The sequence below is a fragment of the Rhinatrema bivittatum genome, chromosome 9 (genome assembly GCF_901001135.1).
Source record: "Rhinatrema bivittatum chromosome 9, aRhiBiv1.1, whole genome shotgun sequence".
Classification (NCBI taxonomy): Eukaryota; Metazoa; Chordata; class Amphibia; order Gymnophiona; family Rhinatrematidae; genus Rhinatrema; species Rhinatrema bivittatum.
The window spans coordinates 137004873-137149051 of NC_042623.1; the positions used below are offsets into that span (position 1 = coordinate 137004873).

Here is a 144179-nt window from a genome sequence, read left to right on the forward strand (position 1 = left end):
ATTGGTCTCTATCAATTATCTATGAAGCTGTACCAAACATTTAAAATGTTGTCCTTTATTATTCTAATTCAAACAATTTCTATTGAATATATTTTTTATTGAATGTTTTTAATTCTTTTTATGTGATATATTTTAAATTTTAAGTAAAAATAAAAAAGAGGTTATAAGACCGGTGACTGAAATGAATGGCTGTATATAGTTTCTGTACAAATCGAATCCTTTGCCAGTATTGAGGTCTTTCCTCTTAATTTAAAAATATATCACATAAAAAAAATGAAAAACATTCAATAAAAAATATATTCAATAGAAATTGTTTGAATTAGAATAATAAAGGACAACATTTTAATTTGATACAGCTTCATAGATAATTGATAGAGACCAATATTAGTAAATGATTGATCATGCTAACTAGTCATTTTTTTGTACCACAGCAAATTTCTCCTTAAGAAGGCATCGATTTAGGGCTCTGAAGTCCAGAGTTGGATGAAGGCCTCCAGTTTTCTTTGGAATTAAAACATATTTGGAATAAAACCACTTCTTCTTTGATGGAGTGGGACATAATTAACAGCTTTCACTTTAAGTATGGCAAATATTTCCTTTTCAATATATCTTGATCTTGTATTGGAAGATGATAATTTCTTTGGGATGGGGGGAGGAATGCTCAAAAACTGTAACCTGTATCTTTCCCTTATTATATGAAGGACTGTCACACAGCATGAGCAGTCTATAGCTGGCTGGAGGTCAGATTATAGTCTAGACTCCAGTTTTCTCTTGCACACTTTTATTATATACAGTCAAATGATTTGTAGAAGCATCGTACCTCAGCAATACTTCTTACCAAAACACATCAACCAAGCAGTATTTAAATGGAGCTGCCTTCTCTTTGTCTTCCCAGGGCCACTCTTGTTCTCCTCTGAGCGTATGCTTTATTCCTCCTCAGAAGAGACATCTTGCACTCAGAAATGCCCTGAGTAATTAGGATGAACTGATTTCCAAAATGGTACTTTTCTCCATGGACAGGAAAATCAGTCCTGCATGTGGGTGGCATTATCGGCATTGTTGGGATTAGAAGGTGCCTAAGTTTAACCAGAAAAGCCTAGAAGGCTTTTGTACTCCTGCATGGCTGTCACTGCACAGACCCATGAACTACGAGGACCCTCAGTCTAACTTTATCTGCAGAGCAGATCAGATGTGTCCCGCAATGCTCTTCCCAAGACTCCCTCAGAAGTAATTTTTTCTTCTTGAAATCATTTACAGCGATCCCCTCTCCTCAAATTCAGTGATTACACAAGTTTATTTTTATTGGCCAGGCACCATTTTCACCACAATGTCTCAGAGAAAGCAAGTTCCTATTGGTGAACAATGGTCATTAGCGACAATGGTCCTTGTGGCAGAGGGTTTCTACAGTGCCTCTGCCACAAGGACCATTGTCGCTAATGACCATTGTTCACCAATAGGAACTTGCTTTCTCTGAGACATTGTGGTGAAAATGGTTCCTGGCCAATATAGCACTAAAAAATGTAGAATTTGTTTTTCATATCACTCTGGTCAGAACAGAGGATATAAAAATGATGTAAAAATAAGGGCCAGATGCAAAAAATCATTTTTGAATATTTATCACTTGGGTAAAAGATAGTCAACTTGCTCATAGCTGTATCATATATGACTTAGATCCCAAAACCAATATCTCCCACATTTGTTAATCTGTTTATTAGGATATGAAGTTAAAAATAAAATCTTTTAGACTAATATATACATATATGCATACTCTCTCAATCATCTATACATACACACACACACATGGATAACACACACACAAAGTAGGGTGGAATTAACTGTTGTGATATCACTCAGAAAATAGTTATGCATATTCAATAAATCTACTGGAGCGTTTGATGTGTGATATTCTAACAATCCTCTCACTCAGTGCCTTGTAAATTCTTCACACTATTCTACATTTTTATTTTATGTCTAAAATATACAAATCAAAATGCATTAAAGTAGGAGTTTTTTCATTGATCTACACAACATTCGCCACACTTTCATCATGAAAGAATAATCATAGAACTATTTCAAAAGTAAGAATAACCCCCCCCCCCCAAATCTTGATTGCATAAATCTTTACACCCTTTGTCATAATAGCTCCAAAATAACTCCTGTTCAAAAAACAATTGCTTTAATGAACGTTGGGCAGAGGAAACTGCTATGGAAAGTCACTGTGAGATTTAAGATTTCTTTAAAAGAACTACAGAGGTCTCTGGCTGAGGCTGGGTAAAATGTTGACTGTTCAACAATTTTAATATTACTCCACAAACACGGCCTGTATGGGAGAGTAGCAAGAAGGAAGCCACAGCTGATGAAAAATCACATGATGTGCTGCACTGCATTTCCAAAGAAACACTTAGGGGCGGATTTTAAAAGGGTTACGCATGTAATATACGTGCGTAACCCTTTTAAAAGCCTCCTGCGCGCGCCGAGCCTATTTTGCATAGGCTCGGAGACACGCGCAAGCCCCGGGATGCGCGTATGTCCCGGGGCTTGAAAAAAGGGACAGGAAGTGGGAGGGGTGGGCAGTCTGGGGGTGGGGTGGGGGCGGGGCCAGAGCCTCCAGGCACAGTGGCCATTTGCTGCTGTGCCCAGGATTACGGGCCAGCAGTCACCGGTGTGCGCAACCTACGCCTGCCCGGAGGCAGGCGCAACTTAAAAATTAAAGGTAAGGGGGGTTTTAGGTAGGGCTGGGGGGCGGGTTAGGGAGGGGAAAGTGGGGGGGGGGGGGGCAGAAGGAAAGTTCCCTCCGAGGCTGCTTCGATTTTGGAGCGGCCTCAGAGGGAACGGAGGAAGGCTGCGTGGCTCGGCTCGCGCAACTTGCACAATTGTGCACCCCCTTGCTCGCACAGGCCCTGGATTTTATAACATGCGCGCGGCTGCGTGCGCATGTTATAAAATCGGGTGTAGATTTTAAAATCTGGCCCTTAGAGAACACCGCATGCATGTAGAAGGTTGCATGGTCCAATGAGACCAAAGTGAAACTTTTTCATCTCGATGTGATGCGATATATGAGGGGTAAAACAAATTCAGCACATCACACCTACAGTAAAGCAAGCTTTTATTTAGTTGATTTCATATTTTCAGGAATCTCAAAGTGGATAACATTCAAGTACTATGGTTATTTCCCTGTCCCCAGAGGACTCACAGGGAGGGTGAAATGAGTTGCCTAAGGTCACAAGAGACAGCACTGGGATTTGAACCCTGGCTTTCCTTGTTTGCAACCTGGCTATCTACTAGGCTGCTCCTGCACTCTGAGGTGGCAGCAGGATTATGTTGTGGGGATGCTTTGCAGTTAGTGGGGACGGAAAGGCCTGTGAAGACTGAGAGAAAGATGGATGGTGTAAAGTACAGGCATTTCCTGGAGGAAAACCTGTTTAAATTTGCCATAGACCTGGGACTGAGGAAAAGATTCACCTTTCAGCAGGGCGCTGATCCTAATTAGACAGCAAAAGCAACAATGGAGTAGATCAGCAGGAAGAAAGTAAATGTCCTTGAGTAGCCCAGTGAAAGCCGAAACCTGAATCCAATAGGAATATGTGGCAAGACTTGAAGAATACAGTCCACAGATGATCCTAAGGTAAACTGAGAGCTTGAGCTCTTCTGCAGAGAAGAATGGGCAAAAACTGCACTATCCCACCGTGCAAAGCTGGAAAATACTTATCTTAAACATCTCACGACTGTTATTGTGAACCGCTATGTTTGTTCAGAACGACGGTACATAAATAAATAAATATGAATATGATATGATAACCGCAAAAGGGGCTTCCACCAAGTACTGTGTCAAGGGATGTGAACACTTATGCAATAGAGACTTTTATTTATTCTTAATTACTTTTGAAATATTTATATAATTGTTCTTTAATGATGGAATTGTATAGGGAGTTAGCTAGTACTGAAATTGTAGAATATATTGTGTAGACAAGTGGAAAACTTATTTTTATATATTTTGATTTTTAGTTTTAGACAGCAGAATGTGAAAAATGTACAAGGGTGTGAAAACTTTTACAAGGCACTGTATGTATAAAAACTTCCCATCACATCTCAGAAGAGCATTTACATTATCATAATCTCACTCTTTTTCAATTATACTGAAACTCATTAAAAACTCTGTTTCTTGGGCCACTTAGTGTGTATGCAAATGAAGATATACACACAAAATAAAAATATATCTGCTTTATTTACTCTTGTCTAAAAAGCCAAGTCATAAAAATTAGACAAAGCCATAAAACAATATACTCTACACATAAAAATAGTTTACAGTTCATCAAACACACATGACAAAAAAAAGTGTCATATCATATTACAACAATTCCAAAGACTACACTTTATATAATTGTAGAATCTTTCTAAATAAATGATGGCTCAGTTAAAATGTTACAGAAAAACACTTCAAAAATATGAAAATTTAAACAGAGTTAAATGCAAGGTTTTCAATTCTTGGCACTATGCAAACAAATTCACATGCTAGATATACTTCTTTCAACTGGCAAGTTGGATAGCTGTAAAATAAAACCTCATTTGTATGTATTAAAGTCAAAAGCTGAAACCTCAATATGTTAAGGAGAAAATAATCAGAAAATGTTTGCAAGATTCCAGAAAATAAGAGATATATTTTAAAGTTAAGCTCATGAAGAATGAAATGACTTACCTGTAATATTTGCTCTGTTAATAGCAAGTCAATGGAGTTACACATACAGGTAACATGACCTGTATTATGTGTGGCATAAGAACATCTTGAAAATTTATCTAAGAGTGAAATTATTTATTCCCAAAGAACTTGGGAAAGGACCGTACAAGACCAGACCAACTGTCATTCATATTAATAATTAGGAAAGATATAATGTGGGGTAATGAACTCCCAAGAAGAAATCAGAAGATTGTGTGACTTCACTGAGCTGCTGGTACCAGAACACAACAATTACAGGTAATAATTTCACTCTCTAGAAACATTCAGCTTGAATGGAATTACACAAATGGGACTAGGTAGGGGAATGAACAACAGCAAACAGATGTTTTGTCATTTTAACGTTTTTCAACAAAAATTAACATGGAATAGAAGACGAGACAACCCTGGAGCTTAGATGGTGGGAGTTTGGCTTTATCTTGACCAAAAGGCTAACACCGAAAAACCAAATCTCAGATTGGACAGACACATAATACTTAGGGGGTGTTGCACTTTTTGAGTTGATTTGACTAACATACTCTGATAGGAAGCTGCTAATGGTCAAAACCCTAATCTGATTTGACTATGACTGGTTGTAATATTCTCATCATTGCATCTGAAAGAAGATGAATGAGCACTGCCAAGCCCTCTTTAAAAGGTTCCTGAATATACCTGGATGTCTCTATGTGATGCTGTAGGACAGGGGTAGGCAACTCCAGTCCTCGAGCATCTCAAACAAGTCTGGTTTTCAGGACATGCATGAGAGATATCTGCATACAATGGAAGCAGTGCACACAAATTTATCTCATGCATATTCATTGTAGATATCCTGAAACCCAAACTTATTTGCAGCACTCGAGAACCAGAGTTGCCTACCTCTGCTCTAGGTTCGTCTGATGACTAAACACCAAAACAGGACAGCCTAAGACATCTTTTGAACAAATGAGTCAATTCAGATGTCATCAGGGAACAATTCCCATCTAGCTCAGATGCCTCTGAAGAGAAGTTTGGATTATCATCAGAACTTGGAGGTAAAGGTTAATAGGATTCAGGGCATTTTGATTTCTCAACTCCAGTTTCTCAACGGAAGTAAATGAAGTGGCGGTGCTAGGGAGTGGGGATACAGTGCAAGAGCAGCTAAATCCCCAAAGGGTCCGGGCGCTTGCTAAACTATAAACCTTATGGAAATGTGTTTCATGTTGCTGTGCTGGACTATAGGGAGTGAGCGACTAGGGATTCTGAAGAGCTCTGTATGTGCACTTATCTGCTTCCCGTTTCTGTGTGAATTGAACTGGTGGTTGCTTACAACTCGTTAATAAAATTTTACTGCATTCGCAAAGAAGAAATCTCCCTGGTTTGTTTTTTTTTCTTTAGAAGGCATTCTCTTACCTAACGAAATCTCATTGCGTCACAAAACTCTAAAAAAAAAAAAAAAAGAGTTTCACACCCTGGCAATTCAAAAGTTGATAGAAAAAGCCAGAACATGATAAACATTTCTCTCTGCTAGAACAGATTAAGATAAACTCCCAAATAAGGGAAAAAAAATATGAGAAGCCAGGTTAAGTAAATTGCAGAAATTATCCAGACATTAAGCACTTCATAAACAAGTCGTGTCATTAATCAGATTATGGCAAAGTTTGAAACAGGCTACTACTAGAGGATATATCCTTGAAAGAAACAATTAACCTTAAGCTTGAGATAAAATATTGTCATGTGAGAGAAAGAAGAGAGTCTACTACTACACACATGCAGCATGTGGAATCGTTAGCTGAACTCCGAACTCTAGAAGATTCAATTCAGGAGGCAGAAGTCACATGACTAACAATTCAAGTACGTGCTGGAGTGGCTAGATCTGATGTGTGCAATATGTCCGAACTGACTTCAGAAAAAGTCCACGACACACCTCTACAAGAAGAACGCTGCCATACATTGGGGAGGATGACAGGCTCTCCATCTCCTTCGCCACTCCTAGTGAAGACATCCCCGATGCCTGAAAAGCTGTCTTTTGGATCTCAAATTCAACTATCAGACCTTAGGAGAGAGAGCCTATCTGGGTTCAGAGAGGAAAGCCCAGAGCTTCCCCTTGCACTTCACCATTGCTAGTAAGTACTCAGGACACAGATAGATGCCAAACAAATGCAACCACATGGTTATATTGCCATCTTGGACTCCTCCCCCCACCCCACCCCCTACTCTCACTTCCATTTTATAGACTTTCAGCTCCTTGTCTGGATCTGCTTATCAGAATCTGCACTTTAGGATCATACCAATGATATCCTTTCCTGTTTTTGCAATAACCAATGGGGCCGTCCATAAATGACGTCACACTATTTTGGCATGAAATCAAGTGGGGACTCCCAAGCTGAGGGCTGCATGTAAACATTAGTTATATTATCATATATATCAGCAGTGGATGATGAAATTCCTCCTTACTAGAAATAGGTGGAAGAGTTGGAGGGATTAGTTAAATAAAGTTTTATGAACTGCTTGGCCCAAACTGCCATCTTGATGCAAAACATTTTCTAGACAGCAAGGAGCAGTGGAAGTGTGGACAGAAGCCCAAGTAGCAGCTTTTCGGGTTTCTTCAATAGAGGCAGAGCAAACATGGGCCAATGAAGCTGCAAAGCACTGACCTGATGTGCTTTTACTTTATTTTTAAGCTGTTGTCCTGACGTGATTACAACAGTCAGAAATACAATCAGATATGCAAGTGGAAAGAATTTGTTTTGTGACTAAACACTCTATTTTATTGGGTTAAAGGAGACAAGAAACAGATTTTCTGTAAGCTTTTGTTTTTCCAGATAGACCAATAAAACTCTCCTGCAGACCAATAAGGCAGTCCTGCAGTCCAGAGTATTAACAGCCTGTTCACCAATGTCAGCATGTGGCCTAGGAAAAAACTATTGGTAGAACAATGGACTGAGACTTTCTACTTTGGGTAGAAACTTTTGCATGAGTTTTTAACACTACCTTTTTGTAAATTTGCATATAAGGAAAGTATGAAACTAGGGCTTGCAACTCACAGATTCTTTGTGCAAAAGTTACAGATGTCAAAATAAAAAAAAAAACTTTCCAAAATATAAATGTTAGTTCTGTCACTAGAGGCTCAAAGGGCAGCCTCATGAGCTCATGGACTATGGGCAGCCTCTTGAGCAAGGACTATGTTTAGATCCTACAGAAGAGAAAGATCTCGAATTAGATGACAATGAATCTGGCAGCAATAGGTTGCTGAGAAATAGGAATCCTTTCCACATGTTGATATGTTCCTATAGCACACAGGTGAACACTGACTGAATCAGTCTTTAAACCAGAATTAGACAGACTTAGGAAATAATGAAACAGGAAAGGAATAGGCCACTTATAGGGTCCTGATTGGTTCATGCATACCAGATAGAAAAACTTTTCCATTTAAATCTTCCACGTTTTTGTAGCAGAATATTTACTTGATGCAAGGATAAGCTTTGCTTTCATAGATAATTGCATTGAAGCGGCTAGTTGACTTTCAACATCCAAGCGGTCAGCGCTAGAGATTGAAGGTATGGGTGGAGAAGATTCCCATTGTACTGAGTAATCAGTGAATATTTCAAACTTATTAGCTGTTGAACAGCTAAGCATTGAAGCCACAGAAACTAAATTTAACAGGGTCAAAAAAGGTGCTATCACTGGCCTTCCTTTTAGTTTTTGAATCATTTTGTCTATCTGAGGAATAGGATGAAATGCATAAAGGAGCGCCTGATCCGATGGAACTGAACATACATTGAACAACAAAGATTGTTCTTTGCTGGGCTCTTGGAACAGCAGGTAGGAGCTACTGCTGTCAAACAGGTTTCAAAGAGGTCTTTCTGCAGAGTTTCCAAACATTGAAAAAGCTGCTCTGCTATATTTTGGTCTAATGTACATTCATGTGCTTGTAGCTGGCAACTTAATGTGTTTGCTATTGTTTTCCAGGGAGATGAATAGTTGCCAGGAATATCTTTTGGGAAATTGCCCATTTCCATATCTTGCAGGTCTCTCAGCAAAGTTTGAAGAAGCCTGTACTCCTTGTTTGTTTAAGTAGTACATAAGTACTTGGTTATCCAGTTGAACTACCGTAGTACTGCCTATCCTTTTAACCAGGGTTTGAAAACCTTTAGAGCACTGAAGATTGCCCTGAGCTCCAAGAGGTTTGTGTGTAGTTAATTTTCTTGTGGAGCACAAGTTCCTTGACAGCAAAGACTGTTTAGGTGGGCTCCTCAACCCTGATTGGAGGCATCAATGATTATTTTTGTTTAAATTGAGGATGATGAAAAGGTTGTCCTCTGAATAGGTTTGGACCACCAAAACAGAGTGAATGAGAAATTTGGAGATGTGGATGTTATGGCATGTGGATGTTAAGGCATGACATGAACTATTGGTGCCCTGTGGCCTAGTAATTTCATGGAAAGATGGGCTGACGCTGCTGTTCATTTGGACAAATCAAGTATTAAGGTGATTAGATTGTGCAGCTTCTATTGCTGGTGGAAAGATTTCCCTCACATAGTGTCCAGACCAACTCCTATGAAATCTAGTAGATGATTTGACAGTAGCTTGGATTTCTGGAAATTGGTAATGAAACCCCCAGATTCTAGAATCTCCATTGTATAGAATGAATGCGTGTGTTTCCTGCAGTGTACTGCTGGATATGAACCAGTCCTCTAAGAAGGGAAACAGACATTGGAACAAGCCCATTTAAGAAAAATCAAAAAAAGTCAGTTCACGTTATCATTGGAAGGCCTTGGACGGGTGGTGACTCTATAGTGGCACAGCTCAAGCTAGGAGGATGCTAAAACAAAGCTGAGATTTCCTGAAGAAGTATCTCAGGACTTTTACCCTAGAACTATACCACTAAGTATTGCATGTAGCAATGAGTCTGGTCCTATCTCTCAACCTTAGAAAACATAGAACTCTCCTTTTCAAGCACACACTGCTCAATATTTTCTCTCTTTCTAGACCTAATTCATATAGCCTCCTTAGCAAAGTTGCTTGCAGCAAGAGACTTTAGTCAAGCACAGCATTTTGCCTTTAAGTAAATCATTCAGTTTCTCTTGAAAGCTTATTATATGAACCTTCTGTACGACTCAGGTTTTTGTCCTCTAAGCAAATCATTCACAATTTCTCTTGCACGCTTAATGCTGTATGAAAATTCAGTAAAGCACAGGGTTTTTCCTTTAAGTAGTCTCTCTTGCAAGCATAATTAATGCTGTTTGAACCTTCTGTAAAGCACATATTTCCTCTAAGCAAATCTTTCTTTTCTGTGTAGCAGTAAGAGCTCCCTAGCACCTACTTTAAATTCTTTTAGGAAGTGAACCTTAATTCCTTTCCTTTTTCATCATCAGGACATGCTCGATATTAATCTTCTGGTAGCCTACCTGACCCATAAGTTACTCTGAAGTGTCCATGAGTTCAGTAGAACCTGCAAGGTCCTCCACCTTCCCAGTCTCCATAGGTTCTTGGTCCTGTTTGCAAGCTGCCTCTCCTTCTCCTCCCTCTCTCTCTCTCAGACTAGCCTGTTTTATAGGGCTGGCTCCTCCCTTCCTCAGCCACTCCCATGGGGGTCTCCCAGAGTTCCCTGTTACCTCTGGAAAACTTGGGAAATGAAGTGTTTTGCAGCTGTGCAATTCCTTTGGGCTTCCTAAACCTCAGACGGGCCCTAGTAGCTTCCTCTCTTATTTGTATTGGTTGAGTATGGATTGGGGATTCTAGCCTTCCTTCTTCACAGGACCACTACTATTGCAAGGCATGCTGTGAATAACCTGGGTGCAGCTGACAGACAAAAGGGGAGGAAATGATACTGGTAATGTTCAGATGCTATAATGAAATGCAGGAATCTCCTGTGATCCTTGTGGATTGAAATGTGAATGTAAGCATCTTTTAGGTCCATAATGGTCAGCCAGTCGGTTTCCAAATGAGGAAGAATGGACCCTGAAGAGTTCATCCTGAAGTTCTCAGAGGTCCAACATGGGACAGAGATCTCTGTTTTTCTTGGATATGAGGACGTTCTTATGAGTAGAAGTCTAGGGACTGGCTCCACTGCAAATGAGACTTAAGTCATAGCCCTAAGTGTGACAGGATTCTGATCTTTGTTTTAGCAGCTGGTTCCATAGCTAGATATTTTCAGTTTTGTGCGTTGGAGTCCGAGATGAACTTCATTTTTTAAGCCTGAAACCTATTTTAGAGCTCTAGGATACATTTGGGCACATGCAGCAACATTTGGCACATCACGGCGTAGCCCCCAGTGGACCTGAAGGTCCAGAATGGATATTGTATGGGAACATTTGGGGGCACCTGTTGAAGCCTGGTTTCTTGTCCATCCGGAAAAGGGCCAAAGCTAAATAGAAACTCAGTTTTTAGGGGAAGAACATTTTTTACCCTACTTGTTTTTTCTTGAGTCTTGCAAGAAGAAATAAAAATAAACAGAAATGAAGAACTAGAGAAACAAAATATAGCAATACTCTAAAACACAAGCAGTGTTGGAAAACAGCAAAAAAATAATTGCATCCTTTTTCTGAGGCAGAAGAAAGACGGCTGAAGGGGCTTAGCTCGGTAGCAAATGCACGGGAACCCCTGTGCATGTTCAGAAAGACCTTCTTGGTCTTTCTGAGCTCTGAGCGAGGTTTTTTCCATTTCGGCACTGTTGGATGATGTCACCCATTTGTGTGATTGATCATGTCCTGCTGGTCCATGGAGAAACGAGATTTTTCTGAGCCTGAACCCTTGAGTACCTGAGCAACAGTATCAAAGGTCACTCCTGCAGAGGCCTACACCTCCCTCCTTAGCATATAATATAAAATGTCTCCACCTTACTGGTAATAGACTGAAACATGGCTCTCATGGGCCGAAAGTGCTATAACTGAATCTTGGGACTGTCCATCGCAAAGAATTTCAACAGTACTCTACTTGTCCTGCATTAGGTACCAGTTCCTGTAAGATTAATAGCATCCCCCTTGTCCAGAAGTGCAATGAAAATAAAATTCTTTAACAAGTTTGGTTGCTTCAGAGGAGAAGAAACAGAAGAGATTTGTTTTAAGCAAACAACTTCAGGGAAAGAAACTGGAAAAGATGATTTTGTACTGTATTTATGACATTAACAAACTCTTCCTAAATGATCTGAAAAGTACATTGCAATAGAAACCAGTGCTGAGAGATTAAAAAAAAAACTTTATTAACTGTATACTATGTAGTTACTTCAACAGTTAAAAAAAGCAAGCAATAGCAGCCACTTTTCTCAGCCATTTGACTGAGGATGGATCCTTCTTGGCCTTTTGGCAGAGATCGAGAACGTATAAAATTAGAGGGGACTGTTAATGCTCTGCCCCGCCTGACCCTTTGATATATTATATGAAAGGTGTTATAATTTAGATTAAACAAACCAGGAAAATGCACTTGTTTGAAACCTGACCAAATTGGTAGGATTAAACGTCTTGTCAAAAACAAAAGAGCAATAATCATGCTATCTAAAATATTACCTGTTAATAGAATTTCCAAGCATACAGAGTCATGTCTAAATTGCTACATATCACATTGCACATCTAGGATCTGATTAGTGCATAATTACTAAGTTGTCAGAGCTGACATCACAAATACAACAAACACTCCATGTGATGTCGTTTGTGATACTATTCCAAGTATGTTTATTCTGTTGAAGGGTGGGGGAGGGATGAAGACTAATTTTCACTGTTGCTTGTTGAATTTAAAAATAACTTTAAAATATGAAATATTTAATTGGTACAGATGAGTCTGGATAATTGACATATGAACTTCTGAAACCCAGCTCCTGCATTTCTTTTAAAGTAGTACACATCAGCTCATCACTTCCAGTCTTACATCTTAGGCAGGGCAATTTCCAGAACCACTTACCCAGGCTGATTGGCTGCCTGAAAATTGCCGTTACTCAATCCTGCTAAAAGTATGTGCAGCGCTCCATAGTGCTGGCACTTTTAGCTGTGTTGAGGGGGAAGAGTTCCCACACTATATTTTGGATCAGAAAAACGTGTGTAGATTGTATTTTCAAGCCTAGCTGCATTATTTTTTCCACCGAAATTTTACCCACACAGAAAGCAGGTGCAAAGTGTGCGAGGACTTTGCGCGCGCATGACAGTATTCAAAGGGAAAGCACATGCACATGCTCCCTTGGAAGATGGAGTCCAAAATAGCCATGTACCTTGCACCTAGGTGGACAGTTTGAAATTGCTCCCAAAGTCACTGAAATAACACTGTTGTAGAAGAAGAGTCGAGGGTTTCTAGACATGTATACATTAGATTGTTAAAAAATATTTTTGATGTTCAATGTAATGTACACCATTAATTACTCCTTTTGTGCAAGAAGTTTTTTTCAATATATCCTAAATAAGTAAACAAAATATGGCAAATGGAAACTGCATATGCACAGAGCCAAGTTAAACCTCCACCTTCGTTCTTCGGAGATTGAACAGTTTTGACTTTATGAAATTAATTGGCAAATTAGTTTCTTCTGCAGCAAAGATTCCGTCTAGGCGGATGATATGTACCAGTCCCCATGGTTACACTGTGCTGTACATGGAGACATTTATTGTAATGTACAATCCATTTACTTTGGGGTACCACAAACTGGTACATAAAGACACATGCTTTGAGCAATCAAAGACAAAAACACTACAGAAATGTAAATCCTAGACCCTAAGTTCTTGTAATAAATATTTCAATAAAATCACATTGTTCCAACAAAAAAAAAAAAAAAAAGTTAAAATGCTTAGCAGGCTACAAAAGAGTCAGCATATAGCTATACTTAGGGACCTTTGGTTTCTGATTTTATTTTGCCTGAGAATTTCAATGGTACAACAAAAAAGGCAATGGAAACATACCAACCAGGAGAAAAATCAGTGGAAAAGTCATTTTCCCACATATTTCTTTTTCGTTCCAACACTGAAATTCCCAGGCAAAATAAAATAAAAACTGAAAACAAAGGTCCCTAGCTATATTACATAAGAAAGTTATGTTTGATTAGTGGCTGTCATGTAGCTTGTGACAGTTCTGAACATTTCTAGCAATTAAACCGTGCACAAAATGTGTTTGAAGGTCGCAAAATTGACTGCTCTAACTATATAAATTATTTCAGCAGATGAAAATCACTTTTTGAATTTGACATACAAATGGTATACTCGAAGTAGCCAAGTAATTAAACAAATGTTAGAAACTGGCAACTTGTATGCAAACTCTAATTTTAGAGTACTCAGACTATCCATTCCATAAAAATTCAGGACAATATGAATATGGTGTAGACTATTACATTTTTTCAAATAACTTTCTGAAATATCTTACAAACCGTATAAAAACTTCAGAATTTATATAAGCATCATTTTTTAAAAATATGTGACATTTTGAATAATATTTAAAAGTAGAGATCAGATAAAAAATTGAGTTCTGGAACTGCAAATCCTTTTTTCATACTGCAGCCACTGACCCAACAGCAGAGCTTACTGCTTTGCATTTGCAGACTATGCTAAAAATTAGAGATGGGCCAAAAAAAAATCCTTGATTCTGGATGACCTGTACGTGCTGCCGTAACTACGGGAGATGCTACCCTAGACAGGGTTTATTGGAATGAGGACCTGCAGAAATGTGGCAAAGTGCCTGATCGTATCGACAAAAAGCTGTCGACTTCTGATTTTAAAGATCACTATTGTGAACTGGAATCCCTGTCTGCTGAAAATGTCACCATTTGGAGCAGGGTTTATGATGGCCCTCCATAAATCACAATTTTTTAAAACCTGTTTCTATTAAGAGCCACAGAAACGGAGGAATAAATGACAAAGTTCCCACAGATCTCCTGCTATCCTGCATTCTCATCACAATTTAATAGAATGCATCGGCAGGGAAATATCCAGACGATGGGTAGGATTGATAATCATGGATTGTCATTTTTAAGCCCATTTCCTTTTTTTAACACACAGGAAATGACACCCGCTTTGCGCTAGATCTTAACATGTGACTCAATTCATTAATCAAGAAAAATAAATTATCTTATATTGATTTCACTAGAAATTATTTACAAAAAATATTTATACATTTCAGTTTAGCACTTCAAATTTACATCATCAATGCTATTATTTTTGTACAGCTTGAAAAGTGTAACTTTGTTGTTCAGGCACAAGGTTCATGGAAGACAAACCGTTTTCTTCACTGGGTTCAATCATTCCATGAAGATCGAGGTCTTGAAGTTCTTCATCATATGAAGCATAAACACTGTCTTTTAAGTTATCTCCACAGTAGATACACTCCTTAAAGAGGAAAAGTGGGAGAACCAAGCAAATCAGTGTCAATCATATATTATATGCAACGGCCAAGCTAAGCTGACAATGTGGTAAGGATACATTACTTGTTGGAATAGCAACCAAGAGGAAAATTAATGTGAGCAACATTTTTTAAATGTGCTAATAGCCTTATTTAAAAAGCTAGATAATAAACCATTTCTTTAAAACACAACTGACAAGTATGCAATCTCTCAATGTTGGATATTTATAACAAATTATCTGGAAGCCCACTAATTTCTTTTAAAAAGGTTTTGTTATAATATAATCTGCTTTAATAAAAGATGCTCCCTGTTTACTATGGGGACATGCCTTTAGAAGATTATAAAAAATACCAAATTATTTTAACAAAACTCAACTTACTGCAACATCAATTGCTTTGGGGAGCCCGCCCTTCTGCATCCATGTGTGAACCTCAACAAGTTCCTTCTTTTGATCCTCTGTGAACTTTGGCTGAAATTTCTGCATTAATCTCAGCTTTTCTCTGTCCTCTTGTAAAATGCTTTCCATATTTCTAAACAAAAGAAAGCTATTCATTTAGAAAATTATGCATAAAGCCAAACTCAGATTTGCAGAAGAAACAAATGGAATACATGAAAACATTTTATAAATGAGACAGACTGGAACAAATTCTTTGTATAAAATGTTTTAAATTTGTAAGCACATTGTGTCCCATTCTTCTACATTTAAAGTTTTTGTTTAATAAACAATTCATGCAACTTAAAGTCTTTTCTTTGTACAGGCATTCTCAATGTATGGGAAACAATCCTTAGGTACTCTATGTCCCTGTAGAAATGACTTGAAACATGGTAAAAATAATAGTAACACTAAGCTCACATTTTATCACTCAAAAAAGTTTTAGAACAAAAGCAGTCCTTAAGATGGGGATTAAGTGGAGGAGGTACTAGAGAACTTCAGTCGTAGTGCTTGCTGTTTTTAAGTTCTATCATAAGGCTTAATTTACCTTCCTCTGACAATCATTTACTTTTGTTTGCTGTTTCTTTTGGGCCCAACAGTTTCCTCCTGCTCCTTTGGACTTCCAGCTCATTTACTACTGAATGGGAACTTTCGCCCCGTACTTCCTATCCCCGCCCAACTCACGGGCTGATACAGTAAGGTGCAATAGAAAGAGGTGCGTTAGTTGGTTTGGGACTGGGCGGCTAAGTGCGAGAAGCATTTTTTTTCTGTGGATTGGGTTGGTTTGGGACTGGGCGGCTAAGTGCGAGAAGCATTTTTTTTCTGTGGATTGGGTTGGTTTGGGACTGGGCGGCTAAGTTCACCACACTAACGCAAGGGTCAGGGTAGGCGGTAAATTAGTAGGTTAAATACGCGGCAAGATAGCAGGTTAAAAAGGCGATAGTCGGGGCGCACTTTACTGTATGGGAAGGGATAGCTAATTGGATCGTTTACATATCATATACATGATGCGGGCAGAAAAGGATATGCGTCGAGTTAAAGAAGTGGTAAGGATCGGTAAAAACAGATAGTGAATCGCGGGTTAGACTTACGCGGCGAAATTGTGAGTACACAGCGGGTTAGAAACGGGGTAGCTGCGGCCGCACTTTACTGTATCGGCCTGTCACTTAGCTCAGTCATCGCAGTCTGCAAACATGGGCCCTAAATCAAGCTCCTAGTGGTTGCTGTTGCAGGATGACAGAACTGTTGCTCTCCCCATGGGGCTGTGGATGCTGCCCCTGCAGCATTCCCAGTTCTAGCCAGCCCAGGGAGCAGAAGACCTAACCCAGGACTGAATCCAGATCCTTCAGGCCATTCTTCAGCTATCAAATGAACAGCAGCAGCCATTTCTCCTTCACGTGCTCCTCAAGCAGATGCAAACAAAAACAACAACAACAAATCAAAAACAAAATTAGTAGCTACAGAAAGAGGAGATAGAAGTATCATCTACACTATTTACATGTGAGAGGGGATGAAAGGGAACTCAAAGGCTTAATCCTTACAAAATCAAGTCCAGAAGATGACCCTAAGGTCTTCTTAGTGACCTTTAAAAGAACTGCACAAGTAACAGGGTGGCCAACGATCAACGGACGATTAGGTTAGCCCCACAGTTAACTGGTGAGATCCAAGCAGCTTATAGGGTACTAGATAGTGACCAAGCCCTAGATTATGACTTGTAAATGCTGATATTACAGATCGATTGGGATTATAAGAGAAGTTTTAGAAGTTTGAAATTAGAGAAAGGAGAAAGCTCCTTAGTAATTATACAGTGATTAAAGGATCTGGCAAACAGGTGGCTTCAACCAGACATTTGATCAAGCCAAGATCTGTTGGAGTAGTTCTTAAATACTGTATGCACTCATATGAGGGCCCGGGTGAGCCCACAGGGTCCCACAGATTTGGAGGAAGCTATACTATTTAGTGAGCGGTTCTTAGCTACAATCTTTTGTGCTACACTTATTTTAATTCCCTTAAGTTTTCCTTTGTTAATTAACCTTTTTCATAGTGTTTAGTAATCCCTTGTTTATTAAATATGTTCAATGTATTTGACTTAGGAAACCTATTTTCCTGCATACTCTGTTTTTAATGTAAACCGGTATGATTTGTATCTGATACAAGAATGTCGGTATATAAAAATTCTAAATAAATAAATAAATAAATAAATAAATAAATAAAGTGTATGTATAGAAAAAAATATGGCAGGAGAAAAAAAAAGCTACAAGCTATAATCCTAGGAGCCTCTAGGGGAAAAGATGTAGTGATACGAATTCCCAAGGAAGAGAGGTCCCAGATTCAACCCCAAGACAAGAGACAGGGAAATTCAAAGGGAAAGCCCCAATAGAGTACCATAGAAAGGATATCTACCAAGGAGGGAAGGGCAGTTATTGTTTTACTTATGGTGAGAAGGGGCATTTCAAGAGAGATTGCCCATATACGTACTGTTTTTTAATCAATTGGGGAAATGCAGAGGCCAGAAGTAGAAAGCATAGAGATAAAGATTCTTAAGGAGGGTTAGGATAAATGGGTAAACCGTAGATGCCATACTGGATACGGCAGCAACCAATCCTCGATAGCCGAACCTCTGGTCACGAGCTTGGGAATTGTAAAAGCAACAAAAAGGCAGATAGGTGAGGGACCCTGGACTAGAGTCCACTGTGTTCATGGGGACATCTGTACCTGCCCCACAGTAGAAGTGAATGTAGGCTGGGCGGAATGGCAGCTAGCAATAATAGAAAAACTCCCATTCCTATTGATTCTGAGGCGAGATTGAGAAGGATTAGAAGCCCATCTGATTAGTGGGAAGCTTTGATCAACACTTCAGGTCTGGCAGAGAGGCAGCAAGGACAATCAGGAGAGGAGGAGTCAGGGTGGTAGGGGAAAATGTCTCCTTTTCTGGATGCAGAAGTTATAGGAGAACCAGGGAAACAGAAGAAACTTAAAGCCCAATGATGAAGGGAAAGATATGGGAAAGGGGAAGAGAGATCCATGTCAGTAAATCAGAAAATGCTTGAAGGTCTTGAACCCGAAATAATAAAGAGATTCCTTATTTCAAAGAGGAACAAGAAGCTGAAAGATGATCCAAGAATTAAAAGAAAATGGACAGGAAGAGGGACAAGCTAATGAAGCACTGCTAATATAGTGCCCCTAATGTGAAGTAATCGATGGAATATTGTATAGAATTATTCCTGCAACCTCCGATCTCAGGGGAGGAAACAGTTCATCCCCAAAGCATTTCAGAGGACATGGTTGTCTCTGGCATGTGACACCCCAATGGCTGGGCACTTATAGGTGAACTTTAAAAGCCAGATGTGCACCGAAATTAGGGAATACATGAATATGTTGGGCTTGTGCGCAGAGTGGATTTTAAAAGGCGCCCGAACACATGTGTAAGTACCGCTGCTTGTATGTATCAGAACTTCTCAAAAAGGGGCGGGGTCTGGGTGTGGTCTGGGTGTGGCATGGGCGTTCCCGGATTTTAACCTGAAATTTGTGCGTTAATACTTATGCGATCCGGCGTGCACTGGGGTCTCCTGCCACGTAACCTTACTTCTGCATTCGTGTAAGTAATAAACAAAAAATCTAAGCATATTGGTGGAATTTTAAGGGTCGTAACTAATGGGGGGGGGTGGGGGGGAGAAGGAAGGGTATTAAACTAGAGGGGTTTGGAAGACCTATTCCTTAACTGGGCAAATTGGCAACATCATCTACGTTGCGTCCCTATTAAAATCCCTCCACTTGTGCGGTAGAAGCTGGATTTGCACGCGCAGGCACATGCCCACTTAAAATTTGAGTGCACTTGTGCGCACGGCCAGGCTATTTTATAACAACCCGGGATATAAACTCAGCCAGCCAGTGAGTAAACTGAAAGGATTGATCCCCGACCTTGCCCAGGAACTATAGGCAGATGATACCTGAGTCCAAGGGTAAGGCCAAAAATCCAACTGATGCAAAACTCCAACACCTCCTCCAACTTGTATTTATTAAAATTTCTTAATCGCTTATGCTTAGGCCTAATGCGATATACATAGCATACATAATTATTGCAAAAAATTCACACTTAATGGAAGAATTTTAAATAAATAAATACATGGCCCTCTCAGAAATCTAAGGGGCTCTGGAGGGGGAGGTTCCCGAGAGAGGAGAGGGCAGGAGTAGAAGCAATGCAGGTTACAGCTGGATGAACTGAAATGGATTTAGCTGGTGACTAGGCCAAGGCACTGCAGCAGTCTGATTTAAACGTTGCTATCTGAATGGCCTGAGCTGGGTAAAGACAGAAGCTGCTGTACTTCTATGTAAAGCATGGGTGTTTGAACTGACTGAGCTTTAATAAAGCCAGAGGCTAATTAATTTGATTGGAAGCACTGTTTAAATCCTGATTGGACTGGACTTTAACAGATCTTTCACAGTATACTTGGCAGACAACAGGATCCTGCAGTCAGGAACTGACTGAGAAAGGCTGGACAGCAACACCAGCTGGTGGAGCTAACAGCGAAACACTACAATACTCAGTAACCCCTGGGTCTATGATTGCCTAGCAACATTTTAAGCAATAGTTAAAGGTTTCCTAACTCTCTAAAGCAGCATAAATCAATCACAGACTTAACCATAAACATCTGAATTTAATATACCTCTTAAAAGTATACAAGATCATATTCACACACACATATATATTGAAATTTCTTTTTCAATTTAGAAATTTTGGAACGAGGAAAGTGCTGCTTAGCACAACTCACCCTTCTCTGAATAATCCCAGTGGGGCTCGAACCAGCAATGCAATTGTGTGATTTAAAGGCAAGCACCATGCTGAATCGTGCTGCATTGGGCCAAGGAGGAACAGTCCAAACAAACGAACCTGGCGGGTTTTAAATTTCCTGTTGGCTGCCTCCCCCAATGATGTCATCATGCTGCTCCTCCAGTCCAATCAAGTGGCCTGGTGTTGCAGCGCGTTAAGATGTCATCACCATGCCCGACACCGGACCAACCAGGAGAAGTGGCATCCATGAGCAGCAGGAAGAAGCTCCGCCCCGGGGCGCCTGGCTACACCATGCCGAAGCCATCATCGTCATAGTGGCGGGGGGGGGGGGAAGGGGGGCCCTCCATGCCCGACCGGTAAGCCCAGCACGGTGGGGGCAGCTGCCTGCACGGATGCGTCGGGCGCCCAGTTATTAGCGGCACCTGCACATCCATGCTGGAGTAGGCCGTCCATTTCTCTTTGAACTATAATTGCTCCTTATCTGCACTATGTAAGTCTCAATATACCACCCTGACAAGGCCAAATACACATTAGCTAAACCTGAGGGCAGAGTGTGCAGGAAATAATGAGTGCTGGAAGAACAGTAGCACCATCTCATTTCTTCTCTTGTTCAAAGACTTGAGAGCTTTGGAGAACATTATTTTAAAACAAGATCTAATCCGATTTTTCAAAGTATCTAGTCCTAGGCTAATGATTTTGAATTTATACCTGTGAAGTGTGTGGAACATATTAAGATGAATAATGACTTTGGATCTGAACAGAGGATAAAAGCTTGACTGATTTGGGCATCCTTCATGAACCATTAAAGAAAGACAGTATAACAATAACTGAAATATTTTTATTTTTGCACTGTGTACACGTCTGAAACAGAGAGGAAGGACTGCATTAACTATGGAACAATATGGAGAGTATTTACTAAAATTTGTTAATATTTTTAGTAAATATGCTCCATTGAAATTAATGGGGGCTTACTGACAAATAATATGCATTAAAGCCCAAATTTTCAAAACCCTGTGCGCCGAAATTTTATTTTATTTATTTATTAAAGGCTTTTATATGCCGACTTTCTTGATACAAATCAAATCAACTCGGTTTACATCAAACTAAGCAGTAAATATAAATAACCAATCAACAAGAGACAGTTTAAAGGAGCATAAAAGTTACATTATAACAAGGATGCCTTAACTGGGAGTAGGAAATAAAGAAGGGTGAACGAAGATAAATACTATATACAAGGGAGGGAGGCAAGAAGCCGACCTCTTGATAGTAAGTGTGATGTGGCGATTGTTTGTTTACATAAGTGAGTGATGGAACAATTCTAGGTCAGTCTGTGGGGTTTGTAGTGGGGAAGGCTTGGCAGAACAGCCATGTCTTTAGTTTCTTTTTAAAAGTTAGTAGACAGGTTTCCAGTCTGAGGTCCGGAGGCATGGTGTTCCAGATGGAGGGACCTGCGGTAGAGAATGACCGGTCTCTGATGTTTGAGTGGTGCAAAGCTTTGATAGGAGGAACATGTAGGGATCCCTTGTAGGCATCCCTTAAGGGTCTGGCCGTTGAGTGCAATTTGAGAGGGTGAAGCAGATCAAGAGGGGTCTGATGGTGGATATTTTTATGGATGATTGTGAGTGATTTATGAAGAATCCTGAAGTTTACCGGGAGCCAGTGAAGGTCTTTTAGAATGGGAGAGATATGCTCTCTCCGATTGGTATTCATCAAAATTCTTGCCGCTGCATTTTGGAGCAACTGGAGAGGTTTTATAGTAGAGGCCAGGAGACCTAGCAAAATGGAATTGCAATAGTCGATCTTGGAAAACAGGATGGCTTGGAGGACGGATCTGAAATCGTAATGGAATAGGAGCGGTTTGAGTTTTTTGAGTACTTGAAGCTTGTAGAAGCACTCCTTTGTGGTGTGTTTTATAAATTGCTTTAGGTTCAGGTGACTTGTCAATTAAGACTCCAAGATCTCTAGCGTGGGATATTTGTAAATTAGCTTGCGATTGGTGAAGAACGGGGCTGCCTTCTGGAGTGATTAGCAAAAGTTCTGTCTTGGAAGTGTTGAGCACCAGATTGAGGCTTGAAACGTGATGGTTGATCATTTGCAGGTGAGAGTTCCATAACCTGAGTGTTGAGTCCAGTGAGTTGGATATGGGGATTAAAATTTGAACGTCGTCTGCGTATATATAGAATTTAAGTTTGAGGTTTGAGAGTAGGTGGCAGAGAGGGAGTATGTAAATGTTAAACAGGGTGGGCGATAAGGAGGAGCCCTGGGGGACACCAAATGGTGCGTTAGTGTGAGAGGATTCCTTGTTTTTGATTTTTACCTTATAGCCTCTATTGCTAAGGAAGGAGTCGAACCATCTAAGAGCTGAACCTGCAATTCCTATGTCTGAAAGACGGTTTAGAAGGATATTATGATTTACATAATATCCTTCTAAATATGGGGGATATGCGCATGTCTGGGCCAAGCGCATTTTCAAAACAGCCCGGCCACGCACATATTTCCAGGTATGCGCGGAAGTGCTAGGGTTTTGAAAAGGGGCAGGCTGGGGGTGGGGTCTGGGTGGGGCGATGCAGAAGCCGGTGGCGGCCAATAGGCCCTGTCCCGGCTTCTGCACCACACTGTCGGCGGTGCAGAAGCCGGGACAGTGCGCGCCGGCAGCCGGCTGGTGCGCGGAACTTATTCTTGCTCGGAGGAGAGGGTAAGTTCATCAACAAGAACAATGAGGGTAGATAGGGTTAGTTTAGGGGTCGGGAGAAAAGGGGAAAAGGGAGGAAGAGAGGAAGGGGTATAGAAAAGTTCCCTCCCAGTCTGCTCCTTAACTGGAGCGGACTGGGAGGGAACTGGGCAAAGACCTGATCGTGTCGCTACATCGCCGCGCATACTTTAAAAAAATTCTCCCCACTTGTGCGCGTGTGTTGTGACCCGCCTGCACATGCGTGTGCAGGTATCGTATTTTATAACATGCTTGCGGCAATGCATGTATGTTATAAAATAGGCATAATCATGTGCATGCACTGGAACAGTGCACACATAGATGCGCGTGCATGTTTTAAAATCTACCCCTAAGTCATTTTAGTAAAAATGCCCCAAAAACTATTTAATTGCAGACATTTTACCATAATGTTAAATTGTGGATTATGCACAACTTAACATTATGGTACTATATGATGCATTAACATCTGCTGTGTTAAATTAAAATATATATTTTACTTACAGACTTTTTTTTGCTTTATAAAAAAGTACTTATTTTGCAGCAAGGGCAATCTTACATGCTACATATGAAAAACTGGTGTAGGCTCTTATTACCTTAACATATCCTAATACCAAATTCTATGGTTTTTAAGTTTACAGTTTCAAAGTAGTATTACTAGCAATAGCTTTTCTAAGAAAAAAAATTCTAAAAAATTCAGCTCATTTAGAGCAAAAAAAGCCATCTTCATTGTATTCTTCTTCTGTTTTTCCAGGAAGTCAAACCATATTCATATATATATATATATATATATATATATATATAAAATTGTTGGAGTGGGCAAGCAAAGCTGTGTGCCACAGTGCTAATCATCAGAAATCTATTCTGCTGCAACTGTGGAAGGTAATGTAAATACAGAAACACACGTGTGATCTCAGGAAAAACGTTTTATATCTCATTGAACATGCATTTTTTCCTGCCATTTCAAATCATAAAATTATAAGAATATGTATTTCCAGAGAAGAAACCAAATGCATATCAAAGAAGATCTAATCAAGATACAGGCAAGGTGATATACAGTATTTATCTTAGTAGCAGAGAATAAACGGTTGATGCCACAGCTTGTACTACAAATAATTTTTAAAATTTCATAAAACAAAAGCAGCTTTCACCATTAACTTTATAGCTTTAAAAAACATTTAAACTTACTGGGATGGGATCTGATAAGTCATCATAACTGCATCATCTGCATTTGCCATCAGTAACCAGATTGGATCTTGGAGCACATATTTCATGAAATGATCACTCTCTTCCATGTTTGTGCTCTTTATTGATTTGTGATTGGTCTCTGAGGAATCAATGCTTCCAAAGTATTTGCTGGTATGACTTGTCTCGCTACTCCCTTCAGCACAGGAAAAGACATTTTATTTATTTAGAACTTCTTTTATAGGTTGCTTATATACAGTGTTAAGCAACATACAGATTTCACATCCATGGTCATGTAAAACACAGCAAACATGTACAGAATCATAAAATCAATAAAACATCCACCGCCATACAGCAACAGCCAAAGCCTATTCTAATACGAAAATGACCAAGTTTCAATGACTTAGGATCTAAAGGAAAGCTGAAATAAATGAGTTTTCAGATGCTTTTTGAACTCTTTAGCACAGACTAATAACTGCAGCACAACAGGCAGTGAGCTCCAGCATGTTGGACCTGCAACTGAGAGGCCAGCTGGTCTCACAGGGTAGCTAGAACATCCATTAGGCCTCTTTCCGAAGACCTCAGCATCTGATCTGGGTTATACAGATTTTAATGGACTTAAACATGCTCAAAATTATAATGGCCAGGTGAACTAAGGAATAATGATTAGCATTAGGCCCCTTAATGATTTTGGCAGCTTAGCGATTTTAATTTTGCAGGCAGCATTGCAAAATAATGATCCTGACAAAATCTAATAGCAGTGGCATCCTAAAATTGGCTACTGCTCTCTCAATCACTAAATGAGCAGGATAAGATTTTTTTTTCTATGAAATGCATCTCATTCACACTAAGGACTGAGGTCCTGACTATTTCTGAGCTATACTCTTAAAATATCTGTAGAGATTAATGGTTTGCATGGATTATGATCTGAAGAGGAGGGAGCAGAAAACATTTCATTCACAATCTGAATTGTGGATTGCCAAACAGGACCAATGTTTAAAATTGCAAAATGTTGTAACAAAATTATTAAGAGGAGTCTCGGACATTAATCATTTCTTTGTCATCTTAAAATTGCACAAAAGGTTTGTGACCCAAATTGGATTGTAACGTTTTTTTTTAGTAAAGCCCTGATCATGTGATTAGGAAAAAAAAAGTGGTATGTCTGCAAATCCTAATAGATTTGAAGCACTGCAAAACTGGAACTGAACTCTCTTAACTGTGGCAATATCTTAGTGGTCCATTTAAACATTTTAAAACTCACCTGTTCTGCTTCCTGATATATCACGTACATTTGATCCTGATGCCAAAGACTCCGTGGCAGCTGACACACCACTTCCTGAAGAAGCTGACCCAGTGCCTGAACATGCATCTTCTTGAAGCAAAATGTCAAGCAGATCACTGGACATGGAATGAGCATCACTGTTGGGAGCATCACTATTTTGGGCTTCCATTGGAGATCCAACCTTTGTGAAGGGGAGAAGAAATCAATCGATTTAATAGAAACCCATGACTGAAGTATGACATATGTGTGTTTAGAAAGGAAAGGGGAAATGGAATAAAATGCTTAAACATGCAATACAAATATGTTATATCTATGCAGATATACAGTGCTGAGAAAAGTAAATCGTTTATGAATCGCCTAGGATGGTCTGTTTTTAGCACAATTTATGGTCAAACCCTAATTAGATCTTAAATCTAAAACCTGATAAGAGAGAAATATAACACCACTGAATAAATAAATTAGACAAAAAGGATACATTTTGATTATTTATTCAATAAAAAGATTCAACCATGAGTATCTTTGTGTGAAAAAGTATAACGGATACGGGATGTTGCGGCAGATGAACAATGTGTGAGCCCTGAGTGCTGCGGCGCAGTTGATGTAGCCCACACCGGCAGCTGGCGAATGCACCCTGTAGCGGGACAGTCTGGAACTTTACATTCACCAGCCGCCTCCTCTGCAGGTTGGGCTCTTGTATTCCGATGGCCGGCAGGACTCAGGTAGGTCCCTAGGGCAGAGGTGGTGGCAGTATGTCCAGAGACACACCAGAGACAAGGTAGACAGCAGGCTTATGGAAGTCAGAGGAGAGCCAAGGCTCGGGGCAGGCAGCGAGTAAGATGGGTCCAGGCAGCAAGCAAACGTAGTCAGGTCCAAGCAAGAGGTCATGTCCGGAGCAGCAAGCTGAGGGAGATGTGGAAATACAGGAGACACTGAGGACGGGAACAAGGAAGACAGGCTGGATGAAGCTGGACCGGGTGACAAGATGAGGCTGGACTGGAAGACAAGGCGAGGCTGGACTGGAAGACGAGGCAAGGTAGGAAGACGAGGCAAGGCAAGGCTGGATGATGAGGCAGGGCAAAGCTGGACGAGGCAAGGCTGGAAGAAGGAATAAGGAACAGTAACGCTGACAACACACACTGCAGGGAATGCAGAAGATCTGTTGCTGAGGCGACAGCTGGATGCCTGAAAGACCTTTTTAAAGGCTGAAGCCTATGATGTCATCCAAGAGTGCTGCGGCCTGTTTCCCACCACAGGCCCTTTCAGTCTGGGCGACCGGCACGTGCGTGCCTAAGGAGAGCGGGGCCAGTGCAAGGATGGTGGTGTCTGTGCCGTGCAAGGCCTGCTGTTGTGGCATTTGGGGGGGTGAGTGCGCCGGCTCGCGGAGATATCCTGCGAGCCAGCAAACAGAAACCCCTCTCCAAAGCCCCCTCCCCAACTTCTTGGGCTTTGGTTTATTGGGAAAATGTCTGTGGAATTCTGCTACAAGTTGGGGGACTTGTAGATTGGAAGCTAGCTCCTAAGAGTCTTCTTCAGTGCCATAGCTTTTCCAGACAATAATATACTGCAACTAGTTATGAACTCATCTGGAGCCTAAAATTTACTGGACTTCAAATGAAGTGTCTTCCTCTGCCTCAATTTCAGTGATCTTAAGGGGCGGTCTACCCAGCCAGGAGAGAAACAGCAGGTTTCAGAAGAGAGACATGGAAGATTTCATGGATCCTTAAGGATAGTGGTAGTCTGAGTTTGTACACTCAGGGTCCAACTGGCGGTCAATTGGAAAAGGTCCAATGACCCGTGGAGTGAATTTCATAGAGGGCATCTTGAGCATCAGGCTCCTGGTACTAAGCCAGACTAGACTTCCAGGGTGCAACTGAGGTGCCGGGCGGCACTTCCTGTCAGCTTGTTTCTTAGAACATTTTTCCGCCTTGTCCAATAAAGATGAGTCTTTGTCCATAGCTCTTGGAGCTCTTGCCCTGTCAGGATGGCTGCTGGACAGTTGTCTGAAATAGGAAGTGGTCTGGAATTTGTTGCCAGAGGATGTGGTTAGTGCAGTTAGTGTAGCTGTGTTTAAAAAAGGATTGGATAAGTTATTGAAGGAGAAGTCCATTACCTGCTATTAATTAAGTTGACTTAGAAAATAGCCACTGCTATTACTAGCAACAGTAACATGGATCAGACTTAGTTTTTGGGTACTTGCCAGGTTCTTATGGCCTGGATTTACCACTGTTGGAAACAGGATGCTGGGCTTGATGGACCCTTGGTCTGACCCAGTATGGCATGTTCTTATGGGTACTCGAGGATGAAGCCCAAAGACTACATAAAAGGGTGAAGGTCCTGTGGAAGTATTGACATGGTTGTTATGGGCAAACTCGATCCGTGGAAGGAGAGAGACCCAGTTATCTTATCGAAAATTCATGTATGCCCACAGGAAGGCCTTAAGATTGATTCACCCTCTTGGTTTGTCCATTGCTTTGAGAGTGGTATGCGGAGGTGAAATCCAAGGTGATTCCAAATTTTCAGCACAGGCCTTCCAGTATCAGGCAGTGAACTGAACTGCTCAATCTCAGAGGATGTGATGTGATAGTCCATGCAAGTGGAAGAAGTGTTGAACAAAGAGTTTCACTAACACAAGTGCAGATGAGAGTCCAGGAAGGGGAATGAATTGCACCATCTTAGAGAATCTGTCCAGAACCACCCATATGGTGGAGGTGCCACTAGAGAGGGAAAAGTCACAAAAGAAGTCTGTGGCCACATGGGTCCAGGGTTCTGTGGGTGCTGGCAGTGGCTGTAACAACCCCCAAGGTCATACTCTAACACTTTTATGCATGGCATATGTAGGGCAGAACCCTATGTAACACTGAACATTTGTCTTCATTTGTGGCCACCAATAGTATCACACGATTAGTTCCAATCTCCATGTAATGCTAGGATGACCCAATATCTGGGAGTCTTGTGCCCACTCAAGAACCTTCTGATGCAGGCATTGGGGTACCACCATCTTACCAGCAGGAACTGTAAAAGTGGTGGCAACCACAATTTTGGCTGGGTCAATAAGTGTTGTGAGGGGTTTCAGGGTCCCCATATCGAATGACCAGAGAGTGCATCCACTTACCGGTTCTTGTCAGCTGATCGGTATTGAAACTCAAAGTCAAATTGATTGAAGAACAACAACCAACAGGCTTACCTGCGGTTCACCCTTTGAGCTTGTGCCAAATGCTCAAGGTTCTTGTGCTCCTTATAAATGGTTATTTGGTGCTTGATCCCCTCCAACAGATTCACCATTCTTCCAAGGCTAGTTTGACTGCTAGCAGCTCATGATCACCGATTGTATAATTCTTCTCTGCTGAACAGAATTTCTTAGAAAAATAGGAGCAAGTCATGAGAGTACCCTTAGTGTTATGTTGTAGGAGGACAGCTCCTACCCTGAGGGTAGAGGCATCTATCTCTAGAATGAAGGGTTGAGATGGATCTGGGTGATATAAGCAAGTATCAAAGATGAACTCCTTTAGCTCTTCAAAGAATGCATCTGAGGTCCAATTCCTGGTGTTGTCATCCTTTCTAGAAAGGGCTGTGAGTGGGTCTGCCAAGGTGGAATACCCAGGTATAAATTGTCTGAAGTAGTCTGCGAAACCCAGAAAGCTTTGAGTTACCTTGAAGCCTACCAGTATGGGCCATTCTAAGATGGCTTTTAATATCTCAAGATCCATCCGAAGGTCTTGACGTGACATGATGTACTCCAAAAAGGGGAGTTCTTGCTCAAAGATATACTTCTTTAGCTTATTGTAGAGATGATGCTCACATAGCCTTTGCAAGACCTGCTTCACATGGTGTCAGTACTCAGACAATGATTTAAAAAATATCAAGATGTTATCTAGACTACCACTTAGAAGTAGAGGAGGTCCTGAAATATCTCAGTTACCATAAATTGGAAGACTGCAGGAGCATTACATAACCTGAAGGGCATTACTACTAGATATTCAATGTCCGTTGTGGGTGTTAAAGGTGATCTTCTACTCATCGCCTTCATGGATTCAGATCAAATTGTATGCTCTTCAGAGGTCCAACTTCGTAAATATCTGCATGATCCAGAGGTAGCCCTAGAGCTCAGAGGAAGAGGGTATTGATGTTTTTTGTAATTGATTTGAGACCATGATAGTCAATGCAGGGATATAATGACCCATCCTTCTTCCCTACAAAAAAAGAATCCAGCTCCTGCTGGTGATGATTATGAATGAATAAAGCCTCAATCCAGATTCTCTAATGTATTTAGACATTGCCTTGGATTCAGGAGCAGAGAGTGGATAAATGCAGCCTCGAGGTGGAACCTGGCCTGGGAGGAGATCTAAGGCAAAATACTAGAAGTGATAAGGCGGTAGGATCTCTGCCTGCTTCTTACTGAAGACAGTGAATTCACTATACTGTAGTGGTAGGCCTGCAAGTTCAGAGGTAACAGTCATGGTAATACATTGTTCACGACACTTAGGACTTTATCTAGCAATCTGCATCGTTGCCCAGTTGATGTGGAGCTAGTGACTCAGAACCATAGCAGGCCCAGAATGATTGCATTGATTGCCTTGGGTAACATGTAGAGACTGATTTGTTCTTCATGTAAGACCCCAGTCTGTAAAGTCAGCAGTACTGTAGTCTTATTAGTCTTCCCTGGCAGAGGATCTCCATAAACGGAGTATATCGAAAGTGGGGAATTCAATGGCACTGTTGGTATGCTATAGTGTTGGACCAGAGCCTAGTGGATAAAGCTCCCTCTAGCACCTGTGTCCAAGAAAGCAAGAGCATTGTGAAAGATGTCTTTGTGAGACAGGTGTACTGGAACCAGTAATTGTGGAGAGGAGCAAGGATAACTTAGGGTGGCCTCTCCCACCAGGTTTAGGACCTTGGGTTTCCCGGTATGTTAGGGCATCACCTTGCAATATGGCTTGGCGTAGCACAGTAGAAGCCTAGGTTGAGAGTTTGACACCTCTGCCTCTCATCATTTGACTTCATAAATGATTACTTGCATAGGCTCTGCTGGTGGTAAACCAGACACAGGAAGGGAATGGTTAGTCACTGGCTTCTAAAAAGTTGGAGCAAGGTGGGCAGGGCGACGGTTCCTGGAACCTCAGGTCTATACATATGGTTAGACTGATCAGCCCGTCCAGGCTAGGTCATAGATCTCAGGCAGCCAGTTCGTCCTTAATGCATTCCAAAAGTCCTTGTCAGAAAATTGCCATCAAGCTGACACTGTCCCACTGGAGTTCAGAAGCCAAGGTGTAAAAGTTCACTGGGTACTCCTCCACTGAGCAGGAACCTCATCTGACCTGCAGGAGCTCAGAAGACTTAGATGTGGTGCGACTGGGCTTATCAAATACTTACTGAAACTCTTACAAAATGCAGGTCAGATCCTCCCAGAATGGGTCATCCCATTCCCAGAGAGAGGATGCTCAAGCCAAAGCAGTGCCTCCCAACAGGGAAAGAATGTAGGTTACTTTGACTCGGTCGGTCGGAAACAATGGTGCCTGCAGCTCAAATTGCATCCAACACTGATTAAAGAAGCCTCTGTAGTTACTAGGGTCCCCATTATACCTCAGGGGCAGAGGCAAATGAAGCGTGGGCGTGGCAGGTTGGATGATTGGTGCTGAAGCAGGTGTCAGAATAGGCCAGGCCATAATGCCCTGAAAATAGCCAGACATGATATTCAACTGATTCTGCTGCTGTTGGAGCTGGTGCGCTAGGCCAGCAATGGCAGAGGTTGAGGGTGAGTCTACCAAGCTCATGGCTTCAGCAATCTGTAATGGATGCAAGGTTTGTGAGCCATTAGTGTTGCAGCGCAGCTGATGCAGCCTTGAGGGCGAGCCAGCAAATGCACCCTGTAGTGGGACAGTCTAGAGCTTCAACTTTACCAGCCATCTCTTCTGGAGGTTGGGCCCTTGGGCAGTGGTGGTGGCTAGAGTCCAGAGACACACCAGAGACAAGGTAGACAGCAGGCTTATGGAAGTCAGAAGAGAGCCAAGGTCAGGGCAGGCAGCAAGTAAATGTAGCCAAATCCAGGCTAGAGATCAGACTCAGGCGGCAAGCAAATGTGGTCAGCTCCAGGCAAGAGGTCAGGTCCAGAGCAGCAAGCCGAGGGCAATGTGGTCACCCAGGAGATACTGAGCCTGGGAACAAGGAAGACAGACTGGACCGGGTGACAAGATGAGACTGGGCTGGAAAACAAGCTAAGGCTGGATGAGGCAAGGCTGGAAGATGAGGCACGGCAAGACTGGATGGCGAGGCAAGGCTGGAAGAAGGAACAGGAACGCTGGCAACATGCACTACAGGGAATACAGGAGACCCATTGCTGAGGCAAGATCTTGATGTCCGAAAGGCCCTTTTAAGGCTGAAGCCTATGACATCATCCAAGGGTGCTGTGGACTGTTTCCTGCCAGAGGCCCTTTAAGTCTGGGCAGCTTGTATGCCTATGGAGAGCAGGCCTGATGTGAGGATAGTGGCGTCCGTGCCAGATGAGTGAGGCCTGCTGTTGCGGCATTCAGGGGTGAGTGCGTCAGCTGGCAGGGACATCCTGCGATCCAGAAAATGCAACAATTATTTCTTCCTGGGGAGATAGACATCTTGAAGAAATATTCTTTGAGAACTTGCCCATTTCCAAATCTTGCAGGCTTCCTGATAAAGATTAAAAGTGTATATCCCTCCCCTTTTGTTGATAAAGAACATGGCTACTTTGTTGTCTATTAGGACTACCTTATTTGTTAACAAACCAAACGACAAAATTTCCCACTCCGAGTAGGTTCATCACAGAACATATCAACAACTAAATATTAAACCCACCCTACCATTTAATTTATTGTAGTGGATAAAAACTGCTTCAAAAGGTTGAAAATATTTGAAAGCAAATGGTGGTAGTTTCATATAAATACTATTTAAGGTACCATCTTGGTTACCAAATAGTAAGAATGGCGGTATTGTATATTTAGGAGCAGGTTTGAACGGTAAGACGTCCGCCGTGATAGAAGTACACTGTAGAAGCATGGCATTACAGAAAGGGAAGAAATGCTGCCAATGTTGGCTTAAATGGATTTGAAAATTGTCACTTTTTGGAATTATACTGCAGCTCCTGAGGAAGGATTTTTCCGTAACTTGGTCAGGTTGGGAATATCAAGCATCAGTTAACTGAATTTGAGAGAATACGTGAATATGAACATCATGCAGCAGCTAAGTGAACATTTATAGAACACGTGGTTTGAACAGCAGCTAAGCATAGAGCACTTCAATAATAGCACATCTGGCGTGTTTTCTTTATTTATTAAATGAAGTGATTTATATATATATTCTGGGGAGCTTAGTGTGCTCTTGGACCGCAGCACGACTGCAGAGGTGCTCAGAGGAAGCGCCAAGGCAGGCAAGACGTGTTCAAGCAATGGCGGACAGACTGAAGACCAGGAGACCAGGAGACATCTGCCGAACCTGAACGCACCAGAAGAGACACAACAACACAATGCTGGTCTCTGGGGTAGCCCTCTGGCCACTCGATAGCCCTTTCGGACCTGCCACCTGGAAACAGCAGATGCGACAGGACGGACAGAGGTTGAGGACAGGCGATGGTAGTGGAACAAGACGAAGATACTTGAAGACATAGTCAGATAAAGACACTTGAAAACAGGGTCGGACGATAATACTAGGTGAGTGGTCAAGGCTAAGGCAAGGCTGAGGCTTCAGGATGAAGAGAGGATCCGGGAGGCTCAAGATAAGACCAGCTGGAAGAGGCTTCAGTGACCCAGCGCGACTGGTGCCCTGGCAGGTTCACTGGCAGCAGGGTCCGCTGGATGGGCTAAGGTTGGCCCTCGGAACTTGGAACATCCGCACAAGGACAAGCTAAGGGAACTAGGAAAATGAGGTCTCTTGGTGAGTGGAAAGACGACAGCAAGGTTAAAACTCAGGATGAAGTGGAGTCTGGGCGACACTCATAGCAGGTTCCAGCCGAAGTAGAGGCTTCGGTGACCTGGCGCGACCTGCGCCCTGGTAGTTCCACTGACAGCATGATCCGCTGGCGGGAGGCTAGGGCGGAACCGGAACCAAGGACATCCGAGGATGTTGCTTCTAAAGAGAGGAGCTGGAAGGAATGGATGCCTGGAGGTGGAACATCTGAAGACGAAGACATCAGGATCATCTGAAGACAAGGACATCTGGAACATCTGAAGACGAGGACATCAGGGCATCTGAAAATGAAAGCATCAAGGATATCAGTAGAGAAGGACATCAGAGACATCTAAGGGTGAGGACAACAAGGACATCTGAAGACGAGGACATAGGATCCAACAACAGACCAGGAACCATGGACGAAGATGATGAGGGAATTCCCATGAAGAATGGAGTGCCTTGAAGAAGCTGAAGATGAAGAGAAGTCCAGGAGCAGACTGGCTCCTTGCAAAGGTGCTGGAAGACTGGTGAAGGGCCCTTTTATAGGGCTGAAGGGGAGACACCCGGATGTCATCATCAATCAGGGCCACGGGGCCTTTCCTGCCGCGGATCCATTAAATAAGCTGAAGTGGTGCAGCCATGCGCCTAGGAGGCAGGATCGGGGACAGCGGCAGCCATGCCGCGGAGAAAGAGCAGAAGTGGCACTAGGCTGCAAGACAGGTCCCAGCATCAGCGGCTCCTCCAGCTGCAAGAGGAATGACGACGGTGGCCACTGGGTTGCACAGGAGGAAGCTGACATCGGTGGCCTCGGGCCGCAAAGGCACTCTGACCACCATGGAAGATAGGCAGCGGCCTTCAGGCCACGTGAAAGCGAGGTAGCGGCGACCCTGCCCGCCAATGGAAAAATGACGGCGGTGGCTCCCTGCAACCGCACAGGCAGAAGATGACGTTGGTGGCCTCCGGGCCACAGAGGCAGGACGGCATTGGGGCGGCAGGCAGGTGAAGAGGTGAGAGGCTGCTCGTGGCTAGGCCCGCGAGCAGCATCATAACATTTCCCATATGTTACATCCAGATGGGCTCCTACAAAATTTTGCATGAGAGATTTTTATGTAGGATTGTGGCAAACTGATAATGAATCATAAGGATTGGAGAGTTCTTATCATATGAAGATGGGAAGAATCAGCTTGTGGAACAGTTAGGCCTGATATAAGCCAGTCATCTAGGTAGGGAAGAATAAATACATTGTGTCACCTTAGATAAGGCAATGTTGGTTCCAATGGAAATTACTGATGTTTTGGAAGAAGTGTCTTAAGCCTCACAGGTTGATCCTGTTGCACTCGGGGTGGATCCTTGTCTTGCGGAGATGCGCCTCCTGGTAGGGACCAGGAGGCAACTGCCCCAGGGGGCAGAGCACAGAAGGAGACAGAGGCTAGGAAGAGCTTCACCACTGGAAGCCCGAGGTCCCCCCGGGAGGAGCCCGTAGGGACCCGGGTCGCTTGGTCTTAGGTGGGCCTCGCAGGGTCTCCTGGGAGAGTGGAAGTCTGGCGTGCCCACAGACAGGACAGCATGGTCAGGTTCGAGAATGGAGGTCAGGTGAAACAAGGAGGACCAGAAGAAAGTAGGTGATAACAAGGCTAGGAACAGAGCCAAAATCTAGAGACGAGGTTAAGCAGGCAGAGGTCAGAGCCCAGGACTCAGTCCGAGGAATGGACAACAAAGCGGAGGTCAGGTACCGGAGGTCAGATGAGGTCACAGGCAGGCAGCAGACAGACGAGTCGAGTAGCAGGCTGGAGTCAGGAGGCAGGCGGCAGGCAGGCAGGTCGAGGAGCGGATTGGAGTCAGGAGGCAGGCAGACAAGCAGACGGGTCAGTACCAGAGAGACAGTCCGGAGGTACTACCTGGGGAGACGAACAGGAGGACGCAGGAAGCAGGAACAAGGCAGGAACAGAACTGGAACAGAAGGATTCTGGAACGAGACTTGTAACAAGACAGGAACAAATAAAAGCGCGAAGACAATCTAGCATAAGCCGACCCGATTGCCAAGGCAAGGAAGTGCAGGCAGGGACTTCCTTATAATAGAGAATCAATCAGGGCGCGCCACAGAGCTAAGACCCGCCTTTGGTCCTACAAGAGGCCGGGCGGTCCGTGTGCACATAGGGGCGTGGCCAACAGCGCCGAAAACGCTGAGCTCCAGCTTGAGGCCTCGTGCGCAGTAGAAGGCCCGGTGACCGCCGCCGTGGGACGCCGGGGCCTGGAAGTGCTAGCAGCTGCCGCTAGGGAGGCTGACCCAGGACCTGCCGTGGAACCATGAAGGTGAGCAGACCCGTGCCCGGGGCGCATAACAGATCCGATGAGATGCTTACAACATTTTTCAGCTGTATGGGCAGTCAATAACAAACATTACTTGAAAGTTGCTGGAAGTTCTTGCATTATATCCTGCAGTTTCTGTAAGCAAGAATACATATACTGCACTAGGGATGTGCATTCGTTTGCAACGAAATAGGAAATAGAGACAATATTTCCTATTTCGTTGCGTTTCAGGGGGGCCGACGAAACGATAAGAAAACCCACGGAATTTCGTGTTGTTTTCTTATCGTTTTTTGGGGGGGGAGAAAAGGCACATTTAAAAAAATATATTTTTTGCAACCCCCCACCCGACACCCCCAGAATTGCCTGACCCCCTCCCCAAGACTTACCAAAAGTCCCTTGTAGTCCAGTGGGGTCCCGGGAGCTATCTCCCCCTCTCGGGCCGTCGGCTGCCAGTAATCAAAATGGCGCCGATGGCCCTTTGCCCTTACCATGTGACAGGGACTATTGGTACCATTGGTCAGCCCCGTCACATGGTAGGAGCAATGGATGGCCTGCACCATTTATTAAGATGGTGCCGCCCGTCCATTGCTCCTATCATGTGACAGAGGCCAGCCAATGGCACCGATAGCCCCTGTCACATGGTAAGAGCAAAGGGCCATCGGCGCCATTTTGATTACTGACAGCCGACGGCCCGAGAAGGGGAGATAGCTCCCTGGACCTCCGCTGGACCACCAGAGACTTTCCGCAAGTGTTTTTTGGGAGGGGGTTGCAATTAATTAAATTTGAAGGGTTGGGGTGGGTTTTGGTTTTCGTTCCGGGGCAGCCAAAATAAAATTGACCCGAATTGCAGGAAAACGAAATTTACCACGGCGGGCCGATAACGAAGGCCAAACTGAAAGGTTTGGCCGAATCACATCTCTGTACTGAACCATGTATAACGGATACGTGGCTATTTTAGAACTTAACATAGCTGAATAGAAAGCCTTTTTAATTGAGTTACCCAATAAGGCAGGGTCTTTTGATCTTTTTGCCTTTTTTAAAGTTGATTCTACCATTACTGATTGGTGGAATTATTGGAACTTATGATACCCTGGACAAGATTTAAATTTATACTTGATATCCAGTTTTTGTGAGACTGAAATTATTGACAAACATGTCTGCCACATTCTTGTCTGTTCTTGTTGTAGTCTATATATTGGTACTGTTAACAACTTGCTTTGAAAGTTCAATAAATTTTAATAATCCAAAGATGCTTTCTCTAGATTCTGCCTCTTGGAATAGGGGTAAAAGAACCTCCTTGGTCTTTTGGGAAAAAGCAGGACATGCCATATCCTCAGAGATGTAATTCTAGGAGGCTGTGGAGAGGGATCTGATGGAAGACCAGTAGAGTTTTCATCATCCAAATAGAACAGTGGAGAAATATGATTCAGAGCCTTCATGTGAACCAGAGTGCATTATAGGAAGTTCTTCTGACATTATCTCCCTAGATGAGGATGAGCCATAAGACTTCAGCTGTAATATATTTTCTTGAGCTTGAAAAGGTCATATAGTAGACGGACTTTCCATATTAGGAGTCAATTTCTAAAACTGGAGACATCTGTTACAAAGTGGCAGCATATCAGCAAAATAAATTTTTACCAATTTCAATCTACATCTTCCTAACCATGGAATGCTGGTCAATTGATTGTGTGATTCAGAAACCAAAATTGGGATTGGAGAGTTTTGGTCCTGCTTTGATATTTCTATGCTGAAAACTGATGCTCTGCGCTAAGAAGATCTCTATGCAGAAGATGGCACCATGGTTTTGCTTGTGAATGGCACCAATAAGATTTTGGTGCTAAGGAAGTTACACTGAAGAGGATCATCTCTGCGCCAATGAAGAGAATGTGGCACATACACGTTTCCGAACTGGGGCGCTAGAATTTACATCTCCATCTTTTTTGCATCAAGACTTTTCAGACTTATGGCATTGATCATCGGAGGACTGCATCTTTTTTGATTTAGGTGATGGCCTTAACTATTGAGATGGCAGCCTGAAAAGATTCTAAAAACTTTCCAGGTGCAACCTCTCAACTTTATGGCCTTGGAAATGTGTGCAAAGGTCACACAATTATGATTATCATCATGGGAAGGCTGAAAACACATCCGTCATGCTGGGCTGAGAATCATTTTAGAATTGCAATGGGATATCTTTTGAACCCCAGCTTGTCTGCCATATTGAAGAAAAGTGATTCTAAATGGAAGTAAATTTTGCATTTAATTGATTTTTTTTTTTTTTAGTAACTTGCAATCGAAAATAAAAATTATTGGAAAGAAAAACTTGAGGGATAAACTGGATTACAAGTGGCTGTAGTTTGAGAGAGCAAAAACCCATTCTTTTGTACTAGCAGAAGAAAACAGATTGAGGAGACTCACATGGTGATGGAAAGTCCATGCATGCTCAGAAAAACATTCTTGATATTTCTGAGCTCAGAAAGTAGAAGCTTCAAAACTGCTCGCTTGCACCCATGTACACGTATGTATGGGTGCACACATTTACTACTGTATTTCATAACCTGCACGCAAACAATATGCGCAGATTACAAAGTAGGAGTACATATGTGCACACACATGCTCATGTATGTAAAAACCCCAAGCCTGGATGTATCAGGAAAAGTAGCAGTATTTAACCGGATAAATCTGAAAAGCACTAGAAGTCCATCTGATTAGCACTTATATGAATTATCTGGGTATGTAAGATAGCCGGACAAGTCTAAAACAAAAGTGCTGTTTATCCGGATGAGTTCAAATTTGTCCCTCTAAGTAGCAGCAAAGGTGCTACTTAGCCAGATAAGTCAGAATTTAGCTGGATAAATATGCACAAATGATATACCCAAGTATTTGTACTTTGAATTTTAAGGAGATATGCGAGTAAAATCTATTCGCATTACTTAAATGCATTCACCCCCCCTCCCCCACCCTCACAAGTCAGCTTTTAAAAACTTAAGTCAAGGATTTTATAAAATGCACGTGGCAATGAAATTTCCAGTTTTACCAATTAGTCTATAGTTTGCCCAGACCATCGGCAGCTCATGAAGACATTCTTGGCTCTTCAGCTAGAAGTCCCCTCATTTCGCCCAGAGCCCCAGCCAGGCATTTTTTCACTTTTGAGATGTTTACGGTGACTTATACCAGATATTGAGGAGTAAATTTAAGCAAGTAAAAGGCTTAGGCACATCACTTTGCCGGGTTATAAAAAAAGCAACGTATGACAGTAACTTTCAAACCGGCCCTGCATATTTGTGGGCGTATGTCGGCCCGCGTCCAGGTACGTGGCTATTTTATAACATATGCGCGCATATGCACAGCCTGGCCACATGCAAAGGTGCGCCAAATTTTAAGTGGGCGCGCGCCTGTGCGTGCAAATCCTGCTTCTACCGCGTAAATCGGGGAATTTTAAAAGGGGCGCACGCTGACCCATTTCCAGTTTTACCAGTTCATCTCCAGTTCGCCCAGTTAAAGAGAAAGGTCCTCCACACCCCCCCCCCCCCCCAGGTTTGATAACCTTCACTTTCCTCAGTTAGCCCCGTCCCTTAAAACCCTGCAGATCTGCCTAGGTCCTTTACATTTTAACTTACATAGCATCCATAGCAGAAGAAAAGTTACGGGGCAGGGGGCCACGGCATGCGCCAGGTCCCCTAAGTATTTATGCGCACGTCTCAGGTTCCCAACCCGAAATGCCCATGCCCCTTTTTGAAAACGTTTGAGATGTGCAGGCTGCGGCCCTTATGCACGAATCTCGGCGGATTTTAAAATCCATTCGGCACGCGTGAGCCCGACTTATTCGCACATCCCTCGATTGACGCGCGCGCGCTGGGCTTTTACAATTCACCCTTAAGTGCCTAACCTGTTGTTCCCTTCCTGGAACACTCCTGACCTGCTCCCCCACCTTTTTTTTTTTTACACACGCACAAGTTTACTCATGGTCCCCGAGATATGCTCGTATGTAACAGTTTTTCAAATAGCGTATACTCGCGTACATGTTATTTTACCCGTACATGTGTTCTTTTTTACACGTGCATCTTTTAAAAATTCACCCCTTAGAGTGCTATCCATCTCAGTGCCGTTGAATGATGGTGCCCACTTGTGCGGCTGCTTTTCCACGGAGAATAAGGTTCAGTTAAATCTTACAATGGATTGCTGAACTAATATTTTTCCCTCATTTGGATTTAAAATTTGTCATAATTTAGTCATGTTAGTAGTTAAACATTAGGTGCTGTGCATACTTAGATATACAGATCATTTAGGTTTACCACAAATTTCATTAATGTTTTATATATGCCTAATTTTTAAGCCATCAGCACTACTTAACAGGAATAAAAATTCTTTTTTCATTCAGTTAGCAATATATTTGTGACTTACTTTATACTCTTTGCACAAACCACATAAAGATCATCTTTTTTGAAGGCTGGTCAGAACTATATCCTTAATTCTTTTAAGAAGCAATCACCTGCAGCTCTTTGCCAATTTTTATTTCTCTGTTTAGTAACAAATGCAAAATTGTAATGTGCTACTGACATGCAAGGAAATAAAACACTTGCAAAGAGTCAAAGATATACTGAAATAAATACAACAGTTTCAAATTTTAGGTCCTACTGTTTGTGACTAATATCACCAACTGAAAAGTGCTGCTTTTACACCATTATTTCACACCAAATTTGATCATATCACACCCATTTTGAAAGAACTCCACTGGTTACCAATTTCTTTTCGAATACAGTTCAAAATATTGACACTAATACATAAAACATTATATAATGAAAGAATCAAATGGCTTAACGCAGTATTACGTTTCCATACACCACAAAGAAATTTGCGTTCATCAAATAAAGGACTACTTTCAATACCGTCTCCCAAATTGGCCCACCTAAACACAGTTAGAGAGCGGGCACTTTTCCTAGCAGGGCCAAAACTATGGAATTCCATACCAATGGATCTGAGAGCAGAGACAAATCCTCAGACTTTTAAAAAGAAACTAAAGACATGGTTATTTCAGCAAGCTTTCCCCGATTGAATACTTTTTTTTTTTTTACTTTGTTTTAGTATTTTATTGAGCATTTTATTTGTATTTTATTAAGTATTTGATGAAGATTGTTTTTGTATTTTGGTTTATTATGTGTACGTTCTATTTCATTATTCTTACTGATGTATTTTACTGTATTTGGTTTTCCTCTGTAAACCGACATGATGTTTTTTCGAATATTGATACAGAAAAACAAATAAATAAATAAACAATAAATTATTCTGTTTCAGTGAAAAAGCTCACATTTTGATGAATGTTCCCAGACTACCAAAGTAATCTGAAATCTTAACGTGCCAAAAATTAAATAATATTAAAGTAAACTTGGGGTTTTTCTACTTTCCTTCAAATTAAATATGCCAAAACAAATGTACAATATGCATATGTGGAATATATAATCTGAATAAATCTGAAAATATATTTTATGAGGTGCTTACAAGTTCACAATCTTTTCTGCTAGTTGCTTCTGTACTGTTTACACTGGAAGGCCCAGATCCTTCTGCAGTCCCACCAGCAGCTCCACCATCTTGTCGTTCAGAGGCTCTGGGTGTTTCTTCTAACTGCAAAAGGTTTAGCTGCAAAGGAGAGCTGCATCTTGATTGGAATAAAGGAGGAGAAACTTGATCTTGTGCACCAACAGACTGTGGTGTGGAGGAACGGGATGGTCCATCTCGTGATGCAGTACCAGGAGCTTTTTCATGGTTAGCAGGTGGGTTGTAATGGAAAGGCTGCGTTGGATACAAAGTCTGTGTGGGGAAAGGAGTTGGAGTTGTGAATGGAGATTGTGTTGAAAAAACAGTCTGTGGAGTGGGATGAGTTGAAAAATGAGGCTGACTAGGGTAAAATGCTTGAGGCAAACTATTGTTCATTTGAGGGAACAAACAGTTGGGGAGCACAAGGGCTACCATAGGAGTCATTAAAGGAGTAGAGAAGGGTTGTGGTTGCATAGGACAATTGCTATTTTGAGAACCATGAGGCTTATTAATACCAGAAACCGATACTTCAGCAACCTGTGGTACAGCTCCTGCTGCTGGAAAAACTGGCAGTGGATATGCAGGCAAAACTGCAGGGAATGGCATGGGTGGATAACTTGCTTGTGAAGTTTCTGATGGTGACCAAGCAGTGCTATTTAGGCCTATTAATGGGGATCTGTGAGGCTGTTTTGTACCAGACGTAGTACTGCCAGATGATTCTTGCTGTTTAATTCGTTTTGATTTGGACTTTCTGTTCTTTCTGCCTTTTTTCCAAGAGCATTCCATTCCAGAGGGTCCATTTCGTGGCCTACGAATAACTGAGAGGGGAAAAAAAGAAATGGTAAGCGTTACTATTATAATTTGAAAGCAAGTGTTGTCAGCCGCTGACATTCTCAAGCATAAGGGCTACAATAGTCTGACTGTTACTTTCCTGTCTCCATTAACATTTTCATATAGACATTCTATGGCTAATTTGATATGCACGTGACTCAGGCTGGCACATGCTGCGTGGATTTTAAAAGGCGCGAGCTACACGCACAAAAATATTTTCTGGTAAAAGGGGTGGGGCATAGTCTGGGCGGGGCATGGGTGGGCCGGATCTGTACTATGATTCCAGTGCATAAGTATTTATGTGCACAAGCATGCATCGGGGTCCCCTGCCATGTAACTTTACTTCTCCTATGGATGGCGTGTAAGTTGTGAAATTAAAAAACAGAGGCTAGTCAGTGGGGTTTAAGGCTCGGGCTAACAGGGTAAAAGGGAGGATAACTAGTTAAGGGGTTTAGGAAGTCCTCTCCTTTAGTGGGGAGAACTGGGATAGGACTGGGGAACCTGCTAACTGTGTCGGCACGTGTATCTTATAAAATCCCCTCCACTTACGCGGCAGAGGTGGCATTTGCGTGCATCAATATAAAATCTTGCCAAAGGTATGCGCAGATAGCAGATTTTATAGCATATGCACGTTAACGCGCAGGTACGTGTCCATGTGCGCAAGCCGGCAAACGTGCGCACGTGTTCCTGTCCATGCCTCTTAAAATTCACCTCTCTGAGCATAACACAGAGGTTCATGAGCAATTAGAAATCAAGTTTGATGTTTATGAATCGTCTTATCTATTGGTTGATGCAAAATGTTTGAACTGTTTGTTATACAATTTGTTGTCTTCTAATGATTCAGAACTTTGGCTCATTTAGCTAGTCCCAGAATCCTCAGCGGGCTGCTTCAGACTGAAACTGCTGAGATACAGTGAACTTCTGACCACCTCAGACTCAAGAATGTGGAAGATCTGGGAAACCTGTAAGTTCTGCAAAGCCTATAATTAAAGGCCAGAGGGCTATCAATGGCAATATCTAAACCATAATACAAGGACCATAATACAAGCTTGGTTCTCACAGAAACCATAATACAAGCTTGGTTCTCACAGATTCCTATCTCGACTGACAGAAGCCAGGTGAACTGAAGATTCCCAGAGGTCACAGCTTTAATTAGAAGCCTGGCACCAGCAACAGAATTCAGGCCTACTATCTATTCAGAACTCAGGTCTACTATCTATTTATAAAACACAGAAGATCAGAAGGATCAGAAGGAACAAAGTGCATCAAAGCCATGTTGATAAAGAAACTTTTTATGGTGGGAGGAGTTTTCTCAGGGTAGAGGAGATTAGGTTGTGACACTGTAATATTGGTGAAGGATCCTCTCACAAGCATTTTCTATGTATAGTTGAAAGTATAAAATAACAGCGTGTACTAGAGATTACAAGACACATTGATGCTCTACCTGTCTTGCAAGGTTGGCATATGTGCTTCCAAAGATATGAAATATTAAAATTATATTTGTTCTAAAATTCTGATTCATATCTTTGTTTAAAAAGTGCTGACAAGCGTCTTATTAAAGTCTTATATTTAGACATTTTTCATTGTAATTTTCATTTCTTGGGTCAGCTAAATTCACAGAGAAAATGAAGTTGGAGAGAATGCATGAAACTGTAGTGTATCTGGCAAAGATCTGTTTTTTGTTTTATGATTCCATAAAATTTAATGGCAATCAGTCACTTGGAACACCTTTTTTCAGTAGAAACTCTATTTTTGATGGAAAGAAGGTTCTGGAATAAAAAAGTTATGGTATGATCCTGACAGAGGACAGATGCAGGAATAACAAACGTAGTCTTCACAGAAAGATGACAATGGAAGCAAATATGCAAAAGTAAGCTAAGGACAGAGTAGCCTTAGTGGTGGGGAAATGAGGGTACAGTCAGAGAAAAAGAATCTCTGGTATTGCAGCAAGTACAGAAAACAGGCATAGAATATGTTTAAATATTCCCTAGAGTTCTAGGCAATGGACTTAGAACTAGTTTTTAAAGAACAGAACACCAGAAGAACACAATTTCCTTAGTAAATCGAAATTGCTTACCTGTAACACAAACAAAGCATACGCAATCCTCAGTTTGGGAGTCCCCACTTGTCTGGCTGATATTATCTTTTTTGTCCATGGACAAAGCTAAGTTGTTTACTTGTAACAGATGTTCTCCACAGACAGCAGGATAAATCGGCTACACAATACCCATCTCCCCTTTAGAGTTGAAGTTTAGCTTGCTATTAACGCTGAGGAGATTCATCTGGCGGGCTGCTGCATGATCAGAAAGACTTTCTAGGTTTCTCAGAGCACTAAATGAGCTATCTATCTTGGCTCTGTTGGATGATGATGTTCACTTGTGTGGCTGATTTATTCTGCTGTCTATGGAGAACATCTGTTACAGGTAAACAACTTAGCTTTCTCCATGGACAAAAAAGATAATATCAACCAGTCAAGTGGGGACTCTCAAACTGAGGATTGCATATGGTTTGTTTGTTATTTTGCATGTCAAATAGTCTTGAGGCAGTTGCTGTTGAAGCAGGAGCTGCTGAGATAGGGACTGGTCACTAGCTAATAAACTGGGGTCTGTATAACTTGCTTAACTAAATTATTTCTTTCTGCTGGGAAGGTTATTTGTTTGGGTTTTTGAAGTTTCTTTCTTTCTGTTAAGGAAGTCTGCCTGATTGCACTTTTTCTTTGCCTGATTTGTGTCTTTGAATTTTAATTCTCTCTGCTAGGGAAGTTTGCCTGATCTGCTTGGATGTTAGTCTGCTTGATTGTATCTTTGAAATTTATTCTTTTCTGGTTAAGAATGCTATACAGTGCTTCCTTGTTTGTTTTTTCTCATGCACTCACCCCACTTTCAAACCCACATTTACAGAACTGCCCAATTAGAAGGCAGGGAGGAAACTTACATAAAAGGAGCCAACCAGTACTTCAGAGCTATAGCCCGGCCATTTGGCACCAATGGCCAAGTAAAACAGTCTGCCTTCACCCTGAACATCAGATACAACACCAAGATCTGGGAGCCTTTGATAAGTATAGGGGTCCTTGATTTTTATTTTGATCAGTTTCCTCCTGATCCTTTGGGCTTCATTCACAAATACTGAGGATTTTTTTCCCCTTATTGTATATCCTCTCCCACCTTATTTACTCCAGTCATTGCAGTGTCAGTCCTGGGCTTGGGGCCATGCACCCTTCAGATCCTTGCAGTCATGGACCACCAATTCAACCACTAGGTGTCAGCCCTCTCCCAGTCATGCCATCACCACACACAATTAAAAATTATGCATTCATAATACCAGATTTTACATGAAAATGGACAGTCTGAGGTAAAAATATCACATACAACATGTGCATTTGCATGCAGAAAACCCTGCAAAAAATGTAAAAGAAAAAAGGCATTTGGAACCCATAAGGTATTAGGCCTCTGGATACACATATTGGGGTAGATTTTAAAAAGGTGGGCGCGCTACCTGGCGCGCGCACATGTACACCCGATTTTATAACTTGCGCGCACAGGCGCGTGCAAGTTATAAAATCAGGGGTCGGCACACACAAGGGGGTGCACAATTGGGCACCTTGTGTGTGCCAAGCTGAGCTGCCTTCCCCCATTCCCTCCCCCCCTAACCTGACCTTCCCACCCATTCCCCTAACCTTTCCTTCCCCTAGCCCTACTCTAACCCCCCAAAAATTTTATTTTACCTTTTGCGCGCACCGACAAGCTGCCAGCACGTGATCCTTTGACACAGCGGCAATGGCCGCTGTGTTGTAGGCCTCTGGCCCTGCCCCCGCCCGCCTCCGGACCGCCCCTTTAGTAAAGCCCCGGGACTTACACATGTCCCATTGTTTTACGCACGTCACCAGGCCTTTTTAAAATAGGCCTGGCGTGCGTAATCTTTTTAAAATCCGGGCCACTAGATGTAGGCTCAGCCCTCAGAAAGCAATTAGTAAACAATTACAATATAGTAAAATTCCCATACCAAAACATTACTACATGTCAGCACTCAAACAGTAAAAATCCTACCTATTAAAAGACAACACTGTAAATACTACACCAGCCCCTAAAACATACACATCCTATTAGTGCCAAGCTACTAAAGATCCTACACAAAACTATATGCTAGCAAAAAGCCTCACCTTGTTCACAAATGCAGATCACAAACAGACCCTCACCAAATAATGAACAAAGATCCTATAGTGTAAGTATAAGCATTCAGATAAAAACTGAACTGGAAACCACAACAAGCCAGACTCTGTATGCAGTGCAACAATGGAAAAACAGAATCATCATGCTTCATAAAGCATCACAAAATAAAATCAAGAAATACAAGTTATAACATTAAATCCATATTAATACAAATAATAAATATTTAAAAAATCCTGACAAATAGAACATCCAATCATTAAAAATTCATATACAATTTTCAAAATGCCAGTAAAATATTTCAAAACAGTTGATATATAAAATATCACCCAATAATGAAAATTATAAGGATAAAATCAATCCCTTGCTTTCCATATCTGAGAACTTTTGATTTTCAGATTCCCTGAGATTATCATGGATTAGCAGGTGGGGAAGGGGGTGGGGGGGGGGGGGGGTTGTTGCACACAAACTTTCTCCATGCTCTCTCTCTCTCACATGACACCATACACACACACACACACACACACACTCTCACTCATGCGCTCTCCCTCATTTGCTCAATCATATATACACACACACATATACATTCTATCACATGCTCAATTAAATACACACAAACATGTTCAACTATACATACACACATTCTCGTTCCCTCTCTGTTTCACATGCTGAACTATACACACACACCTACACACACGCTCATATGCTCTCTCTCTCTCTCATTCACACACATGCTCAGATACTTCCTCTCTCATGCTTAATCATACACACACGTGCTGGTTCACACTCTCTCACATGCTCAATCTCTCACACACACACACAGGCTCATATGCTCTCACATGGTCAATCACACACACACAGGCTCATATGCTGTCTCTCTCTCTCTCACGTGTTTAAACACACACCCATTCATATCCTGCTCTCTCACATATTCAGACACACACACACACACACACACACACACGATCTTTGTTTTCCCCCTCTGGAAGCACAAGGGGCAGCAGCAGTAGTCTCCTCCTTCAGCCCCCAGCTTTCTTTTAGCCTTCATTTGTGCAGTGCTGTTCCTGCTTCTGACTTGGGGGGGAGGACTGGGGAGGTTTCTTGCACCCCATAGACTGTGCTGCTTTTCACTGCTGGAGAAGGCCGATGCTTATTTCTCGCCTGTTGTCTGCACTGCTTCTCATTGCTGAAGTGGGGAGAGGGAGGAGGAACACTGGCTCCTCATTACCAGAGTGGCAAGGGGGAGGGAGAAGGAGGCCAATGTGTCTTGCAGCCCCACAGGCTGTGCCGCTTCTCACTGCCAGGGCGGGGAAAGGAAAATGAACCTGTTGCTTTTTGTAGCCCTATGCTCCTCACTGCCAGGACAGGGAGAAGGAGGACAACTCCACAAATAAAACAAAAATAATCCTGTCATAAATTATAGACCTATGGAATCTCAACAAATACCATAGTCAGCAACATCATCCAACAACTATTATTCACCAGGTAGACTTGAGGGAAGCCATTGCTTTTCCCTGGCAGTAAGCAACATGGGGCCCAATATTCAAAGATATCCGGTTATCTAAGTTATCCGGGTATAATTTATCCGGATAACTTAGAAAGGATATTCAACAGCATGGCTATGCTGCTGAAAATAACCAGATAAGTGCTAGTTAATTGGATAAGTAATATCTGGGTAATGTTAGATGTGCTATTGAGCAGGTCTTACTTATTCATTTAACTTAACCAGATAAGGCTGCATATGGGCACTTATCCAGTTAAGATTGTGGATTGCAAACTGGCTAAAAGACAGGAAACAGAGAGTAGGATTAAATGGGCAATTTTCTCAGTGGAAGGGAGTGGACAGTGGAGTGCCTCAGGGATCTGTATTGGGACCCTTACTTTTCAATATATTTATAAATGATCTGGAAAGAAATACGACAAGTGAGATAATCAAATTTGCAGATGACACAAAATTGTTCAGTTAAATCACAAGCAGATTGTGATAAATTGCAGGAAGACCTTGTGAGACTGGAAAATTGGGCATCCAAATGGCAGATGAAATTTAAATGTGGATAAGTGCAAGGTGATGCATATAGGGAAAAATAACCCATGCAATAATTACACAATGTTGGGTTCCATATTAGGTGCTACAACCCAAGAAAGAGATCTAGGTGTCATAGTGGATAACACATTGAAATCGTCGGTACAGTGTGCTGCGGCAGTCAAAAAAGCAAACAGAATGTTGGGAATTATTAGAAAGGGAATGGTGAATAGAACAGAAAATGTCATAATGCTTCTGTATTGCTCCATGGTGAGACCACACCTTGAATACTGTGTACAATTCTGGTCGCCGCATCTCAAAAAAGATATAATTGCGATGGAGAAGGTACAGAGAAGGGCTACCAAAATGATAAGGGGAATGGAACAACTCCCCTATGAGGAAAGACTAAAGAGGTTAGGACTTTTCAGCTTGGAGAAGAGACGACTGAGGGGGGATATGATAGAGGTGTTTAAAATCATGAGAGGTCTAGAACGGGTAGATGTGAATCGGTTATTTACTCTTTCGGATAGTAAAAAGACTAGGGGGCACTCCATGAAGTTACCATGGGGCACATTTAAAACTAATCGGAGAAAGTTCTTTTTTACTCAACGCACAATTAAACTCTGGAATTTGTTGCCAGAGGATGTGGTTAGTGCAGTTAATATAGCTTTGTTTAAAAAAGGATTGGATAAGTTCTTGGAGGAGAAGTCCATTACCTGCTATTAAGTTCACTTAGAGAATAGCCACTGCCATTAGCAATGGTTACATGGAATAGACTTAGTTTTTGGGTACTTGCCAGGTTCTTATGGCCTGGATTGGCCACTGTTGGAAACAGGATGCTGGGCTTGATGGACCCTTGGTCTGACCCAGTATGGCATTTTCTTATGTTCTTAAGATAACCAGATAAGATGCCCTGCCTCAAGCTGCCCATTGCCCATCCCAAAATATCCAGCTATCTACTTAGCCGGATAAATACTTATCTAGCTAAGTGGCAGCCGCTGAACATAGCCAGATATTCAGTGGCTGCCACTTATTCAGATAAGTCCTACTTATCTGGCTAAGTAGCATTTCAATATTGATCCCATGGAATATATTATTTGGATTCCTGCTAAGGAATCTGTGATCTGGATTGGCCACTGTTGTAACCAGGATACAGGGCTTAATGGACTCTTGGTATGACCCAGTATGGCAATTCTTATGAAGTCATCTTCTTCTATGCTTAAGATTAAGCATTTATCCAGTGCCCAGATCTTCTGATTCCATTTCGGTCCTGAGCATTACCTATTCTGCAGGTCCTAGGCTTCAGGGCAAGGAACCTGAAGATTGTACCTTGGGCGCAGACTCACATGCAACTCTCTCAGTTCACATTCTTCTCAGGGTGATATCCGGTAGTTCAGTTCTGCAAGGCCTTGACTACTTTGATCGACTAGCGGTCAATCAAATTAAATAAATAATAAGTACTACTTTCCTTGTCTCTTGGGAGGTTAGAAAGAGATTCAGCAGGTGGATTTTCATAGTTGTCTCCTGCAGGGAATGGATTTACAGTCTCCTTAATGATTCTTTTGCACTGTAGGCATGAGTTTTATAGGTTACAAGAGGAATTATGATCCAGGTCAGGTGAAGTCAGGAAGGAGTCCTAGTGGAAAACCAATGGGTCTAAGCCTAGGGCAAGGGCCAAAGCTCTAATGCTCCAGAAATCCTTTCCTCTAGTTCAGGAGATGGCAGCCTGGATGGTAGCACTCTGTGTAATACCACTAGCTGATGTGATCAAGTTGAGGGAATCTTGTAGCCCTCAGGTACCCTGGTAAGTGAATCAGATTTGGTCTGGAATGGAGTTCCCTGCAGTACCTAGCAGCAGTTCACATGGCCAACACCATCATCGTACAGACAAATGTTTTGAGCTAACACTTGAGACCATAAAGAATAAGGACTGGCAGAAGCAGTTTGTGCCCCAAAACAAGTAGATTTCATATTAGACCAGTGAAACTCCAGGTTGAGCAAATTCTTCAGACAAAAAAAGGCCTGGTGAAAGGAGAATAACCAATGGGACAATGTAATACCAGGTATAAAATATAGCACAATGATAGACTGGATCAAATTGGTGGTGGGGGGTGGGGGGGGGGGGGAGGTGGCATTATATGTGATGGGATGGCATAGAGTCAAACAGGATAAAGCTCCTGCAGGAGACTAAATGCATTGTGGAATCTACAGAAATTTCATGTGTGATAAAGAAGAGTATAATGCTGGGGAGTATGCCAGCTAGAATGAACAGACAGATGATGACATGCTACCAGAAATTAGCAAAACTAGCAAATTTGGCAGCACAGTAATAATAGAAGATTTCAATTACCCCAATGTTGATTGGGTAGATGACATATCAGGAAATGCTAGGGAGGGAAAGTTTCTAGATGAAATAATTGACTGCTTCATGGAGCAACTGGTCCAGGAACCAACAAGGAGAGCTATTTTAGACCTAATTCTTAGTGGAACACAGTCTTTCGGGAGAGAGGTAACTGTAGTGGGGCTATTTAGCAATAAATAGGAAATAAAAACAACCTGATATTCTGCTACTACTCAAAAATAAGATTAGCATACATCTAGTACCCTATTGTTCGTTTGGGTACTAGCTGTATGCAATTCCAACCCCTACACAATCTAATTTGTGTAGGGGTTGGAATTGTAAGAATGTGTTGCTTTAGTAAGCATAGAGATCTTGTTGGCTTGTAGGGAATTAAAACATTAGCTAAGTAGCTCAAATGACCAATTTAATAAGCATTGAAAACCAAAGATAAGAGTGAACCTAATCCTTGTGGTAATTATTAGGAGTCAGTGGAAATCTCTCAAGAGGGGTGACACAATCAAATTTATGTGAACCGAAGATAAGTTTGGCAGCAGCATTTTGGAAGAGCTGGGAAGAACCAAATACAAAATGTTACAAAAGTCTAAATCAGAGACCAGAGAATGAACTAATATTTGTAAGTCTGGTTTTTCCAAAAATGGTCTAACGTGCTGAATAAACCTGAGATTTAAAAGGGCAGATCGCAGGATCCCAAGGTGGCAGCAAACTGAAATGTGGGCTCCAGAAGCTAACGTCTTCTTTGCTATAATTTGATTTCCTGCAATCTTTTCTGAGTTTTTCTATTAGCCCCGATGGGCAAGAGGATGGGGAAGGCTAGCACTTACCCGAGTACTTCGGAGGTGACAAGTGTGTCAGGACCTATGGATCATCATCTCCTCCGATCCGCAGACCCCTTTGGATGCTCTGTGCAATGGTTGTTGGGAGGAGAGCAGATCAAAGGCTTGACTTCTTCTGCACTAGACCCGGCTGTTAGACTTCTCCAGAGCAGGGCCGTACCCCCTCCCAGCCCGTTCTTCAGATGTGTAAGCTAGCAGGTCTTGAAACAACTGTGGAGCAACTAGATGAGATCACATGGCGCTCTGGGGCTACATTTTCTGATTCCCGGATGAATGAGCAGCTGGCTGCTGGGAGTGTGGCTGCTTCTGTTGGACCAGGAGATACAACAAATGGTTTTCCTTTATCTGCTTCTGAAACTACTGCAGATTTACCTATGTGCTTCAGAGGGTCTTCAGCTGAGGAGGTACTGTCCTTTGCTTTATTTAACTCCCCAACTATTACTCTGGAGGTTATCTGGGAAGCCGTTACTAAGCTTTCTTCACAACTGGGTCAGTTTGTGGTTAAACGGCAAGGTTTGACTTCAGCCCTGCAGAGGACCCAAGATCAGGCTGCTGCTACGTCACAAAAAGTAGAAACTTTAGAGACAAAAATAAGTTTTCTTCAAAAGTCTGCCAGGTTTTTGTCTAAAGGTCATTTTTTTTCTGATCAAGGTTGAGAATCTAGAATCTGTGATTCGCAGAAGGAATATTTGGTTCATTAATTTTCCAAGGAAACGGCTGGTTTCTCCTATGGAATGTTGAGGAAGTATTTCCTAGAAGTACTGAAAATTCCTGAGAACCTTATCCCCTCTTATAGCTAAAGTATTTTATTTACCACAAAAAAAAATGTTGTACAAGGTGTAGTTATATCACAAGCTTCTTCAGATCTGTTTCATTTGACTGCTGCCCTGGAAAAATCTGAAGAAGTGATATCACTGTCAACTCTTACTGTGACTTTAGCTTTAGACTTGGGACGTGATTATATTTTGAGTCTATTTTTCTGTAACAGGAAAACTTTATTTCCAAGGTTTAAAGGCGTCTCTAAAGCAACTCAGAGGAAGAGATTTCTATTGTTTTGACCTCGTGTTTTACAGTTATGACCTCGTGTTTTGGCTCAATTTTCCTTGTAAATGTATTGTTAAATTTAAAGGGGTTAAATATGTTTTTTTGATCCCCCCCCCATAGCTGATTAGTTTTTTGAATGAGAAGCAGCATCAGGTGAATAAGTTATGGGGGTTTTCCAGCTTAGTGATCTTTTTTGTTCCTTTCTTTTTTTTATAATTACTTCCTTTGACATGGAAACAGGTTCCCCTCTATTTGTGGACTGATCTGACATCCAAGATGATATTAATATTCCTTTTTGTGTGATATTGTACTGTATTATTTTCTCTATATTTTGTTTCTACTAAGTGTACTACTTGGTTGTTAAAATTGAAATTGATATAAATAAAAAGTTTTAAAAAAATGACAGATCGTATGAGAAATAACTTTTCTGACATAGGTAACCCTGAATCTAATTTAGTCCTCACTGTTGTAACTGAGTCTTTCAAAGGTATGTCCACACCACATATCTGTGGAACTAAATTAATGGAAGTGTCTTTTCTTGTAATCCACACGCCTTGGTGAGCTAGCTGGACACTGATTCAAGCATATATTAAAATTAATTATATTTTTAGACTGCTTTTAGTCCACAAATGTGACTACCTGGATATCATTTGCACAGCAACTAAGACCATAAGACCACTTTCTTCTTTGGATGCGAGAAGCTCCAGCTGCCAGATCTACCAAGGCAACAAATTCACCTGAAACCACCCAGTGCTTAACCCATGGGTTTGAGAACTCAGAGTCCAACGGACTTGGCTCCTAAGGGGGAAGACAGAATCAGTTCCACTAGGATGATCATCCAGAGAACCCCCAAGATTCAGCCTACACTCCACCAGGAAGTGGGGCCCTAACACCTTTCCAGGAGCAGCCTATGTTCTACCGAGAACCTAGGCCTAAAAAGCATTCCCAGGAGCAGCCTACTCTTAGCTGCAGCACCAGACAATCTGCTGGAGACAGAGAAATACTAAGGAGCTGAAGGCAGCACCAAACCCTACAGGGGGAGTAAAGTCAGCTTCAACATTTTTCTCTTTCTCCATCTGCTGGAAAGGAGGACATAACCCACTTGTTTAGACTGGTCTGGCATGGGTGATAAGAAATTATTCTTTCATGATGAAAGTATAGAGTATGTTGTGTAGATCAATGAAACAAACTCCTATTTTAATGCAATATGATTTGTATTTTTTTAGAGAGAAGAATGTGAAAAATGTATAAGGGTGTGAAGGCTTTTACAAGGCATTATATGTGTGTTGTTTTATTCCTCTGATCTAAAACATGCCTAGGATGGCAATTGTCTGTAGGCTGCCTCAGGAACAAGTGGCCAGATGTCTGGAGAGGCAAATCTAGGCAGAACGTGATGAAAACAGATAAGCTGGGCGTCTTCCCCCATTCCAACCATCTTCCCCTTGGACTGAGCCCTCAAGTGCTGATGGCTAGCGAGGCATGAGTAACAGTGATAGCCCTGGTTCAGACATGGAGTTAGACGCCTGGAACAGAGAACACCAGAAAACCAGGAACACAAAAGAGAATGAGCAGGAATGCTGAAGGCAAGAACTGGAGGCAATGAAGTTTCTGGATTCAGGTAACACGAACAGAGCTAGAGTATGATGGCCAGAAGTAGAACCAAGCTGTGGCAACTGACTGACATAAAGCCTGAGCATAAATACATGTTTAGGCAGGAAACAAAATGGCCACAGAGGGGAAGAGTTGGGCATAGAGCTGGGAGGACTAAATAGATAATTCCACATGGCTCACAGCACTACCTGCAGGTCATAGGTGAATTCAGCAATGGATCCTCACAATGCCTATGGGAATGCCAGATAAAAATGTTTTCTACAAAAGTTCCCATGTACTTGTAGCTAGGCAGAGGAAAGCAATTTTCAACCAAGCCTGAAAATTGCCCTGCCCTAGTATTGTTTAAATAAAAAAGGGAATGTAGGGAACTCTTTTAATGCACTCATTAGGGAGGGGTTGTCTCCATCTACCAGGAACTCTCTGCGTCCTTCAGCTTCGCAGTTTTTTGGCCCCTGATGAAGCCATCGAAATACACCTTGTGTCGGGCATTATCTTTTGTTTAGCAATTCATTCACATTTTTGAACTAATGGACTGCCTTGCAAAGTTGTAAAGCTGATCTACACCGGATCAAGATAAGTGTGGCAATATCTAGCAAATTTTATGATGGAAAAGCAAAAAAAAAAAAAAGTTTCAAAAAATATTGAAGACCCATGATTACATTTATAAGCCAGCTGTGACGCTGAGTGACGCAAAGCAGTCTCAGTGAATGAACGCTGCCTCGAGCTCCAGTATATGACGGTCTTCTTCATTTACACTGAAGTTTCAGTATTGTTGTGGTCCCTTTTTGGATGGTTACTTTATAATATCATTGCCCCCACCTATCACATAATAAGCAGGAGACTCACATCTTAGGGCAGTCCAATCAAACATGATGGCCTTACCTCGCTCCCCTGCACGTCCCTTCTGCCCCTCTTGTAAGCAGTGCAGTTCAAAGCCACTGAACCTTCTCAGCTCCTTAAACCTGCTTAGAAAACTCTGTTCTTCTTTTTGTGTATGCAGTGCTAGAACTTCTTTGGTGAGTCCCAGTTTCTTGAAGGACTCCTCCTGGTTGGCAGGACTGGTGCTGGAGGGAGGGAAGAGGGGCTGGCTGTCTGGCAACTCTGTTCCCAAAGACACATCTTCCATCATTTCTACAACCAAATTAAAGAAAAGAGCTACTGATTAGAATGTAATATTTAAAATCTGGACACAGATCTGAATTCATACTGAGATTGTCGATAAAGTTCTTTCTTCTGCAAAAAATGTTTTGCTTACAACACTTGCATGTAAACTTTCAGAACGGAAAATCTGAGCGCAAGTTACCATACCATTGCTCTAGACTTCATGACATTATTTATATCATATGTCTAATTGCAAAACATCCATGGCAAACACGTACAATTTAGAGCAATGTATAAACTCCAATGTTAACTAAAATTCAGAATTCTAGTGGATGCTAGTGAAAAGTTACATACTATTCTATTCCTCTCAATAATGATGAGAAGCACTGTTACCTAATTCAGGTTGTGGTTTCTTGTCCCCAACATGAACTATGGTGCTACTATAGCTGCACTGACTGGTGAAGGATACAACACTTTCTGCTTTGCCAGGTAAAGCCAAAGGGGCTAGAGCAGCACCAACTACTGGAGGACCCTTTGATTTATCAGATGTCTTCAACACAGCAGAATCCAAGTGGGCTTGCAACAGCACTGCCTTGTCTTCGGAAGAAAAAATTAGTTATTAAATAATATATGCAGCACAATGAGAAAATTGCACAAATGACAAAACTGTACAAGGACAAAAAAAAAAAAAGCTAAGTTGAGATCTAGATGATAACCATTATTAACTATTTAATATTTAGGTAAGTATCTCTGCACTGCTTGCATGCAAGGTTTAGCACTGTGTTTATTATGGGGTCCATTTTAGCCAGATATGAAGGTTGAGGGTGTGTATGAGTGGCAGGGCTATTTAACCTCACCTGTCCATCTATATCCAGTTAATTAGCCCCTGCCACTCATACACTCTTCATATCCCATACATACAATCTTCATATCCCACCTTCCCTACCCCCCAACACACACTCACTTACACATCTCCAGCCATTCGTGCAGGCACATAGCTACCATACCACCTCCCCAGATATCTGCCCACCCACCATCAGCTCCCCTGCCACTCGGACAATGTCCATTCTGCCCCACTTATCCTCACCAAAACCTTTGAAAGCCTCACACCAACCCACAGCCTCCCAGCCTTTCCCTAACTGTCCTGCCACATACCCAGGCTCCTGTAACCAATGAAGGACACCCACCCACACAATCCCCACCACACCACATGCAGACACAAACACTGAAGCCTATGCACCTGCACCCCCAGCTTGCCAAACACCCCCACTCGCACAACGCCAGGCACGCATTCACACATACACCCTGCGTACCGCCAACTCAGCACTTTGCCCACACTCATCCCCAGCTACTCAAACCTCCATATTGCCCCATTCTTCCACACCAAATTCTTGCCCCCCCCCCCGCCTCCTTGGGGCGAGGGATGGAACACACAGCGCGCCCAAAGTCTTCTACACCTTGGGTCTGCCTCCTCTGATGCCACGAGTCTTTCCCCTTGCTGCTTGCTCACATCTGGCAATGGTGTGATTTAGGTGGGTCTGTTTGCTGGTGGGATGCGCAGGCGCACACCACCAGCTGCATTCTTGTTGACATGTTCCCTTGTAGCTGGATTGGTCAGGAACTGGTGGGACACATATGCACAGACTACCAACTACCTCCTCCACTCTGCCATATATTGCTATAGCCAGGTCAGTCAGGGAGTGGTAGAGAATGCCCTGCCACTCATGTGCACGTTCACATCCCACCACCACCAACAGACAGATGACATTTGGCACCCAAGGCTATTACACATAGATAGATAGATCTACAGAAGACTAGAGAAGCAGACTATACAACCACTTAATGATTAGATTTCAGAAATACTAGTACCTCCACATAGCTGCACAGCACTATCAGTTGCTTTATGCTTTTCATCATCAGAGTTAGATGAGGTAGCATTTGATGAGGACTCACATCTTCTCTTCCCCAAAGTGGGTACACTACAACCCTCCAAGTACCTGCATAATTAAGATAAAAAGGGGACATACAGTAAGGCATTAAAAAAAACTGAAGTAGAAAGAAGAATTGTATACTCTGTAAAACTAAAAGCAGCTAGGACTGAGAACTCGCTAAGAGACAGAAAACAGAGAGTAGGATTAAATATTCAGTTTTCTCAATGGAAAAAGGTGAATAGTGGAGTACCCAGGGATATATTCTGGGACCACTGCTTTTTAGCATATTTATAAATGACCTGGAAATGGGAACAATGTGTGAGATGATGAAATTTGCAGATGACCCTAAATTACTCAAAGTTGTTAATTCACAAGAGGCTTGTGAAAAATTGCAAGAGGATCTTGCAAGACTGGGAGATGGCACGCAAATGGCAGTTGACATTTAATGTGGACAAGAGCAAAGTGATCACATAGGGAAGAGCAATCTAAACTATAGCTGTACAATACAAGGTTCCATATTAGGAGTTACCACTCAGGAACAGGATCTAGGCGTCATCGTAGATAATGCATTGAAATCTTCTGCTCAGTATGCAGCAGCAGCCAAGAAAGCAAATAGAATGCTAGGAATTATTAGGAAAGGAATGGAGAATAAAACAGAGAATGTCATATTGCCTCTGTATGGCTCCATGGTGCAACCACATCTTGAGTATTGTGTACAATTCTGGTTACCGTATCTCAAAAAAGATATAGCAGAATTAGAAAATGTACAGAGAATGGTGACCATAATGATAAAAGGGACGGAAAGATTCTCCTATGAGAAAAGACTAAAGAGGTTAGGGCTCTTCAGCTTGGAGAAAAGACGGCTCAGGGGGGATATGATAGAAGTCTATAAAATAATGAGCAGAATAGTACAGGTAAACGCAAATCGGTTGTTTACTCTTTCAAAAACGTACGTAGATTAGGGGACATGCAATGAACTTACTAAATAGTACATTTAAAACTAATAGAAAATATTTTTTACTCAATACATAATTAAGCCCTGGAATTCATTGCCAGAGGACATGGTGAAAGCTGTTAGTGTAGCTGGGTTCAAAAAGAATTCTGACAAATTTCTGGAGGAAAAGCCCATAAACCATTATAAAAGTGGATTTGGGGAAAACCACTGCTTATCCCTGGAATAAGCAGCATGGAATCTATTTACCTTTTAGGATCCTGCCAGGTACTTAAGACCTAGATTGGCCACTGTTGGAGACAGGATACTGGGCTTGATGGACCTTTGGCCTGTCCCAGTATGGCAAATCTTATGTTGGATTTGACTGCTTCAAAATTCATATCAAGGAACTCTTCACATAGCACACTTTCACAAATAGATATGCGAAGCTATCAACCAAACACAGATTTAAACATAAAAGCAATGAAATCTTGTTTTCAACTTATGTTACATTTTAGATTTATTCATTTCCTAAAAGAGATGAATAAGGAAGAGATTTAAAGGAAAAGTTTAAGCTCTTTAATTTCTAAAACTGGCGGAATCTAGACTAGAATATAACTTTTCAAAAGGAGCAACTTAACTTAGCACAATCAAATATATGGAAAGTAAGGTATGAAAGGGAAAGTAAAGTAACAGACATGAAGCTTCTCTTTCTGAAGATTATTTCATAGTCGCCAGTCTAGTGCCATCGCATCAGGAGAGAACATTAATCAGGGTTATAAGGGTCAGACCCATATTTAGGCAATAGGCATAATAGGCAATTGCCTAGGATACCAGATTTTGAAAGCAGCAAATATCTGGGCCAAAGAGGAGCCTGCTCTCCGTACTTTGCAGCCATGCACTGGTGCAGCATCACAGGGGCGCCGCACTGGCAACTCTCAAACCTGGCCCTGTTAAGGATCAGAATGTATGAAAACAGGCATTAGAAAACCACAAAAGGAACCAAACTCTCTAGCTCAGAAAGAGTTAGCTGGCCAAGTAAGGCAGTTTTAATTAGCTTAAGTAAACTGCTGCTCCTTGCTAGGCCATTTTGCTGTGTCAAGGTAAACCACAAATCCAACACGGTTACTCAGTTTCAATTTTAATGTCATCATATTAGTTGTTAAAAAAAAAAAAAATTATATATATATATATATATATATATATAATCCTTTCAGTGGTTTACCTTCTTCACAATCAAAGGATTAGAAAGAAACTGTACATTCAAAAATTCTGAAGGATAGTCAGTCTCATCACCAACAGAATAGATTAGAATATATAGGAATTGTGTTACTTACCTGATTACACTATCTAAGCAGTTAATCTGCTGGTAGGAGTTTGAAGGTTGTTTATAAGTTAGTTCTTGAGTAATAATATTCTTCCGAGAAGTGACACTTGCAGCATCCTTTCCAGAGGGCACCATTAATTCTTTGGTTTGAACATTAGGCTCGATCTGTTTCTCTGTATAAAAGAAATATATGTATTTAATCAAAAGAACATAAGATGCTAAGAAATGACATGCTGGGTGAATCCAATGATCTATCAAGCTCAGCATCCACTCCGAGAGTGACCAGTCTGGGGCACTGAAAGTGCCTGGCAAATGACAATACGAATGTCTGTTTCAAGGCACTCTCTGCAAGATGTGGAGAGGTCTAGCTGGCTAATAATTATTTATGGACCTGTCCTCCAGCAACTTGTCCAAATCTTTTTTTAAACTCTAATACTACTAGCCTTAACCACATTTTCTGGCAACAAGTTTCATTGCTTAATTGTGTGCCAACTGACAAAATATTTTCTGAAATTTGTTTAATGTGCTATTTGTTTCAGTGAGTGTACCCCAGTCCTAGTACTATTTGATAGTGTTCCCTATTAATCTGTTAATAATTCACGCCAAAAACTAACTTTACAGTTCTCATATAGCAATAGAATCCAACTTCTCTCCCCAGTCCCAAACATTAATAATTAGCTTATCTAGTTCAGTCAAAAATATACTTAATTTCAATGATTTCTGGCCACCAGGCCAGATCTAGCATGCACCAGCTAAACATAACTGTTAGTCTAATTTCTAGATACGAGCAATGAACTTAAGATGCTAACGTAGTAATTGTTTGAGATGAGGAGGGAGGGAGATAAGAGGTTCGGGATGATGCTTAGTCAAGTGGCTCTGGACACGTGCACACACGTGCACACACACACACACGCTCCCCCACCATCCAAGAAGCTTTCAAATAGCACCATTGCTCTAAAAATCTGTTTGTGTGTAGAAAGTGCAGTAAAGATTTGAAAGCTTGAAGGAAGCGAGAAGCTATTTAGAATAAAAGAAATCGGAATATCTTAATTGGCAAAGATGCTGGCCTGGTACGTTGCTGTTTTAGAAATGGTGATAAGAAAAGGATAAGAGAGGAGCATCTTCAGGTGAAAAGCTCATGAATGTCCATCAGAAGCACCATTTGGTAAGACCTCTTCCAGGGGATGTTCAAACAATTCAAAAAAAGTATACAAATTTGCTAAAAGCTGAGCTTTTCAACTTTATAAAATGTAGTACAACTTTACGCAAATGGTGGACCAGTTGATGGATTTCGACGCCAAGTCTTAGAAGGAATAATCTCTGAATTGCTAGGGTTCCAGAAGATAGCGAGAATGGAGGTGTAAAAGCCCTGGTGACTAAAAATATTGAGTGAAGTGCTTTGTTAAAACTGGTTCAATGTGTTTTCAAATTGAGACGGCATACCTGATGCTGACACTCTCTCAGCCAAGGAACAGAGGGTCCCTCCCCACCAGGGAGGCAAGCTGTGCAAATCCCCTCGCGGGAGAGCCTCGACCCGGGCTCTCCACAAGCACAGCACCTGGACGAACGAGGCATGGGGAATCCCGACGGAGCCGCGAGGGAACCAGCTGTTCTTAACACGAGAAACAGGCAAGGTTTACAGCTGCGGGAAGTGGGAAAAACCTCCGCTTCAGCCTGTTCTTCCTCACGCTCACCAGGTTCGTGGCTGTAAGAAGCAGGTAATAGCCTCCGCTTCAGTCCTGCTCTCTCTCTATCCCTCAGCGACCCACAGATAGAGGCACAGAGGAATAACGCCTCTCTGTGCCGGCTGCCCTGAGGAAAATGGCGTCTCAGGGGCAGCGGGTCGGATAGCAGCCACAGGGGGAGAGGTTGGCACCACCGACTTGCACCCCGGAGAGAGGAAATAACCTGTCAAAAGGAAATAAAAACAAACTTACCCCGACAACAGAGATGGGAGGGGTGGGGAGAGCTGCAAATAGTACTGCCTCCAAGCTATAGAATGCTCCCACTAAAACAGGAGTGGAGGCTACAGGAAAGCTCTTGAAATAATTCCCTCAGAAAATTCAAAATTCAAAGATTTTTTTTTTTTAAATTAGACTTAATCCATCCAAAAGAAAGGAAAGCTGAGGAAAATAGAGAAAATTCCTAAAATAGCTTTCTAGTCATCTCAGTGGGGATCGAAAACCACCTCTGTCATCTGCTGGAGTCAAGAGAATACTGAGGATTAGTAGAGGGTAGATCCTTCAGAGTTCTATCTGACTCCATCTGCTGGAAGGTGAGGATTAGTAGAGGGTGCACTACCTTATAAGGAAGCATCCTTCAGAGTTCTATCTGACTCCATCTGCTGGAAGGTGAGGATTAGTAGAGGGTGCACTACCTTATAAGGAAGCATCCTTCAGAGTTCTATCTGACTCCATCTGCTGGAAGGTGAGGATTAGTAGAGGGTGCACTACCTTATAAGGAAGCATCCTTCAGAGTTCTATCTGACTCCATCTGCTGGAAGGTGAGGATTAGTAGAGGGTGCACTACCTTATAAGGAAGCATCCTTCAGAGTTCTATCTGACTCCATCTGCTGGAAGGTGAGGATTAGTAGAGGGTGCACTACCTTATAAGGAAGCATCCTTCAAAGTTCTATCTGACTCCATCTGCTGGAAGGTGAGGATTAGTAGAGGGTGCACTACCTTATAAGGAAGCATCCTTCAGAGTTCTATCTGACTCCATCTGCTGGAAGGTGAGGATTAGTAGAGGGTGCACTACCTTATAAGGAAGCATCCTTCAGAGTTCTATCTGACTCCATCTGCTGGAAGGTGAGGATTAGTAGAGGGTGCACTACCTTATAAGGAAGCATCCTTCAGAGTTCTATCTGACTCCATCTGCTGGAAGGTGAGGATTAGTAGAGGGTGCACTACCTTATAAGGAAGCATCCTTCAGAGTTCTATCTGACTCCATCTGCTGGAAGGTGAGGATTAGTAGAGGGTGCACTACCTTATAAGGAAGCATCCTTCAGAGTTCTATCTGACTCCATCTGCTGGAAGGTGAGGATTAGTAGAGGGTGCACTACCTTATAAGGAAGCATCCTTCAGAGTTCTATCTGACTCCATCTGCTGGAAGGTGAGGATTAGTAGAGGGTGCACTACCTTATAAGGAAGCATCCTTCAGAGTTCTATCTGACTCCATCTGCTGGAAGGTGAGGATTAGTAGAGGGTGCACTACCTTATAAGGAAGCATCCTTCAAAGTTCTATCTGACTCCATCTGCTGGAAGGTGAGGATTAGTAGAGGGTGCACTACCTTATAAGGAAGCATCCTTCAGAGTTCTATCTGACTCCATCTGCTGGAAGGTGAGGATTAGTAGAGGGTGCACTACCTTATAAGGAAGCATCCTTCAGAGTTCTATCTGACTCCATCTGCTGGAAGGGGGAGATAACTCACTGTCTGAACTGATCCTGGTACATACAGGGAACAAAGGTTGCAGCCGCTGAACTGCTTTTTGGTCATGGTGAGAAAAATATCGCTGAAGCAAAAGTGAAGAATGAAATTTCTGCACAAAAAAAAACCAGTTGAGGCTGCTGAAGAAAGCCACATGGAAGGAAAATATTGGGGCTGAACAACAATGTTGAAAAAATAATTAAAAGACCAAAACCTGTCTAAGAAATTGTAAGACAGGAGCAGAACAATGTGCCATGAGGTGCCCAGATTACAAAAAAGGCATTTCTTGCTGAAACAAGGAGTTGCATAGGAAGACTAAGGGAGGTTTGCTGGAAAATCCTTATATGCCTAGAAAAGCTTTTCAAAGCTTTTCCAGAAGACTTTTTAGATGATCCGCATCAGCACTGTGGATGTAATAACCCATGTGTGACTAGTTAACCTGCTTGTCCTTGGAAAAAAGCCCAAAACCTCTTACCCATAAATCACCAGTGTTAAATTTGCAACCATCAATCCTTAAACTATTAAAAATGTGTAAGAAACAGAGCTGGATTTAAGATTTTGTTGCCCTTGGGCAGAGTGCCTTGGCAGCGCCCCTCTTGAAGCTTTGCCAGCACATGGCCCTAAAGCAAACAGCCAGGTTCCTCTTTGGTCTGCATATTTGGCACCTTAGGCAATTGCCTATGCCTAAATCCAGGCCTGGTAGGAAACAGAAGTAACGTTTTCTACAATTATCCACCTTGGTTTATAATCGAAGGGAAAGATACAGTGAACACTATACTATAGTGCTGGGATAGTTGTATACAGACTAGACAAACAGGAAGCTTTAAGATGCTATTGTATAAAGCATACTTTATTAGAGACATCTCTATTAAGTCAACAAGTCTGACTAGATGGAATTACAATTACACAAGGCACATAATTGCTCAGAACTTTAGCTAATGCTTAATACTGTTAGACAATAATCCTATTGTGAGATCTTTTCTAGTAGTGCTATCCCATACCTGCAAGTTTTTTCTTAGCTTCCAGTTTTGCTCTAGATTCTATGAAAACTTGCTGTCCTTGATTTTTGACCAGGTGCACATCTTTGCAAATAGTCTGAAAAGTGCTCTAAAGGGAAGAAAACAAAAATCTCACTATAAACACTGGCTTATCCAGGAAATCAATTCAAAAGTACAGGCAGCAAATCCTTAGTGGAACAAAATCAGTTAAATTATATAACCAAAGCAAATCTGAATCAATATTATTTGATCTTCAACACAATCTGAACACAGAATATGATTCAGTGAAAGTTTAATACATTAAATTCTTATATTTTTAGGTTCTTATGAGTTCAGCCTCTAGTTCATATATCTCTGAATCAACTTAACATGATCCAGCATGTACACCACACATCTCTGTAAACAAAATTTTCCAAATTCTCATGCATAATATCCATTAAAGAGAGGTTGGCTCCTTGCCCCCTCCTCTGTATATAGTATTTATTCTATTTTATTGCACTTTATATATTTATTGCTCCGTTCACCCCTTCTTTATTTTCCTACTCCAAGTTAAGGCTTCCTTGTTATAATGTAACTGTATGCTCTGTATCTCTTGTTGATTGGTTAATTGTATATTCTACTTAGTTCATTGTAAACCGAATTGATTTGATTTGTATCAAGAAAGTCGGTATATAAAAGCCTTAATAAATAAAATAAATAAAATGTCCCCATTCTGCCTACTAGAATGTTTTCCTTTCCAGCTAAGTAGATAATAATTGGGATTATCCAGTGAGGGACTGCCTAATTATAAAACCTGACAAATGCCCAACAAAGGGAGAGCTGGAGTCAGTCTTAGTGTAAACAACCACATGGTCATTTTATAATACAATTTTGTTGGCCACTCAGTTTTTGGAATCATTTAAAGCGTTAAACACCTCCCTCATAAGTAGGTGGTCCTTGGGAAGTCATTACTTGAGAGATTAGGGGCCTTTGCTGTGAAGCTAGATATATTCTCCAGCCCAACCTGAGTGCATCTGAGGTTAGTATGATTTGTCTATTTTTTCATAGAAAGGCATTTGACTTGGATGTTGTCTTGTAGTTTCTGAATGGCCTGAGATCACTGAAATTTAGCAGTCGCTTACCTGTAAAAGTGTTCTCTTGGGACAGCAGGATGTTAGTCCTCTCACAAGTTTTCCTGCATAATCTTTTTTAATCTCTTACATTTTATTTAGGAAAATGATGGTGTCTGTTGGTTCCATGATGAATCTCTCATCATAATTTTCTCTATCTGTCTGAAAATGCTTGTTTAATACTAAACCTACATGGGACTGGAGCTGAGTTAGTCATCAGTGTGACTACTTTCATTAAGGTGATCAACCTGACCCTTGACATGGTTGGCATTGGCACAATGCCAACATATCCAGCAACCATGGAAAATTCATATGAGGCATTACTCAATGTGCCCATGGCTGTCCAAGTGAGGCACCAGGCTGACAACTCTGAACAACATGTTCATCTGACTGGAACATCTAGAGCAGAGGTAGGCAAACCACAGCCTGCAGGTCACAACTGCCCCTCAAGTGGTTTCCACCCAGGTTATGGTGGCGAGTCTGGTCACCACCTCCAGGGAGAACCCCACTCCAGTTCCTCAATCTCTATGGGGGGGGGGGGGGAACAACTTATTGTCCTATTGAACTCCCCATCTAGACTGAGCCCTTGGGTCCATAAGTTTGCCCATGCCTAGTCTAGAGCAACAAGTTTGGGTTAGGTTTGTAGAGTAAAGAATATCCATGAAGGTCATGCAGAGATATTCCTGCATTGCAGGAATGACTCTTGGGAGAGATCATGTAGGCCTACAAGTGTGATTGCTTTGGAGTGTGGGACACTTCATCTGAATCCAAGTCCTCAAAGCTGTGCGAGACTGGGAAATGACAGGATGTTGATGCGCTTACCTACTTTAATTTGAGAGTTGAATCCTTCAAGTCTCTATGACTTAAAGGAGGACCTGAATGATAAGTTCAAAGACAAAATGCCATCATATAAAGTAGAAGTAAGTTCAGAAGGAGTGTGGGAAAATTATTTTATTGAGAGTATGGTGGGCCCCCTGGAACAGACTTCCAGCAGAGGTTGTAAGTCTATAAGAATCAAAACAGTGAAAGAATTCAAGAATGCATAGGACACAAGACCTTGGAGGCAGAGGAAGGGAGAAGACCACTGATTGAGTAAGATATGTGACAGCACAGCAGGCAGGTACAAATGAGCAGACTTGGTGGATCAGTTCTCTTCTTTTATATTTTTGTCCCTGTTTATGGCCTTGTTCTTAGACCTAGAAGGTGACAAGGGTAAGTGATGCTTCAACAAGACCTGACTGCTAGTGTGACAACAGAAGATTTGCTGGATCTTTTTACTGGGCTTTGAGGTATTTTGAGTAGAGACAAAGTAGGTTCATAGCCTGACTTTGTCAGCATCCTAGTAGAAGATGAGTTATATTTATAGTTGAAACTGGGAGTGTAGGATTAACCCATTGTTGGGGTATATAGTTACTTTGGTTCTGAAAAAAGATGGAAGATAGGAGTTTTATGTATAGGAAATAGTTATATTTTAATTGAGGCTAATTATTTTATTTAGGTTGGTTGGAGATGCTGGATGGTTCATCTGATATAAATGTTATTGGTTTTTTTTATTGTAACTAATTTAAAATGTGAAATTTTTATTATAATTTTATTGCTGTTCTCCATCTGGGCCATATATGGGAAGGGTGGATTTCAAATATAAAAATAATATAAAATACAAGTTGTATTTAGTTGGGCCCAGTAAGTTAGACTGAGCCTTTCCTACCAGGCCTGAATTGCTAAAAGCAACATCTTTAGATAGAAGCTGCAGATTGAGACATCATGGATTTCACCCAAATTTCATTCTTGATATCAAAAGAAAAAATATACCCATAGTAGCTTGATGCTACAGTAACAATCGTTAGAAGCAATTTTAACCAGTAAACTGAATAGAGGTGACCTGGAAGTACTAGAGCAGACACACATGGAAACCAAATGTCTTATTATGGCAACATGAACAACATTCCCAAAAGAACACTTAAAGTAAGTGGCGGACTGAAAGTTTCAGGAGAGAAATGTGCTACAAATGCTTTTCTCATGTGTTCCTTTAATACACAAATACCAAATGGGTCACAGTTCAAAAAAACTCACCGTAAGATTTCTTCAACCCCAGCTGAGGATGTAGTTTCATCTACTCCATTAGATATTGGGAATTTTACGGCTTTCCTTGAGGATACGGGCAAAATTCAGGCCAATGTGGCTACATTGGTTGTTAGTTTGGTTTTGGATCTGGACAAGGATTGGGTTATGAAATTATTCTTCAAACACAGAGATGAGTTGTTTTTTCGTTGTAAAATCTGCATTTACCCAGATGCAGCTCGTGCTACTCAACTGAGATGCAGGCAATTTCTTTTGTTAAAATCTCAAGTATTATGGATTGGTGCAATGTTCTATTTAAAATATCCAGCTAAGTGTTTAGTTAAACATCGCAATGTTAAATATGTTTTCTTTGAACCTGCTCAACTGACCGCTTTTCTTTCTGATAAGGCTCCTTCCGTGAATGTGTAAAAATTATTTTTCCTTCTTTCTCTTTCTTGGGCATACGTCTGGGTACCTTTCTCTAACAATTATGGACTGGTAATTCAAACTGCTCCATTTATTTCTTGTTTTTCTTTGGATTTTCCTTGTTTTTGACCTGTTTCCTCCAAATATTGTGGACTTTTGTGATTTTTTTTTCTTCCTTTTGTAATATCCTTAGGGGTAGATTTTAAAAGGGTTACGCGCATAAGTTATGAGTGTAACCCTTTCAAAAACCCCCTGCATGTGCCGCTGAGCCTATTTTGCATAGGCTCAGCGGTGCATGCAAGCCCCAGGACGCGAGTAAATTCCGAGGCTTTGCTAGGGGGGCGTGGTGCCGGTCCAGGGGCGTTTCGGGGGCGTGGCCGAGACCTCCAAAATCGCTCCCGGGTCGGAGAATCGTGCGGTGGCAACCGATCGGCGCAGGCGTAACTTTCACGATAAAGGTAGGTGGGGGTGTAGATAGGGCTAGGGGGGGGGGTTAGGTAGGGGAAGGGAGGGGAAGGTGGGGGGAGGCCGAAGGAAAGTTCCCTCCGAGGCCGTTCCGATTTCGGAGCGGCCACGGAGGGAACGGGCAGCGCGAGCAGGGCTCGGCATGCGCCTGGTGCGCGAACAAAAGTATGCGCGGGCGTACTTTTCTAAAATCTACCCCTTATTGTTTATTACCTATTATTGTTCACTTTTCTTAACAAGAAGTTTCTTTTCTTGTTATTAATGTATAAATATGATAAAAATAAAGGGGTAGATCTTAAAAAAATACGCACGCGCATACTTTTGTTCACGCAACCGGCGCGAACAAAAGTAAGCCAGATTTTAAAAGATACGTGCGTTGCCGCGCGTATCTTTTAAAATCCGGGGTCGGCGCACGCAAGGCTGCGCAAAATCGGCAGCCTGCGCGTGCCGAGCCGCGCAGCCTGCCTCCGTTCCCTCCGAGGCCGCTCCGAAATCAGAGGGGCCTCAGAGGGAACTTTCCTTCCGCATCTCCCCACCTTCCCCTCCCTTCCCCTATCTAACCCACCCCCCAGCCCTACCTAAATCCCCCCCCTACCTTTCTTGTACACCTGCTTGAAGCAGGCGTAACTTGTGCGCGCCGCCTCATCAGCCCCCGGCACAGGCCGCAGTGCCGGGGGACTTGGGACCGCCCTCCCAGCCCACCCCCGAAGCCTTGCCACGCCCCCGGACCCGCCTCGGCCCGCCCCTGACCCCCGGGCACGCCCCCAGGACACGCCCCAGTCTTCAGACACGCCCCCTCCCGCCCCTTTTACGAAGCCCCGGGACTTACGCGCGTCCCGGGGCTTTACACGCGCCGGTGGCCTATGCAAAATAGGTGCGCCGGCACGTGCGCAGGGCTTTTAAAATCTACCCCAAAGTTAAAAAATTAAACCTCACTGTGCAGGTTAAGATAACCAGGTAAATTTACCAGGTTATCTTTAAACAGATATTCTTATGCATTTACCCAGATGGATATTCAGCTAATTTACCTGCTCAATGAATACATTTAGCTCTGAACCTTGCATGATCGGGTTAACTGGCAAAATGTAACTGGTTAGTGCTGAATAGTGCATTAAGCAGCTAAATTTGAAAATCCATTCCAAGAATGCCTCCAACTTGGTCCCCTTTATTTGTGTGGCTCCAAATTTTAACCATACAAATTTAGGGGGTCATTTTCTATCCCTATCGCATGCGAAAAGGGACTTTTTGCATACGATATCTAGATAGGGGCGGAGTCAGGGCGGCGTCAGGGTGGACGCCGCGGAAACTTCACTGGTGGCGATAAGGCAAGACCCGTTATCGCCACCAGTAGCGCGCCCAATAGCGCCACCTTTCATGGTGGCGCTATTGGGTGCGAAAGCCGGCAGTGATAACACCGCGGTGGTGCGATTACTGCTGGCTTTCGCAGGCCCGCCCCCCGCTTCGCCCCCCCATTACCGTGCGATTCAGAAAACTTTGCGAAGATAGAAAATCCAGCCCTTAGTCAGATAAAGGGGCCAAAATTGAAAACAGATAGATTCACCCATCTAAAACCAGAGTCTGATCAGGTGAATCTTTTTAATATTGCCTACAAAATATTCATATCATGCAACCTCCATTTCCTTTTAGACACCTACCCACCAGTCTTTTAGCAAGATAAAAATAAACTTACAGGTTTGCTTTTGTAACGATCATCATTAATATTGCCATTACTGTCGCTGGATGATGTCACGCTCATCAGATGTTCACGGGATCCATTGCTACCCAAGCTTCCATAGCCACTTGATCCACTGTTGTGCACAGGCTAAATAGAGATTTTGAAATTAAGTTTAGAAACATGAAGGCTCTAAACCTTGAAATGCACTTTATAGTATTTACAAGCAAAAGGCGAGCCACTTTATTCCTTAAAATGTATGGCAATACTTCATAAACATCTGAATTTTTTAAAGTTTCTAGATCCATGTACTTGCATTCATTCACCTGCCAAGATGATGATCAGTTTAGTAGACTGCTTGCTTTATCTCATTAGGTAAAACGGGATTAGAAAATGCTTACATTGTTTCATGAAATGCCAAAGACATAACAAGTGGAAGGAGGCCACAGGAGGTAAACAAACCTATTAATCAGGAAACTTACCTCTGGATGACCATTACAAATTTATCTGTGAGTGCATACAACATTTCTCAGTGCAGGCTTCTAGAACTGGCAAATATTTATTTTTAATGAAGGTTTAGCAGACTTTGTTCGGAAAAAAAGATGTCTAGAAGTCAGATAACCTTTAACAATGATGTCTTACCCTCTAAAGTATCTACTTTTGGAAACTGGCTCTTGTAACTAGCCTCCACACAAATATATCAGGTCTTTCACAGAAAGCTGTTGCTGCTGAGGGTAGACTTTGATGAAATTAAGAAAAATCTGTAAAACCCCAAATAAGCAAATATAAAAACCTGCATGTGAAAAATATGGTTTGCAGAATCAGAGAATGCACTTTCTATTCTGTTTTAAAATGCATGTACATAACTTATATGCAATACCTTCAAACATCTTTCCATTTACCATCTAGGAATTAAACACCAACCAATCAAAGTTACAGGCCAATAAAGCTCCAAATATTTGTTATGGAAAGACAGGAAAAGAATGAAATATCTCAACCACCTGCAGTAAGAGCCGGTATATCTGCTCTGTGATTTTCTGAATGCTGGGATGAAGGACCTTTTCTTCTGTTACGTTCAGTGCGGCAAACACATCTTCGTTTACAGGACCCCTAAAAACAGAATATGCACATCAACATGACTTGCAGATCCCAAGATGGTGTATGATCTCAGAAACTATGTAAGTTGGGCTTAAATGAACACTTGGATGGGAGATGTGCAAGGAGCACTGGGTTAAGCTGGAAGTGGTGTACTTGGCTCATTAAAGACCTCTCTCATTGGCAAGTACAAAAATCAATGCCTGTGCAACATACTGGAGTCATTTTGTGGACAGTAAAGACCAGATGGTAGTTTTTCAGGATCTGGGATGCTAATCCTGACATTACAACTAAATTCCAAGCACAGGTTGTACAATATGACTGTCCAAAATTCACCATGCGAAAGCAACCCTGCCCATGGAAACATTTATTGCAGGAAGAAACAATTTTAATAAGTACCATAATCATCATATTCCAAAGACTTATTCATCCTCATTTTATTTTATAGTAAGGTTCTTCATAAATTACTGCAGTTAAAAGAAGATGATTTTTTTTCACTTAGCAGTTTCCTTCCTGTGCTTTTATACTTCCATCTCAAATTGGTCTGGGTTACAGTTATAAACCTTCATTTCCTATCATCAGGGCCCACACTTACATGTTCTGGAAGAAACTGTGGTTCATGGCCCCAGCTGAAACAGATCTGGAATCGTGCAGAAAGTAAATATGCTTACCTGAAACAAGTGATCCCTGTGTGCAGAAGAACAAACCAGCAGTGGTTGACATCACTATGGGTACTAACATGGAATGTGCTCTCTCTCAAGCTCCGAAGGACTTCAAAGCTTTTGAGCATGTGTGGGAGTTCCCCTGCAGCTGCCACCGCACAAGCCTCCTTAGTCTATTACCTAGGCAACTCCAGGGGAGGAGGGTGGAATTATGTGGCTGTTTTGTCCTACTGTCCATGGAGAACATCAGTTAAGGGGAAGCAACTTTGCTTTCTCCATGGAAAAGCAGGACAAATCCAGCCACACAAATGGGGATTTCCAGGCTGAAAGTTGCAGTACTTATTTGCATGTTTGTTGAATTGAGACATAATGCAACGCTTAAAAAGAGGGTGCAGGAGAGTTTAAGCATTTAGTTAAATACATTTTTTTTTTAACATTGCTTGGCCAAAACTATTATCCCTATGTGAGTCGCTCTCTAGTTAGTAGTGTTTTTCTACAAGTATGTATGGAGGACCAAGCAGCTGCTTTTCAAATGTCTTGGAACTACTACTACTTATCACTTCTGTAGCACTACTCAGCATATGCAGCGCAGTACAAAAACACATAAAGGACATTCCTTTATCAGCAGAGCTTACAATCTAATCAAGACAAACATACAGAGACAAAGAGTCTTTGGGAATTTCATTCATTTTGGCGCTGCCTATTTCTGTTTTCTTTGTACCTCTGCAGCTTTTGTGCTTCTGCTTTTATTTTTGGAGTTTATGAATTTAAGGTCTTCTTCCATTAGTGCAGCATGTCCCAGTCTGAACCAAAGATGAACTACTGATGTTGATAATATCCTAACCTGAAGAGCTTTGGTCTGGAAATGCTTTCCTGATTTGTAAAGCAAAAAGAAATACAATCTGAGAGCCATGTAGATAAGGTTTGTTTCTTCACTGAAAAGCTTTTTCTGGTTTGATTATGAAACACTGCTGTTTAGTATATGAAGCGTTTAGTATGTTTTGCTGTTTAGTATATGAATCGTTCCCTCAGCCTTACTTGCAAGAAGTTTTGGAAAGAAGATTGGAAGAACAATGTATTTATCTAAATGAAACTGAGAAACCCTACATTTTTGCCAAAAAATTGTGAGTTCTTAGTTGCCCTGCCATCAGAATTCACTCTCTAGCTTGAATTCCGAGACAGTCAGTTAAACCTTATCTCTCCCAGCTTCAAATATTGGAGACCTCAGCTCTTAAAACGCCAAACAATGTTTATTAGAATGAAGAAAACAGTTCAACACTCACAATGACTTGTAAGGCAAGAAGAATAGCTGATAGCAGCCTGGTTCAGCTATTGAGTCTTTGTAGTGAGGATACTGAAGACAATTTTCTGCACCAAAGAAATGTGTCAGCGCTGAAGGTTGCGTGCACTGAAAAATTCTGTGACAATATAATCAACAGAGCATCAAGGATTTTCAGCGCCAGTAAGATTGACGCCGCAAGATCTGGTGCTCCAAATGGCGTTGTGCCAATGTATTCGTGCTGGAAATTGATGGCGCCATAGGCTTTGGCGCTGATGGAGACTTGGCACAGTGTTTCCGTATGGATGATATCGCTGGAGATGTCAATGGTGCCATAGAGTTTGACACTGACAGAGCATCAATGCAGGGTTTTTTTTGCAGATGGTGGCACAGATAGGGAATTTCTTCTTACCACTTTCTGTTCTTTTTGAGCACTAGGCAAATCTTAGCCCTGTTTTCTAGAAACTTTGGGCTTAATAGATTCTGGTAGATCCTAAGAACTTTTAGATTTTCTGTCTGAAGATGAGACTAAGTACTTCACTTTAAGTTCTTTATTTGAGCTCTCTGAGACATAGCACTACAATTTGAATATTTGGACATGTCATGATGGAAGCCAAGGCATCGGAGACATTTAGGGGCGGATTTTAAAAGGCCCGCATGCGCCGGCACGCCTATTTTGCATAGGCCGCCGCCGCGCATAAAGCCCCGGGACGCGCGTAAGTCCCGGGGCTTTCGAAAAGGGGAGGGAGGGGGCGTGTCCGGGGGCATTCCCGAAATGACGCGGCGTTTCGGGGGCAGGCCCGGGGGTGTGGCGCCGGCCCGGGGGCGTGGTCGAGGCCTCCGGACCAGCCCCCGGGACCGGAGGACGGAGCGGGGCTGCCGGCCGCAGCGCGCAAAGTTAGGGGGGGGGTTTAGATATGGGCCGGGGGGTGGGTTAGGTAGGGGAAGGGAGGGAAGGTGGGGGAGGGGCGAAGAAAAGTCCCTCCGAGGCCGCTCTGAAATCGGAGCGGCCTCGGAGGGAACAGGCAGGCCGCGCTGGGCTCGGCGCACGCAGGTTGCACAAATGTGCACCCCCTTGCGCGCGCCGACCCTGGATTTTATAAGATACGCGCGGCTACGCGCGTATCTTATAAAATCCAGCGTACTTTTGTTTGCGCCTGCTGCGCGAACAAAAGTACGCGCTCGCGCAAGTATTTAAAATCTGCCCCTTAGTATGAAGGTCTAGAATTGACATTTTATGCCTGTAATGAGAACATAATTTAAGAGGATTTTGCGTGATTTGGATCATTTGTAAGATATGAAAAGTAAAAAATAATTTTTTATAGGAGGCTTGACAAAAAAAAGAAGAAAGAATTTGAACAAAGAAAATGCACATGAGATTAATTCATCCTAGAAGAGGCAGCAACTGCTGAAGAGAGAGCAGAATACATTCCTTTGTTATGGCAGAAGAAAACAGACTGAGGAGTGTGTCGGAGGCTATGCGAGAACTCCTGCGCATGTTCAGCTCTAGAAAGAGCGTGTTCTATGTCAGCACCATCGATGATGTCATCCATGTCTGTGGCCAGATTTATCCTGCTTGTCAGGAAGAATTCAAGTATCCCAATGTAGCGAGTTACCAGCCAAGGTTCTAATACAATTCACTCAACTTTTAAAAGTATGGAGATACATACAGGCCGATTCAGTAAAGTTTGACAGCCGAGGCTCAATTTTGCGGTATCAGTTCTCGAGCCCGCTGACAGCCACGGGCTCAGAAACCGAACGCTGGCAAAATTGAGCATCCGGTTTTCGACCCGACAGCCGCCGGCAGACTTCAAATTTTTTTTTCTTTTTTTTAAACTTTTTTTTTTCTTCGGGACCTCCGACTTAATATCGCCATGATATTAAGTCAGAGGGTGCACAGAAAAGCAGTTTTTACTGCTTTTCTGTGCACTTTCCCGGTGCCGGAAGAAATTAGCGCCTACCTTTGGGTAGGTGCTAATTTCTGAAAGTAAAATGTGCGGCTTTGCTGCACATTTTACTTTCTGAATTGCACGCGAATACCTAATAGGGCCATCAACATGCATTTGCATGTTGAGTGCGCTATTAGGTTCGGCGGGTTGGACGCGCATTTTCCGCCCCTTACTGAATAAGGGGTAAGGGAAAACGCGCGTCCAACCCGCCGAACCTAATAGCGCCCTCAACATGCAAATGCATGTTGAGGGCGCTATTAGGTATTCGCGCGCAATTCAGAAAGTAAAATGTGCAGCAAAGCACATTTACCCAAAGGTAGGCGCTAATTTCTTCCGGCACCAGGAAAGTGCACAGGAAAGCAGTAAAAACTGCTTTTCTGTGCACCCTCCGACTTAATATCATGGCGATATTAAGTCGGAGGTCCCGAAGAGTAAAAAAAGTTTTAAGAAAAGAAAAAAAAATTTGAAGTCTGCCGGCGGCTGTCGGGTCGAAAACCGGATGCTCAATTTTGCCGGCGTTCGGTTTCTGAGCCCGTGTAAGTACAGTGCGCTCCGTTGGAGCCCGATACAGTACAGTCGGTCGGAGCCCGATACAGTACAGTGCGCTCCATCGGAGCGCACTATACTGTATTGCCTGATAGTAATCTGTTGAGTGGGAAAACTCTCTGGGTAAATTCACCTGGATATTCATATCAGGATAAAAGTTAACTGAGTAACTTTAGGTCAGATAGTTTTTCAATCAGACTTCCCTGGCTAACATTCTCTGGCTAGTGCTGAATATCACATGCTGCCTGGCCAAAGAGAGCCAGTGCCCTGGGAATGCCACCAGAGATACCTCTTTGTACTCGGGTTACTTCTGTACTGGTAATGAGCTGCCCAGGCACAACTTAGCTGGGGAGCAATATTCAACTCTTGGGTTTTGTTCAGGTAACTGCAAAAATTACCCAGACAAACCCTTTTGGATATTGGCCTCTTAGAAAAGTAAAGTGAAAGGGTTTCCTCACATTAAAAAAGCTCTCCCCTGCAAATATTCCGCAAGGCCAACGTGCAAACAAAAGACCCAGAAATATTCACAACTAAGAGGAGAAGACTCCAATAATTGAGAACTTACGTTCTGACTTTGTGCCTCCCGATTATAAATGAAACTTTTCTGCTCCACGGATTAATAAAGCTAGACCAGCTGGTGTCAATTGTGATATATTCTCCATTCCGGGTACAGAATCTGATTGGCGAGTAGTCAAATGGTTGTCCACCATGCTGAAGAACTAGGAAAAAAAATGAAATATAACTATTTGGACAGAGTTTCTGGTATAAATTAAAACTTACTGAATTCAGTTAAATGTGTAAAGATAAGAGTGCTGTATTCAAGTCTCTTAATTTAATATTTTAATTCTACAATGTTAAGAAAGTTTTCTGATTTATATTTATTTAGAAAATAATGTTTAAAGCTTTTGAAAAATACTTCCTTAGCCATATCTACCACTATGAATCAGAGAGCTGCCAGGCAGGTCCATCCCAGAAACTCCATGCAGGAAAACCCAATAAAATGTGAATATAGCATGAACTGTAGCCCTGACTGATTTAAAAAATCCATAAAAACAGATTGGGACCCAGGTTTTGCTTCATAACAAGACAGCCGTTTGGCCATGTATATTATGAACAGAGTAAGAGCAGGGTAGGAATGCTCCTCCTCCTAATCCGAAGCGTGCACAGGTAGACTGTTTCAAAGCTGCCACACTCAAAATGGTTGCAGCCGGCAGAGGTAGAGAGCCTCTCTCGCACAAAGCACAAAGGTTTGCCTTTTTTTTTTTTTCAACAAAGAAAGTATCCTACCAGACAGGTGCTGTCACCTAATCAAACATGTCAATTTAGCTTACCTCAATGCAAAATATTTAAAGCTGTATAGCATAATGCAACTAGTTTTGTATAATGTGACGATGTGTAAGAACATAAGTATCCCTGTGCAATGTCTACATACTTTTTTTGTGGATGGCTAGCATTAAAGGTCTGTCACTTGGATGGAGATGAACCAACATGGGTTCTCCAATTAAGTCCTGTGGTAAATATCCCAAAAGGGGTACAGCCCTGAAAAATAAAAACATATAACAAACAATTTCTCTTAACTTCAAGAAAATCATTTAATAACTGGATACATTGTGATACCATACCAGCACTCTATGCTACTACTCAACATGTATAATCCAATTGTAATGACAAAAGAACTTCGGATTCAGTGTTCATTAGAGATGTGCAGTTGTTTGCAACGAAATAGGAAACAAAAATGATATTTCCTATTTCGTTGCATTTCGGGAAGGAAAAAAAACAAAAGGAAAACCCAAGAAATTTCGTGTGGTTTTACTTGCGGTTTTTTCCCCAAAATTGCACACTAGAAAATAAAAATACCCCAAAACCTGCCCCAACCCTTCAAATTTAATTAAATACAATGCCTCCCACCCTCCTGACCCCCCCAAGACCCACCAAAAGTCCCTGGTGCTCCAATGGAGGGCCCAGGAGCGATCTCCCGCTCTCAGGCAGTCGGCTGCCGGTAGCCCCTGTCACATGGTAAGGGCAAAGGGCCATCGGTGCCATTTAGTTACTGGCAGCTGATGCCCCGAGAGCGGGAGATTGCTCCCAGGTCCCCCGCTGGACCACCAGGGACTTTTGGTGAGTCTTGGGGTCGGGGCATTGTATTTAATTAAATTTGAAGGGTTGGGATGTTTTGTTTTGTTTTTTTAAACGAAATTGGCAACAAAAAAAAATATTCTGACCCAGGGTAGACCAAAATGGCCTAACCCCGAACCGAAAACGAAATGGGAGTGAAAAACAATTTAAGCACACCTCTAGTGTTCATCAGGACTGTGAAGGAGAGAGAACTTCCTGAACTACTTGCAGGACCTCTTCAGGACAGCATTGACATAATTGCTAAAAAAAAGTCACATAATTTGACTTGAGTCAAGTATAAAGTGCAAAATCAGGGTTCAAATAGTGGGGCTGATGCAATACAGTGTGCTCAGCCGAGCGCACTGTTTAACCTGCTGTCGGAGGCGGGTTAAATAGGCGATAATCCACTCCCTAATGCAATAGGGGGATTAGCGCCTAATTAACATGCGTCCGACGCGGAATGAATGAGTAGCACCTATCACATGCAAATGCATGTGAATGAGGCTGTTACTCATTCACTCCACATTAAAAAAAATAAATGTGCGTCTCAGATGCACATTTATCGCTCAGCTATTAACGCCTGCCTGGAGCAGATGCTAATAGCTGAGCGCACTGAAAAAAAGTACAGAAAAGCAGAAAAAACTGCTTTTCTGTACTTTTTTAAAAGTAAAAAAAAAAATCTTTGCCGGCCGCTTTGAAGAACGACGCCGATATGCTCAGCATCGGTTTTCATAACCGGCCGGCTGCAGTAATGAAAACCGATGCCGATAAACTCGGCATCGGTGTTCATAACTGACAGACCGCCGGGTCATGTTAGTGCGACCCCCTAATTTGCGTATTGCATGGCACCCCCCTTGTGGGTGCCATGCGTGCATTAAGAAAGCGGGCGCTGAAAAGTCAGTGCCCACTTTCCGCGAATAATATTGCATCGGCCCCAGTATCTCCAAGACAAAGGCTGAACTACTTCCTTCTAGGTCCTTAAAAGCATATCTATTAAATTAGACTTTTAGTAGACTCTGGAATGATGCTTCTTTTGCCTACAATAAGCTAAAAGCTCATGATGCGCAATACCTGTACTGTATTCATACTCTTTATCCTAATGTAATATTTTCTGAAAGTTGGTTTCTTCAATAAATAAAAAATTGCAAAGAGCTCATTGTGCCTTTTTCTATATCTATTAAATTTCAATTCTGAGGAGAAATTATGAAAAATTGTGCTCTAACTACTAAGAACACTAGTATGTGATCTGTACTTGATCTTCTCAGTATAGCTAGTGATTCATTCATTTCAGGAAGCTCCCTCCCTGGTGATCTAACTATGCCTTACTGCATGAATTAGCAGATTTTGCCTGACCTAGCTAAGGTGCAGCATTGGCCGCAGCAATACAAATCCGATATGCTTTCCCTTGTTTTAGCTATGTCTCACATGATTATAAAACAATATGAGCTATTGAAAAAACAAAAACCAAAGACTTGATGATTCGATTCTAGTTTAAGTGGCAAATTTGTACGGCGATTTCTGTTCAGTTTGACAGTTTCCCAAATACACACATACCAGCTTTGATTCAAGTCACGGCATACAAACCTAGATTCCCAGTTAGATGCTGTTTGGAAAGGAAACTTTCATTTAGCATGTCTCCTACACTCTTCTTAGCCTACAGAAGTGGCCTTTGTAGTGTGTGTCCTCAGCATGCCTAACATCAAGTTCATCACTTGACCCTCCTGAACCCTCCCAGCCCCCTCAAAATTAACATGAACTCAGGTCTACAGCAGAAAAGCACCGAATACTGCAGCCAGTCAATAGGGCATGCAGAGCTTTTACAGCAATGCTTTAGAGGACAATCTATTTCCTCGATTGTATACATTTTGTAATCCCCAGAAAGATTTGTTGCTGAATACAGTTTAATATTTGTTTGACTGCAAATTGCATAACAGATGAATTACATTTTTAATATGGTCTTTACAAGATAGTTGAAATCAACACCTGTAAATTGACTTTTCAATATATTATCTCTTTTTCAGACCCTGACCTAGAAAAAAAAATAGATTTATATCATTGAAAAGTACAGCAGTGCAGCTTTTTGTTTCAATGTAGAAAAAAAATATACTTCAGCAGCCTACCAAACATGGCTAGATGTTCATGAATTCACTTCTTGGACAGGGGCTGGCCATGCATGCTAGGCTGCTTAAGTGATTCTTCAGATACCTACATCTGCTTGACATGAGAGAGGGAAATAGAGAAAATTGGGTGCTTTGCTCTGCTTCAGAAAATATATATATATTTTTAATGGATACAAAGTTATTTCCAACTGGTTACAGGCTAAGTTTCAGATGGTAAAGAATGTTAAGCCAAGAATTAAAGAGCCTGAAACTAGCAGTGCATAAGGGGATATGCCAACAAATCATCAGCAGACAGAACTCCAAGTTGAAAATGCAATTTTAGATATGGTCATACATACAAAGGGAATGGGAGCAACCTTTTCCCCTTAAAACAAGAGTCATTTACCTTTCATCTACATCTTGAAACAAACAATTTGGTGTGTGAGTAGTTGTGAAAATTCTCTTATCAGGAGGAATTCTGGGTGCTAGAAGTAAAAGAAAGAGTGATTGGTAGTGCCTGCATTGATATCCATGCTTTAAACAGTGACTCCCGGCTTTTTGCAGGTTGCAATGCTTTAATGGTCTGACTTAAGAATGATGAAAAGATACTGGAGCACATGCACTTCCAAACTTTATGCTGGGTCAACAAAAGGCATCGTGACCTACAAAGGATCAATACAACTAGTTTAGTTTATTTTATTTGATGGATCGCCTTTCTTTACAACTAATCAAGGTGATGTACAATAACAAAAAATACAATTAATCATAATAAAACATAAAATGAGAAGCTAAAATATAACTTGGAATAGGGCAAGCAATAAACTTTCCATTACAAAAACAATAAATTGTAAATCCCATGATGCACAATGAAAAGTAAAAGACATTAACATAATGCCTTCTCCATTTTCTGTATTGCTGTTCCTCTGGTTGCATTAACATCTCAGAAGGTTCCAACCTAATTTGGAAACCATAGCTTTAAGTATCTGGCACTTCTTCATTTTCACATTCTTCTCATTAGGGGTTTTGATAGATCACTGTAACTCTGGAATAATTAAAACTGCTGCTAATGTCCATAAGAAAGTATCTTGCAGGGATGGGAATCTAAGAAAGTTAAACTTATTCATGTGTATAATTAATGTGTAAGGAATTACAGTAAGATACTGAGTCGGTTTTAGTATACCACTTTCTGCCTCATCCAGTAATGAGGTATTTGACAAACAACATGCACATCTTTAGTAAAAATATATAAATCCTATTGTTACTACTGTTACCTTCATAACCAGAGTGGACCCTTTCTGCAAAACAACACACAGCAAAGTTGATCTTCTGCACTCTTTGTTTCTTGCACTTTTGTAAGGTATGGAGTCATACGAAATGGTTGATAGCATATCTTATGTTCATGTTCTCTGCCTCCTCTATGAAATCAAAACAAACAAGTTCTCAACCAGATTATAGGAGAGAAAGCCTGATCATATCTAATCAAAATAAAAGGAAATGCATGCCAGCAAACTCCTTCAGCAATGTAACTCTACAAAGCAAGTTCCAACCCAACTCTGACTAGATGTGCTTCATCAACCCAAGTTTAAGCCTATGTTAAGAATGAAATAACAGAAAAGAAACAACGAAAGCAGCTAAATCTCTAGGGGATATCAAAGGGTTCGGTATTTTTTTTTAAAGCTCAATGGCTTCATAGTCAGGTGATTACAAAATGGAATCCTGACACTCATGACTAGAAAATAGGTTGAAATTATTGTGGTGCACTGAAATTAGAACCTTCACATTTGCTTCAAATAGAAGAGAAAGTGGGGGAAAGTCATGTATGATCTTTAAAAAGTCAAGGTGTCGTGATAAGGATAACCCCCCTCACCTCCCAAAACCCTTTCTCCTTGTGGTTCAGCAGGGAAGTTGTTCTTTTCACTTACTTTGAGACCTTCCCTCCCTTCTAACAGGTTGTAACAAAGTACAACCCTCAGATAGACCACGCAATTGGTGTTCCCCGGTTCACCAACTTAACTCTGACTTCAGGCATACTCCCCACTTAGTCACCTTCACTTCACTCAGCATCCCTCCGGCTCACCAAGTCACTCAATCCTACGGGTACATTTCACAAGTCCCTTTCCATCCACTATCTACAAAGTAAGGCATATTGCCTCCACAGCATTCAGCAGTTATATATGCCACTCTAATATGGCACCAAGCAGAACTGCTGAAATACAACTGGTGATAAAAACATATTTTTTTTGATACAAGTAATTATCTTTAGAACGTATTTTGCATACAGAATGAAAACAAAACATTTTGATAAGAAATATATGTAATTTCAGAAATATTTGTTATGGGAGTCTCTGTTTAGTGGACCCTTGGGCCGACCTGCTGGAGACTGGAAAGGTGGTCAATGTCTCTAATGAATAGCACGTAGATGCTCTTCACCCTGGAAGCTGGTGCTCCCCCGGGAGGAGCCCGTAGGGGCCCGGCCGCTGGGACTTAGGCGGGTTGTGGATCAGGACAGGTAACTGGAACCAGACTAGGACAGTAGCAATACTGTAACTGGGCTCGGGTACTGGAACCAGGCAGGAACTGTAGCAGGAACCAAGCAGGTACTGTAGCAAGCAGGCAAGAACCAGGCAGGTACTGTAGCAGGAACAGAGTGACGAAGCAAAGCGAGTCACTCCGGGGCACAGCGCAACAGGAAATCGGGAGGCTAACCCGTTGCAAGGCAAAGACTGGATGGCCGCGACCGGCTTATGAAGGCCGTGGCGTCTGACATCAGGAGTTGGGCGGAGTCACCACTGGCGGGAAACAGCCTAGAAAAGCACCCAAGTGGTGCTCGCGGCCAGAACCGCAACAATATTAGCAGATATAAAAGTTATGATTCATCTCTGTGCAAAAGGTAATTACAGAATGACGACAGAGGTAATTTGTTGTACCTAATGAGTCATTATAAGTTCTTAATTTTGCTAAAACTGCGCGCCTTGCGTGCCGGCGCGCCTATTTTCCATAGGCCTGCCGGCGCGCACAGAGCCCTGGGACTCGCGTAAGTCGCGGGGTTTTTTGTCGGGGGCGTGTCGGGGCGGGGCCGATCGACGCGGCGTTTAGGGGGCGGGCCCGGGGGCGTGGTTTCGGCCCGGGGCGGTCCGGGGTCATGGCCGCGCCCTCCGGAACCGCCCCTGGGTTGCGTCTCGGCGCGCCAGCGGCCTGTTGGTGCGCGTGGATTTACGCCTCCCTCTGGGAGGCGTAAATCTGTCAACAAAGGTGGGGGGGGGTTTAGATAGGGCTGGGGGGGTGGGTTAGGTAGAGGAAGGGAGGGGAAGGTGAGGGGAGGGTGAAAGAGGGTTCCCTCCGAGGCCGCTCCGATTTCGGAGCGGCCTCGGAGGGAACGGAGGAAGGCTGCGCGGCTCGGCGCGCGCTGGCTGCCCAAAATCGGCAGCCTTGCGCGCGCCGATCCTGGATTTTAGCAGCTACGCGCGTATCTACTAAAATCCAGCGTACTTTTGTTTGCGACTGGTGCGCCAACAAAAATACGCGAACGCGCAATTTTTTAAAATCTACCCCTGTGTGAACAACATAATCATTTGGCATGGATACAATTTCTGTGGTCCTAAGTAAAATAAAAACTTAATGCACAAGTTGCCATTTCAGTTATAATATCCAAAAGCATTCAGTTATTGAAAGCCTAATTATCATAGCAGACCAGTAGTTTTAACACAGGTGTCTTACCTGATTCGACAAAAGAAAGATTTCTCTTGCATGCAATCCTGGGTAGAAGAAACTACAAATATAAAAAAAAATATTTCATAGTAAATAAAAAACAATGTCTAAAATATCAAACAATGACAGCACATGTTTAATTCATGAAATTATATGTACCCCAGATAATTCACTTATCTATTGCAACAATAATTAGGACGTGCAAAACTGGCTTGCACTAGTGGACTTAACACAGCAACAGTTTACATAATGGCAATATTAATGTTTTTGTAAATTATAAAACATTATGAAAAATCCCTTTCACTCTGAAGAGATTCTACTCCCATCTCCCACCTAGCCCTCAATGCCATATCATCCCCCATTTAAAATAAAAGAATGCATTGTGCTTATAAAGATCCAAGTCACTTGGCAGAGTGGGAAGCATGGACACAACATGGGCACAGTGATCTCTCTCTTAAATCATACACGACAAAACAACCCCAGCTCCTTAAAGAAATACATACACAAAACCGGAAAATGGCCCTCCAGCATCATGCCTCGCCCGCGCCACGTCTCATCTTGTCCGTCCTTTCAAAACTGCCACCCGTACATCTGTTGCCCCACCCACTTCCCGCGCCTTAGGTCACTGCCTACCCTGTCTAATGCTTCTGCCGGTCCTGGGGAGGTCGTGGCCACACAGGTCTGTAAGGGGGGGGGGGGGGCTGGGGCAGGAGGGTAGGGAGTAGATAAATAGTAGGAAGGAAGGAGAGGTCTAGAGGGAATCCGATGGAAGGGATGTTAGTGGAGGAGGGGAGAGAAAGGACTGGCATCATCTGGGGAGGCAGGTAGCAGCAGGGACTCTGAGGGACCTGCCCACGATCTTTATAGGGTTGCACTGTGGCATGCAGAGCTCCTTTCGCTCCTGGCCCATCAGTTTTACCCACACACCTGTCCTGGCGAGGTGTGGATGGAGGGGCTGCAAGTGATGGCCCTGTTGCAGCATAATGTTGGCGTGATCAGCTCATACAATTGATGCCAAAATTTATGGCAAGTGTTGTGGCAAGAGACACTTTTGCATTTGCATCTGAAATAGCCTTGATGCTTCTGACACAGCAACATTTCTCTCCGCTTTGATGGAGAAGGAACTGTACTCCAACCATGGCTAATGTGGGAGCCCAGCTACAGATAAATCAAAAAGCATATTCAAGCAGCAGTGTTGGTATTACCAAGAACACTGGTCACCCCATATGATTTTGCTAGCAGTGGATTGGTTTATTATTGATAGTTTTGTTTGGCTTTGATTGTTATTCGGTTGCGAATGTGTTTGCTTAAGATGCTGTGGCCATATTACTTCCATAAAGTTAAAGTTCTTCTTATACATATATGTCGGAGTCTTTTTATTCATGAAATTATGATACATATAAACACGACACGAGGCCAGTAGTCTCACTGCACATATTGAGTTTTTTAATTTAACAATTTTAGACTTGTCGGGATGCAGATAATGCCTCTGTGTTAGGAAAGTGTTAATGCTTTGGCACATGCCTTTGTCAGAAGCACTTTCATGGTCTCATCAGGATACCATGCACCAGGAACTGCTCTAAAGTCAGTGATAGAGCATTCTAATAGGGTTACCTCTTCTGACAGAGGTGATACCATTTATTGCAGGAGTGGCCAACTCTGGTCTTCGAGAACCACAATCAGCTCAGGTTTTCCGGATATCTACAATGAGCATGCATGAGATAGATCTGCATTCAATGGAGGCAGTGCATGTAAATCTATCTCATGCATATTCATTTTGGATATCCTGAAAACCAGGCCTGTTTGTGGCTCCAAATTTTCCAAGGACAAGGACACGTGCTTTTGCAATCACATAGATCACCTTTTCAGATATAAAGTCAAATCTGAAGAAGGGACCTTTGTGGTTTGGAAAGCTCATCCTCAGAAAATTCTCATCTTTGCCTAATAAAAGATATCATGAACTGCAAAGAATTCAAATTCCTCCATGACTTCTGAAGAAAAGAGATCTCTGAATGACAGATGCTTACCGACTCCATTGCAGATACTCCATGATGGCAACCTACATGGTGTGGTGGAACTGTAAAACACACCAACATCTTTAGGCGCCAAGAATTCCACAAATTTAGCATCCTTGAAGACATCTTTCTTACAATGCAGAATACAGGCAGCTTGATCAGAGATGTACATTATTTTCCCAGTGATCAGAGAAACGGCTACAGCAAACATGTCCTAGAAAACAGCACATGTAACAAAATTAACCTGCCTACTAAAGTAATCCAAAGGCCTCGTTCTCATGCTAATGACTATCATCTTGTTAACCAAACTTGTGAGCTAACAACTTCAAATCAATATAGCAATAAGACAAATGCTTGAAGCTGGAAAGTTAAATTACATGTGACTTCAGAATTTACGCATCTATATTTAGTTACATGCACTGGAGAGTTCCTCCCTAAAATGCATATGGCTTGATAGGCAAATCCCCCCCCCTTAAAAAAAAACCCCCAAAACAAAAATAGATTATAATCTTTAACTAACTCGTAGAAGAATGTATTCAGTTTAAATTGTGTATGCAGTAGCAAGCATTTTCAATGAAGCCATGAAACTAGTAAATAAAAGAATGCCATAAGGCATATGCCCCATTCTACAAATACGATGGCAAGACTCAGATTAGGCTACTATGTATGCTTCAACAAAGAAAACTGGTTTACAAAACAATAAGAACGGAACAATTTTCTGCTCAGCTTTAGAAATAGTGAAAAAGCAAACATGTCACAATGCACCGTTGATCAATGCTCACTGGCCCATGTTATCCTACATTATATAACTTCAAGTAGAAATATACGAACCAGCATTAATAAAGGGGTTGTAACCAAGTGGGAAATCCTTAACCAGACTTTGTAGAAACAGATCATTTTCTAAACACAAATATTCTGTGCTTACATAAGCTAAAACTAAAAATTTGTACAGCTGAAACCACCACCCCATGAGTCTTAATATTCCCTGGTCAGCAGACTCGAGGCAATAGCAGTTTATCCTGCCATAAGGGGAAGAGGTAGACAAGCTAATGCCATTAACTGCTCTGCTAATGCAGACTTATGGATGCAACCAGAAGCAGAAGGAGCTTCCTATTTAAAAAAAATTAGAACTGGGCACATTATTCTACTGGACAGGCATATTCACCTGGCTCCGCAATAGTTGTCATTATATTTTGCCAACACCTCCACCTTTTACCTTGGTTAAATGTAATGTTACATATTCTGTACACTTACTGCATTTTTCAAGGTGTATTCAGAGGTTATATTCTCAACTTCTTCTACTGTGTACGATGATACATCAGGACTGGAGGAAGGATTCTCACTGAACATTAATAACTGGTAATATTCTCCATTGGCTGCATGGGAAACATGACAGCACTGTGTTGAAGCCCTCAATTTTCAGTTTCATATAAATACTTGGAAAAAATATATACATACATATATACATACACGTTAGAAACCTAGCATTTCCACCTCTATACACATATACATACACACACAAACACTGGCCTAGTTTTAATCATTTTCACTACATGTGAAGACATACATAGATCGCATTTCTGACTGTAACAATTAACACTGAGACTTCCCACTGCCAGTCATTAATTCAAATTTGATCATATTATGATCACTATTGCCAAGTGGTCCCACCACCATTACCTCTCTCACCAAGTCCTGTGCTCCACTGAGAATTAGATCTAAAATTAGTTCCTGAACCAATTGCTCCATAAAACTGTCATTTATTCCATCCAGGAACTTTATCTCTATAGCAATTCTTGATGTTACATTTACCCACTCATTATTGGGGTAATTGAAATCTCCCAAGTAGCTCATTTAAAACAAATCGGAGAAAATTCTTTTTCACTCAACAAAATAATTAAGCTCTGGAATTCATTGCCAAATGATGTGGTTACAGCAGTTAATGTAACTGGGTTTAAAAAAAGTTTGGATAAGTTCCTAGAGGAGAAGTCCATAAACTGCTATTAATCAATAAGGAATAGTAGCTTGGGATCTATTTAATGTTTGGGTACTTGCCAAGTACTTGTGACTTGGATTGGCCACTGTTGGAAACAGGATGCTGGGCTTGATGGACCCTTGGTCTGACCAGTATGGCATCTCTTATGTTCTTATATAAGGTCCACAATATAGGAGCCATGGTAACAATTACCCACCTAGAATATACCCCCATTAAAGAGATGTACAAGACTGCAATACATTCACATCCCATTACTTTCTAGAGATGGCTTCCTAGTCAGATAGTGGGTTTGGACTGTGTTCTCCACTGCCACTTGAGAGTTAAAGCCCAATGTCATCCCTTAAATGGGCTCACTGTACTATGTATGTGACTTCAGAGAAAGCAAAGCTGCTTACCTGTAACAGGTATTCTATGAACACATCAGTTCATCAGTCATACCAATCCTCCCTCCTTCCCTTTAGAGCTGCTCTCTTCCAATTCAAAGCTATTATACAGAACACACCTGATACAAGCATGCAGCTTTGCTCTAATACAGTGGGCAGCTTTGCTCTAATACAGTGAGCTTTTGGTGCCCAGAGTGTGTTAATTCTTTTAGAGTCCCACATATCTGTGTGTGTTGTGTTTTAACTAAGTTACTTTATAGATGTTGTGCCTGCTTCAGTCCAGCTTCAGAAGGCTGCTGCAGTCCAAACTAACAAGGACACAGTTTTATGCTGTCATTTGAAGATATACCTTACAAACTGAAATATTATTAAAAACAAGGGATAATACCTTTAACTTGTTTTATGCACCGCAGGGCATATTTTAATGTTGCCAAGATGCTAGATTTGCCTTTGGTCCTTTTTTCAGGAGGGAGGAACATTCGTAGTTCTTTTAATGTCTTCATCAACTCCTTTTGATTTTTGGCTTTAGCAGGCTGTTCACTGCTAGAGAAAAAAATTTAAAAAAGGTATTCTAGACATTAGAACTAATTTTTCTACTTCATAAAAGCACATGGCTTTGATATATATATATATATATATATATATATATATATAACAAGGAAGCAAAGTATGAATTTTTTACATGGATTTTAAAATAATAATCAAGAACAACAAGAAATAACAAAAGTCTGTGGGGCCAGTGCACTAAGGCTACGTTAAAATGAATGCACGTGCTAACCCCTTTGAGCATGCACTATGTATGAAACCACTGACATAACACAAAGTGCATCATTTCACTTGAATGCTGGCACATTAATATTTAACATGCGAGCCTATGCAAAATAGGTACATAGCATGTGCAACAGCATGTTCTATGTTCATTGTGCCTCACGTGGACTAAAAAGAAGATCCCAGCCTGTACACACACACACACACACACCCCAAAACCAAAAACCCCAAGCCTCCTTCAACATCTCATCTACCGCCTAACCAATCAAAACTTTCAGGTTCAAGAGCCCATGGATGCGGGGCCATAGTATAACTGGATAGGAAAGTTTAAGCCTGTCTCTTCCTGCTGGCTCTCATTTGGGGAGGGGTGTGGGGTGCTCTGTTCTTTGGGCAGGTGAGGGGGGGGGGGGAAGAGAGAGGGGAAGCCTTTTTTAGTTAGTAAGCTTAGCACATGACAAGGTAGTAACATTAATGGATTTATGACTATGCTAAAAATATGTGCTAATTTTTACTGCACTTTGTTTTTAACATGATTTTAATACATTAGCCCCTATAGAGTATATTTATTAAGCCACAATAAGGCTATAATATGCAAAAAAGCAGCATTTATTGCATGTTAAATACTGTTTATCATGCAATATATCCATATCATGGTAATATTGCAAGATATTTTGTCAAATTAGCTGCTTTGCATGCATTTTCACATATAAATTTTTCAAATGCATGCACACCAGCTAATGCATAAGTAATCCTATAGTAATAAAATAGTGCAGCTTGCCAAAAAAAATAAGGGAAGCCATGTTATTTTAACAAAAATTGACGAGGTGTAGATATTTTGCTTAGTGAGCATCGAGAAGCTAGCACATGCCTGATGCTCCTGTGGCAAAATTTAAAGGGCTATGCAGCCTAAATAAAAAATCCCTCTGCAGGGCTCAGAAGACCCCCAGCAGCTCAAAAAGCTTAAAAAATATAAAAAACAATTGTGTGACACCCCGTCCCCCTTACCAAAGCCCTCTCCTTTCCAAAATTATCACCTCCTCAAGTTCTACACCCCCAAGGCCTCCAACCCCACTGTCTCCCCTTCCAAACCTCAAGCACATGGTGTCTAGTGGCCTCCATCACCAGTCCCAGACCCCCTTAGGTAAAAATAAGTCCCTGGTAGTCTAGTGGCCCACTCCCTAGAATTTCCCCAATATCCTGAGAAGACATCCCTGGTGTCTCATAGCAGCCTAGAACTCCCCTTAGATCCCAGGCAGTCAACGCCATTTTCCAAAAATGGCACGACTGGCCTTTGTCCCCAGCATGTGATAGGGGCAAAAGCCAGTTGATGCCATTTTGGACAATGGCGTCGACCAGCCCGGGACCTAGGGAGCACTCTGAACCACCACTAGACACAGGGACATCTTCTTAATGTTAGTCTGGGGTATGCTGGGTGGGCCACTAATCTACCAGGGATTTATTTTTAACTAAGGGGGTCTGGGTGGGGGACCAGTAGTTGCCAGGGATGAGATATGGAAGGGGACCGGGGGGGGGGGGGGGTTGGAGGTCTTGAGTGGAAGGAGAAGAACCAGGGGAGGCGAGAATTTTGGAAAGGAGAGGATTTTGAGAAGGGGGGTGGAGCATCACCGCGTGATTATTTTTAATATTTATTTAAAACTTTTCAGCCTGCTGGGCTGCCTCTAGACATGGTGGGTGGGGGGGGTGGAGATGCAGGGATTTTCCAAAGACCCCCGGGAGGGGGGTTTTTCACTTTGGGAGGAAGGTGTTTTTGGACCACATGGCTCTTTAATAAAATGGCAGTCTCGGGTGAAATGGGACACCATCATGTGTTTTTTCGTGTTCCGTAGTGGTATTTTTTATTGCAGGTTTTTTTTCCACGATAAAACTAGCATCATAAACTGTGACAGTATTTTCCCAGACAGGGGCAAAATATTGCAGGAACATGCCATGTGATATTTTGTTCCTCATGGTAAAATATTGCGGCTTGTTAAATTACCTCCTATGTATGAATATACGTTTCTAATTCCAAAAGCACCAAACTAAAGAGGAATCAAATACTACATACAAATTCTGAAAATAGTAAAACAAGAGTGGTTGCTATATAATTTTTCAAAAAGAAAAACTGGCATAAAAAATTATAATATATAATGTGGGACATTAACTTACAATGCACTCACTGAAAAAAACTGTGCTTTCAAACAGTATCATTTAATCTTCCCAAAACGTTTTTTTCTTCAGCTGGAAGTGTGTGAAAAAAGTGCTCACTTATTTAAATCAGTGCATCCATATAATACCTTAATCAGAAACTTTAGAGTCAGATATTAATTATGGAATTAATTTACATGGCATCTATGTGTATTATTTGAATTGATTCTCTTTGTGCAAATTGAAATCAATGTATATAGACATTTTCCCCTTGAAACAGCTATTTTATGGAACTGCCTGTTATACAGTATTCTCAAAAAAGTGAAATTTGGTCTTACCTGCTAATTTCCTCTCTTTGATTCCTGCCATAACAGTCCAGACAATGGGTTATGCTCCTTTACCTATTCATGGAGGCAGAGAACAACTAGTTGTTGATTCCACCCTATCTAAGGTCACATGCTGACCTCAGCTTACCAGTATGCCATATGGTATATCTAGTCTTCCCATCTGCCCAGTTATTTTAACTTTATAATTCCCATCACTTCCTTAGAGAACCCTTGTATATATCCCATGCTTTCTTGAATTCAGATACTGTTTTGTCTCAACCACCTCCACTGGAAGGCTGTTTGAAGCATCCACTATCCTCTCTGTGGACAAATGTTTCCTGATTACTCCTGAGTCCGTAGTTCCTTGCCTCCTCCTTACTTCCACTTTTATGAATAGGAACCACATCAGTCCGTTTCCAATCCTCTGGAACTACTCCCAAAGCATTGAAAAGTCAACCAGTGGAGCTGCCAGGACATCTCTAAGTTCACTTTATCTACTTTAAGTTTACTAGCTCCCCATGAACACACAATTCAAAAAATCAATTGATGTTTACCCCCTTCCAATTGTATCTGTGTTTGTTTTATAAGGTCCTACTGCAGGCCCTGCCACAGTAAACAAACAGAAATATCTGTTAAGCAATTTTGCTTTTTCCTCATCAGCTTCTACATATAGCTCCCCTTCACCACTGACTCTCACAATGTCACTTTTGGACCTCCTTCTATCAATAACAGATCTAAATAAAAGTCTTGTCCCTCCCATTTTATTGTATTTGCTTTTTTTTCTTCTATCTGAATTTTTGCATTCCTGACTTCTTTTCCAGCTTCTCTTAATTTTTCCAGATATTGCCAGTCTTCCTCTTTCTGCGATCTCGTGTAGTTTATGAATGCTAACCTTTTCAGCTCCTTCTTTAGAAAACCATAGTGCCTCTTTTATTTACTTTCCTAACAAAGAGATAAGTTGCCCTTATGATATTTCCTTTTAGTTTTGCCAACTACTCTTCTACATGCCCTAGATTTTCCCATCTAGCTAATGACTACTTGAGGTATTCCCCCATTTTAACAAAGTTGCAGGGAGAGAATCAACAGTGATCACCTCCAAACTTTGGAAGACTGCCTAACAACAAACCTAAGAGAGGCCCCCAAACTTTAAGTTAAAAGAGCTATAGATACATCCAGTCATACAGGGAGAGGAAAGAGAGAATAGAGTAAATCAACTTGCAGTCTGGGAAGGTCCTGGACTGGTCTGGAAGAATTTAAAGAAAGGAAATGAAATTAGCCTGGAAAACTAAATTTCATCCTCCTTATTGTCCCACCACACCAGTCCAGACAAGTAGGATGTACCAAAAGACATCCCTCAGAATGGGTTGGATACTGCTAGATGCTCTTAAAATTTATTAAGCCAAAGGGGGCATCCTCTCTGGGAGTATCTGTAGGGGTTTTATGGTGCTTGCAGGGAGGCCCAGGAGGAGGGAGTTGCAATAGTGATAAATTGTGATAAATAATGAGGATATTGAATATTTGTTTTACCTTCTATTATTAACTTTTCTTTTTTGTAATAATTATATTGTATCCTTATGTTTTCTTATCGAATATGTTTGTATTCGAATTTACTTTATTTTTATTGAAAATTAAATTTAAAAAAAGGGGGAAAAAATGAACACTGAGGAACTACTTGATCAAAGCACAAATACTTGGGTCATTGTGAAGAGAGCAAAAACTCGCATTGCCACAGTAGCAGAATAAAAAAAGACTGAGGAGACTTGTGCAAGGCTGGTACACAGGAACTACAGTGCATGCTCAGGAAGATACTTTCTAAGCTCTGAGAGTGTGCCTCTGGGCCAGTACCATCAGATGATATCAACCACTTGTGTGGCTATTTTTATTCTGTTGATCTACGAAGAAAAGCAGAACCACACAACTCCTTATTTTATTTATTTAGATTTAGTTCATTTCTTTTCATTGGTAGCTCAACGTGAGTTACATTCAAGTACAGTAGGTATATCCCTGTCTCCAGAAGGTTTATAAATCTAAGGGCCTGATTTACTAAGGCCTTTTTCGCATTCTGTATCAATGAGGAAAAAAGAACTTAGTAAGGGGGGCATTCTTGAAATCGCGATGGGCCATTATCGCGTGCATTAGGGCATGATAACGCACTCAATAACTACCGCTTTGCAAATTGAAAATATAAATTAGGGAAAGGGGAGGAGTTTGGGTGGAGTTTATGCGGGGTTCAGGAAAATTTGGGTCTTGTAGTGCTGCACATGATAATGTATCGCACATTATCACCCGCATTAGCGCGGAAATAGCTATAGCTATTTCATTGGTGCCATGGGGGCGATAGTGTGCAGCGCGGCTGCAACTGTGGAGGGGAAAACTCGCTGTTGCAATGCGGCCACCTACCATCACCCCGCCCCTTTTTTTCACGCTCATCATTCCGCTATATTTATAGTGGAATGATGAATCCAGGGGTAAGTTTATACCTATAACAATGGAGGGCTAAGGCCTGGATTTTCTAAAATCGCAGGCCTTAGTGAATCGCGTGGTACCGGGGGGGGGGGGGGGGGGGGCCTGCGAAAGCCGGCAGCGCACCACCGTGGTGCTATCGCTGCCGGCTTTCGCAAACCAATAGCGCTACCGTGAAAGGTGGTGCTATTGGGCGAGTTACTGGCGGCGATAAGGGGCCTTACCTTTTCGCCGTCAGCGATATCTTCGCTGCGTCTGCCCCGTGCCACCCCGACTCTTCCCCTTCCGGTGCCGACTTCGCCCCGACTCAGCTATCACACACGAAAAGGGACTTTTCACATGCGAAAGCTACAGAAAATGACCTCCTAAGTGACTTGCTCAAGGTGACAAGGAGCAGCAGCAGCAGCAGCAGGATTTTAACCCTGGCTTCCCTGCTTCTTAGCCTGCTGCTCTAACCACTAAGTTCCCCTATTTAACTCCCATAGGAACAAAAAGAGTGCTCTGCTGTCTAAGGGATCTGCATTTAATATCAATATAATTTCTAAGTCACATGACTCAAATCCCTGCTCAGCACGATAGCTTTGAGATAGACACAAAGAAGGCCATATTCAAAAGCCATTTAGATGGATAACGTAATAGCTATCTGTCTAAATGGCTTATCTGGCTATATTTAGTCCTTATCTGGTTAAATTCTAGCTGGACAAGAAGGGGGCGTTATGGGAAGGAACAGTATTCAGAGTTAGCTGGTTAGCCATTTACCTTCTGTGGCTAACTCTGGTCGGGCGGTAAGACTGTCTTAAAGTTAGGTTAGACATAACTGGATAACTTTAAGATAGCCGGGTATATTCAGTGGTGTGGTTGCGTTGAATATACACTGCTAGTTAGCCAGTTATGTATGACCGGCTAACTAGCGCAGCCACACAGCGTCTGACTATGGACCTCAAGTACCATCTGTAACTGGGTTACAACAACTACAATTAATAAACAGCTTCATAAAGGAACAAGATAAAAACATAAATATCAAGTGTTTTGTCCTCTTTTGTCTTTTAGTTCTAACAGCATGAGTTAAAAATTCTCATTGACAAAAAAACATTCATCTGCATGATTCAGAAACCTAGTTATAGAAACATACTAGTTTTATGCAGCACTTACACCTCAAAAGCAACACATTTTGCCAAATATTTCTTTAATCTAGGGCATTTTGAGAATTTGATATCACACTTACCTGCATCCACTAGTAGAAGGATTATGCTCAGAGCTTGCCATCATAAGACTGAAAGCATTTGAGCTGCAAGGAGGAGAAGGACTTTGAAAGTTCGAACTGTTTATTAGGAGAAATTAAAGTAAATCACATTAGTTTCATAGATTTTGCTTGCCTTTACAATTTTTTAAAATCTTGTTTGTTCATGAGGCTTGTGTGTAAATTAAAAAAAAAAGGTTTCCTTCTCCCATTCTAAGTATATGGACTAATCACTAATTAGAGGGTTAGAGTACACAGAATAATTTGACACTGGTTGGTAGAAAAACAAAGTAATTTAGATAAGTTTTAGTCATTAGTGAGAAGAGAACACCTAAGTAAAGTTCAGGGGGAGCTCAATTAGTAATATCATAGTAAATCATTTAGGTAATTACTTTTAGTTGGTCTGATCTTTAGTAGCCAAGGCTAAGAGGGTTCTTTATAGAGTACACACCAGATAGACACAAACATACATTTTACAAACTAAAAGATGGTTTGGGATAATAATTATGTATAATAATATCTATTAATGACCATAGACAAATAAGTGTAAAATTAACCCTGTCCAAAATTAGAAGAAATAGGTATATTAGAAATCATAGGTACACAGATTAAGATCATAGATTAGGATACATTACTAGCCACCAGTTGGAGAAAAATACTGCTTTGTACCAGGAAGGGGAGGGATAACAAGTGATTTAGGTGCAATTTAGTCATCTGCACATAAACAAAAATAAATATATTCCTGTGGGAGCTTTTTGGTAGCATTGTATTAGATCTTTGTAATAATTATTTCTGGTTGCTTCAGTAAGCAAGCAGGACTACAAACACGGATTCTGAGTGAAATGGAAGTTAGATTGCACAGGATAGCTAATTTTTACTTGTAGAACATTTGAGGAAAAGGTAAGGAATTTGGTAGGTCTCTCATTCTTTTTCCATCAGCTGAAGGATGGCTAGGTATCATTGTAACACCAAAGCTGTCACCATTGTTACTACTACTATTGCTGTCCAGAAGTATATCCTGATTCACAGGAAGGAATTGGTTCGGTGTGAAAGATGTCTGCAGATTGACTTTCTCAGAAAACAGGAGGTGGAACTCCAAGAAGAGGTTGCAAGACTTGAGAAGCATCCAGGAGAATAAAGATTACATCAATGAAATGCTTAACAAAGCTCAAAGATGGAAAATTCAAGCGAAGGGAACGTGAAGCTGAACCACAAGACAACATCTGGACCCAGATTACTACAGCCACTAAAATCTATATCCTGACTCTGATTTCCCTTGAACAGATATGTGATATGCAGATATCCCAGATATGCGGTCCTGGAAGGAGAAGAGGAGGAACCATGCCAGAATGAGGAGGAACTAAACATACAAATCGCAAAGCTGTGGGCTCAAGAATCACTTTACCTGGGAGGTGGAGGTTACTGGTGGTTGGTGATTCACTTCTGAGGGCCAAACGGGCATCCAGCTGCTGACCAGACATTTCCCAGGAAGTTTTCTGTCTTCTGAGTGTCAAAATCCAAGAAATTACAGAGATTTTGACAAAACTCTTCAAGCCTATTTGTTGCAGAAGTGGACCCTTAGGCCAAGGTGGAGTTGCAGCAACCTGTAGGGAGAAGCCATGCAGGTCCCCACCATCAGAATGTGGAGTTTGCAGGAGTAAAGACCCAACTGGAGCTTCACCAACCCTCATTCCCCTTAGGTTGAGCCCTCTGGTGCCAGGACTGGTTGGACTTAGGCACTGGCCTCTGTGGAGGTGAAGATCTGATCTGAAGCTTGGTAGACAAGACAGGCCAGCACAGTGGGAAGCACAGTCGGGTCAGGCCACAATCTGGACAGGCGACAGGCAGCAGAGTCTGGACAAGGCAGATGTTGGAGGAGGGCCAAGTTCAATCGAAGATGAGGTACAGGCTGTGGTCAGTGGCAGGTGGAGGTCAAACAGCGTCAGGGTCCAGTCCAAAGTCAAAGCCAGAAGATCAATCCAAGGAAGAAGATGAAGAGGAGGAACACGAGGGCCCACAGGAACAGGAGATGCTGAAGACAGAAGTCAGGAAGACCGACCACAAACAAGGAGATCCAGAGACAACCAGATGGCTGGAACCAAGGAAAGAAGACACGGACTCAGGAACACCACAGTGAAGACAGGAACCAGGAAGCAGGAACATTGGCAAATCACTTCTCTAGGAGGAGTTGACTTATTGCCAAGGCATCTATGGAGCTCAGGAGGGAGCCTAACTACAGAGCAGTCCCTGAGGTCATCGGGAGGTGCCATGGGAGATTTCCCACCGCGCCCTTTAAGAAGCGCTAAGTCCAATAAAGTTTGTATGTCGTTATTAAATTGTAGTCAGAAAGGTATGCAAAAACAGAAGTTTGTGTGTTTGTATTAAATAGTAGGGATGTGAATCGATTTTTAACGATTTAAATTATCGTCCGATATTTTTAATATCGTCATTAATCATTAAAGAGTGCGATACAATAGAAATTCTCCCGATTTATCGTAAAAAAATTGTTAATTGGGTTAGTGCGCACTAACGGGAGTTAGTGCGCACTACCCATTGTTAGTGCGCACTAACAGAAAATGAAACATTTTGACACTTTTCAGGTCAGTTAAGGTCAGTTAGGAAGGAATATGTATTCCTACTGGCTGCCCTCTTATCTATTGATGTTACCAAGGTTCCCACTGAGGTGATGGTTTAATATATGGGGGATGGGAAATGGAAACGGTTGGTAGCTTGACAAAGGGAAGGGAAGGGGGAGGTGAAGGGCCAAACAGGACTCCCTGGTCTCTGAAGGACAGCTCTCTTCAGAAAATCAGACCTGAATGCAGGGGCTGTCTCCCCCTTCACATCCTTCTCCCCCCCCTCCATTCACTGCTGGTATATGGGAGAGAGAAGGGGAGGGGGAGGTGAAGGGCCAAGCAGGACTCCCTGGTCTCTGAAGGACAGCTCTCTTCAGAAAATCAGAGCTGCTGAATGCAGGGGCTGTCTCCCCCTTCACATCCCTCTCCCCCCCATTCACTGCTAGTATATGGGAGAGAGAAGGGGAGGGGGAGGTGAAGGGCCAAGCAGGACTCCCTGGTCTCTGAAGGACAGCTCTCTTCAGAAAATCAGAGCTGCTGAATGCAGGGGCTGTCTCCCCCTTCATATCCCTCTCCCCCCCCCTCCATTCACTGCTGGTATATGGGAGAGAGAAGGGGAGAAGGAGGTGAAGGGCCAAGCAGGACTCCCTGGTCTCTGAAGGACAGCTCTCTTCAGAAAATCAGACCTGCTGAATGCAGGGGCTGTCTCCCCCTTCACATCCCTCTCCCTCCCCCCCATTCACTGCTGGTATATGGGAGAGAGAAGGGGAGGGGGAGGTGAAGGGCCAAGCAGGACTCCCTGGTCTCTGAAGGACAGCTCTCTTCAGAAAATCAGACCTGAATGCAGGGCTGTCTCCCCCTTCACATCCCTGCTCCCCCTCACCCACACTGCTGGTATATGGGAGAGAGGAGGGGGCGGGGAGGTGAAGGGCCATGCAGTCTCTGAAGGACAGCTGTCTGTTCAGAAGTTCAGATGGGCCATGCAGATAAAATTAGTGAGAAAACTGTGCTCAAGTTTGCAGTTCCTGTGTTAAACTAAACTTCTTTTTTTCACTAGAGTAGAATAAAATAAAATGAAGTACTTTGTGTATTAAACTAAAGAAACTTTACATAACATGAAATTAAGTACTTCTCTATATTCTACTTTAGTGAAACAAAACATTTAATAAAGAAACTTGCAACCTGAGCTTCAAAACATTAACATACTATAGAAAAACTAAACAAAAAACTTTATTATTAATTTATTATATTTACAGTGGTTAAATTTAAAGAGCAGGCTGAGGCTAGACTGGCTACTGGTTAGTGGCTACTGCTGGCACTGTCACTGCTGCAGCCTGCTGGCACTTTTTTTCTCTTTCTGACTAGTGCGTGCTATATCTGGTAGCAAAATGGCCAACAGGGACAGCACCAAGCATACGCGGCTTAGTGTACACCTCTAGCTAATGAACATTTCCTCAAATGTTACTTTTAAACCATTAAGTAACAATTTTTTGATAGTGCGCACTAACTCGCGTTAGTGCGTACTATTCAGAAAAATGATTTTTTGGCAAAAAAGTCATGCCGATCAGATTTTTTTCTCCCCCCAGCCAATCCAGATGGTTAAAACGATCGGGCACACGATTCACATCCCTATTAAATAGATAGTCAAAAAGGAAGGCAAAAAACAGAAGTTTGTGTGTTTGTATTTCCCAACCCCCCACCCACCCCCAGCCCATCCTTTAATGTATAGGCATGTGACACTTTCACACTAAAAAAAAAAAAAAAAATTATTCAGCCTTTAGCCTTTTAACTTAAATTCAGAAATTCCCAACACCTTATCAAGAGTTTAATCATTCTCCTGTAGGTTAGTACCAGATATAAAGTGTTTACACTAATATATTTAAAGGACCCTAATTGTACACATTCCTACTCCCATAGCAACTTAAAACTTAACTAGGAAGTGAACAAATTTAAGATGAAGGCAACAGTCCAGAAGCAAGAGGAGGACCTCCCCGTCTTTTGCATCGAGTGTCACCTGTATGATTTTTTACCCACTGGTGAGAAATTGTACGTGTGCATCCGATGCAAAGAGCTCCCATCTCTCAGAGAAAGAATCCGATCTGTGGAGGTTAGAGTGGCTAACCTGGAGGAGCTGAGGCACACAAAGATGTATATAGATGAGAAATTCAGGGACATAGTAGCCAAGTCTCAACTCCAGTCTGGCAGTCGTAGTGCTGCCTTGGAGGAGGAAGCTCTCATGATTGGAGAGCATCAACCTGGTGCAGCAGGAAACAATCCTGTAGCAAGGACCTGCTCTCCTGGTGGTGCATTGTCCTCTCGCACCAAGCATGTGTTTCCCAGGGCTACTGCCTAGGAGGGATGGGTTAGGTCGGCCATCATAGTTGGTGATTCAATTATTAGGAATGTAGCCAACTGGTTGGCTGGTGGGTGTGAGGATCATTCAGTGACATGTCTATCTGGTGTGAAGTTGGCAGACCTCACACTTCACCTAGATAGGATTTTAGACAGTGGTGGGGAGGAGCCGGCTGTCGTGGTACATGTGGGCACCAACAACATAAGAAAATGTGGGAGGGAGGTTCTGGAATCCAAATTTAGGCTCTTAGGTAGAAACCTGAAATCCAGAACCTCCAGGTTATCATTAAGAACATAAGAACATGCCATACTGGGTCAGACCAAGGGTCCATCATGCCCAGCATCCTGTCTCCAACAGTGGCCAATCCAGGCCATAAGAACCTGGCAAGTACCCAAAAACCAAGTCTATCCCATATTACTGTTGCTAGTAATAGCAGTGGCTGTTTTCTAAGTCAGCTTAATTAATAGCAGGTAATGGACTTCTCCTCCAAGAACTTATCCAATCCTTTTCTAAACCCAGCTACACTAACTGCACTAACCACATTCGCTGGCAACAAATTCCAGAGTTTAATTGTGCTTTGAGTGAAAAAGAACTTTCTCCGATTAGTTTTAAATGTGCCACATGCTAACTTCATGGAGTGCCCCCTAGTCTTTCTATTATCCGAAAGAGTAAATAACCGATTCACATTTACCCTCTCATGATTTTAAACACCTCTATCATATCCCCTCTCAGCCGTCTCTTCTCCAAGCTGAACAGTCCTAGTCTTTCCTCATAGGGGAGCTGTTCCATCCCCTTTATCATTTTGGTAGCCCTTCTCTCTACCTTCTCCATTGCAATTATATCTTTTTTGAGATGCGGCGACCAGAATTGTACACAATATTCTAGATGCGGTCTCACCATGGAGCGATAAAGAGAGTATTATGACAATATCTGTTTTATTCACCATTCCCTTTCTAATAATTCCCAACATTCTGTTTGCTTTTTTGACTGCCTCAGCACACTGAACCAACTATTTCAATGTGTTATCCACTATGACACCTAGATCTCTTCCTTGGGTGGTAGCTCCTAATATGGAACCCAACATTGTGTAACAATAGCATGGGTTATTTTTCCCTATATGCATCACCTTGCACTTAGCCACATTAAATTTCATCTGCCATTGTGATGCCCAATTTTCCAGTTTCACAAGGTCTTCCTGCAATTTATCACAAACTGCTTGTGATTTAACTACTCTGAATATTTTTTGTATCATTTGCAAATTTGATTACCTCACTCATCGTATTCCTTTCCAGATCATTCATAAATATATTGAAAAGTACAGGTCCCAATACAGATCCCTGAGGCACTCCACTGTCCACTCCCTTCCACTGTGGAAATTGTCCATTTAATCCTACTCTCTGTTTCCTATCTTTTAGCCAGTTTGTAATCCACAAAGGGACATCGCCACCTATCCCATGACTTTTTACTTTTCCTAGAAGCCTCTCATGAGGAACTTTGTCAAACGCCTTTTGAAAATCAAGATACACTACATCTACCGGTTCACCTTTATATACATGTTTATTAACTCCTTCAAAAAAGTGAAGCAGATTTGTGAGGCAAAATTTGCCTTAGGTAAAGCCATACTGACTTTGTTCCATTGAACCATGTCTTTCTATATGTTCTCTGATTTTGATATTTAGAACACTTTCCTCTATTTTTCCTGGCACTGAAGTCAGGCTAACTGGTCTGTAGTTTCCCGGATTGCCTCTGGAGCCCTTTTTAAATATTGGGGTTACATTAGCCACCCTCCAGTCTTCAGGTACAATGGATGATTTTAGTGATAGGTTACAAATTTTTACTAATAGATCTAAAATTTCATTTTTTAGTTCTTTCAGAACCCTGCAGTGTATACCATCTGGACCAGTTGATTTACTACTCTTCAGTTTGTCAATCAGGCCTACCACATCTTCTAGGTTCATAATGATTTGGTTCAGTCCATCTGAATCATTACCTGTGAAAACCTTCTCCAGAACGGGTATCTCCCTAACATCCTCTTCAGTAAACACCGAAGCAAAGAAATTGTTTAATCTTTCCATGATGGCCTTATCTTCTCTAATTGCCCCTGTACAGTTATGGCAATTCAAGTGGGAATATCAGCCGTTGAGCTGTCGCTGGTATTTCTTCAGAGTCTGCGTCCCCCTTTATTGACACGTTGCCAACGTGGTGTAACAGGTCTGGAGCTGATAGACGCGGCGACACTTGGGGCTGGCATGTCCACCGATATTCCCGCTGCTTTCAGAGCTTGCACTGCTTCATCCACTGTGCGTACTTTGTACGATTTCCCTTCTATCTGAAACCATAAGCCGAAAGGGAAAAGCCAGCGGTATCGGATTGACGCTGAAGACAGAGCAGAGGTTATAGGTCTGAAAGTCAGTCGCTTGCACAGGGTGCTAGAAGCCAAGTCCGCATAGATGGTGATCTCATTCTCCTCCCAGTTCCAAATCCAGCGTTGTCTCGCTGCATTAGCTATCTTTTCTTTATAGGCAAATGAATGAAAACATACCACGATGTCCCATGGCCTGTTCACAATCCTGGGCCCCAGGGACCTGTGTGCCCTTTCAATCCGCAGAGTGGCAGGAGTTCCCTCTGTATAGGTCTCCCTTTCCCCCAGGATCATATTGCAGATGTTCTGTATCACCAAGGAGCAGTCAGCGTAGTCCTCCTTTTCTGGTATGCCTTTAAAACGTAGATTACAAAGTCTAGACCTATTCTCTAGGTCTTCAAGTTTGTCTGCCATTTCAGACAGGGTGGAGTGTAAAGTTGTTAAAGCTGTTTGTTGCTTAGACCAGCGCTCCTCATGTTCATCCAGTCTGATGTCTACGTCATCGAGCCTGCGGCCCAGCTCCGCGTGGTCCTCACGAATTTCTTGTAAAGTTACGACGATCTCGGCTTTAAAAGATTTTATATCCTGGCAGATCTCCATAAACCAGGATCAGAGTTCCGCATGGGAGGGGAGCTCTGAGTCCGGCTTCCCCGGCTCTCCACCCTCATTCCCCGATTCCTCCGGGCCGTGCTCGGCTGCATTTTGTGCGCCTCAGGATTAACTTCTTCTCTCCCTTTGCTGTAGGAGAATTTTTTAAAGTCGACTGTCTTTTTTTTATTCGCCATGTGCCTGGTGGTTTTCGCTGACGATTGCTCACAAAATCGTGCTGAATCATGTGGGTAAACGCTTAAATTTCTCACAAAAAGCCCCAGGAGACAAGGAGCTCCGTTTTAGCTGACTGGCATGGTAAGTGACGTCACTTCCTCCTCTAATTGCCCCTTTAACCCCTCGATCATCTAACGGTCCAACTGACTCCCTCACAGGCTTTCTGCTTCAGATATATTTTAAAAGGTTTTTACTGTGAGTGTTTGCATCTAGGCCAAATTCTATGCTTTTCAGGCTTTGTGCCTATCTTCTGAAGATTTAGAATATGCAGAATGTGCAGTTGTCAGTCTGTTATAAATTTTTGTTTTTATATATGTGCCTATAGGATGTTTTTATTGTATATGAATTTATAATTAACATTTTTGTGATTTATTGGTTCATTTGTCAACATTTGTTTTAGACACATTTCATTATCGGTTATTTATTGTGTATTCCTTGCTATCAGTCCATTGGTTTTTGGACATTTCTCTCTTGTGATAGATTGCCTCTCTGTGTTGTTCTCCAATGTTTCTGAAAACAACAGAAATTTTAAATGGGAAAGCAAGGCAACATATATAGCATAACATCTCCCACAGTGATCTACAAGCCATCACTCCAATAAAAACACAGGATGCAACAAAAGACCTACAACTTTCATTTTTATGCCCGATCAGAAGCACTGGAAAATTTGGACCAGTAATTCAGCAAAAAAAAAAAAAAATCCACAAAATTGGACCATGATAAAATGCATACTTGTAGTTGCATAGTCCTGTTATTTACAGGCTTCTGTATTAACTGCCTTCAAGGATGATTCAACCTGGTTAATTTGAAATACACTACTATACAATTTCAGAAAGTGAAAACAAAATTAAATGTCAAAATAAAAATCTATATTCTCAGTAATTCAGTGGCTTGTGCTATCTCTGCTGGTAATCCAAATAAATTTATGAATAAGTAAAGAGACTGAAACTGAGGTCAGCGTGTAGTATCAGAGGTAAGGTCAGGCAGAGAAAGAGAACATTCAGTTGGGAGCAGTTCATTACTGAGATCTGCAACTAAATGTACAGCCTACATAATGTAATGATTTAAATCAGCAACACTTTGCAAGCTGCACAATCAATCATCTGCATAAGGGATTTTAATATTAATTACTGACAATCAGCCATTACAACTTTTTGCACTCTAATAACCAGTATAGCCAAAACAAACCCCAATTGCATGAAAGCATAAAAAGGTTAGCTGCATGTGTGCATGTTCTTTTTCAAGGAGCATGTTCTTTGTTCTGATGTCAAAGGAAAATAGGTTAGTTATGAAACATAGGTTACAACTGGCAGGTAATCTTTAGAAAAATGGGCAGAGAACCAAAGGCAAGAAAGTTTCAAAAGATGGTCTCCCAAATGAGAAATGAAACCAACGTAACAAATCCTTTTCCCAGATTTATATATTCTATTCCCATCTGATCCTGCATCCCTCCATCACTTTGAAGACAGTCTGAGTTTAAAAAAACAAATCCACAAATTGTTCACATTAATTAAATAAATATATTCTAAGAGAAAGTGAAATAATTCTATTGTAGGGGAAGCCACATTACATAACCCTGGCAAAGGTAAAGATATTTACGACATAGTAAAACTACCTCTTGTGGCTTTCCGAAGACTCCACCAGCATTGCTGAATCTTTACCATTGGAATTTTCCAGAGATACATTGCTTTGGGATTCATTTCCACTGGAGTCATGGCTACTGGAGTAGATCTCATTTAAATCATTGCCACTCATTCCACTGCTCATCTCCATGTCCTCATGCAGAGCCTCTTGACCATGTCCATTTATCTCCTCAGTAAGCATTTCTGCTGCCTCGTGCACAGGCTCTGAATACCCACTTAACTGCACTAAGGGGACCGATTGTGGAGAAACATTTCCATCAAATTCAAGATTTTGCTCTGGGGTTGGTTCTTCGATGCTGCGGTAAAGATTTCCAATTGTAGAACAGTCTTTTGACATGTCATCAGATTTAGCTGCAGAAATTAAAAATTAGCAAGTTGATAGTCATAATTAAACTGTGTGGAAGGTTTTTCCTCCCGGTTTTTTTTTTTTTTTTTTTACTGCACAAGTCCAGAAACCTAGAAGAGAAGGCAGAATGGAAATCAGAACTTTAGAAAATAAGATGGTAACTTTCAAACCGGTGCGCGGGCACACTTTGGCACGTGTGGGTCGGCACACGTTCAGACCCGCGGCCATTTTATAATGCGCGTGCCCATATGTGTGCATGTTATAAAACAGCCTGGCTGCGTGCACATGTGCCCAATTTTAAGTGGGCACGTGCAAATCCCGAGTCTACTGTGTAAGTCAGAGTATTTTATAACAGGTGCGCGTCCACGCCAGTGCCAGTTTCTCCAGTTCGTCTACCAGTTCGCCCAGTTAAGAGCTAGGTCTCGCAAACACCCCCCCCCCCCCCCCCCCCCCACTTACGCCAGACCCTTTAAACCTGGCAGAAATATCTGGTTTTAATTTTTTTTTAAACTTATACCTCCTCCTAGCAGAAGTAAAAACCTACATGGCAGTGGCAAGGCGTTACGTATACATCTGACCATGCCCCCAAATGCCCACACCCCATTTTGAAATCAAGTGAGATGTGCTTGCAGCAGGAGATACGCACATATCTGGGCGGCTTTTAAAATTCGGTTGGTGTGCGTAGGCCCGACCCTGTGCGCATATCCCCTAATCGATGTGCACGCCAGGCTTTGAAAATTCACCTTTAAATGTGAGTAGCCAGCAGAACATCAATACAGAGCTGCCATTATCACCCAAGGCTACATTTACAGTTCTGGAGAACGGAATTTCATTGGAACACCCTCTTCATTAAAAAAAAACCAAAAATAAAGATATGTGAAATACTCAACTTCAGGAGAAAAATATTCACTGGTTTGAAGTTACCATACGGCAAGTTTTTAGGAGGGGTCGGAAGCCACCTCAGTAGTTTGATACAATGATAATTCCTAACTTTAACAACATGAGGATTTTTTTCAAAATACTTGAGCAGTCCAAAAGGCAAGAATGAAGCTGAATTAAAATCAAAATTAGGAACAAAAGCAGCATTTAAATATCTGTAGTGAAAAGGTACAAGTCTGGTTATGGATATCTGATCAGCAAAAAGATAAATGAAAAATACAGCCATATGTAAATCCTTGGATTAGAAAACACTTTCTCCCCTTGGCACCTCTTTTATAAGAATGAAAGTGGCCTGCTATAATGAGAAAACAGCCTCTACCCCTCTATAAAGTGCTAGTGCCCACGTCACTCTAAAACCGTCAGAAGCAGCAAGCGAGATTTTAAACTCCTGATGGGAATTTTTAAGATTTGTCTACTGAAGATCAAATAAATCAGCAAAAGTCAATGCATTGCCCGATTCTTGTTTTATTAAACTACCAGTTCCTTCGGTTTTCTCAGATGTTGCATTCACATGTGTTTTCTGCAGTACTCAACTCTTACTTATGATCAGAAAGATTTTACAAAATCAGCCTGTGTCTAAATGTCCCGAGAGAAGCAGATCATGTGAACATGGGAAAGACTCATGTGGTCAAAACAAAGGCCAGGGAAGCACTCAAAGTCCCCCAGTCCCAGCTCATCCTCCCCAGTCTCTTCCCCTCCTGCTCCACCCCCCACCCCCCACCCACCACCACCACCAACCCATCCACATCACAGCCTCTTCCCACCACCACACTTTCTCAACCTTCCTTTTCTCTCATCCTCCTAATTTCCCCCTCCCTTACTGACGCTCTTCTCGCCCTCCTGCATGGGCATACTCTGAATTTGATATTTGGCAGGGGGGGGAGAGGGTTTAATTCCCTTCTTCCAGCTACATTCCCTTAGAATGCTCTGCTCCCCACTGACCTGTCCTCCCCTGTACCCTCTCCCAGGTCCTCTTCCCATCCCTGCACTCCCAGCAGGTCCCTCCTTGCCCTCCTTAGCCAGCTGCCCTCCCTCTGCAGACCTGGTGCACCCATCCCTTTTAGATCCCCACCCCTCATCAGCAGGTTAGTCTTCTCTTCATTGGCAGGCTCAGCTCACCTTTCAGTTTGTGACTCCCCCCCCCCCTCCTCTACAAGCTCAGATCACTTCCCTGCTCTGCACTCGTTTTTTTTTTCTGGAATTATGCCTGCCCCCCCCCAGCACTTACAGATTGCAGTCCAGAGCCAGTCCCATGCCTGCAGAGTCCACGTAAGACACTCCAGCACCTGCATCTCCTGAGCTGGGGCAGCTCAGCCATTAGTATCTCCCCAGCTCCAGAGCCACAGCTACATGTGGTGCTTCCTGCCCTCAATCTGGAAACCCCAGAGATAACTGCTGTCTTCTGTGGGATATAACAGGGAATGTTTTATTTACTCTTGTAGCAAGGGGAGCAATATTCATCTCAATTCAAGCCCTGACCGCAAGCCCCTCTCAATACTGAAGCTGCCGATCTTCGAGAAAGATTTTGAGCCTACGATATAGCCTGCCATTGCAACCTCCTCCCCCTTCCCCATTCTTCCGGTAAAATACCTTATTTACCCTGAGGATACCACCTGCCCCCTCCTTTGATCCTGCCCAGCTAGCACAGAAATCTTCACCAAACTTCAAATAAACAATTTTCTAACCTTTGTGTCCGTGGTTTGAATCTATCCTCTGTCTCTGCTGCTTCTTGGCTTTGTCTCAGTTTCCTCTCTACCTTAGACTTTCCTTTTCCTTGTAAAGTTTATTTTCTAGTTTTCCTGTCATTTCTTTATCATGTTTAATATTTTCTCCACATATATAACTTCTTGTCCACCAGCTGTCTCTCCACAACTCATGATCTTCTCTTACTTCTTCCTGGTCTCAAACCCTCCCACCACTTCCATCTCTCTCCTCACCTCTTCTCTCCACCATGATCCCCTCTCTTTTCACAACTTTTCTCTTGGTTTACCTCCCCTATCAGCTCCCCCCATCCACATTGCTCCTTTCCCAGCCCTTTTCACCTCTCTCTCTTCCTTTTAAAGTTCCCTTCACCTAACCACTCACCCTTCTCTTCTTATCACAGCCCGTGTCCTCTTCCGAGCTTGTATCCCCTTTTCCCATCTCTCAGCTACTGGCCCACTTTTCCCAGCCCATGTCCCCTCTGTCAGTCTTCTCTGCTATTCTCCCAGCCCCTCTCCTCCTCACGGCCTGTGTCTACTCCTCTCCTTCTCCCACAACTCTTCTCCTAGTCCCTCTTCCCCGCACAACTCCTCTCCTCCTCCTTTCCCAACCAGACTTCCTTCTTTCAGTTCCTCTCCCAGCCAGTATCCCTTTTTACAACCAACTCCCAGCAGTTCTCTCAGCCCCTCTCTCACTCTACAGCTCTTCTGTCCCTCTGTTCATTTCTAGCCCTTCTCTCAGCAGCCCTCCCCATCTCCACTGCACCTCAGACAATCTGTCTGTCCTAGGCTGCTGTTGCTCTCTGGTCCTCCATTGGTCACACATTCCACAGTCAGCCAAAGGCTGCAGGAGAAGGTGGGAACAGTATCTAGGAGACAGAAGTGCAGTGCCTGCCCTCCCCAAAGCCCATTGGTCATATATTCCATGGCCAATGGGCTGCAGTAGGAGGCGGGAGGCGGGAGACAGAAGCACTTCCTTACCTCCTTCCCCCATTTCTGCAGCATGGAGCTCTCAACTCCTGATCCACAGGAGTGAAGGAGACAATATTGGGGGTGCTCAAGCACCCACATAGCTGGCATCTATGGCTGAGCCCCTTGACTGGTCCAAGTACTTAAAATTATATTTGACTTTAGTGACCCATTGGACTTTAGTTGGCCCCATTGGAAGTGGTCAAGAAAAATCTGCTTGAGAAGTGAATACATCTGCCTGGCAACAAGCACCAAAAGGTCAGGCAAGATGCTCTTGTGTCCAGGGGATTAAGCATCCCGAGACCCTGCTGCAACAGCTGAACTCCATTCTGCACTAGTGGGGGAATGAGCAGTCTGACACCCTTCTATACCAGATCCCTAGGATTTGTAAGTGTTTATTACGGGACTTTCACTGCTGTAATTCAAAATGATTATTTGACCCACTAAAGTGGCAGAAGACTTGCCCACCAACACAATCATCCTTTTATTAGTGGGTATAATGAATGAGGAACTAGATTAGTTAGTCCACAGCTTCTTGACCATATAGATGCTTCAGGCAATGTTGGCAACATCTGAAATCTTGAATACAGCTCATGCTGCATGGATCTGGAGTCTTAACAAATTTAGGATTGCAAAGTAAAAATATAATTTTAATACAACACAACCAACTTACACAAGAGATTTGGGGTGGCAAATGGAGAGAAGATGTTTACCTGAATTTCACAGATGGTCAATTCCAAGTCAGAAAGTTTGAGACTGGTCAATGTTGTGCCTTAAAGGATAAAAGCAAATGATCAGTTTATGAGTAAAAATGTACATTGTTTTATTTTCAAAGCAAAAGGGATTCAATGGGATAAAATCTTTAAACCAGAATCAAGGTGTATGTCAGTCTGTGCATGTGCATTGATCTGGGGGAAAAAAGCACATTCTGTCAGAGTCCACATGCTCCCCCTCCTTCCTGACATGCTCTGAAAATGTAGTCTAGACAGGACAGTAAACACATTGTATTAGTACACATATACACAGAGAGATCTCATGGGACTTCTTCTTTTCTATTGGGAAATAGGCCAGAAAAAAAACCATCAAGAGAAAACATTTGGCAAGAATTCTACTACATCATAACCTTCTAAGTTCCTTTGAAAATGTTTACAAAATGTTATATAAATTCATATATAAAAACTTGCATGCATACGTGTATCCTGTGGTGTGTAACAAGATCTGTGGAGAACAATGAACTGTTCCCCTTTAAGAAAAGTAGGGGTTCTTATAGCAGAAAGAACTCTTTTTATTCCTGTGTTTTGAGGAAGGTTTCAGAAATCACATCATTTATATTTTGTTCTGAAATAACGCCTCGTGGGAGGCCGTAATTACCTCCCTAGGCACCATTTCTCTAACACCAAGAAATGTAAAGTTTTCCGTGTCACTATATCTTTCCTTGGGTGACAGTATTATTTCCACCATGAGCTACATTGCTGGTTTATATTTGCAGGTTAATACAATGCATCAAGCCTGGTGCTACTGGGTGTGCAAACCATGCAATTGAACAGGGTGGCACAACTAGGGGAAGGGCAGGGGCAGCAGCAGAAGAAGAGAGGAAGTGGTCCAGTGGGACCTCCATATCCCAAGACATAAAGCAGAAAGTAAGGGCATATGTGATAGACAGAGGGGAGTGTACATGTGAGAGCAAGCATGTGCGAGAAAGAACGTGTGTATGTGAATGTGTATGTGTGAGAATTAACATATGCTTATATGAGTATGAAAGAGAGAGAATGAGAAAAGAGAAAGTTTGTGCCAGCCTTCTCTCCAAGAATTCATGACAATCTCAGGGTGCCTGTAAATCAAAAAAGTTCCCAGCTATGGAGAGCAGAGAATTTTTTTGATTCTTATTAGTCTGATTATTGGGTGTTATTTGATCTGTCTCTGGTTTTGAAATATTAGTGTTTTAGGAAAATGTTTAAAATTTGTACACTAGTTTTCAATTATTTGATATTCTATTCATAAGATGCTTGGAAATATTTATTTTTTTTATTAGTATAGTTCTATTATTATGATTGATGTTTTATATTTCTTGATTTTATTGTTCGATGTGTTTTTTAGGAATGGTAGTATTTCTGTTTTTCCATTGTTGCAATGAATACAGAGACTGCCTTCTTGCAGTTTCCAGTTCAGTTGTTGTCTGTAAGTTTCTAGTTATGCTGCATGGGCACTGTATTCAGTGAGGGTCTGTCTCTGTGTGTGACTGAGGTAAGAAATTCTGCTAGTGTGTAGTTTCTATGAAGGTATCTATAACAGCCTGGCTTATTCTATTTTCCTAATTGCAGGTGTATTGATGTTTTAGGGCCTTGTGTGTTGCTTTTCATAGGTAAGTGTTACTGAGTGCTGGCAGCTGGTGTTGGGAGGCTTACTATACTGTTACTGTAAGTCAATTAAGTCATGGCTTTCTGAAGGCCAAGCCGACATTTATTACAACAGGCCTAATACCACACGAGTTCCAAGTGTCTTTTTTGCAGGGGTTTCTGGATGGCACCACAGCATGCTGTTGGTGATATTTTTACCTCTAAAGACTGAATATCCTTTTTCAAGTAAAATCTATAATAAATGTATACTTTTTAAATTATGTATGGGGAGGGCCGAGGCCAGAAAAAGGGGAGTACAAGGCTGTAAAAGTTTGCCTAATAACCTTGTACTGGCAGTGATCAGAAAACCAATACAAATTAAGCATTAAAAAAAAGAAAACAGAATGAGGAGGAGGTAGTACAGTTAAATTGTACCAGTCCTGCATGTATGCGCACAAGACTGTTTTCATCTACATATCACAGTACCACAAATCTACTAATTAGAAAAATTGGCTGGAAGAGCGGAGTTCAAGTCCAAGTTCTACCACTAAAACTTCAGAACCTTACATTCAAAACTTCGTCGTCTTGTGCCCTAGATACCCACAGACTAAATGTCATAAGCTGTCATTTTAAATTGGGATGACAAATTTACATCAATCATGCATGTGTATGAATTTTCTAAAGCCTTTCAAAATGACCCTATTGTAAATAACCTCATTAGGCTGAAGTCATTTTCAACATGGCAAATTCTAGACCCATCACTGACTTTCCCCCTCAAAATCTGAGCATGACTGGTCCGCTTGATGAAAAGTTGTCAGGCTTCCAAACTGATTGAATCATACAAAGTGCTTTTCTGTCAAGTGTTAATTGCTAAAAAAAAAAAAAAAGGGGCATTAAAAACCAACACAGGATGACACACAGCAGATGAGCAGAAAGAAATGGGGTTTCATTCCACTTCTGGCCCATTCGCGTTTTTGATTCTGAAGGAGGGCTTTGAAGACATAGACTAGGATAGTGTCTCCCATATGCAAGTTTAGTATTTAGAATAGAAAAAGACGAGACAGAAGGAAAAATGGGTACGTGGAACAAAAGTTGGGAAGCGCATGCTGCGAGCATGTTTCCCTTCCTCAGCCCATGTAAGCGTCACGCATCTGCCCCCCCCCCAAACCCCCCACTCCAAAAACGTCCTAGGGTCAGCAGAGATGGGGGAGAAACAGCAACAGCATGGCCTCCCACTGCACTCTGAACTAAACAGCAATGGGTGCAGACGGATGCCCACGCCATAACAGGTGCACTCACACTAGTGAAATCCACCTAAAACACCACAACAAAAAAAGCCCAACTCACCACCTTTAGAGGAATAACAGCAGCAAAGGAAAGAAAGGTGCCCAAGGAACTTTCCCCCTCTCCACCAATTCATACCTGAATAAGATCCATAAATGCATTTGGGCTTTGGAGAAAGTGTTATCACTGTCATATTGTTCAGTACTAAGAACACAGACAGGAACCAATTACATTCACTGGAATTTATTTTGCATCTGTGTATGTGTCATTAATAAACTGAAATACTATAAACAGATGAAATGCACAAAATGTGATATTTGCACGATTGGTAAAAACATAAGGCTTCTTGGTATGAGACAAAGAAAAAAGGCAGAGTTTAATTTCTCTATTTGAGGTAAATCAGTGAAGTCATTTATTAAACCAAACATAGCTGGAGCACCATCAGTAATAACAGATTTATTTATTATCTATTTTCAGGTTTTTTTTAATAATAGAAAACAATAGAAAACTGTGCTAAGTAGTGAACAATAAATGAATCCAATATATTAGCAGTTAAAACTCAGCAATACAATAAAGAAAGAAAACCAAATAGAACACATCAAGAAAAAGCCTGTTGAAATTAGTAAGCTTTCAACTGTTTTCTAAAAGATTTATAATAGGAAAGCATTCTCAACTCCGTCGGCAACTCACTGCACCACGTAGGAGAGGAAACTGCGAATGCTCTAGTACAAATAGTCTGAAGACGATAGTATTTGTCAAAAAGGAACCAGCAGGCCACAATAAAATTATGGGATAGCTTTTTTTTATTATTTTAAATATTCTGCTTTTTTCAGCATTTTAAAGCAGATCACATTCAGATACTGTAGGTATTTTACTATCCCCAGAGGTCTTACAATCTAAAACAGTAACTTTCAAATAGCCACACGGGTGTACATGTATGCGCGTATGCTGGCTCGCATCCAGAGACGCATCCATTTAATAAACATACACGCATCTCTGTGCGTACGTTATAAAATCGGCAGTACACGTGTACACGTAAGCACAAGTTTATATGGGCATGCACATGTGTGAGCAAATGCCAGTACCACGTCAGTGGGGGGATTTTATTACATACACATGCTGACGCAATTACCAGTTTCCCCAGTCCGTTCCCAGTTCACCCAGGTAAAGGCTAGGACTTCCTAACCCCCCTATTTAACCTGCCTCTCTTCTACCCCCAACCCTTCAAACCTTGCTAACTAGCCTTGGTTTTTCTTATTTTACCAGTTTCACACCATCCACAGCAGAAGTAAAGATACGTGGATAGAGACCCCGGCACGCACCTGTATGTGAAAATAGCTACACGCTTTTAATGCTAAAAATCCAGGAACGCCCATGCCAAGCCCCTTTTTTCCCGCCCACTTTCTGTGTGCGTACTGGGAGATATGTGTGTACTCACACGTTTTTAAAAATCTGCACGGCACGTGCCAGCCCGAGAGACATGTATATCTCCTGGCTTTGGTGTGTCCGAGCTCTTAAAAGTTATCCCTTAATTTGTGCCGGAGGCAACTCAGGATAATGCGACTTGCTCGAGGTTATGAGGAGGGGCAGTGGAAGCTGTACCCTGGTTTCTCTGGTTCATCGCCCGCTGCTCTAACCACTAGGCTACTCCTAAGAACATAAGAACATGCCATACTGGGTCAGACCAAGGGTCCATCAAGCCCAGCATCCTGTTTCCAACAGTGGCAAATCCAGGCCATAAGAACCTGGCAAGTACCCAAAAACTAAGTCTATCCCATGTTACCGTTGCTAGTAATAGCAGTGGCTGTTTTCTAAGTCAACTTAATTAATAGCAGGTAATGGACTTCTCCTCCAAGAGCATATCCAATCCTTTTTTAAACACAGCTACACTAACTGCGCTAACCCCTGGCAACAAATTCAAGAGTTTAATAATGCGTTGAGTGAAAAAGAACTTTCTCTGATTAGTTTTAAATGTGCCACATGCTAACTTCATGGAGTGCCCCCTAGTCTTTCTATTATCTGAAAGACTAAATAACCGATTCACATCTACCCATTCTAGACCTCTCATGATTTTAAACACCTCTATCATATCACCCCTCAGCCGACTCTTCTCCAAGCTGAAAAGTCCTAAACTCTTTAGTCTTTCCTCATAGGGGAGCTGTTCCATTCTCCTGATCATTTTGGTCACCCTTCTCTGTACCTTCTCCATCACAATTATATCTTTTTTCAGATGCGGCAACCAGAATTGTACACCGTATTCAAGGTGCGGTCTCACCATGGAGCGATGCAGAGGCATTATGACATTTTCCGTTTTATTCACCATTCCCTTTCTAATAATTCCCAACATTCTGTTTGCTTTTTTGACTGCCGCAGCACACTGAACCGATGATTTCAATGTGTTATCCACTATGACGCCTAGATCTCTTTCTTGGGTGGTAGCACCTAATATGGAACCTAATATTGTGTAACTATAACATGGGTTATTTTTCCCTATATGCATCACCTTGCACTTATCCACATTAAATTTCATCTGCCATTTCGATGCCCAATTTTCCAGTCTCACAAGGTCTTCCTGCAATTTATCACAATCTGCTTGTGATTTAACTACTCTGAACAATTTTGTATCATCTGCAAATTTGATTACCTCACTCCTAGTTGGACAGGACACTTAGCATAAGAGTGGTGAGGGAGAGGAAGAAAGAGAGAAACTGATTACTGGGCTTGACATCCTAACTCCTATATGGCAGCAAAAACCCCAAAGTCTCTAGGTCTGACAGGGATCATCTGAAAACTACCCAGAAAATATTTTACCGATGTATGAAAAAAAAAATTATATTACAAAGTACTCAAGCAGCACGGCTTACACAGAACAAAACAAAAAAGTCCATTTTCTGGGTGACTATGATTCACTTATTACACATCATTTCAGATGAATAAGCAAGTAAATTCCATTATCAGGAGATCAAACAGGGGAAGGAAAAATAAAAAGGGGAGGCTGGAGCAGTTGGAGTCTTCCTTTATGTACAAAAAAAATGAAGTTTTGTCTTTTCAGACTAAACTGCAATATTTGTGATGTCAGTTTCCTTTCGAAGCGAAATTACAGAATACAATTTTGATTTATCCATTTGTGGTGTACACAGAATTTTGATGCTTTTTATCCTTACTTGCTGGCCTTTTAGTTGAAAAGCCAGCTAGAAAGATCAGAGGAAAATGATGAATGAACAGGAAAACAGAGTCACCATCTTAGCGGTTTGTGTATTCGGGGGCAGATGCTGCTCCTGATGAGCTGGCCAGTATAGGCCCACATCTAACCTCCCAGCTTTAAGTAAAATTCTCAAGAAATGCATGCTTACTCAGCTAAACAGTTTGATTGTTGATCACGATGTTTTGGACACTCATCAATGTGGATTTAATCATAACATAGAAATTGTGTTATTCCCTGTTGTTAATAGGTTGTTAAGTGAGCCCAGATGGGAGGGTGGCCATTGTTGTGCTGTGAGAAGCGTCCTTGGCATTCAATACATTGTGTCATCAGACTATCAAAGATTGAGATTGGGGGTCTTATTTAAAAATGGTTTTCATCTTTATCTGCCTACACTCTGCAAGTCAAGTCAAATGGAAATGTATCAGTTGAGAAAGTTATTACTGCTGGGGTACTGCATAACTTGGCTTTATCTATATTTGGTTCCATTGGGAAAATTACTCAGTTCTCATGGGATACAATATACAAATTTTATGCAGAAAATATTAAGCTTATTCTTCCTATAGTTGCTTTGGTATAGGCCACTTTAACCCTTTTGACTAATTGTATCTATGATGGGCAAAGATGGATGACTACTGACAGGCTGGTTCTAAATTTATCAAAAGCTGAAGTGCTATTGGTTAGTCAAACATCTGTCCCCAAGAGTTGTTAATTAAGGGTCAGTCTTTCACACTCTTATCAAAAGTCAGGCAGCTTTAAATCAACAATTTCTTTTTAAAATTGGGTTTCAAGTTGAATGCTCACCATCTGGGATAGGAGATTTACTCCCCTCCAGCCCCTGGCTGTTAGGGGTTGTAGGATAAACACTGATGACCCTAAACAGGATGAGTATCATGAACTTGAGGCCTGTTGCTATGCACACAAACTGAGAGAAAAAAAGGTGCAAACCTAAGCAACACAGACATGGAGTCTCCAGCCTTGTGATGATTTTGGCAATTTTATATGAGACTGTTTTTCACACAGAGGAGAAAAGACTCTGTGATTTTTCAATCAGAGTGTTGTCATCACCTCCCAAATGAGAGGAGAACCTTGGACACCAGAAATGTGAAACTTGTCCTTGGTTAAAACATGATATCCAGTTATGAAATGGGTATTGTTCTAGGACTTGTTTTGCTAACAAACTCTCTGAACTCCATTACCTATATGAGAATATTCCTATGCGTCGGGACTCAGATGACATCATTTTTTATCCCACCAATCTTGTGTCTATAGGAGATGACAACATCCAATCCAGATCAACATTGGTCCTTATGGAACTGAATATTCAATGAGGTTTGACTCGGAGAAAAAGGGGATTCTGAGTTATTACGATGAACAATAGACATTATCTGAAGGGACATTACCCAAAAGAACCTTTGTTTAGGGCTTTTCCCCAGATTCCCCAAAGCTCTGCCAAGAAAGCTTTGCTAACTGAACTTTGATTATTGCTTTAAATCTGCAAGTTAAACCTGAGTTTCAGGTTCTTAGTAGGGATGTGCAGGGATAAAAAATTCATTTTTGGTTTTCGGTTCATTATCAGGAGGGTTTCGTCACAGAAATTTCAGTTCGTGGAATTTTTTTTTTCTTTTTTTAAATGTATACTTTATTAAGTTTTACATCTAATATAACGATACAAAACAAAGAAATATAAGAACTAACATAACAATCCACTAGAATATACATTCTGCTTCACAGCAGTAAGGAAAAACTCATCAAATCCAAATTATAAGGAGAAGCCTACCAGCAAAAATAATTAAATATATTAATCCCCCATCTTAATATGGATCATTGGGATTTATCCACAATAACTGTTGATAAGTGCGAGGGGTCCAAAAAAATAAACTTGTTCCCCCTAAATGTTACTAGACACTTACAGGGGAATTTCAGGAAGAAAGTTGCTCCCATAGAGAGTATTTGCTGCTTTAATTGCAAAAAGGACTTCCTCTTTGCTTGTGTCTCCTTAGAGACATCTGGAAAAATCCAAACTTTTTGGCCACAAAATATTGAATTCTTACATTTAAAATAATGTTGGAATACCAAATCTCTGTCAGTCTCAGAAGAAAAAAATACTACCAACGTAGTCCTAGATCTGATAACATCCTCCTGAAGAAACAGAGAAATCAGGGCTAGATGCAGGGGCAAGCTAATCAGAAGCTCCCTCATCAGTCCCTGGAACTCTCAACAAATTAGGTATATAATAACAATTAACCAAAGGAAATACTCTATCAGGTAGAAATTCTAATACCTCTGTGAGATAACATTAAAAAAAAAATTGTTCCCAGAAAGCAACCGAGACCTAGGAAAATTCAAAATTCTTAAATTTATAAACCTAATTCAATTTTCCACCAGCTCCAAATGATAACGTATATTCAAATTATACTTAACCATTGCTGTTGATACATTTTGTGAAGACTTAATCGTCATTTGACATGCTGTTATAGTTTCACCAACAGAGGATCATTGAGACTCTACAACTCCCATTCTATAGTTCAACTCCAACAATTTTGCAGCTGATCCTTTTGAGAAAGAGCACAGATCATTAACAGTCTTCACTAGAGAATTATCAATTCTATTAACTACCTTCCAAATAGCCTTTAAAGTAACCTCTTCTGGTTCTCCATCATGTGAGGCCCCAGAAGGTGAAGGAAGGCAAGGGGTCATAGGAGTAGGAATAGCTAACCCAGGTCGTTGCAAGGTACTTAAAGATAGAATCCTGGTAGATTTCTGAGGTATCGCATCATCTAGGTTAGTTGTACTCACATTTTCCAGAGAAATATCAGTCCCCAATGATCAAGAGCCAACAGCCACTCCAAACAACTCATCGCTCACCTCCCGTGGCAGACCCTCCGGTTGTTGAATGGTTAATGGCATTGGTGGGGAAAACCGAGGGACTGAACTTAAGGATGTTTCCTTATCACTTGTACTCAGATTTATTTGCAGTTCTGGGTGAGGTCGATACACATGACTATCCATGGGTCCTCTTAACAATGCCGGATTTGGAGAGCCTGATGATGGAATTTTGCTTTTCCTTTTTCTCCCCATAATGGTAACAAAGGGGGTAAAAAAGTCAATAAGGGGCACATGGCTTAGGCACACCAGCGGCAGATGTGCGCCACTACATGCTGGGTTTTATTCCTCCGGGGGCCTTGAGCAATGCTTCTGGGTTCGGGCCGTCCACCTCACTGCCCACAGAGCTTTCTTGTATCGGGTCCTCGAAGCAGGTAACAGATGCCAGTAGGCTCCCCCAGTTTGTATAATATTTGATTTATTTCATTCGTGTGAAAAAAATGAATCAAAAATTTAAAAAAAAAAAAAAACTCCCAAAGAAAAAAAATGAAAACAGGACCTAACCAGCCCAACCACAGATCCCTCCCACCCACCCGGAAAAATGCCGGGGCCAGGATCCCCATGGCCCCCACTTACCTAATCCTGTGGGGATACACCGGTGATGCTTTAGGCCCAGGCCTGAGCAGGTCACCGCTTCCTCAGCTTATGCAAAGCTGAGGCTTCAGCCTAGGCCGGAGTCCAGACTCAGGTCCGAAGCCAAGGCCAAAGCCTTGGTCTTGTATAGGCTGAGGCCACAGTAGGTCGCTGCGACCTTGGCCTTGGGCTAGACCTGACACTGCAGCACAGTCCGGAGGCCAGGTCCCGATGCCAGGGCCTCAGCCGGAGGCCAGGACCTGACGACTGTGAATTGGCTTAGGGCGGAGCCCAGGTTCCGATCACGGGGCCTTGACCTGGACTCAGTCCCTACACCGGGACCCAACCTGAAGGCCGTACATCAAAATGGTGTCATCCACTGGGGTGAATGCACTGGATTTAATTAACTTCAGCGCAACTCCATCAGACAGCATCAATTGGCATAGAAGAACCAAAGAAAGAAGCAGAAGAGGATATCTGAGGCCTGGGCTCTGGGCCTTGGCCTGATCCTGGGCCGAGGCCCAGGTATCAGAACCTGGCCTCTGGGTTGGATCCTGTTGTCAAGCCTGAGTCTGGGCTCTGGCCTATGCCGAGGCCCTTGCATTAGGACCCAGCCTTTGGGTTGAGTCCTGGCGTCAAGGTGGGAGTGAAGCAGAGGTATTGATGAGAGTGGGCGTGAGAGAGCCAAAGGTGGCAAAGAGAGAGGATAGTGTCAGAGCGAGAGTAGGTGAAGAGGGTGGTGGTGAAAATGAGTGACAGAAGCCTTGGATAGGAGGTGGGGTGGAGGAGAAAGGGTGGGGCTGTGCAGAGTCTGAGGAGACAGGGGTACAGAAGGAGCTATGTAGGGGCTGCTGAGCCCCATTGTAGTTCTTGTAGGGGTGAAGGATGTTATGCTGGGGCTTCTGAAAGAGAGGGATAAGGTAGGGGGATTGCAAGTGAGAGGAGGAGATGCTGATCAAACACTTGTGGGGATAGGGTGAGAGGATTAAGAGAGGGAGAGTCATGGGGATAGTCTGGTAGCAGGTCTGAGATAAAACTGGTGGGGATAGGATGGGATTGAGAGAAAGATGTTTGGAATAGGGTGAGGGTGTTGAGATCAAGAGAGAGAGATAGATACTGGTAGGATATGGGGACTCTCCCTTCTCCCCCCCCCCCCCATCCCCCTTCTCAATGCAGGGCAGTTGCTGGACATAACCATGCACTGGGCAAGGGTTGCTTCTGGCACCCCCTTCACCTCTGGACTCACATAGACTCTAAGGGGGCAGTGAGATGGTCCCAGCTTGGTACTTTGGGCAGTCTCCCTACTTGCCACCCCTGCTCCTCAAAGGGGACCTCCTATCTCTTAAAAACGTGATGCCCTTTGGTGCATGAAAGGCTGGCCACTCCTGCATTAAGCTATCTCAATTCATTCTTGGAACAACAAAGGTTCTAATCTGTAAGGAAGCTGTAGTAGTACCTCTGCCGTAAAGCTAAAACTACTTTTGGTGATCCATCATTTCAAACCTGAAAATCTAGACATCCAGCTGGACCCATTGTCCGGATTTCCCATGCATAGCACCTTTGACTGATATTTGACCATAGTCAGAATCATTCAAGTCAGGCAGTCGCTATCCGATCCAAACAGTTTGGTACTATAAACGGACTCAGTTTTCAGACTGCAGAGGCTGAGTATTTATTTATGTAAAAGATTTACATAAATGTTATCCTTCATTCAAGGCAGGGAACAGAAACCCTCCCACAATGAACTGATGTACAGAAAAATACAACCTAAATGTTACAGACAGGTCCTTGAAACAGACATAAAAAGCCAAGGGATAATACCATCAGCCCTTTAACTGAAAAGCCTGCTTGAATAAAAAAGCATTCAACTGTTTACCAAAGGTTTTACTCAGGACTATCAGAACATGACCCAAGCAATGGATTTAGACTTGTGTGCCCCTAATTTTAAGAGACAGGAAATCTCTGCTATTAGTTGATAGCATTTCTAGCATTATTGAACTTCTGGCGCCAGCAGTTTTGAACACATAAATCATCTTGCTTTAGGGTTTCAGCATCAAGAATAATCCTGCGGCATCCAGAACCGGAAGGCTGTCTCGGGGACCAGCTAAGGGCAAGAGCTGGCAATCATACAGCAGCACCCCCTCCTCCTGCTTTAATCCAAACCACCTCCAAGGAACCGGGACAGGAGTTTTATCTCATTAGAATAACATATGTCAGCTGCATTTCCACCGCTGTGCCCTGACTGCCAAACAGGAAAGAAGGGAGGAGAGAGAGAAGGGGGGATTACAAAACACTCAGGAGAATGTGACCCAGCCACACACACACACTATCACTAAAACACACACACACACTGCAAGCTGTTACTGCTGAAGGTATCTGGGCCCGGGAAGTCACAGAGGGAGGGAAGACACCTAATGCTCCTCCTTCCACCCCGATTCTGGGCACGCCATACCCTGACCTCGACCTTGCCCCACCTCCCTACAAAATAAAACTCAGGCATACACCTACCGGAGGGAACGCAAGAAACAACCTGGGAGCGTAACTTGTCCTTCAAGCAGTGTGTGCAAACTCCACCCCACCCTGGCCCCCCAACCCCTCTGACTTCTGGCATTTTCAAGATGGCGTCCAGCTCGCAACTGCAAGCTCTCAACTCCAGTGACCCTCCGTCCTCTTCACAGCTGTCTGCCCTGAAAAGTGCAAAAACCCATAGTGACCTGTTCCGCCTCAGCCTCGCTGTCTCTCTTCCTCCCCCTCCCCCTCCCCCCATGTGAGCTGCAATGACCCAGTTAGTCAAAGCTATTCCGCGAGCTGATGGAGCACTTCATACAGTGCCTGCTGCCCTGACCACTCGCCGTTCCCACTGGAAGGCTACCTCAGTAATTTGAGTCACTAGGAGATGGGTCCGCCGGCCATTGGGTCAGTGCTGTGCCACTTTCATTACATAGGCACCACAAGGAAAACCATGTTCACCTTTTTTTGGCTCTGTAGAAAGTGGAAGGAGCGCGAGGCAGTGTGCTTGCACGGGAGAAGTGGAACAGCACGGGCAGAGTTAGGGTTAGGAGTGGAGGCTTTGCTGCTCTGCTTGACCCAGACTGGGTTAGATTTGGAAGTGACTGGTGGCAACCAAGCCCTCACATGTGCGCTCGTCTTCGGGTGTGCACGAGGTTATGATGAGTGGGTGTGCAGGGATGTCATTTGGTACTCCCCAGGATTGAAAACATTGGGGGTGGAAAAAAAAGGAGTCGCGTGGTCTCTATGTGCACAGTCAGGTGCTTTACAGTCTCTCTGCCGACGCACCTAAAATAAATTTAGCACAGTTCTGAGGTGGCTTAAGGTATGCATGTAACCCTAAAGATTGAAAAAAAAAAATAAACCAGGTGTCATTCTTGATGGCATTTGATACTCAACACTGAATAAGGTCCATGAAAGTCACAGCTGGTATTTGTCCTCTGCAGAATAAATAGGTGCAATGGAGAGCAGGTAAAATAAAAGTATTGCATTACATTTTGTGTGCACCACACACAAAACAGAACAAATAATTGGACTCATAGACAAGCTTCAGATACACAATGCCTGATATAAAATGGATTAAGCCTGCTGGACCTTAAATTTATTTATCTAGGAAAAGTAGGGCTCAGACAAGTGCTGCCCTCTAGCAGGGACTGCAGGGAAACTGCCCTGTCACACGTCACTGCTGTCTATGTAGGGCAATCGCTCGTGTTTGGCATAAGCTCCCATATGTGTCCTCATTCTCAACCCCGATGAGCACAGCAGCCAGTCCAGGGCCTCGCTGCTGTCCCATGACAGCCTGCAAGGGCGGGGGAAGGATGGGTCAGGATAAAAGGTTTGTGGGGAGGAGGAAGAAAAGGATGAATCATGTTATTCCTGCAGACTTTAATTCATTGCCACTCTACTGGATATGGTGAAATAAGGGAGGTCGATTTTGCTAAAACTGAATACATAAAAAAGCTTCAGATTGAGTCAGAAATCATTGAATTAAAGATTTCTTCCAGAAATCTATTTCTGTGTTCCTTATCAGCGGGTCAATATTAGCAATATAGTAATAGCCTTGGAAGCATGCTATAAATTCCAATTTTCACAGAGCAGCACAGCTGCTCTGTGAAAATCCGGGTTCCACACACAAACTTTTCCAGGGTTGCAGAATTGGGGAATACAGTTATGAGGCGGCAGAAGATTGGGGCAAGATAGAAAGGCAGGTGGTGAAGTGGAATAGATTAGCAGGAGCTGACCCATGGACATAGTAACATAGTAGTGAATAGCAGAAAGGCAGGAGAAAAAAAATCCCTGGTCCATCCAGTATGCCCAGTCATCCCCAAGCACATAATAAAGGATGTATCCTAGCTGCCAGCCATAGAGTGTCATCGGGGGGGGGGGGAGAAAGATATCTCTCTTTATCCTGGCATAACAGAGACCATTAAACCTATAAGCATGTTCAATTACCAGGGACACTCACAAGGAAAATTATCCTTACTGTACTGTCAAGAGTTGGAAAAGAGATGAGCTGGTGATGAGGAACAAATTCTGTACTGGATTCAGAGAAAGAAGAGATGCCACTGAAGTTGTCTGAGGATACGAGAAATATGAACAGCTTCTGTTTCATGCCAATAGCTGGTTATGAATAATGTGGCATTTCACCACATCTGTTACAGATGTGCTGAGTTATAACATTGATGGCACATCTGTACAGGCAACAGGTCTATGCCACATGCATACATGACAAGACTCTTACAGCATATCTCCCAATAAAATTTTCCTTTAAAATTTACTGATTTACATAATGCCTGAACTCAGTCAACTAATACCTTTAAAATTAGTTTTAGTTCCAACTGAATTATATTTTATGTTCCTGTTGTTATCTGCTAGCAGCAATTTCAAGTTAATTTTATTTTACAATTTTGTGTTCCCAGAAGGTACTGCTGTTTCCACCAGATGCAATTTACAACTCAGCATGAAGCATAAATGTGTATCGATGTGCACTGGGAAAAACAAAATAAAACACAGCTCTTTCCAACTATTTTACAGGAGCTGAACATGGAGGCAGAGTGAATGCTCAGTATAACGGAACAGACTGTCAGACTTGGTGAAGCAGATATTATAAGGTAGCAGTGCATACAGATGGGTGCATGAATTGACATCACATACTTGGAAACAGAAGAATGCTTTATGAAAATGAATCAAAATCTAGGTAAAGTTCAGTCTTTTGGAAGCACATGCGACAGAAAAGACATTGTGAAAGATTTAAGGAGTCTATGGTAGGGATGTCTGCTCTTGGCTTATTTTTCATTTGTAAACCTCCTTTTCAGAGTCTCTGTTTCCCGGTACCCTCCAGTCTGGCATATTTCAAGGACCAGTCATCAAGTTGGATTTTCAAGAATATCATCAGAAAGGAAGACTGCACTTGCTTGTTTGTTTTCTGTTCTACTTTTGTGCCTTTTTATTTACTACCAACACATGAAATAAAACCCACAATATTATATAGCACCCCCGCAGGTTCCACAGCTTATCTGCTGCCAAGGGAGGGGGAAACCAGTGGGTTGTAGGTTCGTGGGTATATGGGGTTAGACCGTGTCCCTGTAAAACACTTTGCTCAAGGACCCCTCAGATGACCACCCGGATTCCCAAAGAGTCAGTCACACAGCCAAAAGTATAAGAACCATCTTTTTCTTGACAAAAACAAATATATGAAAACAACAAAACAAAACAAATATATATATATATATATATATATATTACTGCAAAAATATGAACCAAGTGCACGTTTGTAAAAACCACACTGTAGCATTTACATCAGCATACAGAAAAAAACACAACCCATATATTATCCCCTTGCATGAAAACTGGTAAAAACAAAACAAACAAACAAAAAAAATCCAGCCCTTTCCAACTATGTTACAGGAACTGAACATTGAGGCAGCGTGAAACTCGAACACTTTCTCCCAAAACAGTCAATATACATGAAAGTTAGCAGCTAGCTTAGAGTTCATCTTAAATCTTTGTGATCTACGTGAACAAGTGTTCAGCACTCAGCAGTGATATATATTAGCTCCCAGTACTGGGTGTGCAAAGAAAAGAAACTTTAAAGTAAATGTAAGAACGGAGGGTCTTCATCTATTGTCAATAAACACAGTGATGAATATTTAACTTCTAAAGGCTCTCACCGAGTTCCTCCAAATAATATAGTCTGGGGCTCCATTGTCCCCACAAGCACACCCCAGTTAACAGGGTGAGGTCAAAGAATATTAACAACAGCATTTCACTCCCTCCAGGCTGAAGGCTATTTTCCCTTTACCTGTACCTCAGTTTCTGGGAGACATTCCAGCTCTGTTTTCTTCCAGCTCAACTGACCTGCATTCAGGAGCTGTAGCAGCCTGTGTTAGCAAGCAGGGCTGTCTCCGTGGCTCCTTCCCCTCCTCCTGCTAGATGGCTTTCTGCAGCCCCCCTCTCACCGTGTCTCTGATCCCATCTTCCTCCTGCATGTTTCTCTCTCTCCCTCTAGGCAGCTGCTTCGTCCAATCGCGTCCCTTGCTGCACCAGCACGGAAACCTTGCCTCCGCTCCCTCTCCAATCCCTCCTTCCCTCTCCACTGCGTTAGGTCTGGTCATTTCCAACAGGGGAGAGAGCGGGCTTTGATTGGCTCTTTTCTCTCTCTCTCTCTCTCTCTCTCTCTCTCTCTCTCTCTCTCTCTCTCTCTCTCTCTCTCTCTGTGCCAGCACGTGGCAGAAACAAGACCTCAGTGTGCCTAGACCTTGAGTCAGGAAATGCTAGTCTCCCTCTCTTTCTTTTCCAGGGCGAAAGCTAGCACCAGGTTGATACTCTGCCAGCTGGAGGACCTTTGCTACTGTCTGAGCTCCACAGTGTACCGCAGAACGTAGTTTTTCTTTTTATTCTTGTTGAAACTCTTATTAGAACTAAGGGAGGGGGCATCTGTTTCTAAAGCATTCTATCAGTGCCTGGCAAAATCACTGTCTAGCAGGATCGAGTTCTTCCTTTATCAGCTGCAGCAACAAAACCCCATGAAAGGGTAAGCTCATGGGGAAAGGGGTCTTTGTTTTTTCCTTTTTGAAGGCTCCTCAAACATGAATTCAGATTAAACGTACACAGCTCATTCTGTAAATGTGAACAAAGATGGAGAAAATAACATCACTTCCAAGTTTACCTTTTAAGAGTTCGTCTCCCAGTACATGTGAACACAGCGTCAGACCATTGGTGCTGTGTTCTCATATAGTGGGAGATTAAATCTTAACTGATAAACTTGGAAGTAATATTATTTGCTTCTTTTTCTTCATTGTTCACATTTATATTATGAGAAGACGTTTCTGCCTTGATACAGTACAGCACAACTCGTTCTGTACAGTATTGCCAAAGGATGTTTAATTTATTTGTTAATATAGTAGTTTCTATTAACTGGATTCCCATTATCTGGAAACTCCCCAAATTAGGAAAAATGCAGTATCCCGGCTCTTTTGTAATCAGCTGCTCCAGCTGTCCCTCTTGCATGGTTCAAGGCCTCAGATCAGCTGCTTGAATTGCAGGGTGCACCCTAGTTGAAATCTATAGTGTACCCCAGAACCATATCCAGGCAATTTGGCGCCTATGGCCAGGTGAAAAGCTGGCCATAGGCGCCATGTGTTGGTAGAAAAGCTGTAGCTTGCCTATGGACAATATGGCCTCAGCCAAAGGCACCACTACCTAAAGTGTGCCATAGTGCTGCTGGAGATGTGTCGCCCTGAGGAGGAGCAATACCACGGCCTTGCTGGAATCACTGGCAGGGCCTTAGGAGGATTGGCACAATCTGTTCTACAGGAAGGAGCTCTAAGCCAGAGCTTGATCGGCCATCTCAACCCCAAGAAGTGTCCTGCTGGCTGCAAGAGATGAAGGAGACTGCTGCTGCTATTTCAAAGGGGGGGGGGGAAGTTAGATTGTGTGTGTGTGTGTGTGTGTGAGAGAGAGAGAGAGAGAAGGGGAGCCTATGTGTGTGAGAAAGACAGCATGTTTGTATGTCTAAGAGTGTGGGAGAATGAGAGAGTATGTGTGTGCATGCGTGTTTGTATGAGAGAGCATGCGAGAGAGAATGAGAGCATGTTTGTGCATGTATGTGTGCACGAGTGTGTGAGAATGCATGTGTGAGAGAATGAGGGAGCATGTTTGTGCATGCATGTATGTATTTGCCTGAGTATTTTATGTATTTATTTTTCCCTGTATGTATGCAGATCAGTCCAGACCGTGGGTTGAGCCTCCTGTCCAGCAGGTGGAGACAGACCAAAACTGTGAGGGTATCCTATACCAGGACAGAGCCTACCTTACACCCCTTCAGTATTCGTCTGTCTCCAGAAGGTGCAGGCAGCTGAACCTACGGTTCCCCGTCTTCTTCGTCCCTTAGTTTCCCTGAGGGGATTTTCTTTACTTTTGGTCTAGATCAAGCAAGTATTAAATTCTTGTTTAAAAAAAAGAGGACTTTGAAAGTTTTCTCCCTTTTTTTCCTCACAGAGACAGTTCGGTCTCTCCACTCTGCTGGCAGCCTGGGGGGGGGGGGGGGGGGGGGGGGCTTGCCCATCCTAGGCCCCTTTTTCCCAGTGACCATCTGGGGTGATACTGGTGTCTGGTCCCTCCCCCATTATCTAGCTGACCACTGTAAAACAGTAACCTCTCAGGGAGTGTTTTTCCCCTGGCTTAGCCGAGCAGTTTAAAAAAAAAAAAAAGGGTACAAGCAGGGCTGTATTTGTTACTTGTAGTTGTTACTTTTTAAGAACTGTGGACAGCTCCGGCAGCGTGCAGAGTTCAGTTGCTGCCTCCCCTGACTGACTTCAGCCCTGCACAGCTCAGCTGTTTTTACTTTTTTAGCTATTTTTTTTCTTCAGCGCTGATACCCTGTTCCAGCATGTGGAGAGTCTGCCACGCGTTTTTCCCACGGAGGCCTCTGTTCAGGGTGCCTACCGGGTGGGGAGGGTCTCTCATCGGTCCCCTCGCCCACAGCGCCGCGCACTTTCACCAAGGTAATGGTGGTAGTAGTGGTCACCCTGCATCGAGACGGAGTCCTAGTCCATCCTTACCTGGACGATTGGCTCATCCGGGCCAAATCAAAGTCCCTTTGCCAGCTGGCGGTCAGCAAGGTTCTGTCGTTGTCTGACATCTCTGGGGTGGGTCATCAACTTTCCCAAGAGCAAGCTTCAAACCTCCCAAACATTGGAATTCCTGGGGGCGCGATTCGACACTCGAGTAGGCAGGGTGTTTCTTCCAAAGGACCGATCGCTCAAACTCAGGGGCCAAGTGCACAATTTTCTCTCTCTTGCCCTGCCAACGGTCTGGGATTATCTCCAGGTTCTGGGGTCCATGGGCTTTTGCGCATATGCGTCCGTTACAGAAAGCCTTGCTATCCCACTGGAAACTGGAATCGGAACTGTTTCAGACACCCCTGCTGCTCTCTGAGTCTACCATTACAGAACTGCAGTGGTGGCTATCGCCTGCCCATTTTCAGAAGGGGATGTCCCTTCTGACACTGCAGTGGATCGTGGTAACAACGGACACAAGCCTCTCTGGCTGGGGAGCTGTATGCCAAACCCAGTCTGCTCAGGGGTATTGGTCTCCGACCCAATCTCGCTGGCACATCAATCGACTGGAAGCTCGAGCAGTCCGACTGGCTCTCAAGGCCTTCCTTCCCCTACTCCTCCACAAGGTGGTGCGGGTCCTGTCAGACAATTCCACCACTGTAGCCTACATCAATCGACAAGGGGGCACCAGGAGTCGCCTAGTCGCTCTGGAAGCCAGCAGGTTCTTCGCATGGGCGGAACGTCACCTAGAGCACTTAGCAGCATCCCATATTGTGGGGAAGGAGAACGTTCAAGCGGATTTCCTCAGTCGCCAGAAGTTAGACCCAGGCGAGTAGGAATTGTCAGATGCAGCGATGAACCTGATCATCCGCAGTTGGGGTCCCCCTCACTTGGATCTGATGGTCACCATGACCAATGCAAAAGCTCCTCGGTTCTTCAGCCGCAGACGGGAACATTGCGCTGAAGGGGTGGATGCCCTGGTCCTTCCCTGGCCCCGCGACATTCTTCTGTACGTTTTCCCTCCCTGGCTGTTAGTGCGCAAAGTACTCTGAAGAATCGAGCTTTATCGCAGGCCTGTCATTCTAATAGCACCAGAATGGCCTCACAGACTGTGGTTTGTGGACCTCGTGAATCTAGCCATGGATGGTCCCTTACGCCTTGGTAATCTTTCCCATCTTCTTCGGCAGGGTCCCGTATTTTTCGATCAGGCAGATCGCTTCTGTCTAGCGGCCTGGCTTTTGAACGGCAGAGATTGAGAAAGAAGGGATATAAGGAAGCAGTTATATCCACTCTATTGCGGGCCAGGAAGCCGACTACCTTGCTTGCTTATGTCCGAGTATGGAAGGTTTTTGAAAATGTGTGTGTCGCCTCGGGTATCTCAGCTCCTGAGGCTCCGATTTCCAAGGTCCTTTCTTTTCTCCAGAATGGTCTCGCCAAGGGGTTGTCGTTCAGTTCCTTGCGAGTGCATGTCTCCTCTCTCAGTTGCCTCTTAGGCACCATTGACGGTTATTCAGTGGTGGCTCATCCGGATGTCGTCCGTTTCCTCAAGGGAGCCAAGCACTTGAATCCTCCGGTCCGGGTTACTTGTCCCTCGTGTAGTTTGCCCACCCCTGCTATAGTCAGCAATTTGATTCCCAAGATTTTGACATTTGCTGTTTTCATTATTTATCAATACAATCAGTGCCACCCCTATGTTCTTCTTTGATGTCCCTCACATTTGTGTATACCCCTCCCACTCCCACTCCATGATATGTTTTGTGTCAACATCTACAATACATTTTGTTGAGCTGAGCTTTATTTATTTATTTAGATTTTTATATTCCGCTTTTCAGCACTGCAAAGTGTACATCAAAGTGGAGCTGGAATTCCTGGGTGAGACTGTCTTTAAATTTAATTTTTTTTTATTGTCAAACTTAAAAAACCATCAGAAAATTGTCAAAATATCAGAGAGATCCTAAACAAAAGATGCAGGTTTTCTTTACTACATTGCAATTTGCGATTTTTTCTTTAAGAGAGAGACAGAGGCATAATCTTGTATCACCTGCTGGCTGTAATCAGTTAAGCTTATGTTGTCAAGCAGAATTACTAGGGCAGCTAAGCTTTAATACTGAGTGCAAGAGAAGGAGAAATTGTGGGGAGCCAGATCTCAGCCAACCCTGTTATACACTGCATCTGTGTGTAAGCAGACTGAACCTGCATTTGAAAGGACTGCTTCTGGGTTGTATTCTGCAGAAAACTGGTGTGCCTGACATGTTATCAGCCAACCTAGGTCTCAGGGCCAGTTCAGTAAATAAAGGGCAGATTCACTAAGCAGTTTTCACATAAACAGAGAATGGGGGAATGAAGTTTAGTGAAAGAGACCCAAAGACCAAATTTGTTTCCTCTTACTAGTAGACCTCTGAAAATGAGAAAAGTCCTCCGTGCTTGACTCACCTTTCAGCTTTTTAATTGGAGTACAGCCAGGAGGTTTACTCTGAACATCTTGGGGTTAATATTCAAAGCCATGTAGGTCAATTTTGAATATTCCCCTTACTTATCTGGCTAACTCTTAGCTTGGTAAGTGATTATCTGGCTAAGGTTTAGCTGAATAAGTAAGAGGTGTGCTAGGGACATTCCAGTAGAGATGTGAATCGGAACCGGCATCGGTTCCGATGCCGGTTCCGATTCACATCGTTAAATTTTTTTTGTGCGGCCCGATTGCGGTTTTGTTTATCGGCTGCGCCCGAGCCGATAAACAAAAAACCCACCCAACCCTTTAAAACTGTTCCCTTAGCTTTCCCCACCCTCCCGAACCCCCCCCCCCCCCCCCAAAAAAAAACATTTTACAAGTACCTGGTGGTCCAGTGGAAGTCCCGGGAGCGATCTCCCGCTCTCGGGGCCGTCGGCTGCCACTAATAAAAATGGCGCCGATGGCCCTTTGCCCTTACCATGTGACAGGGTATCCGTGCCATTGGCTAGGCCCTGTCACATGGTAGGAGTAATGGACGGCCGGCGCCATCTTTAAAAATGGCCATAAGCGAGTGTTGCTAGTCACACAGCAGCGCTGGTAACTTACGCTTCCAGCATTGATCATGTAGCAGCGCTGGGCCCAGGACATGGTAGCAATGCACCACAATGCGGGCTAAAGATGAGAGATTTTCAAGGTATTAACAGGATGGGAGTGTTAGGGTAGGAGTGGGAGTGGGGAAGCAGTGGGTGGGGAGATCATTGTGGCATTTTTTTATTTTGAACTGGGGAGCAGGCAGGCGACCTATTCTGATTTTAGGTGAAACATCATCTCAGAGGGGGTTTGGGAGGGTGGGAAGGCTCAGCCCTCAGGTCCTGTGCTGGATGGGGGGGGGACAGTAAATCAGACCTCTAGGCCTTTTTTTTTTTTTTTTTTTACCTCTGCAGTGCCACTTAACTGGCTTTATTCTTTTGAATATAGCTGGTTAAAACTAAAGTTATCCGGCCACACAAAGTCAAATAACTTTACACTTAAATAGCAATATTCAAAAGGTGTAAAGTTATCCAGCTATAGGTAGCCTGATAACTTTAATTGGGGATATTCGGTGGGACTTATTTATTTATTTATTTAAAGGCTTTTATATACCGACTTTCTTGATACAAATCAAATCAACTCGGTTTACATCGAACAAGTAGAAACAAGTTTTAGGAAACAACCCTAGGCCACAAAAATAAAAGCTCTTTGAAGTATGCGCTGAACTGAAGAAATGAATATTTATCCCACCGAATATCCAGGATAACTCATCCGGTTAACTTTAGCCAAATAAGTTCTTCGTTGGAGGCTTTTTGAATGTAGGCCTGCTTGTTAGCAGCTATGTATGCAAGGTAAGTGGATTTTTTTCCTTTTTATTTAACTAACCCTTCAGACATTAGAATTTACTGTTAGTTTTCAGATATTTTTCCCAGTTTCCTTATGTAACTTTTTCATAGGGGACTGAATTAGGAGGGCAGGGCAGAGGGTTTAAATGTTTTTATGGATTCGTCTTGGCTGTGCTGTATGGCTGAAGCATGCTGTAAATCATTGTGAGCTGGTTGGCAACAGCATTTGATAAATGCAAAATAATAATCATCATCATAATGCTTAACCAGACGGCACATCATTTCATGCTCTGTGTTTTAGGAAACAACCCTAAGCCACAAAAATAAAAGCTCTTTGAAGTATGCGCTGAACTGAAGAAATGAATATGTTCCAAAAGATCCATTGGTGGATTCTCATTGAAAGACTCTCAGAGAGAAGCCAACACCTGAGCCAATTCATTCTGCTGCAGGTACAAGGGCCAGGCCTGTTCCACGTCAGACTTCCAGCAACACACAGGCAAGACAAGATTTTACAGTAAATGAGAAAAATATCAAGTTTTACAGTGAAGCTGATCTACTGGTGATATGCTGAACCTGAGATTGTAGGGTCTCGGGGTCTGCAGGGTGATAAATATTCCAAATACTAATCCCCTTCTTAATATTATGGACCACATATAGTCCAGTACTGAAAAGTATGGTTGCAACCCTTGCAGAAAACACATTTTATATGTGATGTGTTAGTTGTTGGTTAGCAAAGTGACAGTGACAGTTTTCTCAAAAGGCAGTGAAGGAGAAATGAGGGTTACTGAAAACATATTAGGACTCACTTAGAAACTATAATAAAACTCTGAAGCCTACCACAGTATGGATAAACACAAAATGGTAGTATGTGTGTCTCACTATGGGAACAATCCTTGTTGCATCTGGCCCACAATAAATTTAAAAATTCTGATTGCAACATGGTGGTTTTTCAGCTTTAATATAATATAATACTATATGTTTAAAATAATTTACAAACTGCTGCTTGCTTTATACTTGTGCCTTGATTTTCCATAATGCCATTGTAAGCCCTGGGCTGCGATCCTCTTTAGGAGTCCATGGGCACACAGTAAATCCTGGGATGTTTGCTAGCGTTCACTCCCATGCTGTCCGTAATCCCAGACTTTTCAGGATTGCTCGTGGGGGAGGAGAATACTCTCCTAGGCCCTGGATGTTCTTTTACAAATAGCCATAATCACGCTGGACTCGTGATGAGGTTCCAACATATCTTTCCTGAATGGTTATTTTAAGGTGGAGTATATAACTGTTTACAAGTCTTTTCTCAGTACTGTCCATTACACAAACTCATTCCTGGCAAATCTGTGGCTTTGCAGTTTCTCTCACCGATGGATTTTCAACAAAATTTCTCCCTGCTTAAAGGCAATTTTAGAGCTTCCTCCTAGGGGATTTTCTACACTGGTAGGATAGTGGATCAAAATGAATTCCCAATTTACAATACCTTTGATGAGATGTCCTGGTATTGACGTCTCACTTGTCACTGGTTCTTTCACTTCATATTGTACCTGAAGGGTACCTTCCAACCCCTTCCCTAAATATCAGATGGATATCTGTAGTGGTTCTACACCTCTGAGGTGCCACTCTTTTCCTTTTCTCTTCACTCTTTTTCTTCTCCTGTCATCATATGCCAGTCTTTTAAATATACCATTAAATAATTATTTTAAAGTCTTAATCATGAATTTCCAAAACTAAACAAGAAACATGGATGCCCCAAGCATCAGTCAATGACAGTCAATGAAAGATAATTACTTAACTTGATACTCTCTCAAGATCAGCATTCATGACGTTTCCTTCTTCCAACAAAATGTTCTTTCAAAAGAGCAATTAAATTGTGTTACAAGTCCCAACATCGATATTCTGAGAATTCTTCATCAGGAGACCGGCACCAGTCAGTCTCATTTGTTGGTTTTCATGGGTCTGCACACAATCATCCTCTAGTACCATCACAAAAGTATTTTGTTGCCAAGGACAACCCTGAACTCTAGTGCAGATTGCTTCAAGAGAGTGATCAAGACCCAGAAACTAACCATCCAATTAGTTGGCAATATGGGAACAAGTGGAACTGGGAAGATTAAAGACAACATGGTATTGATGCTCTTGAGGTTAATTTAGAGTCTGCTGCATCATCATCATCTTAAAAAATCTCAGACTCCTGCATTTTATTAGATTTTTCTCACTAGCAAACTGTTCTTTGTATTGCTGGTAGAAGCATGGTGCAGAAACCAGAAGAACAAAGGAAGACATGACTTTCCTCAGCCTTTAAAATTTTAAACAATGCTACATACACAGGCTCTGTGTATATACATAAAGAAAGAACACTTACTACATATCTCTGTTTTGGACATACCCTTAATGTGATTGTCCATTCTTTTCTGAAAAACAATGGGGCATTTCAGATGGTCTGCTAGAGCATGCTGAAAACGATAAGAGCTACATATATAATAGAGGAGGGTAGACAAGAAACAATTGGCTCATCCAGTCTATCCAGTTATATTCCTCTCTGGTTCCCTACCATTTTGGGCAGATAGGCATATAACTTCTCACACTTAAGCTAGCACTGGCTATCCCTATGTCTTTTACTCAGCCTTTCCACCCTCTTCCTACCACTGCCCTCTGTACCTGTTTAAAGCATATTTAAAATCTATGCTGACTTTTACCACCTCTGGCCTGGATTTATCAAAATGTGATAAGTATTGCATGTGATAGCAATAGGGGTGTGGTTTATGCTAATTTAGCTATGTGAGTGCTAACCTTTTTAGACTTTGCAATAAGTGCTAGACCTGATGTAACCACTGGGGGGGGGGGGAGGGGGAGGGGGAGAGAGAGACTAGCCATAGTATGCTCTCCCTAGATAGATATTTGTATCCCTATGGGAGGGCCACCTAGTAACTCGAGGTGGGGATTAGGTATGAGCGTAGGGGGTTGGGGGCCACTTTCGCATTCAACATGAGACCTACGGAAAGAACAGTGGTCTCTAGTGAAGATTTGCTGGCCGTCGGAGTGAGGAAACTCACTCCAAGAAGAGATTTGGGCAACGTCCTCTCAACCTACAACAAGCTAGGTTGAGAGGACGTTGCCCAAATCTCTTCTTGGAGTGAGTTTCCTCAGTCCGACGGCCAGCAAATCTTCACTAGAGACCACTGTTCTTTCCGTAGGTCTCATGTTGAATGCGAAAGTGGCCCCCAACCCCCTACGCTCATACCTAATCCCCACCTCGAGTTACTAGGTGGCCCTCCCATAGGGATACAAATACTTGTCTAGGGCATAGTCATTATAGGAAGGTGCTCACGCTCTCTCTCTCTCTCTCTCTCTCTCTCTCTCTCTCTCTCTCTCTCTCTCTCTCTCTCTCTCTCTGCCAGACACTGGTTTATTGGAAAATGAGGCTCTTAGTTTTTAAATTGACTGAGCAAACGCAACAATTACCACAAGGACTATGTCCAGTCAGACTGTTATTGGCAAAGCAGATGGAGATAGATATTCTTTCAGATTTATATCTCTTTTGTGGGTTACCATTACGTCCTTGCATTTAAATGCAGGAAGTGTCTGTACTATATGCCAATGTTTTCTAATGATCTTGGTTATATCATGAGATAAACCAGTGAAGGTGAGAGGACAAATACCTTTCTCAATCTTTGCTGGTTTCTTGCTCGGTTTAAGTAGTGATGTGCATTGCTGCTTTTCTGCTCTGGAGAAACAACTATTGACACAAGCTGGTGGGTAACCTCTTTCTATAAACCTATTCTTCATTTCAATTGATCTCTGTCTGAATGTATCATCCTCTGTACATAGTCTTCTTAAACGGAGAAACTGGCTGTAGGGAAGGTTACGTATTAATGATTTATTATGACAGCTGTCATATGCTAAACATTTGTTCATGTCAGTAGGTTTTCGGTAAATGTCTGTCATGAAACCAGTTGATGTGTTCGTAACTAATATGTCTAGAAATGATACCTTATTTCTATTAAATTCCATTTTGAACTTCAAATTGATATCCAGGCTATTGAGCCAATCCTTAAAATCCATCAAAGACGACTCACTACCCTCCCAAATTAAAAATACGTCATCTATGTAATGTCTCCATAGTTTAATATTTGCACCAAAATGATTGTTGCTCAAGAACTTCTCTTCAAATTTTGCTACGTATAGGTTAGCAATCGATGGGGCCATAGCAGACCCCATCGCTACACCCTTGGTTTGGGTATAAAATTGTTGTTCAAAAACAAAAACGTTTTTGGTCAGGGCAATTGTGGCTAATTCTAAAATCAATTGAGTGGGTACTCTGGTGAATGTATCCCTGCCATAAACGGTTTCTTCAAAAATATCTATAGCCCTGTCTTGTGGTATGTTTGTATAAAGTTATTCCACATCAAGTGTTGCCATAATTAGCTTGTTATGGTTAAATGACGAATCCATGAGCATGTTGATCATATGAGTAGAATCTCTCACACAAAATTGTTCAGAGTAGTTAAATCACAAGCAGATTGTGATAAATTGCAGGAAGACCTTGTGAGACTGGAAAATTGGGCATCCAAATGGCAGATGAAATTTAATGTGGATAAGTGCAAGGTGATGCATATAGGGAAAAATAACCCATGCTATAATTAAACAATGTTGGGTTCCATATTAGGTGCTACAACCCAAGAAAGAGATCTAGGTGTCATAGTGGATAACACATTGAAATCGTCGGTGCAGTGTGCTGCGGCAGTCAAAAAAGCAAACAGAATGTTGGGAATTATTAGAAAAGGAATGATGAATAAAACGGAAAATGTCATAATGCCTCTGTATCGCTTCATGGTGAGACCGCACCTTGAATACTGTGTACAATTCTGGTCGCCGCATCTCAAAAAAGATATAATTGCGATGGAGAAGGTACAGAGAAGGGCTACCAAAATGATAAAGGGAATGGAACAACTCCCCTATGAGGAAAGACTAAAGAGGTTAGGACTTTTCAGCTTGGAGAAGAGACGACTGAGGGGGGATATGATAGAGGTGTTTAAAATCATGAGAGGTCTAGAACGGGTAGATGTGAATCGGCTATTTACTCTTTCGGATAGTAGAAAGACTAGGAGGCACTCCATGAAGTTAGCATGGGGCACATTTAAAACTAATCGGAGAAAGTTCTTTTTTACTCAACGCACAATTAAACTCTGGAATTTGTTGCCAGAGAATGTGGTTCGTGCAGTTAGTATAGCTGTGTTTAAAAAAGGATTGGATAAGTTCTTGGAGGAGAAGTCCATTACCTGCTATTAAGTTCACTTAGAGAATAGCCACTGCCATTAGCAATGGTTACATGGAATAGACTTAGTTTTTGGGTACTTGCCAGGTTCTTATGGCCTGGATTGGCCACTGTTGGAAACAGGATGCTGGGCTTGATGGACCCTTGGTCTGACCCAGTATGGCATTTTCTTATGTTCTTACGACGGTATTTTTGGTACATGGGGGCGTAAAAAATTATCAATAAAAATAGAAATAGGTTCCAGTAGTGATCCATTGGCGGAAATAATAGGTCTTCCAGATGGGTCAGAAACCGATTTATGTATTTTCGGTAATATGTATATAACTTGTGCAATTGGATATTCAACTTTGATAAATGATATCTCTTTTTTTGTCAAATAATTCAACATCTCAGCTACGGACAAAATGTTTTTTAACTCTTTTTTAATGATACTCGTGGGATCATTTGGCAATTTTTGATAGAAATTGGTATCAGAGAGCTGTCTTTCAATTTCAGATACATACTTTTCTTTATCCATAATAACTATGGCACCGCCTTTATCGGCAGGTTTTATAACTATTTTTCTATCTTGACTTAAGGATTCTAATGCTTTCCTTTCACTTTTTGTGATGTTATGTTTATACTTAAACTTCTTTTCTTTCTCAGCAATATCTTGCAATATCAAAGTTTCAAAAGTATGTATAATGGGTTTAATGGTCCACTCGGCATCCATTTGCTGTTAGGTTTTACGATAGAGATTTTAGCATATGGACGGTAAAAAGCAAAAGACCTTTAGATATAAACAAATTTGTCTAACACTCTTGTAAAAACCCATATAAGATTTTAATATTCACAGCGCACATTTCATTCATAAAAAAAAGACATTCAAGGACGGAGGTAGATAGTTCATGATTAAAAATCATTTAAAACATTACAAGGTTGTAATGTTATGAAAGTTTATGAAACGTTCCACCTTCTCCTTTAAAAATTTATTTCATGTTTAATCAATTTTTAAGATACCTTTAAACTAGAGTTCATAACGTTATCACAAAAATGTCAAAAATTATTAACGGGATTATTGGGCATTATTTAGCGAATTGGAAATATTTATCTATTCAGTGTCCATTAAGCATTTACAGGTGCAGAGGAGTTTTTGGTTTTTCAAATTTAAATGTGGCAAAGTTTGAGGAATCAAAGATCTATTCTTCCTCTTTTTTTCAACACATATTACTCTGTTCCAGACACATTGATGATATCTTTTTTTATCTGGACCAGCTCTGAGACTGAATTACTGAATTTCTTCACATGGTTTAATCAATTTTCTGTTACAACAACCAACAGTTACCATTTTTTGATATCTTAATCAGCAAATAGGATGGAATTATTCACACTTTTTTATACTGCATGTCAACCATTAGAAACAACTTATTGCATTTTGAGAGTTTTCACCCGCATCCCTTTAAAGTGGCCTCCCAGTGGGGCAATTTTTTCATCTGAGAAGACTTTGTTCTGATTTGAGAGAATTTCAGTTCCAATCGGAGGAACTGGCACAAAGGTTTCACTCCTGTGGGTTTCCTAAAAGATCCATTAAGATGGCCCACAACCGTGCATGTTTTTCAGATCATGATTCTCTATTACAGTTCAGATCATGTCCAGACAACACGTGTCTAATATGGATCCTCAAATATACAAATATGACTCATCTCATCAAGAAGATTATTTTACAACATTGGTATGTACTGAGTACATATCAAGTTTTTTCTCAGCTGCCAATGTTTGCCTACTCACATGGACGTAACATCAAACAGCACTTAGAGCAGCGTTACCAGATAAAGCTCACGAGAGTGCCCTTCAGCCAAGACATTATCCCTGTCACCAGTGTGATCTATGTGACTTTACTATTACTGGAACAACGAGACCTTTAAAAATGGCACCGGCTGCCCGTGAGACAGAGGCGTCCTTGCTCAAACTGATAGCAGGTGAAAATTCTGACATGTTACTACGAATGCTCATCTTTAAGTTCTATATACTCAATAGTAGATAATAATATCTTGGTATTTAATGACTTATCTTTTTCATCGATTTTGCTGTTCCAGAAACCAGGCAGTTTAATATGGAAATGCAAATATAACAATTACTCCTGAAGAAGGATATCATTCTGAAACATTGCAAAGTCAGGTTGGAGTTAAGGGTTGCACAGAGGAAGACCAAGTTGGTCTATGTGCACCGGCGCTCAGAATTTACAGCCTTTATCTTTAAATCCAGCACGTATAAGTTTATTTATTTATAGTTTTTACTTGCAAAAGACAAAAATATACATAAAAATGTATTACTGTTGGCTCACGATAATAAGAGTGGGAATCCATACAGTGACCGATGATTATACTTTAGCACATTCTTTTATCAGGAACTCAAAGGTTTTTGTGCCTGTCAAGAATTATTTGAAGATCACTTATAACTTTTTAATTGTGAATTTGTTATATTTTCCAAGATATAAAACATTTTTTGAGTGAGATCATTCCTGTGGCATTTACATACAGGACATACAATGGTCAAGGGTAAATTTATATTATAGACTACCACCAGGGAAATTAAGAATTAAAGATTTAAAAGCAGACTCATAAAAGTAAAATTTTAGGCTGGGCTTGAATATGGCCAGAGAGGGAGCATGACACACCAACTCAGGAAGACTATTCTAAGGCCTACAATGCAACAAGGTGGAAAGCTGCAGAGTTAGAAGACATACCTTAGTGAATCAGGCCCAACATATATTCTTTAAATGCAAACTGTGATCCTTGATTCACAATCTAGATTACAATGGGAACTTCAGATCAGAAACTAAAAATGAATCCCAAATGAACTGGGCTTCTGGATTGTGAATCATGTAAACTAGATTAGTCAGCCTCTGGTCCTGAGACAAAGACTGAAAACCACTGCTTTACAGGACCTAATTCAAATTTTTGGCACAGGTTTGGACTAAACTTACACTAATCGTATTTTATTTTCCAATAGTTCAAAGCTCTTCAGAGGGAAATTTGTTGTAAGAAAAGGGGCAAAGATATGATATGATCTCTATCTGAAATATATTAGAAAAAGGAACATTTTTAGAGATTGGAAAATGTAAAGAATTTTTTTTTTTTTTTGCTATAACAAAGGGAATCTCCTTTCTAAAGAGAAGAGTTCCCAATGCTGCTAAGTAACCTTTCTGAAGCCCAGAGAGTAAGTTCCTACTGCAGTGTGAGTACCCAGGGGTTACATTGGTGCCTAATATGGACTCTAAACACCAAAAAGTATTAAAAAAGCAAAGGTGAAAGAAGGCCATGAAAAGCCAGAGCATTGTTAGTTGCAAATAAAACCCACTGAAAATATCTTCTTAAATAAAACTTTATTTGTACAAACATACATGTGACAAACTGAAACAGTAACTCTGGACACATGTCCATCACTTTGGAGATCACCATATGCACACAAAAGTACAATACTCTATCTCAAACGCTGTAAACAATATCACAATTGTAGCATCAGAAAAGTCAATAAAGAAAACTTTCTAGATGCAGACCCTGACATTTCACCATTAGGACTGGAATTTCATCGATCTCCAGATAAAACACTTAAAACAAAATCATTGGTCCATACAACAGCTTTTTGAAACAGCTACATTAGACCTATATCTAGTGAAATGTTTCTGAGAGGTGCAATTTACAATCCTTTATTCTGTGCAATACATATTTAGGTGAAGTTTCAAAGGAGTTACACATGTAAATGTAACATACTTTCATAGCAATTTTCAAAAGCTATTTACCCGTGTAAGTGCACGTTACACAGGTAAAACCTTTGGACAATTCAGTGACATACAGTATATTGTAGTAATTTTCAAAAGCCCACTTCAAACGGATAAAGCACATTTACACATGTAAAACCCAATTTTAGCTTGTAAATGTTTTTTTACATCATGCCCAAAATTATGACATATATGACATAAAAGCACCTTACTTAACGCAAGTAGCATTCTTGAAATGCATTACCAGTATGTTAATGTCAGTGAAGTTTTCTTTACTGGCATTTTTTAGATTTGGAGTGCATATTAATGTATTACTTTACCCCAAGAGTGGCAGCCAAACATACACACACACACACACATACATACAAAAATCAGGGGGGCAATTCAGATGTAATTTTTGGAAGTAATTTTTGGATGTAATTTTTGGAAGTCAATTTAAAAAATACTTCTATTTGGGTTTGGCCTTTTGCCCCATTTTTGGAACTCAAGCTAACTTTCAACATGTAGTTTATTTAAACTCATTTACATCCATCCTTGAGGTTTCAGAGTTTCATATTTTACACATGATCTGGAAATAAAACAAGGTAACAAGATATTGTGTGCAGTACTATCTAGGGGAGCTGAGAGACTGATTAAGGGATGATACAGAATTGGCTGGTATCCTATCTAATAACATGATTAGGTTTGCATCATATGGAAATTCCAATTGCTTGATGTTGGTCCCTAGATTTTGTTAGGTTTCAGGCCAGATGCTGACACCAGGGGAATTGCCTAAACGAAGGCCACAAATAATCACAATACCTCTACATCAGTGCTAGCAGCTATGCCACAGGAACTCTCTGTGCTTTCTTAAGAACTTAGTTTCCCTTTATCACCATAGTGAAGTGCACCACTGCATAAATAATGTGTCTCACTCAGGGCCAGATTTAAGGCAAAGGACCAGGGGGAGAACACTTTGCCTGTGGAAATCAAAGAGCAGCAGGAGAAGTCTCAGTTTTTTGGCACCTCAGAATTCAGCACTCTGTGCATGTGCCTATGGCGCCTGTACCTAAATCTGGCCCTGGTCTTGCTTCCACTCTTCTCTATCTATAAAGCACTTTGGGACACAGGTTATATGAAAGTAAATCTAACTTCCCTTTCCTTCATAAGTCAGTGGACTGAAAAGCGGAAGGAAATAAGTACAGGTTTGCTCTAAAACTGCAAACTTCTGAATGCTAGTGAGGGCCCAGTTACACCAATGAGGAATTTGTGCCTAAGCAGTAACTTATTGCACCCAAGGAGTCCTGGAGCTAATGCCTTGATTTGCAATAGAGGAACATAATCAAGGCAGCAAGACTGCGCATTCTGCCACATAAACAGGCTTTTAAAATATGTATTCTGTACAACCGGGAGTTTGTAGCCCAAAACCCTTTTACAATACATGGAATAATTGGTCTAGTAAAGAGAGTGACTAGTGGGAGACAGATGGGTGCTTTGCATTGTAAACTGGAGGATGGTTGAAGTCACATTACACTAATTATAACTCTCCCTTTGAAGCATGATCTGTCCCCTCTAGATGGGATCACAAATTACAGGATCACTACTTAGGTGGTTCACGGACCACAAATAGCAGATCACTGAAGCACAGCTTTTGTTGCTGTTCTAGTCCAGGTTGTGAGGCCTTTTATTGAACCAGCAAAAGCAGAGAGGCAGCGATGTTGCTCACATTAGTTTTTATGGGTACATGGCCTTGAAGGTCATTTACATCATCTATTGATAATTCTTCTGTTGGTCCAGTAAAAGTTATCAGAACTGGCAAAGAATCCTATCAGCAGATCACAGATTTTAATCCTTATTTATTGAATGGCTGAAAAATACTAAAAAAAGAGTTAAGAGCCAAATTTTGTTCCCACCCTCTGATTTTATTCTCTCCACATACCTAGTTCACATAAGTCCAAAATGTCTCCCACTCAGTAAAGATCCTAAAATGATTCACGAATCAATGTTGCCAAATAATGAATTGTGATCTCTGAATCCTAGGTTAGGATCGCAAAGATCCAACAGAATCAGTGATCATGTTAACAGGTTCGCAGATCACAATATGCAGATCACAAACTTTAGATCAGCCCAGTCTCTATATTGCACTGGTGTCTGGGGTACATGATTTCTTTGCTGTGTGGTGTAGTATCTAGTCAGCACACATTTTCTTTGAATGCCATTTCCTGCAAGCACAGAATGTTGTACCAAACTGTCATAGGAACCTAAGAAGTTCCCATACTGGGTCAGACCAAGAGTCCATCAAGCCCAGCATCCTGTTTCCAACAGTGGCCAATCCAGGCTACAAGAACCTGGCAAGTACCCAAACACTAAGAAGATCCCATGCTACTGATGCCAGTAATAGCAGTGGCTATTCCCTAAGTCAACTCCAAGAACTTATCCAAACCTTTTTTAAACCCAGCTACACTAACTGCCTTAACCACATCCTCTAGCAACAAATTCCAGAACTTAATTGTGCATTAAGTGAAAAAGAATTTTCTCTGATTTGTTTTAAATGTGTTACTTCCTAAATTTATGGAGTGCCCTCTAGTCCTTCTATTATCCGAAAGAGTAAATAACCATTCACATTTAACTATTCTAGTTGTCTCAAGATTTTATAGACCTCCATCTTATCCTCCCCCAGCCGTCTTTTCTCCAAGCTGAACAGCTCTAACTTCTTTAGCCTTTTCCTCATAGGGGAGCCATTCCATCCCCTTTATCATTTTGGTCACCCTTCTCTGTCTTCCAGTTGAACTATATCTTTTTTGAGATGCGACAACCAGAATTGTACACAGTACTGAAGGTGCGCTCTCACCATGGAGTGATACAGAGGCATTATGACATCCTCCATTTTATTTACCATTTCCTTCCTAATAATTCCTAGCTTTCTGTTTGATTTTTTGACTGCTGCAGCATGCTGAGCTGACAATTTCAATGTATTATCCACTATGACGCCTAGATCTTTTTCCTGGGCAGTAGATTCTAATATGGGATCTGACATTGTGTAACTACAGCATGGGTTATTTTATCCCTATATGCATCACCTTGCACTTATCCACATTAAATCTAATCTGCCATTTGGACACCCAATCTTCCAGTCTCACAAAGTCCTCCTGCAATTTATCACAATCCGCTTGAGATTTAACTACTCTGAATAATGTTGTGCCATCAGTAAATTTGATCATCTCATGATGTATAACTTTCCAGATCATTTATAAATATATTGAAAAGCGCTGATCCAAGTACCGATCCCTGAGGCACTCCACTGTTTAACTTTTTTCACTGAGAAAACTGACCATTTAATCCTACTCTCTGCTTGCTGTCTTCTAACCAGTTTGCAGTCCATGAAAGGATGTCGCCTCCTATCCTATGCCTTTTTAGTTTTCTTAGAAGCCTCTCATGAAGGACTTTGTCAAGTTCTTACAGTACCTGAATGTAAAAACAATCTAAATAAATAACTTGACAATGCTTTTGCTTTTTCCTATTTTCTTCAGATCGATCCTTCTTCCAATTTTTGAAGGATGTTTTTTTGGCTAAAATAGCCTCTTTCATCTCACCTTTTAAACATGCCTTCCTTGGATTGGTCAAGGGAAAAAAAGATATTTGGCACAAGAAATTTAAACAGCGGCCTTATTCATTAAGGGGCAGTTCAAATTATTTTTCCAGGCTGTATCATTAACTTATAGGGGGACTAATATGCCATTGAAGTTGGTTTTGGTCTTTTCTGATGAGCAAATTCCACTACCTTGGCAATACATGCCAGCCAGAAAAGTCTGAAATAGCACCTGAGGTCTCCTCTAGTTCTGTACCCCCTTGGTCCATATTGAAGAAGCTGGTCCATGTATTAGTGTAGGTGTTTTCCTATGCAGAAAACCAACTCCAAGGATTCAAAAAGATGAGAATTACTGTAAAACTAGACAACAGTAGAGAAGTAAATTCACAGTACCTCTTGCCCTAAATGTAATAGCAACAACTCATTTTTTAAAT

The 144179-nt window shown here is 42.0% G+C and overlaps 1 protein-coding gene across 1 annotated transcript; it reads right to left on the reverse strand.

The window, feature by feature from the left end:
- Window positions 1–14615: 14615 nt before the first annotated feature.
- PER2 (period circadian regulator 2) lies at window positions 14616–104358 on the reverse strand. Its single transcript, XM_029616002.1, is given in 24 exon segments — window positions 14616–14985; window positions 15379–15529; window positions 24120–24312; window positions 25378–25579; window positions 41116–41969; window positions 54904–55152; window positions 55516–55698; window positions 56992–57119; window positions 59322–59484; window positions 63740–63845; window positions 69488–69619; window positions 70471–70579; window positions 75566–75719; window positions 76433–76539; window positions 79621–79699; window positions 80486–80519; window positions 80521–80629; window positions 82932–82983; window positions 84950–85151; window positions 86192–86313; window positions 87705–87859; window positions 94244–94306; window positions 100314–100319; window positions 103990–104358. Coding segments are annotated over 24 exon segments (4092 nt in total). The 5' UTR covers window positions 104355–104358; the 3' UTR covers window positions 14616–14811.
- Between the last annotated feature and the right edge of the window lie 39821 nt (window positions 104359–144179).